Below are 109807 nucleotides of genomic sequence, written 5' to 3'. Positions count from 1 at the left end.
CGCTCCACTGTCCCTCAGACCTTGTGGGGGGCCGGACTATATTTTGAAAAAAAAATATGAACGAATTCCTATGCCCCACAAATAACCCAGAGATGCATTTTAAATAAAAGGACACATTCAACTCATATAAAAACATGCTGATTCCTGGATCATCCGCGGGCCGGATTTAGAAGGTGATTGGGCCGCATCCGGCCCCCGGGCCCTTAGTTTGGGGACCCCTGGCCTAAGGCAAAGTCAATACAACATTGCAAACTTTTTTTGTTAGGAATTTTAGGTCAGGACCTGCCAAAAAGCAAACAAAAACGCTTCACGATGCTACAGCCATGGCAAGGGTGTAACTGGCACCAAGATGGGAAAGCGATAAAATACCAGCTAAAGAAGAATGGCAAGAAAAACTTATGGAATATGCCAAAATGGCAAAACTAACCGAAAGACGTCGAAATAAGGACAAAAAAAAAACCTTTAAGAAGGACTGGGAACCATTTTCGGCCTACATAAAGAATCAGTGCAAAGAATTGAACTCATTAGCTGGTTTTGAATAATCATTTACAATCAGCAAAAATTATATAATTTATAAGTTAAAATATAAAAAAGAGTGAAAAAGGAAATGAAACTATTTTGAAATAAACCAGAGAGGGAGGTTGAGGGAAGTCCGGGGGGAATGGGAAATTTTGCAATTGTGAAATATGTTATTTGTTATGATGTAATATTGATAAAAATGGAAAACTTAATAAAATTATATATATGTATAGCATTGCAAGCTGTTTATCAGATACTGTCAACATCTACCTGCTACTGTCAGATCCTCTCATATGTTGATAGCTATTACAAAATATTCACAGATGTCAAATGAGAACATTAGGTTTAACCACCCAGGTTATATTCACCAATGAAAGTTCCCTTTCTCCTCTGGCAACATTTTATTCCCTTCCTAAAGCATCTTCTAATGTGCCGCTTTATTCTGCTTCCCAGGTCAGTAGGGGGAAAGGGATTATCATATCCTTCGGGTCCTTCTGACCATCGAAACTACCGGTAATTGGTTGCTAACTTTGAGGAGGGGGGAAAGGAAGGAGTGACTTTTATTTTATTTTATTTTATTTTTATTTTATTTATTAAATTTGTATACTGCCCTTCATCTGCAGATCTCAGAGTGGTTCACAACATAAAATTACAATATAAAAAGCACAAAATACATAGTAAAAAGAAGAACAACAAACCAATAATTCCCTGCTCCATTTTAAGTGATCATATATTAGCTTAAGGCTTCTGACACTTCCTTGTTCAACTTTAAATTTACACAGGATAAGGGAGGTTTGCAGAGTTTTGCAGTGAAGGGTAAACTCAGTGCATTTACCAGGTGTTGCAAATCAACTGGCTTGAACAGCCATGCCTGGGTTCCGGTAATCTCTCTGGGGCTCTCCAGGCCAAAATGGAGCTTCCTTCTCTGGGGCAGATTACTGTAACAAAAGCTGGCTTTTAGGGGTGTTCTGGAACAAATCTCAGTCATTTTCTGTAGTGGCACCTTGCTTACTCACTTGCCTCCTAACTTTTTAGAACAGGGGTTGGCAAAATTTTTTAGCTGTGGGCTGTCCCTCAGACCTTGTGGCAGGCTGGAGAAGCAGCACCGGGAAGGGGGAGGGAGCTGGAAGAAGAGGCGAGGGGGGCAAGTAGTCACCTCCCCACCCCCAGCCCCACCCCCAGCCCCAGCCGCTGCACTTTACCTTCCCTGGGGCTGTTGCTGTAGCCTTATTAGCTTCCAAGGGTCCTTCAAGTTGCGCCCAGGCAGGGACAGAGACAGCCAATAATGACACCGGGGGTTGAATCCAGAGAAAGAATTTAATTCTTAAATTTAAGAGACTCTTGGTGGTCAGCTCCACCACAAGAGTAAAGAAACACAAATTTGCAAACATTCTTATACACTTCTTGGGCTCCTTCCCCCTCCTCTGTAAATGTGCGCACGCAAGGGGGTCACAAGTACATATCCATATAAGGAAGATCCGTGTCCGGTCCTGTGCATAAACACATGCTGACTCATGCTACCCCGGTAGCATCTTCACTCAGCCTTGAGTAAGACTATGCATCAAGCATAGCAGCTTCCAGCGTCAAGCTCATCCACTGATAAGCCTTTCTCTGTGTTCCAGACAAGGCCAGCTCTTAGCCTTGATAGCAAGCTGTCTTACTGTTACATTACACTTTGGCACACAGAGAGGCAAAGAGAGCAATATTGGGGGTGGGGGTGGCTAAGCCATACACTCAGAATTATACAATGCAGGCAATGCAAACTATAGGATCAGATCTAGCTCAATAACACAATTGGCAAACCTCTCCCTTCATTGCCACCGCCACCACCACTGCTTCTCATGGGTAGGCAGAGGGAGCTGGTCCGCTCTGCTCTCTGGCCCACAGGAGCACCAGGGTGGCGGTGGCGGTGGCAGAGGGAAGATGAGCGCTGCTAAAAGGCTGGCTCCGGAGAGGGGCTGCTTAAAATGGTGCTCAGCCAGCTCAGCCCAACCCCCTTTCTCTTCTAGGCAGGGCAGGGAGAAGCCAGGAGGAGGGAGGGAGGAGGTGCCACCATGGTGGGGGTGGGGGGTGGAATGGTGCAGGGGGGGAAATGGCGCAGCCCAAACGAACAAAATCCCCACGCCGATCCACAGACAGTCTGTGGGCCGGATCCTGAAGGCAATTGGGCCTGATCAGGACCCCGGGCCTTAGTTTGCCGACCCCTGTTTTAGAACATTGATTTCCTATACTTTCTTTCTTTAGACAGCAATTTCCACATTGGCTTGAAAATCTGTCCCACATGCTGTAGGATTCTGTATCTTGTTCCAATATGCACACTTAGAATCATAGAATCATAGAGTTGGAAGAGACCACAAGGGCCATCCAGTCCAACCCCCTGCCGAGCAGGAAACACCATCAAAGCATTCTTGACATATGCCTGTCAAGCCTCTGCTTAAAGACCTTCAAAGAAGGAGACTCCACCACACTCCTTGGTAGCAAATTCCACTACCGAACAGCTCTTACTGTCAGGAAGTTCTTCCTAATGTTTAGGTGGAATCTTCTTTCTTGAAGTTTGAATCCATTGCTCCGTGTCCGTTTCTCTGGAGCAGCAGAAAACAACCTTTCTCCCTCCTCTGTATGACATCCTTTTATACATTTGAACATGGCTATCATATCCCCCCTTAACCTTGCAGTTCATGTGAGGCCCTGTTGGGCATTGTCCAGACCTGTTGGGTCTCACTAGATGGTATCACATCAGCTGAGAGCATTTGCTAAAACTAGGAATGGATACATCTGGGATGAAACACTAATGAAGCAACAAAATTAAGTGAATTCCTAATCTGAAAAACGTACAGTAGTTGCAGTTATTTTTGGACAGAATCCTGAAACTGAATCATTAGCACAACCTTATCAATATCCTTAGCTGTAACGCAAAAAGTAGGAAAGTTTACTTTTAAGATTTGTTGCCAAATGATGAACTCCGCAACCTGGGTAGGAAATAGTACTACAGATGACACACTGGGAAAAAATCAAACAAATTAGCATGCCATCGTTTGTGGCTGAACCGCTGTACCATTGCTGGTATTTTGCTTGTGTAGTGATTCCGTTGGTGTTTTGCATTACATGGCAAAACCATAGGTTCTTTTTCTAAGAAAAGAATTGCTTAATGTGCCAGATGGCACATCTGGAGAGAAGAACCAGCAGCCTCAAATGATAAAAATGATAACTCTGAGGCGCATTGGCTGGGCTCCTAAATGATGACACTCCTTTCAGCATTTCTCCTGAGAGAGAAAAATGTCAATTGCTGCGTGATGTGGCCAAAGTTGCATGTTCCTATGGTCCATAATTTCTCACATATTGGGTTTAACTATACATATTGCTGTGAGGTTGTTGTTGTTGGGTTTTTTTTTTGGGGGGGTAGACAGTTTAATGTGTATGCATACTCTGTCCATTGCCCTCCCTCCAAACCCACCCCCTCCATGCATCCCTAGACACTGGCAACCCATGCTATGCCACTGGGGGCATAATCTGTGTTCTGGTCTCAGTGGGCACTACAGTATACATAGGAGCCAACGGGCCTTTAGCCCCTCCAAGAAAATATTAGAAGGGGCTAATCCCCCCAAAAGGCGATGGACATTGCCCTTCTAATGTTGTGTGTGCACTGTGTCATGTGAACAATTATTTGGGGTGGGGCTTACCAGGGTCACCTCAATATTTAATTCAAGTTGGCACCCCTGACTGAGGGGGAAATGATTAGCAAAGGGTGCTTAAAAACCCTCTTAATACATGTTTATGTGAGTCTACATTTGGCTGAATTGTGCTGTATTTGAAAAAAAATATTCGCTTGCTGCTTGGCTTTTGTATGTAGGTGTTTTGTCATTGTCTTTTCATGTTTTAAAGCCTTGTACACACGTTTGCAAGGGCAGAGTGCTTTTACAAGTGAGATTCTTAAACACACAAACAAACATGATTCAGCCTAACTCTTTCCTTCCATCTCCCTCTTCAGCCATTGTTTTCCTGCTTCTTCTGTGGGATGTCACACAGGCTTCCTGTTGAATGCACCTGGTGTGGGGCTGTGGGCCAACCAAGGAAACAGAAAGGCAGCAGAAGGCTCCATTGAGCCCTAGGGTGACCCCCATCCCCTCCCCTCTATGCAGTAAATCATAGATATGAATCGATGATTCCTGCATTGCAGTGGGTTTGACTAGATGATCTTTGGATCCCTTTGGATCCCTTCCAACTATACAATTCTATGATTCTATGAACTTCATTAAAGATACACATTTCTCCAGGTGGTATGGCTTGCTTTAAAAGGAGAACAATAGATCCCAATACTTAAGGAACTTACATTTCCCCCATTCAGACAGGCTTTTTGCAGAGCTTGGATTTCAACCTATGCCCTCGGCATACCTAGATGGAAGATAACTGCAAATTCCTGTGTAATTGTGGTGTTTGCCATGCCAAAGATGCAATGTCGTTTATCCTGAGATACCCGCTGTACAATGGGCTGAGATTTGTCACATTTTCTGCCCCCATGCATCGGTTGGTGTTATAACTTTCATTATTTGTAGTTTCCCAGATGAAAATGTATTGCCTCTTGGGTGAGCGATACAAAGGCTTGGGATGAAATAATGTGTTGTATATCTTCTACAAACTAGCGCATGAGTATCTTTGTAGTTAGAGGCTACCATAGTTAACTATGGGCATGATCCAGTGAAAGCTAAGTATTCTTAAGTCTTATTGGTTTTATTTCAGTGATTAAGAACATCATGGAAATATTTTCATGAAGATTTCATGAAATATTTCATGATAATAATAAATGGAACTTAAAAATTGCTTGATGTGGGACATAAAAGGTGGTGCTTTTCTTAGAGTAGCCTAAGTTAGGTCCACAAATTTTGATGACTCTACTCTAATTAAAACTTAGCTGAACACCATCCACTGTGCCCAAATAGCATATTGTTAACTGCCACAGGCATTAGCTCTCACCTCCAGTTTCCAACAGAAGAAGGAGATGGAAATTAGGTGGTCCCATGAGTGTAGAATGGGTTGTTACCATTTCAGATTGCAAGTAGGGGAATCATTTTTTTAAAAAAATTGTTCCTCTATGTAAACAAACAAACAAAACCAATCCTAGAATAGCAGGCAGCAAATTGGGGATAGAAACTCTAGCCACAATATGGCAATTTACCAGGGAAATACTGTAACAATAAGTTAGGGCCAGAGCCAAACTAGTTACATTTTCGTCACATTGAAGTCAATGGGAAGTTAGCTATTAATTTCAATAGAACTGTTATGCCAACTTGAAATAATTGCTAACTGGCTGTGGATCCAACACGATACTCTCACCCAATCTTCTGTTTGAAATGCCTCTTCATCCTTCAGTTGTTGTTGTTGTTGTTGTTACATTTATATACCACCTTTTTCTTCCAAGGAGCTCAAGGTAGTACTGTATACTGTATACATGATTCTTCTCCTCCCCATTTCATCCTCACGACAACCCTGTGAGGTAGGTTAGGCTAAGAGATGGTGGCTGGCCCAAGCTGAGTTTCATGGCTCAGTGGGGATTTGAATTCTGGTCTCCCAGGTCATAGTCAAACACTCTAACCATTACACCACACTGGTGTCAGGTACAGAGATAGCAATGTGCCCAGGGCCATTCCATGAGCTTCACAGCTGAGCAGAGGCAGCCTGATGTTGGTTTTGGAGATGGGAAACTTGGGTTTGAACTTCTATTTCTCCTCTGTTTTCACTTGGTAGCAACAGGCAATTTGCTCTTTAGCCCTGTTTGGGTGGACAAGCTATTTGAAATTTGCAGCCCTGTGCTTTGGGCTTCATGTTGAAATGCTCCTCCAGTGTGGGTTGTAACCACACCCCCAGGCCTCTGGGAGGCCCTTGCAATATGGCAGATTAATGTGGAAAGTGCATTTAGGAATTCCTGTAGCCTTGGTATGTAAACTGCCACATCCATGATAGATTCAGAACCGGCATGTATCGCTGCGGCTGCTGTTGTTTTGCATAGACTTAAACAGAAAGGTAAATGTGCAAAATTAAGTAATAAACGCAGTGTCTGGGAGACCAAATAAAGGCCATGGGAAGGTCAGAAAGTGAACCAACAAGCATCTCCAACCTGGCCTCCACAGCAGGTTCCGCATCCTCCTCCTCCTCCTCTTTAGCCAGACTTGCCTACACCCTTGAGAAACTCCTGTCCCCAGAATGACCTACATTTCCAGCTGGTAAAGCCTTCTGGCATTCCCCGCAATGTCATGAGGCATTTTGAAAAGAAAAATATCTGGTCACCCTAACTTAGCTTCAGCATAAACAAAGACAAACTAAACAACACAAACATTTGGAACAAAAACAAAAGAATGCCCAAACCACTTTATTGGAAACATGTCTTGAGTCTTAAAGACATTCATTGAAATTCAGGGACACAAAATACCCAAAAAATACCCCCAACATGTCCAAACTCTCTGCAGCATCCCTTTCACTCCTCCAATCTGAGTTCCATCATCTTCTCCCATACCCAAAAAGTTGTGGTGTCCGTAGGAGTATGAAACAACTTTGGTGTAACCACCAGAAGGAACTTTCCGTCTGGCGGAGGAAAGCCATGTGTTCTCCAGGAACCAAGTTTTGCAGTCATAAAATGTTTTTCAATAGCAACCATGTGACAGGCAGTCCTCCAGACTGAAAATAATTTATTTTTGGAGACTGGATATGTAATGCCACTGGGAAGTAATCATGGCTAGCCCCACCCTAAAGACCAGATGTCAGGGACAGGCAGGAGTCTGAAGGAGGTGGGCAGAGGAGGCAAGGGGCAGGAGGATGATCTAGGGCCAGTGATTGGTGGGGTTCTGCACCACCCATGAAGCAGGGGAAAGAGGAAGAGGCCAGTCAGTCAGAGATGGGGGAAGAGGCAGGGGAAAAGGTGCAGGAAGGCACAGACGGGGAAGAGACAGTCCCAGAGAGAGGCCAGCCTTTAGAATCTCCTACATCCTCCCACTGTTTTCAAGAAGGAGGAGGAGTTTAAAGTGACAAGAGCAGCTGGAGATGCTGCCCAGAAAAAGTTGCTGGTTGCTTGCATGCACCACACCAGAGGGAGTTTAAGCATGCTGAAAGGGGCGTGGTTGCGCTCTGGCTCCAACTGTCCGGGGTCAGAGCACAAGTCTGAAGAAGAAGCTAGCTAACTTGCAGGAGTGGTGCGTGTGATTCTTGCACCTCAGGAGCTGATGTAATGGAGTGCTTTGCCAGCAAAGAACTAAACTTCCAATTGGGTGTCCTCCTTGGGGTTGGAGGGCTCAGGACACCAGGGTACATTAAAAGCAGAGCAATGCAATGCAGTTGTTGCTGGACTGTGCCATTCCATAAGGCAGGTAATGAGGTCAGTGAGAAAACGGCACATCAGAAAGAAGCGTTCCAATTGGGCTTCCTTTCTGACATGGTAGTTTTATATCCTGGCCTCCTGGTGCAATTTGACTTGGTTGTCCAATTAACTGTTAGACGTCATAGCAAAAATCTTCACAGAATTCAGTTGCCTTTGCTCAGAACCAAACTAATGTTCCTCAGTGCAATTTTATCCTTAACTAATGCCTTGTTCATTCATTCTCTACTATGGTGCCAGTTGGATAGCTCAGTTGATTTTTTTTAAAACAAAATAACTTTATTTGTTTCATTCAACTATACAACAATCAGACAACTTCAATAAAAATATCAATAAAATAAAACACATCTATAACTTTGTGTTACAGGTGTCTTATTTATGGAATCCTCCCTTACCACCCTCCTCCCTTCCCCACCCTAGACCCTCCCTCCCTTCCCCGACGACTTCTCAGCCGTTTCTGAGTTTTTCCCTTATTGTTCCATCTATAATCTCTACATACTATTTTTCTAATTTACCTTAATTTTAGTTATTTATACCATATCTTTCTATTATTTTTACACACTTTACATGTATTAATGCTATAATCTATCAAATTCTTTGATTGTTTGTAGAACTTTTAAATATCTGATATGAGAATTGGTTTTTCTATTATATCTTTTATGTAGTTTAAGAATGGTTTCCAGTTGTTATTTGAATCTTCAGATTTGATCCCTTTAATTTGTTCATACTTTAATGCCATATTATAATAATTATATAATTTTTGTTGCCATTCTTCTTTTTCTGGGATAATTGTTGACCTCCAATTTTTCGCGATCAATATGTTCCTCAGTGCAATTTTATCCTTAACTAATGCCTTGTTCATTCATTCTCTACTATGGTGCCAGTTGGATAGCTCAGTTGATTAGAGCGTGGTGCTGATAACGCCAAGGTCACAGGTTTGATCCCCATATTGGATGGCTGCATGTTCCTGCCTTGTAGGGGGTTCGACTAAATAATCCTCAGGGTCCCTTTCAACTCTGCAATTCTATGAGTCTATAATTTTCTGGACCCAATATACTGTATGTGAATGAGGTCCCACATGCAACACAAAAGAGAGGACCGAAATTAGCATATCCTGATTTAAGTATGCAGATGAATTAAAAGAAAAGTGCAAGAAAAAATCCAAGCCAAACATCGCCATGATGTCCTTAGCAGAGTTATGACAAGTGTCAACGACTGCTGGACAGATCACTGATTAATACGGTACATGATGGCTATCTCAACGCAGGTTTCAAGAAAGGAAACCAAGGCGCAGAATGAACACTCAAGCCCTTCAAGATCCCAGTAAGCAGGATTGCTTCCAAACAACTCTTAAGGACAGGCATCCCCAAACTTCGGCCCTCCAGATGTTTTGGACTACAATTCCCATCATCCCTGACCACTGGTTCTATTAGCTAGGGATCATGGGAGTTGTAGGCCAAAACATCTGGAGGGCCGCAGTTTGGGGATGCCTGCTTAAGGACCATCTGCTTTCGGAGTTCCCTGATAACATTGAGTAACACTGGACCAAGCTAGAAACATCCACTATTGCAGCCTGCGAACAAACTACTGGATATCAAACCAAGAAACACCAGGACTGGTTTGATGATAATGACAGTGAGATTGAAGGCATTATCGACAAGAAAAGGAAGGCCTTTCAGATCTGGCAGAGATAGAAACTGTGCCACTAAGGGGAAAAAACCCTATACCAACACTAAGGCTGAGGTTCAAAGAAGAACCAGAGAACTAAAGAACTCCTGGTGGATAAAAAAAAAAAACCTCAAGAGATCCAGCGCTTAGCTGACACTCATGTCATTAATGGACCAATAAATGATGGCATGTGCTCAACAGATAGTACCACACTTCTACAGTGGTATCACAGTTTTCGAACAGCTTAGTTCCTGAACAACTTGGAAATCGAACACTGCAAACTCGGGGGTCAGTGCTCTGGCTTGTGAACTTTGCTTTGGGAACCAAATGTGCTCCTGAGCTTCCTTTTGTACTGTTGCGCTGCTTATTTGCGCGCACCCCCCCAATTGTAATTGAAGCCTTCCGTTTCCGATTGCAGTGTTCTGATGTGATATTTGGTGCTTTCGTTTTTGCTATTTTTTGCATTTTTGTTTGTGTGGCTTTTTCGTTTTTGTGACTGTGGCTTGCTCTTCGTTTCATGGGACTCTGACTTGTGACTTCATTTTTGTGACTATGTTTTTGTGACTGGAACCCAGTTCAGCTACTGAATGATTGATTGATTGATTGATTGATTGTGTGACTGTGGAAATGGATAAAAGCCCCCCATCCAAACAATGACTATCATCAGTACAGGTAAAAAATTTTTATCATCTACAATACTGTCTTATTTATTTTATAGTACAGTACATTGATTATTCCTTTCATTTTATGGATCAATGGTCTTGTTAGATAGTAAAATTCATGTTAAATTGCTGTTTTAGGGGTTGTTTTTGAAAATCTGGAACGGATTCATCTGTTTTGCATTATTTTCCATGGGGGAACGTGCCTTGGTTTTGGAACGGACTTCTGGAACGGATTAAGTTTGGGAACCAAGGTACCACTGTAAAAGATAAAGAAGCTATTGCATTGCTCTGGAAAGAACAGTGCCAGCATCTCCTTAATCGCAACTCCTCTGTAACTGCTGAGGTCCTCTCACAAATCCTACAATAACAAATTAGAGATGAGCTTGCAGTATCTCAAAATCTGGGAGAGTTGTGTACAGCTATTAACCAAATGAAAAACAAGAAAGCCAGCAAACCTGATGGGATGCCTGCCAAAGTCTTCAAAGTGGGTGGAATTGAACTTACACAACAACTTCACAAGGTCATCATAAAAAAAAACTGGGAGAAAGAGGAGATCTCAGCAAACTTTTAGTACCTTTTAGTAACTTACACTCCAGTTTTTAAGTTGCTAAGCTTTTAAATTGGGCTGAGGTCTACTCTTGCACTTTTTCATTTAATTAATCTTCTTCCCTTTCTTCTTTGGTGATCACTCATAGCCAAGTAAGATTGTCTTCCATGAACAGAGTCTTAGCAATGAGTCCTTAAGTGACAGTAGAGGCCAATTCTGGATCCACACGTCCTTCCACAGTGGGGACATAGGTTTCTGGCCAGGAGTTGATCATGGTGAGGGTTTGCCAAATGTGCCTTCCTCTGAGCTCATTTCTCCTTTTTGCCCTGAGTTCGTGCTTCTTCAAAGTCCAAAGTTCTCCAAATGGAGCACTCGTAGGCCAGTGTTTCCCAGTTATCAGTACTTATACTACATTTTTTTAGATTTGCCCTGAGACAGTCTTTAAACCTCTTTTGTTGTCCACCGGTATTTTGCTTTCCATTCTTAAGTTGAGAATAGAGTAGTTGATTTGGAAGACGATAATCAGGCATCCCAACAACATGACCAGTCAAATGAAGTTGATGTTGAAAAATCAATGCTTTGACACTGGTGATCTTTGCTTCTTTCAGTAGACCTTTAAGTTGGATTTGTGGTGCTACAGAGGGGTTGTTTTGTGCTTGTTGGTGCAGCACTTTGGTTTTTTGGATGTTGAGTGATAGGCCAAGCTTTTTGTAAGCTTCTGCGAAGATGTTTAGGATGGTTTGGAGATAATCCTCTGAGTGTGCACACACTACATTGTCATCAGCATACTGAAGCTCTATGACGGAAGTTATGGTAACCTTACTCTTTGCTTTCAGACTACTCAGATTAAAGAGCTTTCCATCTGTTCGATATATGATTTCTACTCCAGTGGGGAGTTTCCCTTCAACAAAGTGTAGGATCATGGCAATGAAAATAATGAATATAGAGTTGGGGAAATAATACAACCCTGTTTAACACCTGATCCCGCTGTGAATGGTTCACTTTGAGAGCCATTGTTATCCGTGAATGTTGCTGTCATATTATTGTGGAGGAGCCGAAGGATGTTCACAAATTTATCTGTGCAGCCAATTTTCGGAAGGACAGTCCGCAGGGCAGTGCAATTTACAGTTTCGAAAGCCTTAGTTAGATCAATAAATGCCATATACAGGGGTTGGATTTGCTCTCTGCATTTTTTTCTTGAAGCTGTTGAGCAGTGAAAATTATATCCACTTTCACCCTAGAAGGTCGAAAACCATTTTGGGATTCAGGAAGGGTAGCCTCGGATATAGTTAGGAAGCAGTTCGCTAAGATCCTTGCAATAATTTTGCCAGCTGCAGCTAATAATAAAGAGATGCCTCGATAATTTCTGCAGTCCATTCTATCACCTTTTTAAAAAAAGATTGATGCTTTTGGCAACAAAGTCTGCAGCATTAGGAAAATAGGGCAGAATATAGGCAGCAAAATGCCTTGTAGTGTATTGAAAGATCTTACAATCAATGTTAAATTACGTTGTCTTTGTAGTACAAAATCTGACATGTTATCAAGATGTCACTGAGAAGCTTAATGAGTGCACCATTACAGCTTGTTATTGGCTCTGTACCTACAGCCTAACACAATAAGCATATTCAGCCAAGGAGAAGAAAGGTGTACAACTCCTGAACCTAACTCATTGTTGAATTGTCTGAGCAGTGACAAGCTATATTTTTAACATGCCCCAGATTTTTTAACATGCCCTTGGTTGGTTGGTTGGTTGGTTGGTTATCTATTGCATTTATATACCACCTTTCCTCAAAGGAACTCCAGGTGACATACGTGGTTCTATTCTTCCCTAATTACCCTTCACACCGCTTCTGTGAGGTAAGTTAGGCTGAGAGGCAGTGACTGCCCCTCAGTGAGTTTCATGCCAGGGAATTTGAACCCTGGTTTCCCAGGCCCTCATCAAACACTTTAACCACTACACCATACATATTGCTTACAAAAGACCTTTCTCTACCAACGAGCCTTTTAGGTTGAGATCTTTCCCAGTTTGCATCTGTATTGAGATTGTTTTTAGATGTTTTAATTTTTTTCACCCATTGTGTGTTTGCTGTTGTGGTTTCCCTTTGGGAGAAAGGGTGGGATAGAAATTTAACATAATAAAATATACAGATTATCAGAAGCACCTTAACAAAGTTTTGGGCAACAAGATTTGTTAACCTTTCTTATAGTCAAACATGGGTATTCCAAGATATCTAGTCTTTTTCAAAATGGGAAGTTGCTTCACACAGGCATGAACACATACAAGCTCAATTCAGGCCAAGACAATGAGGCCAAAACATCAGAGGAGGGGGCCACACAAGACGTCTGTATTTATGCTATTACATAAGTTTCTCTGTACTCCTCAATTTTTGAACATATCTTGACTGAACAAACCCAGGACCATTTCTTGACCAATCCAAGTTTGACTCAGTGTACTCTGTGAAAGGATGATCATTGGCAGTATCTTAGATAGCAGCTATAATTTGAACTGATTGCTAATAATCTTACTGCTTTCAGGAAAGCCTCCACAGGGCTTACTTCCAAGTAATCATCTTCCGAATCAGATTCTAAAGTGGATTAGAATCAATGTAATAAGAAGCGCCTTTGTTTACAAGTCGAATGGGAGCCCTGGAGTCTAGATTCAACACACAAAACAATTTATCTGGCCACTGAGTAGATACTGACTGGGCCTGGTCAACTGGAACACATTTCACCAGTCTCAAAAAAGTTTCTGAGCACAGCAGAAATTGCTGGCTCACCTTTCATGCCCAAACATTTTTGGACTTTTAAAGAACCACCTTCTCCCATGTGAACCATCCCTGCATTAATATAATCCTTAGAGGCCCATCTCTAGGTTTCGCATACCAGGTAGTGCCTAGGCACAGGGTCTTTTCAGTTGTGGCACCCAGGATTTAAAATGCTTACCCCAGAGAGGCTTGCCTAATGGAGACTGTGGTGTTTTTCTGCACCAGGTGAAGACATTTCTATTTCCCAGTACCTTCCAAATCTTAGTTTTCATGCCGGCTACTAACTGTTTTGCTAGTTTCAATCATTTGTAATTGGTATTATTGTTTTAAGTTATTGTGATTAACAAATAAATACATTCTTGAAACATCTCCCCTGGTGCCTTTGTTACAATAGTGGTGGATCGGGCCTTTTTCTGTTACACATAATTCAAGAAGGTTCTAAGATGCAACCTTTTTTTAAGGACAAGGCAAAAGAGACAAAGAATACACATGTCCACTACAGCACACACACACACACACACACACACACACACACACACAGAGAGAGAGAGAGAGAGAGAGAGAGAGAGAGAGAGAGAGAGAGAGAGAGAGAGAGAGAGAGAGAAGACAGGCTGGGACCAGTCACCAGAAGTGCTCAGGGCTTGTCAAAGCATTCCAGACTTCCTCTCAGAGGTGTCACTGCCCTTTGCTAACCAAAGAACAGACTTGTCAATACAACCCTTTGGATTCTGGGGTTTCTATTTTGTCACCTATTCCTGCAATCTCCCCAGGGGATCTGCTAAACAAGCCTCAAGTTTTTAAACAAACAAGACTTTAATTGAGAAGCACATGCAGAGACAGAAAGAACTAGCCAGCCGATTGGAATTAATAATAATAAAAAAGGAACATATTTAGAAGTGTTCATAAAAGAAGAAGAGGGGGGAGGGAGGAGATGGGCCCCAAGAATACGTCATACCTGTAAGCACACAGTATTACTCCTTTCATAAGAGCCCCTTGATGAAATGTGTAGGATTTGACTGCACCCTGTGAAGAGCTGCTTTTCCCAACAAGCTTTTCCCAGGGTGTTGAAAAGCTATCATTCATAAAAAATTATTGAGGGGGAAGGAGGTAGCAAAGGGGAGTTCAGAAGGCCACTAGCTCCAGTCGAAACTACAGAATAAGGTTCTCTGTAGAGCGAGCACCTGTTTTGCAGCCTCCACAAAAGCTGAACTAGAAAGCCTAAGATGCCAAACAGGGGGCGGCGGAAGAGAGAAAATATCTAAATGAGAGCTTGTTCTTGTGTCAAAATACGAGTTTTAACCCATGGACGGCTGCATGAAGTCTACTCTAGACTGAAAGGATGCAACACACATTTGCAATAAATATGTATCAGGCAGAGACCCACACAAAAGTTAGGTGGAATCTAGCCTAGGGCAAGCTTTGTCAGATCCTTGTGATACCAATGGGAAGTTAAGTATTTGCTTAATGAGACCTAAGAATGCTTAGCTTTAGGAGGTTTGTGTCTGTTAGTACTAACAATGTTTATTAATTAATTCAGTGGAAGGATCGGGTTTCTTGTGGTGGTGAGGGGGTAACCTCAGGTTAGGCTGATACGCTAATTGTTGTTGTTGTTTAGTCGTTTAGTCGTGTCCGACTCTTCGTGACCCCATGGACCATAGCACGCCAGGCACTCCTGTCTTGCACTGCCTCCCGCAGTTTGGTCAAACTCATGTTCGTAGCTTTGAGAACACTGTCCAGCCATCTTGTCCTCTGTCGTCCCCTTCTCCTAGTGCCCTCAATCTTTCCCAACATCAGGGTCTTTTCCAAGGATTCTTCTCTTCTCATGAGGTGGCCAAAGTATTGGAGCCTCAGCTTCACGATCTGTCCTTCCAGGGAGCACTCAGGGCTGATTTCCTTAAGAATGGATAGGTTTGATCTTCTTGCAGTCCATGGGACTCTCAAGAGTCTCCTCCAGCACCATAATTCAAAAGCATCAATTCTTCGGCGATCAGCCTTCTTTATGGTCCAGCTCTCACTTCCATACATCACTACTGGGAAAACCATAGCTTTAACTATACGGACCTTTGTCGGCAAGGTGATGTCTCTGCTTTTTAAGATGCTGTCTAGGTTTGTCATTGCTTTTCTCCCAAGAAGCAGGCGTCTTTTAATTTCGTGACTGCTGTCACCATCTGCAGTAATCAAGGAGCCCAAGAAAGTAAAATCTCTCACTGCCTCCATTTCTTCCCCTTCTATTTGCCAGGAGGTGATGGGACCAGTGGCCATGATCTTGGTTTTTTTGATGTTATGCTTCAGACCATATTTTGCGCTCTCCTCTTTCACCCTCATTAAAAGGTTCTTTAATTCCTCCTCGCTTTCTGCCATCAAGGTTGTGTCATCTGCATATCTGAGGTTGTTGATATTTCTTCCGGCAATCTTAATTCCAGCTTGGGATTCATCTAGTCCAGCCTTTCGCATGATGAATTCTGCATATAAGTTAAATAAGCAGGGAGACAATATACAACCTTCTCGTACTCCTTTCCCAATTTTGAACCAATCAGTTGTTCCATATCCAGTTCTAACTGTAGCTTCTTGTCCCACATAGAGATTTCTCAGGAGACAGATGAGGTGATCAGGCACTCCCATTTCTTTAAGAACTTGCCATAGTTTGCTGTGGTCGACACAGTCAAAGGCTTTTGCATAGTCAATGAAGCAGAAGTAGACGTTTTTCTGGAACTCTCTAGCTTTCTCCATAATCCAGCGCATGTTTGCTATTTGGTCTCTGGTTCCTCTGCCCTTTCGAAATCCAGCTTGCACTTTTGGGAGTTCTCGGTCCACATACTGCCTAAGCCTGCCTTGTAGAATTTTGAGCATAACCTTGCTAGCGTGTGAAATGAGTATAATTGTGCGGTAGTTGGAGCATTCTTTGGCACTGCCCTTCTTTGGAATTGGGATGTAGACTGATCTTCTCCAATCCTCTGGCCATTGCTGAGTTTTCCAAACTTGCTGGCATATTGGGTGTAGCACCTTAACAGCATCATCTTTTAAAATTTTAAATAGTTCAGCTGGAATATCATCACTTCCACTGGCCTTGTTATTAGCAGTGCTTTCTAAGGCCCATTTGACTTCACTCTCCAAGATGTCTGGCTCAAGGTCAGCAACCACACTACCTGGGGTGTACGAGACCTCCATATCTTTCTGGTATAATTCCTCTGTGTATTCTTGCCACCTCTTCTTGATGTCTTCTGCTTCTACGCTAATTACTATTCCTTAAAAGGAAGTTTTGCCACAGTTGTCCAACTCCAGTTTGGCATGACTCATTTATGAACTTAGTGTTCATAATAATGGAAGTAGCTTTGCTGTCCATTATCTGCTGCAGAGCAGAAAACATCTCCGACATTCAGAAACCACAAAATATCAGGAAATGTATTAGAATATTTGGCAGTAGAGTTTCATGTTGGTCCAACATGGAATTAAGGGTCAATGGTGCTATTCAGCTAATTTTGCTCAGAATCAACCCACTGAAATTAATAAACACAACTAAGTTGGATCCATTCATTTCACTAGGTTATTCTACCCTGAGTAAAACTTAAACTTCCCCACCCACAGGGTTGTATTCAACATTTGCAGGACTTGCCCCCTCTCCCCTACCTGTGTGCCCCCAGGCTCTCTGAATATGCTCTGAAGTGTTGGGAACCCCCAGAACAAATGGGGGGTAGGTTTCATGGAGAGAACAAATGTGTTTACTTTTTAAATCCAAAATTATCTAGATTTCATGGTTAAATAACTCTATGCATGTTTGTAGTTTAAGAGCACTGAATATCTTTTGTTGTTTGTGGGGAAACATGGAGAGAACTGGTCTGTAATATATTTGGCAATAAAATAAAAAGGTAAAAAGAACTGGCCCTATGCCATCAGGCAAATTTATATATGTTTCCATAGACTCTCAAGTATCAAGATGACATATTATTGATGATTGCACCACCACCCAACCTTCTCCTAGGACTCGGATACAACATTTGATTCCGTTTGTTTTGTAACGAATTTAAAATGTTAAAATACCCAGTTATCAAAATAAACTATTTGGTTTGTTGCGTTATGCTTTGAAACGAATTAGCATTAGACTGTTCGCATGATGATGCATTGATATGCATTTTTGCTGTTGCGTTGAAAAGCCCCTTTGGGCTCACAATTGAAACTGAGATAATCAATACACAGTGTCATCTATGTGCATAGTGCTGTAGAGTACAAGAGCTCAGCAGCTCGAACGTGCAGCTCGAAATTCGCGGAGGAGAAACAGAGGAAGGAGAGAAAGGAAGTAAGCATGGGGGAAATATGTGTTTGTTTTCATTTCCTCTTTTAATAACCGTTTGCCTGATATTGCATGTAGGTAAACTTGAAAATGTTGTTTTACCTTGTTTTGATAAGAGTTCCTAAAGCTCAGTGGAAAGGTTCAATACTGTACAAATGTTGGACTCTCAGTATAAAGAAGAACCGTGATTATCATGTCGGCATTCTAAAGTGAGTTTGACTCTTTAAAAGTTCGTACCTTGGGAGGGAAAGGCCAACAGTTCTTTTTAGTTTTAAATTTAATGTGGGGAAAAGAGGAAATTAGCCTTCCATTAAAGTATACACAATTTTAATTAAAGCCACAGCCACCTAAAGAAAGCTTTCGTAAATTGAATGTCTGATAGAAATTTCTACAGGTAATGCCAATAAAGTACTGACCCAAAACAGATATGCAATACCATTGTGTCATAATGTGAAGAAACTGCAAAAAAGCAAACAAAAAAACTCCATTGTTTTTCCCAAAGATTTTCTAATATTTTAAGCCTTTCAAAATACTCTTCAGAGAAGCATTTTATCAGAACCTTGGACAGCACTGCAGAATCTGTTCATCTTATTTTGCCCCAAGATGTTTTGCATTTATTGTGCTTCTTCCATTTTGATCCAAATATTGAATTTCATGTAAGTTGCATTTATATTGTAGAACCTACCATGCCAGAATGACCAAATTAGAATCATTCTGGAGCATTTTAAGGAATATTTAACATATTTCAAAACAAAACAAAACCAGTTTTCAGTCAGCTTCAGACTGATTTTGCTTTTAAAGAATAATTGTTAGAGAAGGGAAATAATTTAGAAATATTTCTTTATAATGGCATTTTTAAAAAGCCCACAGCAAGTCAACAGTTACCAAAAAGCACGGTGTACAATTCAATTGAATAATGGATTCATACCTTTCTATTTGATTTTTGTAAAAGACAGCACACACTTTCTGCTAGGATTCAGTTTCCCATTATCATGAAAACCCAAATCCTCACTTGCTTTGAAAGAAAAGAGGGAGAAAACTGATCTCTTTTGTTTACAAGCTCTTGAAAGCAATAAGATTGCCACAAGCCTTGATCTGACTACTCTCTTTCCTTTCAATCTTGTGAAGGCATTTTCCTATCATTAGTTGATGCCCTATATTAATCCTCAAGCATGCAAAGCGCACACACCCCTCAGAAAACACAACACCACTGAAGGAGGAGACAGGGAAGCTGTTGTGCTCAAAAGAATTAATCCATCCTGGAAAATCAAGAACTGAGCAACCTTAATACAGTAATCAGCATGTTTCCACTGTAGAAGTCTTGCATTTTCTACTTAGAACTAAAATTTTACCCATTACATATTTCCAACAAACAAACAAACAAAGGAGAAAATGCTTCTCTATCCATTTGTTCTTCCTAGCCTCTTATTTGTCGACTAGATAATCCTCAGGGTTCCTTCCAACTACAATTCTATGCTTCCTGATTCTATGGGCATGTGGACACCCCACAAATTGCCACTGACACAAAGGAGGAAAAGCAGAAGCCCATTTTTTATCTGGGTATACTTGTTGCACACAATTTTTACTGTCATTCTGAATTGCATTTTTCTTCCAGCAACCATTTTCCAGAAACATGTTTTCAATATTAACTATCAGTTGTAAATATCTACAGTGCAACACTTTGCATGTCTACTCAGAAGTAAGTCTCAACACAATTATAGCCTCAGGTACACATAAGATTACAATGCTGAAGTTTCAAAATTCCAGTCTGTAATACTGTCTTTTTTCATATTCTCCACTAAAACTAAAATAAAGATTGAAAGGGGTGAAAAGAAACATTAAAGAATAAAGCTATGACTAATTTTATTTTACCAGAGCACGAGTTCTTATGCATAATTTGAGATTTTATTCTCTTACAACTGTACTTTTATTTCCCATGACAACCACAACAAAAGTATACAGTTTACTTACAAAGATGCCCCATGAAATGGAAGTAGTTTATACAAAAGTAGTCCAGTTTCTCATTGGAATTATGTTTTTTTGTTTAAGCACAATTGAAATGCTAAATGCATGGCAGATTTCTTTTACCCATCATGCTCACATTACTTGAAAGAAGTGCCTGTCAACATATTTGTGCCTAGTTAGGTGTTACTGCCACCATGAAGTTGTGCTGCTGATCATGGGGGGGGGGGGGATCACCACTGGGATTGTGTGGTTCAACTTACAGGGCATATGAAAGCATCCCTGGTCTTCTTATGGGAATATTTCATCCATGCCAAATACTTATTTGAACTTCCTTCTGTTCTCTCTCGTGTTCCATTAAAAAAAGGAATATATTGCTTGTGTATTCATTAAATCACATTCCTTCTCTGCTTTATTGGGGGTGGGTATGTGTGAGAGAGAAGATGGTCAGTGTTAATAGCATGTGTTTGATTATTCCAATTTAAGGCAAACCACGTTATTATGTGAGGGAAGCTGCAGTAGCCTATCTTAAAATAATACACATTTTTGGAACACATGCCCAAAGTTTGGTAACTGAAGGAAGCGTATTAAAAATATTAAGAATTAATTTGTTCTGGTTTTTGTTTTTACCTGAGAAAATGAATTTGGGGCACAGGGAATTAATTGACCTCTGTCTCTCTCCCAACCACCCACCCCATTCATGCCACATTCCACAGTGGCAGAGTTCAACAACAATAAAGAATGGTATCCAAAATCGAATGGCGGAGCTTTCCATTCTTCAGCCTCTCTTGAATTAATTAACTGGAAATGAGTTTTGTCAATGTTTAGGGAAGGCACTGGGTGAAAAGAAATTGCTAGAATTAATCACAGTGAGAAACTACCTCTCAAGTCTTCCAGAGTTTAGAAAAAGCTCATGAGAAGCAAAATAATAATAAAAGGGTAAGTGGGCTGACTTACCAAGGGAACAAATAAAATTCAAACAAACATCCAGTTCTCTAGAAACACAGACAAGTCCTGCAACACTTAAACCTAACACCCTGCTGCTCCAGCAGCCTCTGCATTTTAAAATTCACTTGGCAAATGGTGAATTACAGAAGAACTCTGATGTGTAAGTAGTGTATCAGCGGTTGTTGTTGTTTTTTTGCAATGATAAATTGATGTTTGTAATAAATAAAAAGAGCAACAAACAATTCTAATGGTTGCAATGTATTAGGGCATATTTCAGTAATTCCTCAGAAGATGGCTTGTGGTGTTCACCTTAAGTGAGGACAGAAAATTCATGAGTGACTAAGAATCTGATATGTTGTGTTTACACAAGGGGGTGGAAAGCATTATTGCAGGCAGACATATTCATCTCCCACCTTTTAATACACTTGGAAGTAAGCTTCCTTTTTGCAGCTGTAGATGAAAATACTAATACTAATAATACGAATACGAATACTGTTTATACCCCGTCCATCTGGCTGGATTTCACCAGCCACTCTAGGTGGTTTCCAGCAAAATATAGGGTGTGTGCGTGTGTGTGTCAAAGTTTAAAAACTTCTTGATACAGGGCTGCCTTCAGATGTCTTCTAGGAGTTGTGTCGTTCTTTATCTCCTCGGCATTTGATGGGAGGGCGTTTCACACCACACTGCTGAGAAGGCCCTCTGCCTGGTTCCTTGTAAACTCACTTCTAACCAGAAGACCCTCAGAAGTGGGCCTCAGTGTCTGTTGTTGGAGGTGGAGACGCTCTTCAGGGACACTGGGCTGAGACTGTTTAGGGATTTATAGGTCAGCATAATCCTGATGCGGGTGGCGCTGTGGGTTAAACCACAGAGCCTAGGGCTTGCCAATCAGAAAGTTGGCGGTTCGAATCCCCGCAACAGGGTGAGCTCGTTGATTGGTCCCAGCTCCTGCCAACCTAGCAGTTCAAAAGCACCTCAAAGTGCAAGTAGATAAATAGGTACTGCTACAGCGGGAAGGTAAACGCCGTTTCCGTGTTGCTCTGGTTCGCCAGAAGTGGCTTAGTCATGCTGGCCACATGACCTGGAAGCTCATATGCCAGCTCCCTCGGCCAATAGAGCAAGATGAGCGCCACAACCCCAGAGTCGGTCACGACTGGACCTAATGGTCAGGGGTCCCTTTACCTTTACCTTCACTTTGAATTGTGCTCGGAAACATACTGGGAGCTAGTGAAGATCCTTTAGGACTGGTGTTATATGGTCTTGGTGGCAACTCCCTGTCACCAGTCTAGCTGCCACATTCTGGATTAATGGCAGTTTCTGGGTCACCATCAAAGGTAGCCCCACGTAGAGCACAATGCAGTAGTCCAAGTGGGAGATAACCAGAGCATGTACCACTCTGGTGAGACAGTCTGCAAGCCGGTAGGGTCTTGGCCAGATGGAGCTGGTAGACAGCTGCCCTCGACACATATTGACCTCCATGGACAGCTGTGAGCAGGGAGTCCCCCATACCACCCGCACCCTGTCCCCCAAGAAAGTACTTCTGTCATGTCTGGATGCAACCTCAATCTGTTAGCCACCATCCATCCTCCAACCGCCTCCAGACATCTAGCAGCTGTTAATTAGTTTGGTAGATACATTATATTTTAAATTAATGGAACAAAAGAGTGAAAAAATTATCAGCCGGGTATCCATAATTTGGAATTTGCCGTTTATTTGGTACTAATTAACCTTTGATTTTGGTAAGAAATAATGCCAACAATCTGGTTGAGAGTCTATTTTATACTACATTGGTATCGTATCCGCAGCAAAACATATGAGAACCATTCACACTGCAGTTGCTTATAGATGTGGTGTCTTTCCACTGGATCTCAAAATCAACTTCTGATCTTGTTTCTCAACTTTCAATCCCATTTTCTCAAGGACAGAATTGTCAGCCAATCCCTGCTGCTCCATCCGTGCAATGAGTTCTTGGTTTCTTTCATTCTGTTCTGTGAGGTTGCGGATTGTGTATACTGCCCACTGGCTTACAACTGTTGAAAAGAGTTAAGGAATTTATCCCATGTCCACTTCCAGTTAATGTATATATTATGGGGCACATGTTACAAATACTTGTATTTCAATAAATTAAATAGTCTGATTAAATCCATATTGTCATTTACATAAGTCACTTTAACCACCCAAAAGTCTGTCTTAAGGGAATGTCAGTTCACAGACAGCAGGAAAAACAGGCCATGGTCCTCTACTCAGCTACATGAGTGCCACTCCTATGAAGGACAAAGTAGAAGCTCTCATGACTATGTACATAATTATAGTTAAAAACAAATGTGTGACCAAAATATTCATCAGGAACCTAGTATGGAAGCAGGTTTTAATGCAGGAAATTAGGTGTAAGAAAAATGCATCCAGACCAAAATCTCCCCTCCCCCTCTTACATTTTTCATAGCATAAACATAAACATAGCCTGTTGGGTCAGGCCAAAGGCCCAACTAGTCCAGAACTATGTTCCCAGTGGTAAATAAGATGACAATGGGAAGCCTGCAAGTGTATTTTCCATATTTTAATACGTTTTATCATGTATACTTATAGCATTATTGGTTGTACTTTGTTTATAATATTTAGTGATATCTTGACATGTGTTGTTTCTGAAAAATAAAAATAATATATTACCTTTTTAAAGTCACCAAACTATAAATACTGGTTTTGAAAAGACACTTAGGGCTAGGATAGCCTGCAATGATCCATTCCTCTTTCATGGTGGTCTCCCTTCAAGCAAAGTTTCAGGCAAATGTTAGATCCATGTTTAATAATTTCCATCACCATCAATAAACTACATCCTGAGCATTCCATTAAAACTATTTGCTGAAATGCTGCAAGCAAGGTGTTATGTCACAAAATGTAATTGCTCTCAAAAACACCTACAGAGGAGACAAGGAATTCCAACTCTCCATGCAAGATCTAAATGCCTGCAGGGCACCAATTATTTGCTACGTGTAGCTTCACATACAAGAGAAAGCTGTGCATAATTTACTCATATCCTTCATCGTTTCTTGCTAAGTTCCACATGGCCATTCACCTGCAGGGCATAAGCAGAGCTGTCTGGAGTCTGGGTGTGGCAAGAATACCAGTCAAAAGAGTGAAGACTAGAAAAGTATGGAGAAGTATTGGTCAAGATGGATCATTGCTGTGTATCCCATGTAAATTTAATAAACAAGAAAAGCCTAGTTTGAAGTTGGATCTTTGAGTATACTAGACTACTTATTTTTACCGTGAATTCACTTTAACAACCTCAGACCAAAGCATGAAACACAACTGTTTATGACCAGAGATTTGTCCCAATTAACGAAATGAGGAAAGATAAGTAGATGGATATAATGCAGAGGAGGGAAACAAAGACAGCAAAGAGATTTAGCATGCAGTCTGGCAGTGGAAAGTAACATGGTGCTAGTTTACCCAAGTCAATGCTATTTTGACAATATGTTAATTCAAGAACCAATTTGAAGCAGAGCTCCACCAATTTTATTCACTACCAGCAGAGAACATGAAGATCTTTTCAGCGAGCTGTACCATATTGTCAACTTGGCAGAAAAGGATAGTGATCAATGGGATCTCCAAGTGTCACAGATTCTAATTATGGTCACATGACACTCAGCCACACATTATTAACATTTGATTGACTTGAGTATAGCTTTCTGGAAGAAAGGATGCCAGGAAGTTGTTTCTTTAAAAGTTGGTGGCAATGTACAATTGTCTGCTTTTAATATGAAGAATTAGACCATTGAGGATATTTGCCAGGTTAGGGTTTATTGCACCCACAATATAAACATGAGTACCAAATAATACAGTTTTAAATATAAGAGAGTGGTCCAGACTTGCAGCAGCAGGACTTAACAGAGCGATGGAGCCACTGTCCCATCTACAGCCCCACCCCACATATTGGCTGGGGTGGAAGGGTAGGTGCCATGAAGGAGGGGTGGATCAGACTTGTTGCCATCACAATGGCAGCAGATCCCTAACCAGCCCAGTTCTGTCCCGGCCTGAAACACCAGCAGAAATACCACCGGCAGTATGGGAGACACATGGAGGCACTTCTTGATGGCCATGCCTATGTCATGCAACCCCGCTCCAGTCCAGTGCATTGGGGCCCTGAACAGGGGCTCTCCGTAACTAGAAACAAAGGGTTGGAGAAAGCAGGTTATCAATATATAAACATCAATAGGGATTCTCATTGTTTTAACAGAGCCTTTTCAAGTTTATTGTATTCTGAATGTGCGTACGCCAATAAACTTTTAATTTTTTTAAAAAAAGACCACCATGTAAAGAAGATCAGCTTCATGAACTGGCCCACTAATTAAGAGTGTCTTCAAATATTTGCAAGGGCAAATTACATTACAATTAAAGTATACTGCTGTAGAGTGTGATTGAACAATACAAGTGCTATAAACAAAATAAATCCATGATATAAATTATAAAGTGTCACATGGTTTCTGTGTTTGTCAGATCCCCCTTTTCCTACTACCAGTATATTGCCTGCTTGGGGGGCAGGGGTGGTTTGTGTGCTGTAGCTTGCTCTCAGCTTTCTCTTTTCCTAGTGCACTCTTGCAATTGAGAGTCATGAATATGTATGATTGCTCTTAACATGCTGAGTGAGCCCGAGACTTCTGGATGCCTAGATACAGACCTATACAGACTTAAGTGTCACAAGAGATTAAAGTGAGTCCCCAATTAATATTCACATTAGAAAATTGAACATATTCTGAAGTCCATAATCCGACCAACACTTTCAGCACTTTATTGTATAATCAGCCTTAGAAAGAGAGTGCTTCTAAAGTTTCCATAGTTACTACAAATAGGAGCATGAGCCCATTTGTTGCCAAACCTCACAAAACAAAACAAAACACAGCAATCACAGTAAACCCAGTTTTCCAGGTTTGCTGTACATTTCTAGAAAACCAAACAAATGCATAGCACTGCAGTATGCAGAATCTTGTTAATCATATGACAAGGTATGTCATCTTCTATGAAAGGTATGGATCTTCTATGAAAAAATATAGGAAAGTCCCCCCCCCCCAAAAATTAGTTCAATACTGTGTCTTCAATTACAATTTTACATATTTTACAGTAAAATCCTATGAGTATTTACTTGAGGCCAAGTCTCACTGATTTCAATTAGATTTTCTCTCAGATTTTGCACAACCTTTCCATTGCATTCCCAATCTCAGCCTATAAAGCACTAAATACCACCACTTTCTTAAACACTCAGTTAAAAAAAAGAGCTTGTGTGTGTGTGCGCGCGCACGCGGGCGGGCGGGCATTTTTTCCAAAAGAACTGCAGCTTATCAGGCAAACATGCAGCTTCCCCCACGCAGATTGAGACCTTGTGCTAGTTTCCCACTGAAAATGTTGTTCTCTTCAATTTTAACACAACAAGATAAAGCACAAATAGCAGTCAGGGAGGGGGTTGGTGGAAAAATTAATCAATGCCCCCACATGGCCACCCTTTCAAATAAGAGCTGGTATTAACCATACCTTTAATTTAAAAAGTGTGAATAGTGTGAGATACAGTTTGGCTACAGTACAAAAGTGTAGACTAGCAGAGGGTGGTTAACTGCCGGGTTTTCCCCTTGAAATGCTCGCCAAATCATTTTTCTCACAGCTAGACTCCAAGGACTGCTTGCTTTTTCCTGCTCCAGCGTATAGGACAGGCATCCCCAAACTGCGGCCCTCCAGATGTTTTGGCCTACAACTCCCATGATCCCTAGCTAAGAGGACCAGTGATCAGGGATGATGGGAATTGTAGTCTAAAACATCTGGAGGGCCAAAGTTTGGGGATGCCTGGTGTAGGACCTCAACCAATGGAGTTATAAGAAAGGAGATTTCAACGAAAAACCAGGAAGAACCTTCTGACAGTAATAGCTGCTTGATAGTAGAACAGACAATGCTACCATTCAGTGGATTTCTAACTGGCTGACTGACCGAACCCACAAACCTCCCCCCCCCAACATGATAACTGTATCCTCCACTCACCCGACCCCTTACAAAACCCAAACCCCAGCCATAACGGACATTCCCCCCAAGACAAACCACATCCAGAACAGACTTGCCCCTCCACAAACCTCACTGCTCCGGAGGCCGACTAACCGCCGAAGACCCACGACCGCAGCGGATCGGGACCCTCCACAAACCTACCCCCACACGATAACTACGTAATCCACTCAAACGACCACAAACCAAACCCCATCCAAAACAGACTTACCCTCTCCACAAACTTTCCCCACACTCACATAACCACACAGACCCATCCCCTCTAAACTCCCCAACACACCCCCTCCACAACCTTCCCCCCAACACCAATACCCTCTAAACTCACTGACCTCTACACAACACTCCCCTCCCACCAAGACCAAGATCCCCCAATGACCCTCAGCTCTCCTCAACCCTCCCCCCCAAGACCAAGACCCCCAATGACCCTCAGCTCTCAACCCTCCCACCCCCAAAAGACCAAGACCCCCAATAAGTCTCACCTCTCCTCAACCCTCCCACCCCCACAAGACCAAGACCCCCAAGGACCCTCACCTCTCCTCAGCCCTACGCGGGGGCCAAGGTATGGAGATACAGGGGGGAAGGGACAACAATCCCCGGGGTCAACAGAGGGCTCAGACAAAAGTGCATACTGGGAAATACAACCCAGAACCTGACAGTTTCTTCTCCAAGGGTGGGGGCCAAGGTATGGAGATACAGGGGGAGGGGCCAACACTCCCCGGGGACAACAGAGGACTCAGACAGGGGGAGGGAACTCCATATCTCATGAGTGGGACCAGTCACAGGGATGTCCTGGAGGGGTGGGGGGAGGAGGGGACTAGATACCTCATGGGTTGGGATAGGGTGGGGACACTCACAGGGATGAGCTGGGGTGGGGGGAGGAGGGGGAGGATAACTCATGTGTACGGACAGAGTGGGGGGAAATCACAGGAAAGAACCACAGCAACGTATGGCTAGTTTTATATAAAAATGTGTATAAAATCTATACAATTTAAAGGCAGAGTTTTAATGCGTTCTTTAAACACACACACACACACCAGGACAGACCTCTGAGCACTAGTGAAACTGAAACTGTTGCAAAATTAGACTGCTCAATTCCTCCTATTTAGAGGACACAAGCTCCATTTTGTGGCTGAAGAGTGTGAAGGCATATTGATAAATGAGAATGGACCCCTCCCCAAACATGGAAAATTAAGAAGAAAAGCTGGCAGTGTGATGCCCGTCTCCCACACAGATTAAAGCACCAGCACATTAAAAAATAAATAAAGGCATTAGGTACTGAACTGACCTCCACTGCAAGCAAACGACAGCCAGAGTGCTTCACCCAATAAAAGGTTGCGTCTGTTATTGCTACAACTCCCCCCTCCAGTCTTTGTCGTTTCCTCCCTATGACTTAAGTATGTGCTGTGACCTCACTAGAACTCAGCCTAGGGAGAGAAGTACTTCCAAGCCTGCGCAGAGTGCTTTCCCCTCACCACTAAAGAACTACCCCCAAACTCAGAACTCATCAGCAGGTTGCCCTGAAAACTAGGTTGGCACCCCTGGTTTTCTTGTTCTTTCTCTCCTTTTTTCATTCCACAGCAAAACAAAAACAAATTCCCTTTCGGCTTCAAATCACAGAGTCACTGAACTACAACATGGGTACAACTATAGCATTTGGCAGAATCATAGTTATGTAGAGCTGCCACAAGTGTATTGTGGCTTGAGAGCAGTACATGTGAAAAGGACCTAGGAGTCTTGGTAGACCACAGACTTGACATGAGTCAACAGTGTGATGCAGCAGCTAAAAAGCCAATGCAATTCTGGGCTGCATCAATAGGAGTATAGCATCTAGATCTAGGGAAGTAGTAGTACCACTGTATTCTGCTCTGGTCAGACCTCACCTGGAGTACTGTGTCCAGTTCTGGGCACCACAGTTCAGGAAGGATACTGACAAGCTGGAACGTGTCCAGAAGAGAGCAACTAAAATGGTCAAAGGCCTGGAAATGATGCCTTATGAGGAACGGCTTAGGGAGCTGGGTATGTTTAGCCTGGAGAAGAGAAGGTTAAGGGGTGATATGATAGCCATGTTCAAATATATGAAAGGATGTCATATGGAGGAGGGAGAAAGATTGTTTTCTGCTGCTCCAGAGAAGCAGACACGGAGCAACGGATTCAAACTTCAAGAAAGAAGATTCCACCTAAACATTAGGAAGAACTTCCTGACAGTAAGAGCTGTTCGACAGTGGAATTTGTTGCCAAGGAGTGTGGTGGAGTCTCCTCCTTTGGAGGCCTTTAAGCAGAGGCTTGACAGCCATATGTCAAGAATGCTTTGATGGTGTTTCCTGCTTGGCAGGGGGTTGGACTGGATGGCCCTTGTGGTCCCTTCCAACTCTGTGATTCTATGATTCTATGAATATAAACAGAGAAAGGAGGGGACACAAATGCAACCTGTACAATTGGAGATGGGGGGGGGCACATTACATTTAAAAGTGCTTTGGAGCACCTTAATGTTTTTAATGCTTTTAATCTTCACCTAAGGCAGCTTACAAAGCCTAAGAAGTGCAATCTCCTAAGGCAGGCGCTCCTACATCATATGCTTGAAAAGGCAGAATGTCAGCTCAAAGCAGTGACTTGTGATAATTAAATTTTTTTAAAATAAAATGGAAGGAGTTCCATTATTACACCTTAGGACAATTAAGTATTTTAAAGCTCATAAGTAAGGCACCTACCGTATTATGCTTTCTTTGAAAGTCTGTCAAATTGATAAATGTCTACTTTTAGAAAATAAAACTTTTTGTAAAATAAAATCAGGCACTAAATTCAAATGTGGAATGCTAGCTTGCATGTGGCACATAAGATTCTTGCCACAGAAGCTGCCCATATTTTTAAGTGACATTTTTAATAGAAACCTGTAATTTATATGCAACTAAAAATCCTTTGAGTTTAAAAAAGGAGAAAGGAAAAAAATAACACTCTTGGACAATGTAAAGCCAAAAACATGCCTAAGATATTCAGTTTTAAGAGTTATTATATATCTATCTGCAGATGGGAACATATGCAATTAATTGTCAGTGTTTAAACACTGTCATAAAAATCCATGGAATCAGAATAACAGAATGTGATACAACATGTAACAATGCATTTTACACTCAGTTGCTTTATCCAGAAATATGCAGAGTTGTGAAATGTCACTTTAATTTATTTATCTGTCATTAACACTCTCTACCACCTACATAAACATGCCAGTTGAGCAAAAATGGTTAACAAACAATATTTCGGTTCTAGTGGGACCTACAGCAACATGTGGCTGACAATTCCTCGCTCCCTGTTGGGGCCGTGGCTTCCAAACTTTTTTCTTTGGGCCACACTTTCAGAATAAAAATCTGCTCATGCCACAATGAATTTTTAATTGCTAAGATATACATTGGAAAACAAAACACAGAACGCAGCTGCCTTATAATATGATCATGGGGCATCTAGGAAGCTACCTAAGAACAAAAACTTCTGTTCACAACAGTAGGTCACAGAGAACTGTAGAAGCATAGCATATGCTCTTGTTCTCATTTTGAAAATATATCTATCCACATTCTGCAAATAAATAAAACACATTTTGAGACTATACCGTACTATACTATACTACATTGAAATGCTTAAATGTTTCTTTGATTGTCCTTGAATCTTCCTGCCACATCCTCGTTAGGGTGGGTCATAAAAAACTTTTTGGGGAAAATGTTTCCTCCCTTGATCTTATATCAGGCGTATGGTATAAACATAGTCAAATTTCAAATTTGGGACAAATCGGTTAATATTTAGACCCTGCTCCTACAGATTGAAATTTTGCCTCACTACGAGTGATGAAAACATAGGAATTTGACTGATTTATTCTCAGTATGTTAAATTGAGAACTAATAAACATAAATTTTAGGTTTTATGTAGAGCAATAATAGTTGCATACTATTATTTTCTGCAATATTTATTTATTTAAGATAAAAAATGTTGATAATTTACATGAAAAACCAATGGTTTTGAACAAATTATATGGAACAATTAAGCAAACGGTGTACTAAACAAGTAAACATAAACATTAAACAACAAAACACCACTCATATTATGTGTTGCATCAAAACATCACATCCTCGCCCACCCCATAGATCACGCCCTATCCGCGATCCCCACCAACCCCGACAGTAGCCCTCTCCCCATGGATCCCCACCCACACCATAGATCAGGCCCGATCCGCGTTCCCCGCCATAAGATCTCACCACCAACAGGGAACAGGCCACCCCGACACTAGACCTCTCCCCATAGGCCAACCCAACAGTACTCTTTCCCCAGGGATCCCCCCCACCCCCTAAGGACCTTCCCCTCTCCTCAACCCTCCCCCCAATACCAAGACCACCCAAGGAACCTCCCCTCTCCTCAAACCTCCCCTCCCACCCCCCAAATACCAACACCACCCAAGGATCAACACCTCCCCTGGGTGGGGGTTGACGGGGTATAGGGAATTGGGGGATTCACAGAGATAACCCCAGGGGTGGGGGAGCGAACAGAATAGGTCATGGATCAAGACACCCTGGGGACACTCACAGGGATTAACCACTCAGAATCCCACCCCACCACAAACCCCCTACACAACCCTCTACCCCCATGACCCTCCACCCACAATACCCTCCCCAACCAATACCAAGACCCCCCCCCAAGGAACCTCCCCTCTCCTCAACCCTCCCCTCCACCCCCAATACCAGGACCAACCAAGGAAACACACCTCCCCTGTGGGGGGGTTCGGGGGAAGAGGGAATTGGGGGGTTCACAGGGATAAACCGAGAGGGGGGGAGAAACAGAATACCTCATCGAGCGTGTCAAACTGGAGACACTCACAGGGATTAGCCACTGAAACGCATGGCAGGGTCAACTAGTCTTTTATAAGAATTTTTCTGAAACATTGATCCCCATATGGGCAGGTTGCTTAACAGCATTCTAAGAAGGGCAACAGTCCCGATATCTTGGAAAGAGTCTAGATAGAATAATGGGTGTTTACAGAATGTGCCACAAATTTGGGATTCTTAACTATTTTTTAAATAATGAAAATCTGACATTTGTGTTACAGAACTAATTATTTTTCTTTTAGTAGCAGCATGCCTATTAGTGACACCGAATTGGAACATCTGTGTATATCTCGTTGAAAACAGAATACTGGTATATGGTCTACTGCTGTGTCAGAAAAAAATTAAAAAAGAAATGACATGCATTGAATACAAATGATGTAAATGATTTTGTTGAAACATGGCATCCATTTATAAAATACTTTACTGATAACCCTGAAGAATGGTAGCTACCCAAATCAGAGTTGGAATTTTGTTTTTTGTTTTTTCTTTTTGTAATTGTTATAAATTGGAAATTAATAAAACTATATTTTAAAAAAGAAAGAAATGTCAAACATAATCAGGGCAAGGGAAAGGTAGACAAAGTGCTAATAGTTTTACCTAAAATGAGAGTTTGTTTATATCTTAATGGAATGAGAGAATGCAGTGAAACTATACAGTACAGTATATGTTTTGGAGGGAGAAATAAACATTAGCAAGTAGCAAATCAATTGGACCCTTTGGCATTTGTTGACCTTAATTATTAAAACAAATGAAATGATATTGTTTAATTACAGATAGATTGGGTGATAGGACAGTTAGTTTCAAATAATATTGTCAATGTATAATTCTTAGCATGCTATTTCATACATTAACATAAAATTAGTTATATTTGATGACTCAAGCAGTTAAAAAAAAAGATTAACCAGCTAAAACATTCCTTAAAATATATGTGACCAACCATTTCTGGGCCAAGGGCCTTAGTTATCTCTCTGGGGGCTGCATACCATTAGGTGGTATTTTTTACACATTATTAAAAATGAAAACAATAACAACTTCTTAAAAAGAATGGACACATTTGGGGGAGCACAAAAAGCTTTTGGCTTCACAGTATCTCAGTTAGACATCTATCAGAGCAGTCAGTAAAATCATTTTTTATTATTATTTTTATTGGGGGACCGGGGGGCAGCAAAATACTTTCTGGGTGGGGGAACCACAATGGTACTCAAATATTCAAAGAATTAATACTAGAATGGTTCTCAACTGAGTTATGAACAAACCTCTTAGAACAAGCCTACTAAGTTTCCAACCCACAAACCAAATGCAGCCCATAGAAATGAATTGTGGCTTGCCAGGGGCTTAGCAACACTGCTGCTTTTGCAATCCCAGATAGGCAGCAAAAGGTGGGGCTGGTGTGTCCTCTATTTGGTTTAGAGAGTTGAAAACTGTGCATGCTTGGCTTAAAATCCCAATGTGAAAGCTAAAACTATCCCCATTCATTTTGCCTTCCTCAGCAAAGAGCCAGTTTGTGTTTTGCAGATGCACCATATTACATCAAATGTATTATTTTTGTTATTTACATTATAATTTGTAAGAAACAATATAAATGACCAAATAAATGAAGATTCCCCCCCCCCAACGGGTACAAATCTATGAAAACATAGCTGTTTTGTCAAATAAAAGTACTTGTAATTCATATTTGATCACCATTTTAAGTTACTGTGTTCTATTAGTTGTCTGTTTTGTGGTAGCTATGATAGTTCTCTCCTTCAGAATTTAATCACATCCCTGTTTTTTGCTCTCCTCAGCAGCGTGGATTGTTTTCACAGCATGAGGCCCGTCTCAAGCTACACTTTTAAATATGAAATGCTCCCTGGTTCCCCCAAGAAAGTCTTTCCTGGCATGACACAAAACAAACTGCCATTGTTCTAGACCATAGCAACTTGATTTCTCCTAGATTTAACCTGAGGTTTCATCAACCACAATTATACTAACCGTTGCCATGAGGTCAAAAGTATTTCGAATCTACCTCTGAGATGACTGTCAGACTGAATATAATGACAGAAAATGTTCTTCAAATGGGTAGATGTAGAAATTAGCTTGCATTTATATTTTCAGTATTTTATCCAAACTAAAGGGTCTGTATGTGTGGATCAACCACCACCATTGCAATAGGAGAGCATAAGAGAAACCACAGGTTTTCCTTTCGCAAACGATGCCAATTTTGTCTCCTAAGTAGCCAGCTGAATGATCACCCAGAAAGGCCGCCCTGCTTTTTCCTCTCCAAGTATTACCGGCATTTTGGTCACAAGAAGACTTGCCAAGCTTTATGCTAACATAACACAGAAGCTTTACTATAAAGGTCTCTGGAGTCAAAGAGCCACTTATTTTCATCAAACGTTAAATGGCATATTATCATCAGAACCTTTTCTCACTACCTAACACAATAACTGAATACAAGATCACTCAAACTACACTCCTGTAATTATCTGCTCTAAAGTACAGTGGAACCTCGGTTTATGAACACCTCGGTTTACGAATTTTCAGTTTACGAACGCCGCGGACCCATCTGGAACGGATTAATTCATTTTCCATTACTTTCAATGGGAAAGTTCGCTTCAGTTTATGAACAGACTTCCGGAACCAATTGTGTTCATAAACCGAGGTACCACTGTAGTTCCAGGGACCCCTATGTGACTACTCTACAGTAAGTGGCCCCTGTTCCTCCCTTCTAATGCTGGAGTTTTCTTTTTAGAAGAGGTAATCCATTTAGAAGATGGGAGTAAGCTGGTTGCGACATAAATGAAATATTTAAAAAAATGCATAGCATTTAAAGTTTTACCAACATTTAACAGACTGACTGGGATGAACTGGTGATATTATGGAATAAACATTGCACTGAAGGGAGAGTAGGGCTCACTTTCTAACTCAAAAGAAAACTTCCTTTGCACTCTGAGGCAAATCCGTATAATTTGTGGCTGTCATAGTACCCAAACTGAATTCTGCTCAATGCCTTTGGTCTGAAGGTTGGATGGTTTAACCACTAGTCTAAATTGCTGTCATGTGTAGAAAGCTGGGAGATTTGTTATTAGTTATTTATAAATGCATTTATATACACCACCCTCTCAACAAACAAACAAAATCAAGGTGGTGTACAACAATAGGTGTATAATAAAATATAAAAACCATGAAAAATAGAAATAAAATGACAGGCTAGTCAAAAGGTTTTAAACAACTGCATAGGCCTGTCTGAATAAAAAAAGTATTCAAGAGGCATCTGGAAGTCAAGAAATGCCTGCCATCTCTCTGCTGGAAAAGGGCTCCATAGCATGGGACTGAGGGTATAGGCAGCCCCCATTTGCAAGGGGGTTGCGTTCCAGGTTATTGCACACGTCAGCGGTAAGGCATAAGCCCGTTCCACCCTGCCCCCTTCAACTGAATGCATGCAAAATGGTTGCTGCCTGCACTAAATGCAGGCTTCTGGCTGAGGCCTGTTGGGCATCTGAAAGAAGCTACCCATAGAAAAAATATTTGGTATCTAAGGCGTATCCATTCTGAAGGAAATCAGCCCCGAGTGCTCACTGGAAGGACAGATCGTGAAGCTGAGGCTCCAATACTTTGGCCACCTCATGAGAAGAGAAGACTCCCTGGAAAAGACCCTGATGTTGGGAAAGATTGAGGGCACTAGGAGAAGGGGACGACAGAAGACGAGATGGTTGGACAGTGTTCTTGAAGCTGCGAACATGAGTTTGACCAAACTGCGGGAGGCAGTGCAAGACAGGAGTGCCTGGCGTGCTATGGTCCATGGGGTCACGAAGAGTCGGACACGACTAAACGACTAAACAACAACAAGGCGTATATTGCAATAACAGAATTCACAATGATGTGGGACTATGAATCAGTTTGAAAGGTTAAATAGTAACAAAAGTGTGTGGGTGCATGTGTGTGTATATGCATGTGTGAGAAAGGGAGAGATAAGAAGTAATACTCTAATTCATACAAAGATGGTGCTTCTCCTTTTATTCCATCACTAGCAGTACCCAGCCACACGTTGTTGTGGCTCATCCCTGTGACTCCCCCCACCCTGTCCTGACCCATGACCTATCCCGATCCCGTCCTCCCCCCACCCCGGCGAGCCCACACCTCCACTCAGCCCAGTCTGCAAACCTGAGCTGAGCTGCTTTGGAGAGGGAAGCTTTTCTAGCCGCAGTACCAGTGGTGTCGCCGCTAGAGGGCGACGTTTTGCAACCTCTCCTGTTCCTGTTTTGCTGGTTTTTCCAAAAAAACATGTTTTTACCTGTGATTGGTGTGACATCTGTACAATCTAATTTGATACAAACACTCCTGTATTGGACTGCGACGTTGCGTCAAAATTTCAACTCATTCGGTCAAGCGGTTTCGGAGTAAGCTGAGCACACACAACCTGGCATTTTACATTTTTATTTATATAGATTAGAATTTATTCACAAGCCATACTGGTAGGACCACACTATGTAACCAATACCACAAAGTATTTTCCATCCTTGTAGCATCTGAACAGCAGTTAAACCTCTCTAAAGTTGCCACAAGAATTCTGCCCAGAGCTAAACCCAAAACAAATTTTGGGAACTCTCATATGTAAAAATTTGAAGATTTTTCAAGGAACTGAGAATTTTTTTTGAAAAAACTCACTTCTGAGTACCGGTAGTCCCCAGATTTCACTTTAAGCAACATTTGAGATAACGTAAATTTCAAGTGGAGCATTCAGATGAACCGCCAAAGAATTCTGAAGGAAGTCAATAAGACTCATGAGATTTCTCAGGATGATTTTGCTTATTTCCTCCATTTCTTTCATGCGCATGATTGTCTCTTACTCTTAATTTACCCTTCCCTTTTATTCTGGGATTAAACCTAAATAATTAATTTTTGTAATATAGTTTTGAAGAATACAATGGATGCTAGGTTAAGGGCTTTACTGGCTCGTCATAATAATTAAATATTACACACAATATTTAACCAGCTAGCTCTTACAACATTTTTACCGACAAGGCAGATTATTTACTGTATACTCACTTTCAAAAACAACCTTCTTTAACAAAGTTTAATAACCAACAGCCATCTTTCTGATGGAATTTCTCCACCAGTCCTAACAACAGAAATATCTATTGTTCTTTCATCAGATAATACCAGATATATGAGTTGAAAATATTTTTTTCCACTGGTCAGATTTAATAAGGTATGTAAAACTGATGAGCTGCTTACTAACTCATCTACCTGTTTATTTCAGCTGACTGGTCAGATGTCAGTTGAAGCAAAAGCTTCTAAGACTAGCTACAATGACCATATTTGGTTAGATTCCATTACAATCCCTAATCTAAAGTGACAACAATAATTCTGGGATATTCAGAAAGTTAGAGAACACGAGATAATGTTCAATCAGGCCCATTTGTTTTAAGGCTCAAAAATAATGTAGTTTCTCCACTTCAAAAGAGGCCATTTTTGTATTTAGTTAAAAGATTTAAACCTCTCTGGTCAATTTGCTACCCCAGCCAAAAAAAGGCAGCCTCGGTGTTTTTGTGTTTTACCCCCTCAAACTTGTTTGCATAGTATTTTATGATATTCTGATCTCATAATACAACATTCCCTGCAATTAAATTTCATACAATTGACAAGTATAACCCAAGACAAAAGAGTAGACACCAATTGAGGGGAAGTGGGCTAGGATTGTGCTATGTCTCTCTGAAGTCTTTACAACTGAAGTAATATTTTCTTGAGACTGGAGTTTTAAGATACTTTGAGGCACAAGGACAACACACCTTATCCCCAAAGCATTCACATCTGCAACCCTACCTCCAGCTCAAATTACGTTAGGAGGGGTAATTATTTATTAATTTAGAAAGTTATTGAAAGGATACAAGGATTATTGTCATCAATGCTGCAGTTATCCAGGATCAACGGGATGCCATCTAGATCATAAACCTGAAAGAAAATTTAAAAAATTATTTTATAAAATATTTCTCCTTGGTGGGTAAAAATACACAAACATAACCCATCCCTAAATGGATGGGTTTTGTATATATTTATGCAAGAGAGAACCATGGTCAATTATGATGTAGGTATTCAGACATAATGCCTAACAATTGGCCACAATTCAATATTTAAAACTAATGGTGTGAAGCAGGTTTGGCAAGGTGTTACATCTATACTTTAGGCTAGATTCAGCTAATGAGTTCTAGTGGAATCCCATGCAAGGACTTTCTTGAACAAAATGGTGTTTCTCTCCTCCCCTGGCTTGGGGGGGGGGGGGTTGGAGAACCCCCAGAACAGAGCATAGGGGAAAGTGGGGGGGGGAAGGGAGTTGTTCTGTTTGACAAGCCAAAATCCTTGCGTTGATAGCAAAATTGCTACAACATGCGTTAAATTCTTCTCTTTTGATTTTCTGAAGGGGTTCTGATGCGGTGGTCTCTCAAGCGTTCTAAGCCAACTCAAGCTGCTTTTGAAATGGTCAAATCTGAATTGGAATAAGTATCGTATTTGTTGCAAACCCCTGCCATACACACTCTAGAAAATATTTTAATTCCAACAGTTCATTTATTGTAGCCTATTTAATTTATTTATTTCTATATAGTGCTTAAGAGATTTTTTTTGTATATTAAGCGGTTTAGAAATTAATTTCAGATTAAACAATCTCAGTGCATGCACAACTAAAACCAAACTTGCAGCTATCCAAAACATCACAAGACACTATTTAAACTAGTCTCCTACAACAAAAGTATAGCAATATACTTTTAAAACATTTGGAAATGCCTAGGCATGCCAACTAATTGCAAAGCTCTTTTTGACACAGTAATTACCAATTCAGACAGTTTTCATTCCAGAAAGTATACATCAGAAGTAAAGGTAAAAGGACCCCTGACCATTAGGTCCAGTCATGACCGACTCTGGGGTTGCGGCGCTCATCTTGCGTTATTGGCCGAGGGAGCCAGCGTACAGCTTCCAGGTCATGTGGCCAGCATGACTAAGCCGCTTCTGGCGAACCAGAGCAGTGCACGGAAACGCCGTTTGCCTTCCCGCCGGAGCGGTACCTATTTGTCTACTTGCACTTTGATGTGCTTTCGAACTACTAGGTTGGCAGGAGCTGGGACCGAGCAACGAGAGCTCACTCTGTTGCGGGGATTCGAACCGCCGACCTTCTGATCAGCAAGCCCTAGGCTCTGTGGTTTAACCCACAGCGCCACCCACGTCCCGTACATCAGAAGTATGGTAAGTCAATTTCTAATGGAGAGTTGGGCAACAATGATAAGTGAACACTACAAGGGTTCGTTTCATTACATATAACAGGTCTAAGGATCCAGGACATGATCTGCAGTGCTGTCAGTTTTAATATATAAAAAAAGGCCATTCCCAACCCTCATTACTGTGAAATGGCTTTGAAGATGTGTTGCAGTGTCAACTGAAATATAAAAAACGTTGTTGTTGTAGTAGTATCATGAACAAAAACAATACCTCCCCACCAGAGGTTGGGGCTGGTCACGGCTGTCATTAAATGCCTTCCACAATATACATATCACTCAAAGCTACTATTCCCCTACCCCATTCCCATTTCCAATCACACTACATATTACAGTACAGTGGTTAAGAGAATTAGTTCCCAATTCAGAATCCTCCGTTAAATTTCACTTCGCCTGTGCCCTCACTGGGTGACCTTCCGCAGGCACCTCTCTCTCTCTCTCAGCCTTGGGCTTCCCTGCTTGACTCAGGTCTTGGTCAGTCGCGCATCCTGCCAAACTAGAGAGAGGAAAGGAGGCCTGGGCAAGAGGGAAAGATCGGCCTCACCCAACGTATATGAAGCACTGTGTTGTGACGTGGGGTTTGTGATTTCAGCTCTCTTGACATAATACAGTGGTACCTCGGTTTATGAACACAATTGGTTCCGGAAGTCTGTTCATAAACTGAAGCGTTCATAAACTGAAGCGAACTTTCCCATTGAAAGTAATGGAAAGTGGATTAATCTGTTCCAGACGGTCCGCGGAGTAACCGTTCATAAACTGAAGCGAACTTTTCCATTGAAAGTAATGGAAAGTGGATTAATCCGTTCCAGACGGGTCCGCAAAGTACTTAAACCGAAGCGTTCATAAACTGAAACATGGGTGTAATTGGTTCCGGAAGTCTGTTCATAAACTGAAGCGTTCATAAACTGAAGCGAACTTTCCCATTAAAAGTAATGGAAAGTGAATTAATCCGTTCCAGATGGGTCCACGGCGTTCATAAACCGAAAATTCATAAACCGAGGTGTTCATAAACCGAGGTTCCACTGTATGCTGGAGACAGTTCTCTAGTAACAGCTCTTTATTAAAGTGAACAAGACTGAAGACTGAGGAGAGGAAAGCTACATTTATAGGGACAGGGGACTAGCTAGGAAGGGATACATTTTGGAGGGAACAATATCAAGCAATCACAGTGCTGCCTTTTGGAGGAAACCAATAAGACAGAGGATCCAAATACAGCAGCTTAAATGAACCAATAGTAGCTGTACCCTCTGGAACCAAAAGGCAGTTACTTTATCCTAATGCAAATACAGACAATAATAATACAGATATAAAATCCTTTGACTCAATACACAACACCCCTCCCCCCCTAGTGAGCACAGCAGACGTAATCCCTCAGGTACTGTGGGGTCCTACAACTTCTACCTGATCTCCTGACAACAGGTGTTGCAGGTTCTGGATTGGGTGTTACCTGTGGTGGAGGGGCTGCTATAGGGGTTTCATCAGGAACAGATGGAGTCCCAGACATCTCAGGGTCCCCAACCTGTACCTCGTCATCCTGAGGACTAGCAGACCCTGGTTCATTTGCTGAAGCCCCTGGTGACTGCACCTCTGGGCCATCTTCACTCTGGTCTCGCAGCTGTGCGTCATTAGCCAGGGATGAATTATCTGACTCCTCCCTGCTGAGCGCCCGGCGCCTCAGCTGATCTATATGTCTCTTCCAAACTTGCCCATTTTCCAAGGTCACATAATAGGACACAGGTCCACTAGCCCGGGTGATCACACCGGCCACCCACCGCGGACCTCGTGAATAGTTCCTCACCCAGACCAGATCTTCAGGGGCGAGATACCTTGTTGTGTCAGTCTCAGCCTGGGGGGTTGCTCTTGAATTACGGTTTGGCATTTTATCTGGGTGGACATAATCCAGCACCGTTACCAGTCTTCTACCTAAGAGCAGCTCGGCTGGCGACTTGCCCGTCGCCGTACACGGCGTCGCATGCTGCAAAAATAACATTCGCGCAATGCGAGCCGACCAGTTACCCTCCATTAAGCGCGCAATGGATTCTTTGGCTGTTCTTACCATGCGCTCAGCCTGCCCATTGGAGGATGGGTGAAAGGGCGCGAATGTGACCCCTCTTATGAAGTTATCAGCCAAGAATGCCCTGAATTCTTGGGATACAAAAGCCGCCCCATTATCTGATACAATGGTCTCAGGTAACCCGTGGGTTGCAAACAGCTGCCTCAACACCTTGATTACGGCAGCTGATGCCATGCTAGGGACCATCGCCACTTCTAACCATTTGGAATATGCATCAACGATAACCAAAAAGACCTTCCCTTGGAATGGCCCAGCAAAATCTATGTGCAGCCGGCTCCAGGGAGTCCTGGACTGCTCCCACCAGTGGACTGGTGCTCTGGCCACTTCTGGCCGCACCTCTTGGCATGCCTTGCATGTTCGTACCCATTGTTCTATGTTCTGGTCCATTCCAGGCCACCACACATAACATCGGGCTAGCGACTTCATCCTGACCATTCCCGGGTGTCCCATGTGAAGCGTCTCAAGAACCCTGTTTCTCAGTGGTGCTGGGATGATCACCCTATCTCCCCATAGGAGACAACCCTTATGCATGGACAATTCGTGCTGCCTTGTCGCATAAGGCCTGAATTTTTCTTCATGCGGACCACCTGGCCACCCCCTCCCCACCCAAGTGAGCACACGGGAGAGAACAGCATCTTTCCTAGTTTTCTCAGCTATATCCGTAGCTGTTACAGGAGCCCCCGGAAGTGTTTCTAGCATCATAATGTGCTCCGCCGGAGCAGGATCCTCATTGCTCCCGCCAGGAAGGGGCAATCGACTCAGCGCATCAGCATGGCACAACTGTTTCCCCGGCACATGGGTCAAGGTGTACTGGAACCCATTCAGGAATATTGACCAACGCAACATTCTGGGGGAGAGAATTTGTGGCGTTTGTTTGTGTTGAACAACCCTAACAGTGGTTTGTGGTCCGTTTCAATGGAGAAATGGCGACCGTACAAATAATCATAGAACCTTTTGATTCCGGACACAATAGCCAGTGCCTCTTTATCAATTTGAGCATAGTTGCGCTCTGTGGGCGACAACGTACGGGAATAGAAAGAGATGGGCTTTTCCGACCCATCCGGTTCCCTATGACTCAGCACAGCCCCCAGACCGTATTGAGAGGCATCACATGCCAGGACCAGCGGCTTTGACTCACCATAATGAGCAAGGACGCTCCTGCTACTCAGCATTCCTCGCAAGGAGTCAAAAGCCTTCTGCTGCTCCCGCCCCCATCGCCACACATTCTTTTTCTGCAATAGTCTATGTAATTGTTCAGCTACCGAAGCTTTCTGGGGTAAGAACGAATGATAAAAGTTAATAAGTCCCAGGAATGACTGCAACTCCGTCTTGTTCTGTGGTCATGGTGCCTCGATGATGGCCTTAATCTTAGCATCTGTGGGGTGGATGCCTGATGCATCAATTTTAAACCCCAAGAAATCCACAGTTGGCACCCCAAAATTGCATTTTTCTTTTTTCAGTTGCAACCCCACCTCCTTGAACTTGAGCAACACTGCACGGACACGCGCAACCAGTTCCTGTGGGTCTTTTCCAGCAATCAAAACGTCATCAAAAAATGGCAAGACCCCCGGCAGACCTCTTAACAGGCGTTCCATGAGCCCTTGAAAAATCCCTGGGGCCACACAAACTCCGAACTGTAATCTGTTAACTCTGAACGCCCCTTTATGTGTGACAATAGTCTGTGCTTCCGCTGATTGTGGGGTTACTGGCAGCTGTTGGTAAGCTTGTGCCAGGTCAATTTTGGCGAACACCTTGCCCCCAGCCAGTTTAGCCAACAGATGTGATACGACTGGAATGGGGTATGAGTTTCCCCTGAGTGCCTTATTGATAGTACATTTGTAATCTGCACATATCCTGACTTCCCCATTTGCTTTAAGGGGTGTGACGATTGGAGTCTCCCACTTAGCAGAGTCCACGGGTGAGAGAACTCCCTGCTTGACCAATTTATCCAGCTCTGCCTCGATCTTGGGTTGCAGTGCAAATGGCACTCGCCTTGGTTTGAGTCGGATTGGGGCCACCCCGGGGTCCAACTCGAAGTCAACTGGGGGCCCTTTATAACAACCCAGTTTTCCATTAAAGAGACCAGCAAATTCCTTGCATAATGCCTCGCTCATCTCAGGGCAGGTTTGGATTGAATTAAGCCCTGAGATACTCAGTCCCAGGGCGGGGAACCAGTCAGTGCCCAGGAGACTGGGGCGACTGCCCTTCGCAATCACCAGTTTGAGTACAGCCTGTTTGTCCCGGAACTGTACACTCACGGCACACATTCCCATAACATGGATGCGGCCTGCTGAGTACGACTGCAAGGTTGCCGGGAAGGGCTCCAGAGGGGGCAACTTACCCCTGAGGAAGAATGTCTTCGCGGTCTGGTCCGACACGATGGTGAATGCAGATCCGGAGTCCACCTCCATGTCGCACTGCTGACCCTCAATCTTCACCTTGACGTGTGCCTTGCCTTGCGCTGGAAACTGCACAGCCCTCCCATTGATCTCCGTTACGTAGTGGCAGTCCTTTAGAAAACGAGTTGCTGTGGGCGGTCTGCGATGCTCCAGTCTAGGTGCTCCTGTTGCTCCCGACGCCGCCGATCTACAGACCCTGGCGATGTGACCCGTCTTTCCGCACGTCCGGCACATAGCATCCCTGAAACGACAACTCTTCCGCTCATGGTTTCCGCCACAACCTGGGCAACTGCCTCGGCGATCTTTGTGCACTGTGCAGGCCTGACGCACCAACTCGACCCCACGGACTGGGCTCTGGCTCGGAGTAGCCTCTAGCTCGTCCATGGCATGCGCAACTTCTATCTGTGGCTTAGTGGCCTTGCGACTGGCATCAAGCTCTTCTCTTTCATAATTCTCCGTGGCGGTGGCCTCCTTCAAGGCTGAAGCAAGGGTAACCTCTTCTTTAGCCACGATGCGTCTTCTGGCTTTCTTGCTGCTCAGACCACCAATAAACCGATCCAGGAGAGTCTCTTCCAGATTTTGGAAGCCGCAGTGCTGAGCGAGCTTCCAGAGTTCAGCCAGAAATGTGGATACAGACTCCCCAGCATGCTGCTGCCTCTTATGGAACTCCATCCGCCGGGCCATCTTGGTCTCAGTAGGCGCCAAGTGGCTTGTTAGGCAGGCAAGAATATCTTTGAGAGATGTCTCACTCAGCTTCGCTGGAGCAAGTAATGCCTTGGCCAGCTTGAAGGTCTCGGGCCCACAGTAGCTCAGGAATGTGGCCCTTCTTTTGCTGGCATCGGTGATCCCTTGAGCCACTGCAAAGAACTCGAAGCGTTCGACGTAGTCTTCCCATGTGTGGGGCTCTGATGGCTGGAAGGGCTCCAATACCCTTGGACTCTCCATTGTCCTAGCGGACAGGGTCGTCTTCTCAGCTGGCCAGTGAGTCTTGTTCTCAGCTGCAATCCGGACTCTGAGGCAGGGTTGTGTTTAACCGCTCCTCAGCATTCCGGATCCCACCTTCGTCGCCAGTTGTTGTGACGTGGGGTTTGTGATTTCAGCTCTCTTGACATAATATGCTGGAGACAGTTCTCTAGTAACAGCTCTTTATTAAAGTGAACAAGACTGAAGACTGAGGAGAGGAAAGCTACATTTATAGGGACAGGGGACTAGCTAGGAAGGGATACATTTTGGAGGGAACAATATCAAGCAATCACAGTGCTGCCTTTTGGAGGAAACCAATAAGACAGAGGATCCAAATACAGCAGCTTAAATGAACCAATAGTAGCTGTACCCTCTGGAACCAAAAGGCAGTTACTTTATCCTAATGCAAATACAGACAATAATAATACAGATATAAAATCCTTTGACTCAATACACAACACCCTGCTCACCTACAAAGAGACAGTAATGTGCTTGAGGAAGGATTAGGGGCTTACACTGCCTTCCTCCTTTTAATGAAAAAAACAAATCCCCTTTGAGCATTTGCACAAGGAACAAGGCAATGGTAAGCCTTGTTTTTGTTGGCACACTTGTACATGCACACAACTGTATACAAACAAAAGTGTCTTTAACAGACAAAAATTGTAGGACAACTATAAACAGTGGCTTCCCTCTTGAAGCCTGTCACATGTACAAGCAGGGCCCCCCAAAAAAGTGCTGTGCTGTACCCCTGTTGCGAATGTTGCCTGATCTTGTAACTGAGGCCTTGCGGTGGGGGGACCTTCGAAAAGACAGAAGTCCCTACTCTAACTTCAGTTCTAGTTTTTCATGCCAAGTGAACCAGCCTGAACGTCCAATGAGCCACAGCAGCTTCCAGTTAGCCTGTTAGACTTTAGAGATGGGCAACCTGCCGTCGTTAGCTTTATATGTGGGATATTGTCCCCACGCAAAGGCAAGGTGCAAATTCATGTCTAACCCAAAGAAAGATGGGGCATTTATTTCCCTACTGCTTAAAGATCTCAGAGCCTAGGGTACAGGCATGTTGGCTTATAATGTATGGCGCTTGTGGCTTGTGGCAAACAAGTCTATTATTGGAAGCGACCACATCCTGCAAAACTGCTGAAATACTTGTGCCTCTTTTTCCCCAGGACATATGCTGGGATGGCAAAGGCTCTGATGTGACATATACTTCCCATACGAGATGGATGGCGTAAGTAGCAGAGATTCTTTCCCAGCCACACCAGGAAGCCCCATGCCCACCCATTGAAAGCAAAACTATGATCATTGCCTCTACCATATTTAAGAATTGTGTTGCTCTACTGACACTATGAAACATTTAAATATATACCAGTACATATGAGGGGGGGACTTTATTCGTCCTGCAAATGTAACAGGAATTTTGACCTTTTCCCTGTGAAGTCTAAATATATTTAAAGTGCCATTCAATAAAAGTGGCTGTCTACTGACACAATTGTATTAATGTCTTACCACAGATATCCCACTGAAATTTAAGCTGACTGTACTTATGTAAAATATTCACATGTCATTAAGTTAAACAGAGTTTAATACACTCAAAACAAAGCTTGAAAATGAGTTCAGTCATTGAGAATGTTGAGGACAAATTCTTTTTTATTATTATTAACTTCCCCCATTTCCTTAATCTCAATCTACTGCCCATCTTTCCCTGTACTACTTTAGCATTGGCATAGCCAGGATTGTTGGGGAGGGGGGAGGCCTTTTGTTGTTGGGGGGGGGCAGAACCTCAGTTAGTTACCTCAGTTAGATTTCCAATGTAGAAAAATCATTACAATAAAATTCTATATAAAAATATTTGAAAAAAGAAGATCTAACTTTGAAGGGTCAACTGCTGTTTAGTTTTGATTTTATTGTTTAGCACATACTTAAGTGCCCAGGTGGCGCTGTGGGTTAAACCACTGAGCCTAGGGCTTGCTGATCAGAAGGTTGGCGGTTCGAATCCCTGTGATGGGGTGAGCTCCCGTTGCTTGGTCCTGGCTCCTGCCAACCTAGCAGTTCGAAAGCACGTCAAAATGCAAGTAGATAAATAGGAACCGCTACAGCGGGAAGGTAAACGGCGTTTCCGCGTGCTGCTCTGGTTTGCCAGAAGTGGCTTAGTCATGCTGGCCACATGACCTGGAAGCGATATGCCGGCTCCCTCGGCCAATAATGCGAGATGAGTGCGCAACCCCAGAGTTGGTCACGACTGGACCTAATCGTCAGGGGTCCCTTTTCCCTTTTTAAGTGCCTTAGATCAGAATCAGGTCAACGTATGCAATCAACAGTAACAGACACCTTACTTAATTTGTTTAAAATAGTGTTGAGATGAGAAAAGTTGAAGTGGTCTTTGTTATGAATGTATATAATAGAAGATTTCTCTCTCTCTCTCTCTCTCTCTCTCTCTCTCTCTCTGCTGATCTCATGCTGAGGTTGCAATTCCCAAGATTCACTTGCAGACTGAAGCAGATATCTCAGCACCACAACCACCCAAGTAGTGAGTGGCAACTTCCCAGAATGACACACCCTACATCCTATTGCAATTATGAATGGACTTTATTACAGTTTCCACAAGTGATCCACACACACACTAACTGCAGTGTCATGGCTGAAAATATCTCTCATTTGACAGCTGGATGGTAACCTTTCATAAAGAAAACTGATGGACTGCAACTTTAGTAATTTTTGCATTGTTTTTACATTTCCATCGTTTTTATAAAGGAGGACCAAAAAAAGAGAGACCTGAACTATATGAAGGGAAATAGCTTCTTGGTCCTCCACGCTGTTAACTGAATGGATCTTACTTAAGTAGCATATACATATTGGTCAGGTTTTAATATGTTTAATATGTTTGTATAAACCTGTAACTTACTTTTCTGATTTATGTATCTATGAAATCTATATATTTACAACAAAGAATATACAATAACCAAGGTATGCAATGTTGTGGTACTTAAGCATTACAGTATAGAGCCTCAAAAGTTTCTGAACAGGGCAACACATGAAGCAAACTATCACTAGATTATATGCCACTTTTTAACGTCAAAGTTAAAGCTACCCAGGTTTCATGGGGTGTTTTGCTTTCTCTAGAAGCCTGGCAGCCTAGTAAAAACCAAAACAATAAAACCCTGCAGTGTGTGAAACAGCACTGATTTTTCACATAAGAGGAAGAAATATACTGCATTTCTACCAATTACTTGCCCTAACTAATCTAGAAACTGATTTAATGGAAACCTTTAAAAATATTTCACTTCTTAAAAACCATTTCACTTTTTAGTTGTGTTTCCTTTCTGCCACATCCACCAAACTGTTGGTCTAGAAAAAGAAAAATACTGACCTACGATGTGGGCCCCATGGGTTCATACAAACATTTCTTTCTTAACATTTGATGATTAACAGTAGAATGTGTGGGCTCATTTCATTGGAAACCATTAAGCTGGAGAACATTGTGAGATCAGAGGCACATCATTTTCCCCCTTCAAAGGTGCAGAAGGCTCTTTATGGATAGTGGTAGCAGGGACTGGGGGTGGGTAGGGGGAATGGAAATCTTGTCACCTGTTCTGAAACAGGAGAGGAAGGCCCTACCATGACTGCAGTGTGCTGCATCCTCCACAACATCTGAGACAAGAGATGTACATCCAGATCTACCCAGCCCTGGTGCCAAGAGGGATATAGTGTTTGCAGACTATGTTCAGCATCTTCCTCCTCTACAGATTATACCCAGTTTGTGGATGCTGATCAAAAATTGATCAAAAGAAAAACCACCAAACAGTTTACCTGGGACTGCAATCCTCACTTTCCCTATGGCCCAAGTGACCTCTTGCACAAATCTTTGCTGGAAATATGCCTGAAATCAGTGCTATTTTTTCTAGAAAAAGAGGAACAACATAAATGCCTCCCTCATTCTCTTCGAATGGCAATGACACCCACCTGATAGGCATAGCTGCCAAGTTATCCCTTTTTTTAAGGGAAATTCCCTTATGCTGAATAGGCTTCCTCGTGAGAAAAGGGAAAACTTGGCAGCTATGCTGATAGGTGCAAGAACTGAGTTCTGGTGAGTTCCAGCTGAAAAAAACCCTTGCCTGAAATATTCCTTACATGTACAATGCTGTCCCTATCACAGCCCTCCTCCACCACCCAGCCATGAGACATCTAAATCAAGGTGAAGATCATTCGACACATTTCTGAACATTGAGGAAGGCCCTGTTGCTCCACAACCTAGCATTCTGCGCATGCAAAGCATTAGCTAGCAGCAAACCTCATGTGGGGAAGCAGTTCCTTCAATGATAGGTTTCACTGATTCCTTATTTAGGCCATACAAACAAGAAAGAAAATCATTCCTGATCCTGCTACAGTTGTGTGCTACTAGCGGACCTGGATGGGAATGGGTATTTCCAAAAAGGCACTCCTGACCTGTTCAGAGGGACCCAGGTGAGCCTATGCAAAGGGACCAGTGATAAACATTTGTATCTGTATGCTTACACACACAAGTCACCCTTACAGAATGAGGGCTGAAGCAGATTTTACTGTGATGGTGGTGGTGATGATGATGATGATTACAGAAATTGTTTACAGGGTGTCTTTGACAGTACAACCTTTCACTTAACAATTGTTAGTACTGTATGAGGTAATCCAAGAGGATTTTATATTTTCACATCTTTCCCCCTCCCCCACCCCACTTTCATAGGTTGATTTTGAGAACAATTACTTCAGGCAAATACAAACCCCACTGGCAAATTAAAAGATCCTATAACAACATCGGTATAATTATGCCCATTGTTTCCACGTCTTTGAGACTCCACTCTCTAAAAGTTTCAATTTAAATCAACATTTGTTCAGCCTTTAGTTTCCTCAGTACTTGTACATCCAGAAATTAAATGAGGCAAGAGAACTGAAATCTAGCTGGACAGCTTGTTTTACAATTGGCCATGTGTCCATCACAGCCCCCTGCATCTTCCTGAATAAGAATGGAGACATTGTAAAGCAATCCCCTCTTCACCTACAAAGTATCACTGTTAATTCAGCAAGATTGCCCTTCAAACATATTAGAAGTTGTTGAAAGATCTGTCCTTATTAAAACTCACCAATTCTCTATTCTCACAATTACAAATGAATCTTTTAAGCAATTATTAGTTGGTTAAAAATCCAAGTTTTTTTCTTACATCCATTCTATATTCAGACTTTTTAAAACCCAAACAGCTTTGGACCAATTTACACATTACCGTTGCCATATAGATGCTGCCACAAAACTGTTTCCTTGTGATTTGCTCCCACATAGTACAGCAATGGGTAAAAACACAGAAAATGTGGCTTGTGTGCATTTTGTGAAATGCGAACCGGGGACAGAGAAAGGGCAGAACTCCTCAATGCCTTCTTTGCCTCAGTCTTCTCCAAAAAAGAAAACAATGCCCGACCTGAAGAATATGGAGCAGATGATTCAGCAGGGGAAACACAGCCCCGAACAAGGAAGGAGGTAGTACAAGAATACTTGTCTCGCCTCCCCCCCCCGGGATCCCTTGGTGGCAGGGGGGGATTGCTGGGGGGGTGGGATGGGGAGGGGTGGTGAGATTTCACTGGAAAAAGGACCGCCTTTACCTGTCTGCTACACCTCGGGACTTCTGGTGGCAGTGGGAGTCGCGGGGAGGTGGGGGATGGGAGGGGTGGACAGAGGAAGGAATAGAGGAATATAACTGAAAAAGAGGATGACATTGAAATATGATTTTATCTTTGTGATATTGGGGTTAAGAATATGATAGATGAAATATTGCTAAAGATGGGGGGAGGGGTCCCTTTACCTTTACCTTTAGGTCAAAACCAGAACTTTGAATTGGGCCCAGAAACTAATTGGTAGCCAGTGCTGTTAGCTTGCCCCGGTGAGCAACCTGGCCATTGAATTAACTGTCTTCAGAGACAGACCTGCGTATAATGTAATGGGGGGGGGTGACATTCCACCCTCCTGTATCTTCCTCTGGTTCTATGCATTGCATATATTTTTTGACTTTATTGGCTGCTGTGGTTGATTTGTAGATTGATATGGGGAGGAGTTCTGGGACATTAACTTCTGCATTGCTGTCTAACCACATGTTTTGTGTCCGAGTGTCCTGTGCTCCAGCACTGGGGCTGGCGTATGGTGTTATTCTGCTCTGGTACTCTGCCTGGTTGAGATGGGATGACACCTCCCCTCTAGAGAGGACATTGCAAGCTGAAGATTCCCTGTCTCCAGTAGGGGGAGTCATCCCTATCAGGAATGGGGACTGAAATTCACGGTAAGAAAAAAACAACAACCCTGTTTTTTATTGCCAAACAAAACTCCAAGCATTTCAAACATGACAATTCTTCCCCAAGGGAAACTATGAAGACACAAACCTCACCAAAAACAACAACCCACACAAGTTGTCAACAACAAGTGAAAAAGCCACTGTAAAAAGCACTTATTTCAGTTCAGTGAGCTATTTTCATTGGTTTACAAATATATTAAATGCTGTAACACCTACATAATGGCAAAAAAAAAATCTATTTGGTGAAATTGATAATTACACTGCCGCAAGTCAGATAATTTCAGCCTATTAAGCCAGGATATGCACAATCATTTTTCTTGCACAAACAGCCCCTTTACTCCATTATTCATGTAAGAGGCAATTAAAGCAGGAACTAAATATACAGTTTATAGTTTCCCATTTTATCTAAAGCAGGAAACTGGCTACCAGTTTGGAACAATTAAACACTTTCTTAAAATGGTGGTGTAACACCTTGACTTGTTCCAAAGCTGGTTATCAGTTTCTCAATTCAGATGAAACAAGGAAATAGGTTAATAAGAGGTGTCAGGATCGTGTGGTGGTTGCTCACGAGTAACGACGGCAAACTCCAACCTGCACGTTTACAGGTTTATTGTGCATTCTATGTACAGTGGTACCTCGCAAGACGAATGCCTCGTGCAATGAAAAACTCGCAAGACAAAAGAGTTTTGCGTTGCGCGAGTGACTCGCAAGATGACGAGGTTTTCCATGACCACCACTTCGTCTTGCGAAGCGCGGCCATAGAAAGAGGAAGCAGGGTGAGCGGCAACAAAAGGGGAACCAGCAGTAACGCGGCAAGAAGGCAAAGAAGATCAGTTTTCAGCCTTCTTGCCGCGCTACAGCTAGTTCCCCTTTGTGTTCCGCTGATCTTTGCCAGTTGCCGCCAGTGCCCTTCCCCAAGCGCCCGCAGCACTGGGCTCGGGGGACTGGCGGCGGCGGCGCTTGCTCTCCTGGCTCGGGGAAGGCAGGCAGGCAAGAGAGCAAGCACCTGCCTGCCTTCCCCGAGCCCAGCGCTGGGGACTGGTGGCAGCGCTTGCCTTCCCCAAGCAAGCGCTGCTGCCACCGCCAGTCCCCCGAGCCGAAGCGCAGCGGGCACAGCGCTTGGCTCGGGGGACTGGCGGCGGCGGCGGCGCTTGCTCTCTTGGCTCGGGGAAGGCAGGCAGGCAGCAGCAGCCCCGGAGCCCTTGCCTGGGCTGTTGCCGCCTGCCTTCCTGCCTTCCCCAAGCCAAAAGAGCAAGTGCCGCCGCTGCCACCGCCGCCAGTCCCCCGGAGCCCCTAGGAACGCATTAAATTTCAATGCATTCCTATGGGAAACCGCAACTCGCGAAACGAGTTTTTCGTAGGGCGAATTGACTCCTGGAACGAATTAAATTCGTCTTGTGAGGCACCACTGTACAGTGCAGAGCTACAAGTTCATGTCTGTCTCAGTCACTAGCAGAATCTGAGTGGCCCCTTCCTGTTTCGACACCAGCTTAAGAACTTGGGCACCCCCAGCCTCTGTCTCCCTCTTTGCGTTTCAATCCCCTGCGCAATTGGGGCGACGAAAGTAGCGTCTCCCGCTCTGAGCTCTCTTGGCTAAGGTGGTGTGAGGGCTCAGAGCTAGCATCCTGGAGCCCTCTCCAGCCCTCTGGCTGCTTTCTCTGCTTTCCCGGCTGGATGAGGTGCTGCTCGAGAGAAGGAGCTGAGGATTTCCTGTCCCCCTCCTCCCACGGACCCTGTGGACACCCCCTGACAAGAACCTTCCTTGTTTAATTGCTGCAAGTCACAAAGGGAAGAGGACGGGGGTGGGGTGGGCAAAAGGTCTGTGCGCCTCTTTGCTTAATGAACTGATATAGGACAATCTGAAGATTTCTCAAGCATCAACTAGTCAGTGGCTTATAAACCCACCTTTGAACTATGGGGAATTTGAGTCACTAAATTTGAGTCACTAATTTGAGTCACCTGTTCCCAATGGAGACTGAGTTTGCTGACAGATCAAATCTATTTTAAAAGATATGTGATGAATCATCTCCATCCCAATTTGCCTTGGAGAATAAAAAATAAATGGTGGCTGATATTTAGTGCAGAATTAGTTTCTTTAAATCAGTTTCAATGCTTGTTTTCAAAAGTATGAGTTCCTACAGCTCTGAAGCTATGTTTGAAAGTTTGCAGACACTGCCTCGTGAAATCTCAAAAGTCAGCAGGGTGGCACAGTCAGAGCTATTACCCTCCCTATAATAAATAGAAATTTGGTATTTTTAGCATACAGTATGGGGACCCAGGTGGCGCTGTGGTTAAACCACTGAGCCTAGGGCTTGCTGATCAGAAGGTCGGCAGTTCGAATCCCTGTGACGGGGTGAGCTCCCGTTGCTTAGTCCCAGCTCCTGCCAACCTAGCAGTTCGAAAGCACATCAAAGTGCAAGTAGATAAATAGGAACCGCTACAGCGGGAAGGTAAATGGCGTTTCCATGTGCTGCTCTGGTTCTCCAGAAGCAGCTTTGTCATGCTGGCCACATGACCTGGAAGCTATACGCCGGCTCCCTCGGCCAATAATGCGAGATGAGCGCGCAACCCCAGAGTCGGTCACGACTGGACCTAATGGTCAGGGGTCCCCTTACCTTTACCTTTACTATTTTTAGCATATACATGCAGTCCTACATAAAACACTAGGAATAAATGGCAGTGATTTTAAATATTACAACTGACTTAAAGCACCCTTGGAGATTATCAACATTAGGCAGCATACCATATTTATTATTTACTTGAGAATTCTTTGTGAAAAATTTCTATGATATCAATGTCTTTTTGTACTATGAACTGCAAAATGAATTGCTTACATTCTTTAGCTTTTCTTACCTTGTCTTGGTTAGCCTTATTCTTGTAACATAAATTTCCAATCAACCGAATTAGATGTGACTTAAACCCCACAGCTGGATGACAGCTTTGTTCTTGACCAGAATGAGTCACTGTGAATATGTTTGTGCTCTGCTTCCCAGCAAGATGTGTAAGTTGCAAAGTTTCTAAACAGAGAAAATAATTCTGTCTTATTTTTTAATATATATATATATTTATAATGCCCATGATACTTAAGTTCTGTTTTACTTCATAGTTATTAACATATACGGTAATTACAAAAGGAAATCAATCTACATCTTACTGCTATTGAAAGAAACACTACTAAAATCTGCAATGGTTTGTCCCAGAAGTCTCCCCAGGAGGGGAACCAGGCGGTCCTCTTTGCAAGGACAGAGAGCTGAAGGAGCATCTGGGCACAACCCAGGAAGGGGAAAGGTGGCATAGGGAGGTCAGAGGGGTGATATTTGTGTATTTGAGGTATCTGAGAGTATCCTGGGAATCATTCCGAAAAGTAAAAACAGAAAATACATTAGACAAAATATTCCTGTTCAAGATCAGGTTCCTGTATGTGACATTCTAAATCGTGTCCTAAATGCACTGGTTCAATTAAGGCTAGTATAATGAGTCATGTTACTGCAGTTTCCTGAAGTTAGCTAACATTTCAAGCATCAGGTTGAATGTATTTTGCAGCATATTTAAATATGGTGCATAAATACTTTAAAACTTGCTGGCTAAGAATGTGTGGGAACCCTCAACATTAACATATGGTTTCAATGTTCTATGCTATCCTGTGTTTAATTAGTCAGATGGGCTATTTGGGTCAAAATTCATAAAAGTACTTATTGATCTCTAAGCTCACTGGTAAACTCTTTTGCACCAAAAGTAGTAAATATTGCTCAGTATGCAACTTTAGAAATTATTGTTTAGTCCTCTGCTCTGGTACAATAGATAAGGAATCAAATAGAGTCCTTTAATTCATAAGCCTAGTTCACATGTCACATAGAATCAGAGTTAAAAACAGACAACAATTTAATGTGAACCAACTCTAGTGCACACTGCTGAAAAGTTCACAGGAGCATTCAAGTTTCAAGCCTGTTTCACACATTCTGTACAACGTGAAGAACAAAGGCATGCAGAAAGTAGTGTGTGAAAATTGGTTCATATATGTAATTTTTTAAATACAAGATACACAATATCTTGGAATAAACATATATACTGTAGCACCAAAGCTTATCCGTTTTACCTGATAGTTAGCTAATCCTTTAGCAAACCTCTGAATACCTTTTTCATCCAAATATAGATATTGGAAGACATGCTATCAATTTTCTGCTTCCAATTTTCCTATTGGTCACAACTGTCAAGTGTTCCTTATAAAACCTAATATTAAGTAAAATACAAAGCATTACTCTTATTACATTTTTAAAACTGTGTGTGCTTCCTACTTACTGACAGTCACCTCAAGCAAATCAGGGCAAGCCTGCAGACATTCCAGGTGTCCAGAGTCTGATGTCATTTCACAAAGAACATCAACAAGCCGAATCGTGACTAGTGCTTCCTATGAAAAACAGGCAACAGTTTGAAACCTCAGCTTTCACTTTCTTAAGAAGCAAATTTCTAGCACCTATGGCAGCAAATGCCTACTGAAATTGCCAGTACCAAACTTATTTTTTTCTATCTCAAAAGCCTTGTAACATAGTCAAACACAAACCTCCATAAAAATGAGCATACAGTGGTGCCTTGACTCACGAATTTAATCTGTTCCGAAGGCACCTTCGTAGGTCGAAAAATTCGTAAGTCGAAAAGCGCCATTGGAAATGCGATTTCCCATAGGAATGCATTGGAAACGGAAAAATTCATAAGTTGAAAAATCCCTATCTAAAACCGCTGCGGTTTCCTTTCGGATGTCAAGACATTCGTAAGCGCGCGGCCATTTGCCCCATTCATAAGTCGAAAAATTCAGTTGTCGAGTCGTTCGTAAGTCGGGGTACCACTGTATTGGACTACAAATATCCAATCCACCTCAGAATCACAAATCAGGAACAGAAATACTGCTGCAAGGGTGATACTCTAAAAACTAAACACAAACTTGAAATAAAGAAGTATAGAAAGTTTCTAGCTACATTATTTTCAATACAGTATAAGATTGTTCTGCAACATAATTATATTAGTTTGTGGCAAAGTAATTATATTTACATTAAAGTTCAATAAATATTCATTTGAAATAATAAACACAGTATTTGTGATTAGATAGAAAGGGAAATTATTGTCATTTGCATATTATTTATTTAACCTGTTGCTTGGAATTGTCTAACTCCAGCTGGATTGATCTGTACCAACTGTGGCAATTGCAAATCATCATCTGCAGAAAACAGATTACGGGTATATAAAATTTAAGACTAAAAAGCAATAATTGGCTACAGCGGCAGAGCCGTGTTATATTATGGCTTTCCTAAATAAGACAGGAATTGCCCCTGCAACTGAAAATCCAGTCTATAAGATAGAGAAGTGTTAATGTTTGGATAAAGGTCACCATAAATCCAGGATTTTCTAAACTGCATGAACAAACCAGTTAAGAAACAGCAGATCAATCTGTTCCTGGATTATATCCATTTCAGAAGATGGTATGATTGTATATTTTCCTCCTATCCAAATAACTATAAAGAACTAGATTTCAGAAAGAGATATGGTTCTAGCCTTCTCCTTGACATTTTGTTCAAATCAAAAGGCTATTTTCCTTCCCGCAGGGAAGAATTCAAACCAAAGAATCCCCCATTTGTAGCCTAAGGGAGTACAAGTAATTTTCAATGTGATCTAGCCACAAGTATTAGGACGAACTGTATCAGATAATATATCAACTGTGTGGCAATATTACAAGTTATTATAGGGACACGCATATCCAAACATCTCTGATATTTCATGCACTTGATACTACAAACTCAATCACCATGATCTCATAAATTGGCTCATGCACTCTTTGCCCACCCACAGAACATCCCTATTTGTTTCAAGACAGCAGAAAAATCCATGGCTGCAGGTGACATTTGTTTTTTAAATGTCTGCTTTCCTATCAATAATGTCTTACAGGACATGTACGGAGTAACTGTCTGTAGTGAGCTGAACTGGTAAATGCAAATGAGAGCCACGGAGCTCTAGATCAGATCAGATCAGATTTCATCAGGTTTACAACATCAGATAAAAATATACTTCAAAATCTTACCTCATCATCATCATTTGCTGCAGAAGCCAGTATGAGCACAGCTTGACATTTCTCCTTGAAACAATGTACAAGAAAATTGGCTGTTTCTGCACTGATAACTGTATTGGTTTCACCAATTTCTGACTGTATTAATTCTAAAAATGAAGCCCTAGAATAAAAATGCAAGCCTTGCTTATTTACATTGAAGAATACCAAATGGAGGGCACAATCAATATATTTAAATTAGACCACAGTTGCTAGGCCACCAGAGACCTCCTGATGCCTCTTGGCAGTCTCTGACCAAAGAAATTCCAATCTACACCTTAAGTATGATTTTTACTTACCTAGTTATAAAAATATTTATATACCGCTACTCATTTTTCAAAAAAAATCAGAGTGGTTTACAACAATTAGTTGTAATATTTTGCTCAGTTTATCCTTCAATCTAATCCAGATGTGTGATATATTTCTTTTATTAAATTCAGGAAATGGCCCATTTTTCTTTCTTTCTTGTTTAAGACTACAACTCCCATAATCCTTGACCACTGGAGATGCTGGCTGGGGCAGATGAAAGTTGTATTCCAAAACAGGGCACCAGGCTGGAGTAGGCTGCTCCAGTAGAATGAGCTGACAATTTTTGTCAGTATTGAACAAGTATTATGCTGGCCACTAGCAAAAGATCAACTATCAGGTATCTTTGGTACATTCATTATACAATTTAGAACCATTGTTAGTATGTCAATTGGCAAACTTATCCTTATAACTTGAGTCCAATCATTTTGAACTGTGGGACATCTTCATAACATGTAAGTCTGCATCCACCATTCCACATTTCCAGCATCCAAACATATCTATTCCATATATCAATTCTTTGATGTGTTACATATTATCTAGAGTATCTTAAATTATGTCTCTTTCAATGATGTACTGGGAGAAAAATGCTTTTTGGCTCCTAAATTTGAATTCTTTCAAATTTGGAGGTATCCGCCGCTCGAAATGCTGTCAGCTCGAAGCTTCGCACTGCAGAGGTAGCTAGTCTACTCAAGGCACCCTCGTCTCTACTTCACCCGCTCTCGGGGCTCTTAAAAAGAGCTTGCTGGGAGGCGAAGGAGTCATTTTGGGGCTCAGCTGAGTCTCCACGACCCCAGAAAGCTCAATCTGGGGTTCTTCTGGGGGGGGGCGTCGCTCTCATGGCTCCCCCCCTCCTCCGCAGCGCCAGGAACATCAGAGCTCGAGGTTTCCTCGCCGCTCAGCAATGGCGGTAGACCGGAAGTTGTTGTTGTTGTTATTCGTGTGCATGAACACTTCTTCAGATAACCTCTTGGGAGTCATGGTGGATGGCTTAATGAAAATGTTGACCCAGTGTGTGGCAGCCGTGAAAAAGACAAGCTCCACGTTGGGAACCATTAGGAATTGGAATGAAAATAAAACTGTCAATACCATAATGCTGTTACACAAATCTATAGTGTGACTGCACTTGGAATAGCGTGTCTCAAAAAGTTTATTGTAGAGATGGGACAGGTTCAGAAAAAGGCAACAAAAATGGGGCTAGAACAACTCCCCAACAAGGAAAAGTTAGAATAATTTGAAGCTTTTTTGTTTATAAAAGAGGCACGTTAGATGTCTGCTAAAAACATTACTGCTTAGGCAAGCTAGATACTTAGAAAGTTGATGTGAATTTTAACCTGTTTTAGTATTTTAAATTTTTTTGTTTTTTTAAGGTAAACAATTGAATCTTTTTCTTGATTTCAGTGTTGTTGTTGTTTTGTAAACCAATCTGAGTGGGGTTTTTTTTGCAATCAAGCTATGTGTAAATGTTATGTAAAAATGAATGTACAAAATTATATGTGGTGTTCAGAAGCAGAATTTTCTCTATTTCTCATTGTATTAAAACGCAATAAAGATGAATGTAGGAATGTAGGCAAAAGGAAATACTTCTTGACACTGTGTATACTATGGAATTTGTTATCACAAGATGTAGTGATGGCCACCAACTTGGATGGCTTTAAAAGGGCTTTATAAAAATTAACTGAAGTTAAGGCTATCAATGGCTACTAGCTTCCAGTTTCAGAGGTGAGATGCCTCTGAATACCATTTGCTGGAAACTACAATTGTGGAGACTGCAATTGCACTCAGGCCCTCCTTGCAGATTTCCCATCGGCACCTGGTAGGCCACTGCAAGAACGGAATGTTGCACTGGATATGCCTGCGGTCGGATCCAGTGGGACTACTCTGCTTACGTAAAGTGTTTGAAATATACAATCTACTGTACTAAAAATTCATCTATTTGGATTTCCCTGTCAAGGTCAAGTTGTGTTCCCAATACCTAATCTGTCTCCTTTTACCCATAGGAGCCAGCAACCCTAAGCAGCCCTGAAATGTCTCCCCTTTTGTCTCTAAATGAGACAATGAGTCTCCTATGGTCTAGTCACATTTTGGGTCAGCTGATAGCAGGCTTCCTCAACCTCGGCCCTCCAGATGTTTTGAGACTACAATTCCCATCATCCCTGACCACTGGTCCTGCTAGCTAGGGATCATGGGAGTTGTAGGCCAAAAACATCAGGAGGGCCAAGGCTGAGGAAGCCTGGCTAATATAATGTTACCAGATTTTTTTCAATGAATCCGGGGACACTTTTCAACTTCAGTAGGAATGATAGGATTTTATCAGGGGACTGATTTGTAAATCCGGGGACTGTCCCCGGGAAACGGGAACGTCTGGTAACCTTAGGCTAATAGCCATCAGTAAATCAGTAAATTTTATTGATACTAACCCCACTTCGCTAGCTAGTTCTGGTCTCAAACACAATCTACAGAATATGTTCCAATATTGCATAGAACTAGAATATTTTTTAATGACTTCTATAACAAGTTTGTATACTTCAGGGTAAGATATACTTTTACCACTATTCTAAATCTTATTTCCTTTTGTTTTCTTCCATTATTTTGCATGTATAAATTGTTTTCTCGCCTTAATATGGATAAACACTAAAGTAAGTTATTCAAGTGTGTGGACGACAACTCCCAACCTCCCACACAGGTCATTGTTGATAAAGTGACTTCATGACAATGGAATAATTTCTATTGTTGTTGGCAAATTTGCAACATGTAGAGAAAACAAATTTTGTTTCCTTAAAATGTCTGTGCTGCCCTTCAGTTGAACTATATATAGCGCAACTTACACAACACCCAATATAACAATATAATATAAATATTTTTCAAAATATGTAACATAATAATATGCAGCAATAAAATCATCAACTATTAAAAGCCTGGTGCTAGCAGTAGTTTTTCTCATATATACCCAGGCTTAAACAGATAGAAGTTCAACTAACAATATAGATGTGTTAAAAATATGTACAGTATATTGTAGATTCTGAGCTCACTTTATATAATGTGCAACTTCTACCCTACCCATTTCCCTTTTGAAGAGTAGCACACTTGCTCTTTTCCATACACAGAATTTATGTGCATGTTTGTGTAGATTGAGATATAAAAGAACACAGATGGCACAAATGTATTGTCACATTCATTGTGCACTTCCTTTGCAAGGTAGTGAAGCATAGCTAAAGTTATTTGTTGCAAATATGTTTTCTTCATACAGCTATTAAATGGCTGTATAAGTTGAGCCATAAAATACAACAGGGTGCGGTGCACTTATGAAATCAATGCATAAGCATGAAATCTTGTCTTCATTTTCTCTTTCTGTGTGTGCATTTCTTACAGAGTAAGGGCGCCAACCTGGATTCTGCAACCCCTATCTAAATCCCTGCCAGTTGTGGCTAAATTGTAATGTTAACCAACCAATTTAAAACCATTACTGACATAGAAACATGTATTTAGAGATTCGGTGCCAACTATGAAACCACACTTTTTTTCAAATCATGTGAACAGGATACTCTATATGGAATGCTAAATGCTGAAACCCACATTGGTTTTTGGGGTTACCTTTCTTGATTGCTCAGTTTGGCATACATGGCTTTGACCAACTTGGGGCACTTCAGCAAATGGTTGGTAACAATCAAGAACCTGAAAGAGGAGGAAAAACAATAGGACAAACGGTGGTTGGTAAACTGCAAAACATAGCTACTTTGCACTGTGCAAAGTTAGTTCACACTGGCATTTTATAATAGTTGGTCACTAATCAAGTTACATTTCTATCAGTACCTGCTAAACTATATAAGAAGTAAAAAACAAAACAAATTTAACTATTTTTTTCTTTGCAGCCGTGGACATGTGGAGTGCCAGATTTACGTATAGGCTAAACAAGCTATAGCTTAAGGCCCCACTCTCTTGGGGCTCCCAAAAAAATTTAAAGGAAAAAAAACTAGATGTACATTTCCAAAATATAAGATAAATTCAACAATTACTTTGATAAAAGACATATTTTGTTATGTGCAAATGGCTTTAGATACCTATTAGGTCCATAAATTACCATATAGCATATATTCAACACACAAAAAAAGTGAAAATTTGTTGTTGATGAAGGACAGTTGGACATATAGCTTATGTACTCGTCAAACCTAAATCCAGCCCTGGACATGTGTCACAGGCAATCTCCTTAGAAATTCTAGCCTATAAATATATTTGCTAATTGCTACTGCAATACCTAACCTCCTAAATTCAGAAGGACCATGTGCGCAGCCTGGGACTCATTTTAGACTCGTAGCTGTCCATAAAGGCATAGGTCAATTCATCTGGCTAAGACCCTATCTGCTTGCAGACTGTCTCACCAGAGTGGTACATGTTTGGTTAGCTCCCGCTTGGACTATTGCAATGCGCTCTATATGAGGCTACCTTTGAAGGTGACTCAGAAACTACAACTAATCCAGAACTGGTGACTGTGAGTGGCCGCCGGGACTAAAGGATATTCACTGGCCCCCAGGACATTTTCAAGCACAATTCAAAGTGTTGGTGCTGACCTTTAAACCCCTTAATGGCCTTGGCCCAGTATATCTGAAGGAGGGTCTCTACCCCCACCATTCAGCCGGGACACTGAGGTCCACCTCTGAGGGTCTTCCGGTAGTTCCCTCACTGCGAGAAATGAAGTTACAAGGAACCAGGCAGAGGGCCTTCTCGGTAGTGGCGCCCACCCTGTTGAATGCACTCCCATCAAATGTCAAGGAGAGAAAGAACTACACAACTTTTAGAAGATATCTGAAGGCAGCACTGTATTGGGACGTTTTTAATGTTTGATGTTTTATTTTGTTTTTATATGTGCTGGAAGCCACCCAGAGTGGCTGGGGAAACCCAGCCTGATGGGCAGGGTATAAAATCTTCTTCTTCTTCTTCTTCTTCTTCTTCTTCTTCTTCTTCTTCTTCTTCTTCTTCACCAGCTTAGGGTGGGTGGGTGCCACAGCAGAGGCACAACTTCATCCAGTCAGGTGGAAGCTATCACCAGCAGTATAGAGCAGAAGGTCCTGAAACAGGGCATACCCAGGTGGAATAGGTTGCCAAAAGCTTTGGTTCCGTCAGATCCAAAACACCATGCATTCCACCAAGTGGCCCAATCCTCAGACCCCTCAAGTATGCTAGCTTAGTGGTAGCATTGCAAAATATAACAAATGCTGCCCCCCCCCTGCTTTCTGTCCTGGCTGGCAACACTTCAGAAGTGGGCCCATTGCGCCTCTGTTCCTTGACCCCAGTTTAAAAAGATTAAATAGTAAATGGTATTTTTTTAAAAAAGAAAAACAAATAAATGAATTGGATATTGTTCAGGCAGACTTAAACATAATATAAAGTAAATGGGAGAAACAAGAATACAATCATTTGTAAATGTCCAGAAGACAATAGGTTAAACATGCTAAATAGATAACTCAATTATGATACTAAATTTCATATGCATACAAATAGTTGGATTAAATTCCCTGTCCCATGCAAGCCAGGACATCTTTGATAACAGAAGTAGGCAAATTCCTCTATAGATTTTCCTAAACTATAAAAATGGAGATTCCCAATCTAATGTTCTTTGCACATGCACTCCTGCATTATGAGGAGTGTTGTAAAAACATTTGAAACCTTCAGGATTCAGTCTTGGACAAAGATGGAAAAAACAATCATAATTTTTTTAGCTGTTGTGTTGACTGTGAATTTCAGGTGACCAGGTAACTAACTAGGCACTTGTTTTTTGAGACAGTTAGAACACTAAGGGTGCAATCCTATATATGGTATATTTACATGAGCATGAGCTCCATTCAAGCCATGTGCTAGGATTTTGCTATAAACAGAAGGGAAGATTTGCCAGATTATAGGATTATTTCATCTCAAACCAAAACAGTTGCATTTCCTTAAGAAGCAAAATTACACCCTATTCCATTTACAAATAATAAATCTGACTGATTAAGAAGGGGGTTGGAAAACAAACAGAATCACAACCAAGTTACACATTAAATGCAAAATGGGGATTCAGCCAAAAATGTCATCACCCTATGCAATGCCACTATTGCATTCTGAGTTTTAGCAGTATGCAAAGTATGTCACTTGACACTCAAAACAGCCATATCCACTTGTAGCCCCACCCACAAAGGTATTGTGTTTATATTATGCAATGTGGCCCAGCTTCAATGCTGAGAATAGGACCATTAGATGTGCTCTGCCCAGCTTCGGCACAAAAATCATTTCCACATGGTGTTTGTGATTATATTAGTCACAATTCCCATTCAAAAGTCAAATATAGTCATGTCTTTGAGAGAAAACTATTAAAAGAGTTCTTGTAGAATACCAGCATTGCTTCTACAGATGTCAAGTATCTGCTGCAACACTACAATTAAAGAACATTTTTTCCAGTGAGAAATAGCTATCAAACCCTCACTTGCACTTGGAACTTGTAACATGAGGAAACTCCAACTTTCCAGGAATTAAAAACAAATTTGGTCTTTTGGAGAGCACACAATTTTATAGGGGAAAAACTATCCCAAAGTTAGAAAGGAAGGATTTTCAACCCATAAGAGGGCTGAAAAATATTTTTTACACACAGCTAGAGAATACTTTACACATTATAGCATAATGATTATACAATTTCATGATTCCCTTTTCAAACTCTTCCTCACAGCTTCTGGTCTCAACTACTGGCTTTCCATTCATAGCTCCACAAGCTTGAAGTACCTATGAAGTGGGGAAGGATAGGATAGGATAGGATAGGATAGGATAGGATAGGATAGAATAGAAATTTATTTGCCAAGTACTTACATACTTGGAATTTGCTTTGGCTAATTTTACAATGTAAACGTACTTTATACAAAATATCTGTTAAATATCTGTGTGAGGATCGGAGTGTGCAGAACACTATTTCAAGCAAAGAGGAGCCACTCCAACTGCGCCTGGAGCTTTTGTCTTCTGTCCCTGTAGTGACTTCAGAACAGGTTGAGGTGGTTGTTGGTGGCTCTGGCGCCATGTGAATTGCTCTAGTTGATAATAACCCTATTTCCTGGTCTTTAAACTTGTAGAAGTGATGTACAGAATCAGCTATATTCATATATGCTTATTCCAGTTAAGAACAAATACTAAGCAGGGCACAATTTAGTTTCTTCTCCCCTATTATCCTTTCCTCCACTACAACTATATCAATAGATAAACATGGTTCCTCCCCAAAGAATTCTGCTTTTTTCTGGACTTCACATGTCTAGCTACAAACACACTTGGAATAAAGTTATTGTTTCCTCACCTCAAAGGGGACATTTCAAAACTGGGGAAAATGCAGAAAAAGTCAACCAAAATGATCAAGGTGGTGGAACCACTTGCCTATGAGGAAAGGTAACAGTATTTGGGGCCTACCAGTTTAGAGAGAAGTAAGAGAGTAAGAAGAGATATGATAGAAATTATGCATGGTGTGGAGAAACCAGACCAAGAAAACTTTTCTCCCACTCTTAAAATACTAGAATTTGGGGAGATTCAATGAAACAGAATGTTGGAAGATTCAAAATGGGGAAAGGGAAGCACTTTTTCACACACTGTGTACTTATACTATGGAATTTGCCATCACAAAATGTAGTGATGACCACCAACCAGGATGGCTTTAAAGGGGGTTAGACAGATTCATGGAGGTTAAGGCTATCAATGGTTACCAGCTACGATGGTTGTGTATTACTTCCAATATTAGAGGTGAGATGCCTCTGACTACCATTGCTGGGAATCACGAGTGGGGAAAGTGCTATTGCACTCAGGCTTCCCATCTACTACTAGCTATGAGGATTAGGACCTCCATTGTCAGAGCCAGTATGCCTCTGAAGACTGCTTAGTGGGGAACACAAGGGAGGATACTCCTGTCCTGCGTATAGGCAGAGTGCAGGCATCTGCTTGGCCCCCGTGAGACCAGGATGTTGGACTAGGTGCTTGATGCCCAGGAGGGAATGCTTGTTCTAAAATTATCTAAAGAAATTATCTTAAAAAATGCTTTTTCTTCAATCAGTAATTTTAATATGACAAATGTAGCTGATTGAAGCTCATTGACTAACTCTTCCTTAATGGAGCACCAGTCCTAAATCTAGTCTGTAATTGAATATCCATAGTTTTTCTAAATTAGCTTTTGGAATATATACTGGAATTGGTTAGGATAAATTATAATGCATCTTTGAAGCACTTTTCCCTATCCCAGATATACAGTATGTGTTTGCAGGTTCAATGTTTAAAATAGATAACATATGGTGTCCTTTCTTTTCCCTTTTACAGGCAGTAGCTTTCAAAAGACACAAGGCTCTTCTCTGCTGTTGATTAGAGCAAACCAAAATAGAAAAAAATTATCTGACTTCTTGAAGACTTTTAATTTTTCCAGTGCCTAAGGCATGACTTTTCATCTGCTTGCGTGTAAAGAAGTGTTTTTATATATATATATTGGAGGGGGAAGGAAGAAATGCAACTCAGAGAAGCAGTTGGATCAGTTTACACTGCAGTTCATGACATTCCCATCTTATTTCTGCTATCTCCTCTCCCTCTACCCAAGAAAACATATGAGTAGATAACCACAGTAATGATTACAGGAATGGGATAATAAACAGGGTAGAAGAAGACGGATACATATATATATACACAGACTATGTATCTATGATTTGGCACAACATGTATTGCACAGAACTCACACTCTCAGTCAGCAATGCAATACATCCCCACAAGATCCTTGCTCTATTTTTTTTATTATGATGATAGCCTATGCTAATCATTACAATATAAGGATTAGAGAAGCTGCCTTATAATTAATCACCCATTGGTATATTTAGCACAATACTATCCCCTTTACTAGGACGCGGGTGGCAATGTGGATTAAACCACAGAGCCTAGGGCTTGTCCATCAGAAGGCCGCCGGTTCGAATCCCTGCGACAGGGTGAGCTCCCGTTTCTCGGTCCCTGCTCCTGCCCACCTAGCAGTTTGAAAGCACATCAAAGTGCAAGTAAATAAATAGGTACTGCTCCAGCGGGAAGGTAAACGGCGTTGTCCGTTCCGCTTGTCCACCAGGTTTCTCTTACACACAGCAACCCAGGCCTTGTGGGCAGGGAGGGGGGGTTGCAGTGATTTTTAGGAAGTCATTAGTTTGCACCAGGCGTCCTATTGGGAAGACCCAGTTCTCTGAGTGCATGTTCTGGAAGTTGGGCAATAGGGGCAGTACAGGATTCCTTCTGGTGTACCGACCTCCCCGCTGCACCAAGGATTCCCTGCCCGAGCTGCTTCAGGTCGTGGCGGATGTTCTCCTGGACACACCTAGTTTGGTTGTCCTGGGGGACTTTAACATCCATGCTGACACGACCTTACAAGGGGCTGCTCGGGACTTCATGGAAAGCATGGCCTCCATGGGGCTGTCCCTGAATAGGTCTGGCCCAACTCATAGCCGCAGAAATGCCTTGGACCTGGTGTTTACCTCTATGGATGTTTGTGATCTGACACTATGTAAAAGTGAAACTAAAGAAGTGCCATGATCAGATCACTACCTGGTGCAACTGGACTTCTCCTCGACCCTTCCCCTCTGCAGGGAGGTGGGACTGATTCAGATGCCCCCCCCCCACTTAATGGATCCAAATAGTTTCCAGAGAGTGGTAGGGGATGCTTTATCCCATGTTGATGGCCTTTCAGCCGATTCCCTGGTGGCCCATTGGAATGTGGAGTTAACCAGGGCTATTGACTGTCTGGCTCTGACTTTGGTGTCATCTGCAAACTTGCTCAGGATGCCCTCAAGCCCATCATCCAAGTCATTAATAAAGATGTTGAATATGACTGGGCCCAAGACAGAACCCTGTGGCACCCCACTAGTCACTACTCTCCAGGATGAGAAGGAGCCATTGATGAGCACCCTTTGGGTTCGGTCAGTAAGCCAGTTACAAATCCACTGAATGGTAGCATTGTCTAGCCCGCATTTTACCAGCTTCTTTACAAGAATATCATGGGGCACCTTGTCAAAGGCCTTGCTGAAATCAAGATAGGCTATATCCACAGCATTCCCTTCATCTACCAGGCTTGTAACTCTGTCAAAAAATGAGATCAGATTAGTATACATACGCCCATTCCGATTCCGGGTACTTTCTGGAAGCCCGCAGAACAGCAAGGGCAACGTTCAAGTTGTTTTCTTCCTGTAGTTCTCTTGTCCTCTCAGGGTTAAGACAAGTGAAAAGAACCATACAGCAATAGGCAACCATTTTCTCATCTTGATGATTCAAGCAATTCCTCAAAAACAAAACAAAAAAGCAGGAATATTTATTGTTCTGGATAGTTTAGCCAATGTGTCATGCGCCCAACTCTTCAAACGGTGCTGGGTATTTATTGAATCTAAGAATGTTGGAAGGGACTTTGGGGGTTATTTTATTTTAATGCGATATCCCCAATTAATCCCTCAATGTGTAATGCATAAAATAATAATAATAATAATAATAATAATAATAATAATAATAATAATAATAATATACCATCTGAATACCACTGGGTGGTTCACAACATAAAAATACAAAATAAGAACACAAAATACTTAAAACAAAAACAAACCAATAACTCCCGCTCCCACAAACACATTAAAAAAGCCATAGAATGTAAATCAGCCAAAGGCCTGTTTATACAGAAGTGTTTTCACCTACACATCCATCCATCCAAAAATTTACCTGGAACTAGAAAGGTTGGGATTGGTTCTTGTCTGGTTATGCTAATTGCTACTGAAGCAAGCAAGCACTGAAGCTGTATTATTGTGTCATCCTTTTAATACCAGTTGCTTTGACACTCTTTGGAAACAGAGAGGGAATTCATACAAAGTTAAGCGCATATGTTTATATGAATGGAATGGTAACTAGAAATGCTTAAATTGTGATGCTGTGTACAGTGTTTTTTACTTCATTGTTTGCTACCTTGCCCTTACAGTTTTGGGAAGCAGGTTAGAGGTAAAACTTCTTTATGGCCAAGTAGAGATTTTTAAATGGAGATTTTTCTATTTAAATCCCCCCAAACTCTGTCAAACTTTGTTCAAAAACTTTGTTGCCTCATGACAATGTTGCAATGGGCAATTTAAAAAGTAGTTTGCAAATTCTAAACAGTGTAATACAAAGTCATTAGCTTTTCATTGAGAAAGGAGTTTAAGGTTTCAAATACTACTACACATTTCTGAAACAATTTATTTGAATTTAGCGATTCCTCTTAGAGGTTGTTACAGGTAGGTAGCCATGTTGGTCTGACGTAATCAAAACAAAAAATAAAAAAAAATCCTTCCAGTAGCACCTTAGAGACCAACTAAGTTTGTCATAGGGACCCAGGTGGCGCTGTGGTTAAACCACTGAGCCTAGGGCTTGCTGATCAGAAGGTCGGCGGTTCGAATCCCTGCAATGGGGTGAGCTCCCGTTGCTTGGTCCCAGCTCCTGCCAACCTAGCAGTTCGAAAACATGTCAAAATGCAAGTAGATAAATAGGAACCGCTACAGCGGGAAGGTAAACGGCGTTTCCATGTGCTGCTCTGGTTTGCCAGAAGCGGCTTTGTCATGCTGGCCACATGACCTGGAAGCTATACGCCGGCTCCCTTGGCCAATAATGCGAGATGAGCGCGCAACCCCAGAGTCGGTCACGACTGGACCTAATGGTCAGGGGTCCCTTTACCTTTACCTTAAGTTTGTCATAGGTATGAGCTTTCGTGTGCATGCACACTTCTTCAGATACAACGTGCATGCACACGAAAGCTCATACCTATGACAAACTTAGTTGGTCTCTAAGGTGCTACTGGAAGGAATTTTTTTTTGTTTCCTCTTAGTAGTGACGTTAGACTAAAAAGTTGAGTTGCAACATTTATTTGATACAGTGTAATTAACTAAAAGTAGGCCCCAAATTAATATCAGGCAGCAATTTTTTAAAAATATAACTATTTTAATACCATAACTGACAAAAAATGAGTTGGCCAGTACAATATTAATATAGCCATTTATTCTTCTCTCACATGCAAGAGGAAATGTTTTATCTAAAATGGTGCCTACAGGAATATGTAAATCATCTAAGAACATGGAAAGTTATTCATATACTGAGTTATTCATATGCAATTCATATCCAAATTTATGCAGCTTTAATCAACAATTAATCAACTGACCAGGTTTTCTTGAAATCCATAGCAGTCCTATTAAAACCTAGCTGTAAAGAATTTCAAGTTCCTGTTCTAAATTCATAACTCAAATTTTTTTATGTAAACTGTGATATTTTAGTCAAGATAAACTTGTACTTAGGCAAGCATTAATGAATTAAAACCCATTGTACCTACCTGCATATGATTTAGCACAAAACGATAAGCATATTAAGCATACTGGTAATCTTGCAGTCTATGTCAAAAACCAACCCAATCTATGGTCAAATTTAGAACAAGTCCCCCCCCCCCAGTTAACCTGATTCCTGTGATTAGCATACACAAATAAAGTACTGCTCGCTCATTCCGCAAAAATACATTTTAGGGATGGTAAATAAGGCACCTTAAAATTAAAATACAAGCATATAATATTTCATTTGTTGATTATTGTAAAGATGCTTACAAGAAAAGTGAAGGGAAAGCAAGAGTCCAAATCCTGTGCTGAGAATCTTTGTTTCCAGTTGCAATGTTTCCAAGAAACTGGAGGCTACAGCGAAAAGCTGAAGGGGAAAAGAAACATTTACTTGCCCAGTCAAAGCTTTCCAAAGAAATCTACAATAATCTAGTCCAGCAGCATATTGAAAGCAGATTCCACCTAAACATTAGGAAGAACTTCCTGACAGTAAGAGCTGTTCGGCAGTGGAATTTGCTACCAAGGAGTGTGGTGGAGTCTCCTTCTTTGGAGGTCTTTAAGCAGAGGCTTGACAGGCATATGTCAAGAATGCTTTGATGGTGTTTCCTGCTTGGCAGGGGGTTGGACTGAATGGCCCTTGTGGTCTCTTCCAACTCTATGATTCTATGATTCTAGTGTTGCAGAGCTATGCACATGTGGTTGGAACTAATTGCAATTTAAATCTAGGGGACTTACTCTGAGGAAACATGTATAGGATCAACGATGCTAAACATCTTCACAATCTATAAGCTTGCTATTCACAAATTACTAGATCTCCACCTATTTAGAATAATTTCTAGAGTGGTAACTATGTTAGTCTGTTACAGCAAAGTCTTCTGGCACCTGAAAGACTATAAAGTGGTCATTTTATAAGCTTTAATGGACTCAAGTCCACCTAATCAGATGCATGGAATGTTATCTGAAGGAGGCAGGCACATGGCTATCAAGTTAGAGAGAGAGAAATATTCTCTCTCTAACAGTGATATCAGGACCCAGGTGGCGCTGTGGTTAAACCACTGAGCCTAGGGCTTGCCGATCAGAAGGTCGGCGGTTCGAATCCCTGTGACGGGGTGAGCTCCCGTTGCTTGGTCCCAGCTCCTGCCAACCTAGCAGTTCGAAAGCACATCAAAATCCAAGTAGATAAATAGGAACCGCTACAGCGGGAAGGTAAACGGCGTTTCCATGTGCTGCTCTGGTTTGCCAGAAGTGGCTTTGTCATGCTGGCCACATGACCCTCGGCCAATAAAGCGAGATGAGCGCGCAACCCCAGAGTCGGTCACGACTGGACCTAATGGTCAGGGGTCCCTTTACCTTTACCTTTAACAGTGATATCACAGGGACATGAAATGCAAGAACACAGACTTATAATTCTTACATCTTAAATGGGAAAGGAGTGGATTCCCTGCCAGGTGAACATACCTCTGGGGGGTGAAGGACAAGCAGCATCTGGGTGCCTTGCAGCTGCAAAATGGCCTTCCCTTCCCAGTGCTGCTTGGTCCCCCTGCTTCTCACCTCTCCCTCCCTCCCTTTTTTGCAGCTCTGCTACAGACAGACAGCCTGATGGCAGGGATGAAAGCCTTCCACACCTGCAGCAGGATGTCCCCACTGCCTCATTCAAAGGGCCATGAACCCTCCGTCATGGTGCTGGGAGATGGCAGTGCAGCTACGGGCAATAGCAACATCCACCCAGGCTTTGCTGCCAATCATCTTAAGTTTTTCAAACCCAGGGCCTATGTTCATCAACAGCCTGAAACATGGGGGCGACTTTTAAATGTATCTCTTACAAGATGGCCTTTTTCCAATCTGGTTTCCCATGCTCTCTCTTTTGCCTACTCTTCACTCTCCAGTCTTCTCCTTCCTCCCTAAAAGAGAAAAAAGCCACCCAAAAGAAAAATAGTGGCGGTCTACAATCCACCTTCAATGGGTATGTGACCCAGGCTGTGGGTCTCAACACACTAACTAGACGAATGCTATAGGACAGTGGTGGCAAACCTTTTAGAGACCCAAACTGCAACCCATAACCCACTTATTTATCGCAAAATGCCAACATGGCAATTTCACCCGTATATTTTTCTGTGTGTTTCACATTTCTTCTTTATGACAGCTGTTGTAATAAATAATTTCCTTCATGAAAGTTATTGCATTACATTCTTCATTAAACTATCTTTGATAATTGATACATAATTTTATGGAATAAGTCAGTCCTTTTTTTCTCCATTCAGTTCCTTTCTTTCTTAAGCCACACACACCCCTTCTATTTACTCATTTATTGAATTTGCATACCGCCCTTCATGTGCACATCTCAGGGCAGTTCGCAGCATAAAAATACGAGATAAAAAAACAAAACAAAATACATAATGAAAACTAGAACAAACCAATATCCCTCCTCCCTTCCAATACTTATTCCATATGTAAACATATACATTCACAAGATAAAAGGATAAACACAAACCACATGACTAGAAAAGGGTCACCCTTCTGCCTGCCAACAATTAAGCACCTGTTTATTGCAAAATGCAACCTGCACAAGTGTGTTTACATGCACCCCTATCAGTCCCAAAGGAAGTCGGCTGGCTAAAGTCCTGTTGATCCACCCCTCAGATACTCTTTATAATGGGAAACAACCCTCCAGAGAGGACACCCATCCCTCACACCCCAGCGTTGCCCACCAGTTGCTCTTAATGCCCTCGCCTACACCTCGACCCCTTTGAGTCCCTGCCCGGCTTCAAATTCCCACACCAGATCACCTCCCGTCTTGGATCATTATTATTATTTTGGCACTCAAGTTGCCTCCCTTTGTCAGGGGAGGCTGCCGCTTCCACGGCGGCGACACCCCCCTCTCCTTACCCTAACCCTAACCCAGCCCTCCTCTCCTCCTCACTCTTCCCCTACCCCCCCCCCGGCACAAAGCTACGGTACTAGGGCTGCAGGCTTTGGACGCGTGCGTGAGCCCTCCTCCTCCCACCTCCAGTACGGTGGGGCGACTGCGTGCGTGCCCACAGAGAGGGCTCTGAGTGCTGGCTCTGGCACACATGCCATAGGTTTGCCACCACTGCTATAGGATAATGAAGGCAATCACAAGACTTCCCCACTGCAACTGGGAGGGAAGGAGAACTTTGCAGAGAGGGGTGAAAAGGGGTTCAAAAATAAAATAAAATAAAAATAGAGCTTTGTTACCTATATGGTCCTCTATACTGAATAAAGCTGATGCATAAACAACTCCATTTTAATTTTTAGCATGACAAAGGGGGAGGATTAATTGGCACTGCAGAATGAATTCAACTGTTATACTTCAAAACAATCTAACATTTCAGCATGCCCCTGAGATCCACAGCATTTCTAGCTACAGGCACGCTAGGGGAAAAGAAAAAAAAAGACAATACCTGAATATAAGCCACTCCCTTCAAATTCCGCAGGCACTCACACCCATTCCCTTTTACCGTATGTCTGCTTCAGCAGCGATATTGTAAAAGCCAATTTTTGAACAGTAATGAAAATGCATCAAGTATGCTAGTAATGCAAGCTATGTAAATCTTCACCCCGGGATTATTTTCAGTTAAAGAAAACTATTGATTTTCAACAAAATATTAGTCAAGTTTGTAGCTACGCCTCCAAAAGAAGAAGGCCAGTAAATTTAAATAAGAATAATAAAAGAATTCCAGTCTATAAAGGTCTAAACATAGCATACAGGACACTTTGGGCAAGACTTACAAGTTCTCAATTTCTTCAGTTGTTTACAAGCTGGCTTATAAACATACTATTACATATTAAAATATAGTTAAACAGATATTACTAAAAGGCAGCCCGTTGCAAATGGAAGTGTCGTTTGCCAGGCCCTGGAAATAGCAAAGGAGTATCCGCTTGGAAGGGACGGAGCCAGCTGGCAACCAGAGTTGCTAGAAGGGCCTGGGAACATTGCTCCTTTGGAACACACAGAAAGAAAACTTGAAATAAGGTCACTTGGGGTTAGGCACAAAGCAACCTCTGACTTTTACTTTCTTAACTTTTTAAAACTGATTTTTCTTCAAATCTCAAAGATTTTTTAAAAAAACTGTTTAAATTAGCGTAATGTTGCCTATCTTTATACAAAAGGGGACATGGAACCAACACTGTACAGTACATGTAAGAGAATCAAAACACCTCTGTCTCAAGAAGCTGACAATTTAAATGTCAGTGCTAGAAGTGATAAGAAGAAAGAGAAAGGCAAAGATAACAGGAGACCTACCGTATGTCAGCAAATGCTCACATACAGAAACCACAATATAGGTACATACACACACACACCTGCAGGAATTTACAATTATCATAACTATAAGAAATCAAAATTAAATGAGATAGATCTTAAACCCTGACAGCCTATTATTGCATTATGATAGCCACTTTGAGACTCCTTAGGATAGTGATAAAGCGGGATATCAAATCCAAACTCCTCCTCCTCCTCCTCCTCCTCTTCTTCTTAGTACATTTTATTGAGTGCTTTGAGTGGGAAGAGAGAAGAGATACAAGTATGAACAAAAACTTGAATGACAGATCTGCATCAAGTTCCATTGCAGAAATTAGTAAGTTTTGCCTTTAGACTTTTTCCACTTATGCCCTCTCTAAAGTTATGCTTTCTGTTAGCAAAATTATATAATCCAGGGTCTCTTGAGCCAAAAGTCCATAGCACATCATTTAACTGCTAAATTGGTTCTATCCTTAACCAACAACTATCAGTTCTCAATCAAGTTTTAGAGCTTGGTTTATTCTTTTTTGCTCAACCGTATTTTGTTCTCAATCATATTTTAGCCTGCATCTTTTTTCTTTTAACACCCCTCCCCCCCCCAAAAAAACTGGGCAAGTCCGCATACTTAAAAATAGCTTACAACTTCACAAATATCAAATCATTATGTGATGGATGGGTCAACTTCAAAATTCTCACTGAAGTTAAATATCACCAACACATCACCATCATGCTTTTAAAATTTGAAAGGTATGATGATTCTATTATTCTGTGATATAAATTAAGATTCATCTCAAATGGAAGACTGATGTTAAGAATCTATATTTACTACTAGGAGTTCAGATACTTGGCTAACGAGTCAAAAGCATCATGAAATTCTGCAACAGTAAGATCATTATTACTCTTGACTTATAAAACAAGCATAGAAAGACAAATATTCTAAACGCCAAACAAGTCACAGCTTTGCACTCCAGCTTTTTTTCTTTTTTGGGGGGGGGGGGTAGGACATCCAGTTCACATTATATAGAGGGGCACCTATTTTAACTTAAGATTTAAAGACACATCTTCCTGTGTGCTTGGCCAGTTTAGACATCATGAAACTGTGGCAGAGTTGTGGCTGTGGGGACATCTCTGGGCAAAGGTCATATTCTTGTCTAACGAGTTGTCAAAGAATGTATTACAGCCCCCTCTAGTGGCAAGTCCCTCCAGTTTAACCAAGCTGTTAGCAGCAATCCTTGTTTTTAAAAATACATCCAATTTTAGAAGCAAATGGGTGCTGAAGCTTAATCCCTCCGGTATCTTACCTTCCTGCAAACCTACCCTGGGACTGATTCATACATGATCCTGACACTTCAATGACTCCTTTTTCTCCCCAGCTGAGCTCCAATACCAGAATGGAACAGGTGGGAAAGGAAACGTCCGGCTCTATGGCCCCCTTTCAACCTTTATGTAAGACCCCTTTCCATCACCACATCATCACCACCTGGCCCCACCCCACTGACTGCTTGTGTCCCACCTTAACTCTCACTCTCAACTCTCCTCCTCATGGGCCCACCCTATACCTACACAAACTCCCGCTCCTGCTCTCACCTGAGAGGAACTGAAATTAACAATCCCCTAGTTGCACTGTCCCGCAAACTCCCATAAGAGGCTAACACTCTGTTTCAGTCTTTTTGAACTGTGTGTGTGTGTGTAATCAGTGTGATTACAGAAGCCTATTTCAATTCCCCCAGACCTAAATAAATAAAAAGCAAGACATTGTTTCTAAATTTAAATAATAATAATAATAATAATAATAATTTATTATTTATACCCCGCCCATCTGGCCGGGTTCCCCCAGCCACTCTGGGCGGCTTCCAAAAAAAAACCAGAAATTCTAAAATACAGAAATCCATCAAACATTAAAAGCTTCCCTAAACAGGGCTGCCTTGAGATGCCTTCTAAAGGTCTGGTAATTGTTCTCTTTGACCTCTAGTGGGAGGGCATTCCACAGGGTGGGTGCCACTACCGAGAAGGCCCTCTGCCTGGTTCCCTGTAACTTGGCTTCTCGTAATGAGGGAACCGCCAGAAGGCCCTCGGAGCTGGACCTCAGTGTCCGGGCAGAACGATGGGGGTGGAGACGCTCCTTCAGGTATACCGGACCGAGGCCGTTTAGGGCTTTAAAGGTCAACACCAACACTTTGAATTGTGCTCGGAAACGTACTGGGAGCCAATGTAGGTCTTTTAGGACCGGTGTTATGTGATCTCGGCGGCCGCTCCCAGTCACCAGTCTAGCTGCCGCATTCTGGATTAGTTGTAGTTTCCGGGTCACCTTCAAAGGTAGCCCCACGTAGAGCGCATTGCAGTAGTCCAAGCGAGAGATAACTAGAGCATGCACCACTCTGGAGAGACAGTCAGTGGGCAGGTAGGGACTCAGCCTGCGTACCAGATGGAGCTGATAAACAGCTGCCCTGGACACGGAGTTGACCTGTGCCTCCATGGACAGCTGTGAGTCTAAAATGACTCCCAGGCTGCGCACCTGGTCTTTCAGGGGCACAGTTACCCCATTCAGGACCAGGGAGTCCTCCACACCCGCCCAGCTCCTGTCCCCCACAAACAGTACTTCTGTCTTGTCAGGATTCAATCTCAATCTGTTAGCCGCCATCCATCCTCCAACCGCCTCCAAGCACTCACACAGGACCTTCACCGCCTTCACTGGTTCTGATTTAAAAGAGAGGTAGAGCTGGGTATCATCAGCATACTGATGGACACCCAGCCCAAACCCCCTGATGATCTCTCCCAGTGGCTGCATATAGATGTTAAAAAGCATGGGGGAGAGGACAGAACCCTGAGGCACCCCACAAGTGAGCGCCCAGGGGTCTGAACACTCATCCCCCACCACCACTTTCTGAACACGGCCCAGGAGGAAGGAGCGGAACCACTGCATGACAGTGCCCCCAGCTCCCAAGCCCTCTAGACGGTCCAGAAGGATGTTATGGTCGATGGTGTCAAAAGCCGCTGAGAGATCCAGCAGAACAAGGAAACAGCTCTTACCTTTGTCCCTAGCCCGCCGGAGATCATCGACCAGTGCGACCAAGGCAGTTTCAGTCCCATGATGAGGCCTGAATCCTGACTGGAAGGGATCCAAATGGTCCGCTTCTTCCAGGCGTGCCTGGAGTTGTTCCGCAACCACTCGCTCAATCACCTTGCCCAAGAATGGAAGATTTGAGACTGGGCGATAGTTGGCCATATTGGCCGGATCTAAAGATGGTTTTTTAAGAAGCGGTTTAATAACCGCCTCTTTCAGCGGGTCTGGGAAGGCTCCCTCATGGAGAGAAGCATTTACCAACCCGCGAAGCCCATCGCCCAGCCCTTCCTGGCTAGCTTTTATAAGCCAGGATGGGCAAGGATCAAGGAGACAGGTGGTTGGTTTCATTCGTCTAAGCAGCCTGTCCACATCCTCGGAGGTAACAGATTGAAATTGATCCCACAAAACTTGACTAGACAGGACTCTAGCACTCCCCCGCCCCGGCCCTGCTCCCACGGTGGAGTCTACCTCTTCCCGAATCTGAGCGACTTTATCTGCAAAAAACTTTGCAAAATCATTGCAGGAGATCATGTGGCCCGTACTGGGCCCGGATGGAGCAGGTGGTTCCGCTAAATTGCGAACCACCTGGAAGAGTCTCCTCCTGCTGTTTTCTGCAGATGCGATGGAGACGGTGAAGAAGGTCCTCTTCGCCGTCGCCATTGCCACTTGGTAGGCTCGAAGTTGAGCTCTAGCCCGTGTCCGGTCTGATTCAAAATGAGTTTTCCGCCACCGGCGCTCTAGCCGTCTCAACGACTGTTTCATTGCCCTCAGCGCCGGGGAAAACCACGGGGCTGTCCGGGCTCCATGCAATCTGAGAGGGCGCTTCGGAGCCAGACAGTCAATAGCGCTGGTTAACTCCGCATTCCAGCGGGCCACCAGGGAATCAGCTGAAAGGCCATCGACATGGGATAAAACATCCCCTACCACTCTTTGGAAGCCAATTGGATCCATTAAGTAGCGGGGGCGGACCATCCGAATCGGTCCCACCTCCCTGCAGAGGGAAAGGGTTGCGGAGAAGTCCAGTTGCACCAGAAAGTGATCTGACCATGGCACTTCTTTTGTTTCGCTTTTACTTAATGTCAGATCACCAACATCCATAGAGGTAAACACCAAGTCCAAGGCATGTCCGCGGCTATGAGTTGGGCCAGACTTATTCAGGGACAGCCCCATGGTGGCCATGCTTTCCACGAAGTCCCGAGCGGCTCCTTGTAAGGTCGTGTCGGCATGGATGTTAAAATCCCCTAAGACAACCAAGCTAGGTGTCTCCAGGAGCACATCCGACACGACCTGAAGCAGCTCGGGCAGGGAATCCTTGGTGCAGCGGGGAGGTCGGTACACCAAAAGGAATCCTGTACTGCCTCTATTGCCCAACTTCCAGAACATGCACTCAGAGAACTGGGTCTTCCCAATAGGACGCCTGGTGCAAACTAATGACTTCCTAAAAATCACTGCAACCCCCCCTCCCCGCCCAGATGGCCTGGGTTGCTGTGCATAAGAGAAACCTGGTGGGCAAGCAGCGCCAAGAACGGGCCCATCGGCTTCCTCCAACCAGGTCTCTGTCACACATGCCAGGTCAAATCCTCCATCCACAATCAGGTCGTGAATGGCGGTGGTCTTATTCATCATCGACCTGGCATTGCACAGCAGCACCTTCAGGTCATGTGGGTATCCCTTGCTGATTCCAATATCCGTCCGGTCAGGACCAGACCTGGAGGCAGGGATAGTCCTCAGACAACGACTAAGTCTGCCTCCTCGGTAATGACATGGTCTGGTCTTAGCGTAACTCCTCCTCCTACCCGTGACCACTGAGATCGGTTGTTCCAGTGCACACCCCCCTGTGGAATCTGCCCCAGCCATTTTGCTTGCTGGGACCCCCTCCCGGGCAGCCCTGACCCCTCCCCTTAAAAACAAAATAAAACCTCTAAAAAACAGCAAAGAACTCAACAAAAGAAGAACACAAAAAAGACAATAAAACAATAAAACCAAAAACAATAAAAATTACAAATACACTAAAATTTAACAGATTCCCACCCCCAACTAAAAATCCCTCCCACCTACCACCCCAAACACAATAAAACAATAAAACCAAAAACAATAAAAATTACAAATACACTAAAATTTAACAGATTCCCACACCCAACTAAAAATCCCTCCCACCTACCACCCCAAAGAAGATAAAAACATTAAAAATTCTTTAAAAGGCATTTTAAAAAGGACTCTGTGCTGTTTCAAGTTCCCCTGGGCAGCACCAGCAGCAGAGCGGCGGCAGCAGTCCTTTATGAGGCCTTCCAGGCCCCGCCCTAGACCAGGTGGAAGGAGGCAGGGACAGGGCCTGTGGGCACTCACAGCAGGAGAGAGTCCTGGGCAGCACCAGCAGCAGAGCAGCGGCAGCAGTCCTTTATGAGGCCTTCCAGGCCCCGCCCTAGACCAGGTGGAAAGAGGCAGGGACAGGGCCTGTGGGCACTCACAGCAGGAGAGAGTCCTGGGCAGCACCAGCAGCAGAGCAGCGGCAGCAGTCCTTTATGAGGCCTTCCAGGCCCCGCCCTAGACCAGGTGGAAGGAGGCAGGGACAGGGCCTGTGGGCACTCACAGCAGGAGAGAGTCCTGGGCAGCACCAGCAGCAGAGCAGCGGCAGCAGTCCTTTATGAGGCCTTCCAGGCCCCGCCCTAGACCAGGTGGAAAGAGGCAGGGACAGGGCCTGTGGGCACTCACAGCAGGAGAGAGTCCTGGGCAGCACCAGCAGCAGAGCAGCGGCAGCAGTCCTTTATGAGGCCTTCCAGGCCCCGCCCTAGACCAGGTGGAAAGAGGCAGGGACAGGGCCTGTGGGCACTCACAGCAGGAGAGAGTCCTGGGCAGCACCAGCAGCAGAGCAGCGGCAGCAGTCCTTTATGAGGCCTTCCAGGCCCCGCCCTAGACCAGGTGGAAAGAGGCAGGGACAGGGCCTGTGGGCACTCACAGCAGGAGAGAGTCCTGGGCAGCACCAGCAGCAGAGCAGCGGCAGCAGTCCTTTATGAGGCCTTCCAGGCCCCGCCCTAGACCAGGTGGAAGGAGGCAGGGACAGGGCCTGTGGGCACTCACAGCAGGAGAGAGTCCTGGGCAGCACCAGCAGCAGAGCAGCGGCAGCAGTCCTTTATGAGGCCTTCCAGGCCCCGCCCTAGACCAGGTGGAAGGAGGCAGGGACAGGGCCTGTGGGCACTCACAGCAGGAGAGAGTCCTGGGCAGCACCAGCAGCAGAGCAGCGGCAGCAGTCCTTTATGAGGCCTTCCAGGCCCCGCCCTAGACCAGGTGGAAAGAGGCAGGGACAGGGCCTGTGGGCACTCACAGCAGGAGAGAGTCCTGGGCAGCACCAGCAGCAGAGCAGCGGCAGCAGTCCTTTATGAGGCCTTCCAGGCCCCGCCCTAGACCAGGTGGAAGGAGGCAGGGACAGGGCCTGTGGGCACTCACAGCAGGAGAGAGTCCTGGGCAGCACCAGCAGCAGAGCAGCGGCAGCAGTCCTTTATGAGGCCTTCCAGGCCCCGCCCTAGACCAGGTGGAAGGAGGCAGGGACAGGGCCTGTGGGCACTCACAGCAGGAGAGAGTCCTGGGCAGCACCTTGCACTAGATGGCATGGCAGGCAATTCCTTACTTCACTTCAGGACATCAATAGAAATAAGCAATTGTTCCTTGCACCTAGCAGTTCGAAAGGCGAAAGCACGCCAAGTGCAAGTAGATAAATAGGTACCGCTGTGGCTGGAAAGGAAACGTCGTTTCCGTACGCTGCTCTGGTTCACCACATCACCCAGAAGCTGTCTGCGGACAAATGTGAGCTCCCTCGGCCTATAGAGCAAGATGAGCGCGGCAACCCCCAAGTCATCCGCGACTGGACCTAATGGTCAGGGGTACCTTTACCTTTACCTTAAGAAACCAGAGTTCATCTGTATCCTTACAGAATGTGTAGCCTTACAGAAGGGAGCATTCCTTCTAATGCTTTCCTTTCTAACAAAGTGATGCAGAGGGAATGTCATGGCAGACTTCCATACAAGCTGCTCCTAATAAAACATACCTAAAATTGAGCCATTTCTAGAGGAAGTTTTCAATTCCCCAAAGCAAGACACAGGGCAAGCATGTTCAGGTTTGTCTTACCAAGGCAATACATATTTAATTTGCCAGCAATCCAACTGTTAGCAGCAGACAATAGCTGTGTGTGACTTGGTCTTTGAGTAGCGGAGTATTTCTGGCCCATGCAGATACAGCATTAACAAGAATTATATATACCTCAAGACAGTTTAATACAGTATATTCCTAGATCTTATGTGTCACAACCTAACTTCAGGTTTTCTAAGAGTATTTCCAGAGGGTCAGTTTGTTAGTCTGTTGACAAAGAGTTTTGTGGCACCTTAAAATCTAACAAATTTATCGTGGCAGAAGTTCTGTTGAACTAGTGTCCACTTGCATGCAATGAAATGGACTCTAGTCAATGAAAGCTTATGCTAAAATATTTTTTTGTTAATCTTTAAGGTGCCAGAAGGCTATCTCTTATTTTTGGAAGATCCATTGGGACAGATCTTCTTGGCCATCCAGTTTGCTTCCACCTCACCACCAAGAAAAAATACAAAAACAAAACTTGCTTGGGATAACTAGTCTAGGTTAACCTAGGTAGAACAAAATGTGTACTGTAAAGTAAAAAAAAAAAGGCTGCAGCTGTAGCAGGAGAGGTGGTAGCCCTGAACACAAATAAAAAAAAATTAGCCGGCTGTCTACACATGAAATAAACAGCTCCTCTAGTCAAATTGTGAGCTACATTTCCATCCTATTATGCCTTAGGAACTGCTGGAGAGAGAGCCCCATCAGAGCCCTTCACATTTGGCAAAGGCAAGATGTTATTTAGGGACCTGAGAAGACTATGTGTCCTTTGGAATTTGAATCAGGAGTCTGTCTTCTCAGCATTGGAAGCAATCTTTCGTAGGCTAGATGGTTTCCTCTATCTGAAGGAGAAAAGCGTCTTTTCAATCCATCCCTATTTTCTAATTTACAGTTGATTTTACTCTTCAGGTTTAAATGACACACACACCCCAGCCCTTAGTGACTCTACAATGATTTAAGCAAGGTAATACAAAAGGTTTTTTCTGTGAATGGAACTGTAGGCAATAGTAAATAAACAGTATTTTTGAGTTGCTAGAGAGATTCCATAATTTAATGGTAAACTTTAATTTTGGATTTTCAATGCACTTGCACACTTGAATGCTATGCCTTTTGGAGCTGTGCAACAACGCTAAATTGCACCAGCCTTCTTACAAAGTTGGATAACTTGTGAGAGGGCCAACTTAAGGCAGAATATATTGCCAGCCCAAGCCCACAGTTTGGAGATGAGAGCAACCCCTGAGAATACAGAAACTGGAGAGGGTGTTAAATGCAAGTTTTAAAACATGCAAATGGTGGTAATTATCAGGGTTGCAGCAGGCATGTGGGAGGTTAACTCTTTTCTCCCCAGCTGAGCTACTAAGACAAATTTGTCCTCTGAAGCATGCACACGAAAGCTCATACCAAAATAAAAACTTAGTTGGTCTTTAAGGTGCTACTGAAGGAATTTTTTTATTTTACTTTGTCCTCTGAAGGTTGTTTTTGCATTCTCTTATTGGCGCTAACAGTTGATACTTTTTGGATTTTAAACCTACAAGTTAAAGGCCTCTGTTGACAGGGACAGAAAGCAGTTTTATTCATTCTGTGGCCCAAAAACCAATGCAGAAATTTCCTTACCTCTGTTCGTTTTTAGTGCCCCAGGGCCTGCAAGTATAATTACTTTGAGGAACTGAGGGACTAAATTGTAGTTAATAAATTAAACATTATTGATTGCTTGAAGGTCCTTTAGGCTTCGCCAGTCCCTGGTGCATTAGAACAACAGTTAATCTTTCTGTTAAAGAACAAGTGTTCTCGTTTCAGATACCTCATAGCAAACACAATTCTGGGATTAGTCCTTCATTTAAGCATATAATCAGGCAACAGTATCCCTTCAAAGAGCAATTGCATAAAATCAGCAGAAAATGAATGGTCTGAGTCTTAACCTGAACTTCAACCACACTTGGTAACCGAGAAAAATAGTGAACAGGGCTGACTGGCCACCCACTATGAGTTATTCATAGTGACCATATGACCTGCCAGTTCACAGGGTGTAGCAGATGTTGCAAACCTAGATTTATAGAGATGTCTGGATGGACCGGCTGCTTCATTTAATTTCAAAGAATGTCTTCTGTGAAAATGAGGGATCTTAGCTTTGCTCATCAAATTCCAAGATTACATCCCTGGAGTTGGGAACTATACATTTTAAAAGACAGGCTGTTTTGTTGACACAAATAGGGCCAGAACTCCACTTCCATGACAGGATAGCAAGCAAAAGGAAGGAAGGAAGGAAGGAAGGAAGGAAGGAAGGAAGGAAGGAAGGAAGGAAGGAAGGAAGGAAGGAAGGTAGGTAGGTGGAGGAGGGGTTTGTAGTCAGACTAATCATCATTGAGCCCTTTATTGTTTACTCTGGTGTAAGTCTCCAGAGCATAGGAGCCAACTCCTAGGGGCCGTGGGGTATTTGGCCCCCCCAATAAAATATTTGAGGGTGCTGCCCCCCAAGCTGATGTATGTGGGGCGGGGGTTACCTGGATCCCACCCCCAAAAAATTATTCAAGTTGGCACCCCTGCTCATAGCTGCCACGTTTTCGCTTTTCTCGCGAGGAAGCCTATTCAGCATAAGGGAAAATCCCTGTAAAAAAGGGATAACTTGGCAGCTATGCCCCTGCTCCCGACTCTCAGGCAGAGGTGTCTTGCATCATCTGCTACCTGAACGCTCTTTTCTCCTTGCACTGTTTATTTTGTTTCTAAACTGGAGGTGCCAGGGATTGAAACTGGACTTTCTGTGGATAGCATGTGTTCTCCCACTGAGCTAGGGTATCTTTATTGATTCTTTTATTTCTTATATTGCATTTTATTGTATTGCAATCTGAACAGAAGAAAGCACGATTGAGAATTTTAGAACGGGGTTGCCAATCTTTTTGAGCCCAGGACCACATTTGGAAATCGAAGAAACTGTTGTGAGCAGCATATAGGCCTACTAATTTTTCAGATGGAAAACTGGTGGTTTATCACCTTCTCTGTCCAAATAAAAACAGGCACTCCTGACCAAATAAGCAAACCTGCATAGCTTGTTTAAGTAAAATTGAAAAATTTGGAGGTACAGGGGAGCACCTGAGGGTGCCAGGGTGTCTTATGGGTGCCACACTGCAGACCCCAGCAAGCTGGACCAAAAAACTACCAGCCTGTGTGATATATATCTTATTATTATGGGGTCCTTTTGCTAAGTTTATGAATTTCATTTTTATTGTTAGCCAACATGAGCAGTATTCTGGAAAAAGTAGGATATAAATATTCTGAATAAAATTTTTAAAAATAGCAGTATTTACTTAGCAGGAAAAAGTTTGTGGTTCTCCCTACTAGCTGTTTTAAAACTACTAATGTATTTTTTAAAAAAAAACTATTTTAATTAGTTTTATAATGTAACCAGTACTACTTTTATGTTGCATTTTATTATATAAGATGGGAGGGACGCGGGTGGCACTGTGGCGCTACAGCGAGAAGGTAAACGTAGTTTCCATGTGCTGCTCTGGTTTGCCAGAAGCGGCTTTGTCATGCTGGCCACCTGACCTGGAAGCTGTACGCCGGCTCCCTCGGCCAATAAGGTGAGACGAGCGCCGCAACTCCAGAGTCAGTCATGACTGGACCTAATGGTCAGGGGTCCCTTTACCTTTACCTTTATTATATAAGATAAGGCAATTAGAAATCAAATCAGCTAAAATATTCATTTTTCAATGAAAAATTGAATCGTACTGTATAGTGAATTTCACACTCAAGGCCAACAGGCAAAAGCTACAACACCCAGGTTTGTGTAGAATGATGCCTCCACCTAAGAATACACTCCCCAAGCCCAGTAAGACACACGGGGCTGCTTACCAATCTCTGGAAAGGACATGAGAGGGCTCTGGGAACACTGCAGGGCCCTCATGTGGTCTTCCCAAAGGCCAGTAAGCAAGAGTTCAGAAAGCTCTTTATGTGGCCGGATTTCCCTCCTTTCCACTTATTTATTTTAGCATAAGTGAATTCAGCTTAAAGCTGCAAATTACCTATATCGACATCAAAAGACACATCAAGCCATTTCTGTGGGAACCACGTGCACCTGTCATGAATCATTTGTGCAAAAGCCTGCTTTTGCTTTCAGATCTTCTTGCTGTTGTTGGTTCATTTGCTTGCAAGACAACCAAGTTTTTAGGAGCCTATAAGCCCTAAAGATCACTTTCAACTCTCATATTTTAAAAATTGTCAATTTAATAATTGTTTCAAGAGCAAATTCATCCAATAACATCCCAGGAACAAAAAGATTAAATGTTTCACTTCAAAGCATAATACGAGAGTTGCACAGCATAAAGTATGACAGAACAAATATTGCCCACAACAGAAGTGACAGTTTATTTTACAGCAGATATTTATAGTGTTAACAGTTAAAAGGCCACGAAGATTGCTTTTTGCTTGTTTTGTTGGCTGGTCAACAGATAGCAAGGCATGAAACTCACACACACCATCAATAAGTCAAATAAAAACTTGTGCATCTGTTTACATAAAATTTGGATGAGTGTAATGTATTTGTAATATGCCTGCTATTATACTGAGAAATATTACTTTGACAATGTAATTACATCTTCTGCTTCAACTACGGTAGCAAAATACTGGCCTCAATTCCCTGTCCTGGAAGTGCAGAAAGACAAAGCAAAGATGTAAATAAGTAGCTTTTAAGCTATTTTTATTATGTAATTCAAGAAAAGTCAGTGCAGATTAGCATCACAGTCATTATTGCTATTATTTATTTGCAACTTCAAATATCTAAGTGATTCTCTTAAAACAACAAATATACAAAATACAGTAAAATATAATTACAGCTACAGTACAGTAAAATATAATTACAGCTTCTGATAGCAGAAAGTGAGGAGGAATTAAAGAACCTTTTAATGAGGGTGAAAGAGGAGAGGGCAAAATATGGTCTGAAGCTCAACATCAAAAAAACCAAGATCATGGCCACTGGTCCCATCACCTCCTGGCAAATAGAAGGGGAAGAAATGGAGGCAGTGAGAGATTTTACTTTCTTGGGCTCCTTGATCACTGCAGATGGTGACAGCAGTCACGAAATTAAAAGACGCCTGCTTCTTGGGAGAAAAGCAATGACAAACCTAGACAGCGTCTTAAAAAGCAGAGACATCACCTTGCCAACAAAGGTCCGTATAGTTAAAGCTATGGTTTTCCCAGTAGTGATGTATGGAAGTGAGAGCTGGACCATAAAGAAGGCTGATCGCCGAAGAATTAATGCTTTTGAATTATGGTGCTGGAGGAGACTCTTGAGAGTCCCATGGACTGCAAGAAGATCAAACCTATCCATTCTGAAGGAAATCAGCCCTGAGTGCTCACTGGAAGGACAGATCCTGAAGCTGAGGCTCCAATACTTTGGCCACCTCGTGAGAAGAGAAGACTCCCTGGAAAAGACCCTGATGCTGGGAAAGATGGAGGGCACTAGGAGAAGGGGACGACAGAGGACAAGATGGTTGGACAGTGTTCTCAAAGCTACCAATATGAGTCTGACCAAACTACGGGAGGCAGTGGAAGACAGGAGTGCCTGGCGTGCTCTGGTCCATGGGGTCATGAAGAGTCGGACACAACTAAACAACTAAACAACAACAACAAAACACAAGCACAACTATGTAACTGAATAAACATTGTGTGGAGATAAAATACAGTCTGGACTTAGTCTGGGAAGTTCTGTTCAATAAGCGTCCAAGAATATACCAATTTGGTGTTTATCTAATATATTAAGGGACAGAAAGGGGACTATACAACTAAATGTTCAGTGGTGGATAACAAACAACTGGCCCACTGATGCACATGGTATTAAAAAAAAATCCACAGCAGACCAGAGCAGACAGTCAGGTATGTAATGGGAAAGGTATATCTCAGACTAGCTGGCCCTCAAACAACTGGCCACTGCAACAGTCTAGCCTTGAGGTTGCCAGGGCAAAAAGCTCCATGGCCAGATTATCTCAGTGCAAGAAAGGTAGCTGGCACACCAGGCAAAGCTGGTTAAAGTATGCAGATGCTTACCAACAGGGTTTTAGTCTTTCAGGGATTCAGCTTCAGTTTATTAGCCCTCACCCAGCTCATTACTGCATCCAGGCACTGGTTCAGAACTTTTACACATATACAGTACATAACCAATCACACACACAAACACACCTAACAAGCTATAATTAGCTATGAGGGGCAAGGGTTGAGACAGTATGTCATCCACTGGATGTCTATTTGAGAATGCAATGGCAGAGGAAAAAATAGCCCTTTTTTGCCCATCATTGCAACATAGTAGGCATTAATGTGTACTCTAAGGTGTGTTGGGTCACCTTTGCAATGGGTTTTTTGTGCCAAGAGCGCTGTAGCCATTGCCAATCTTGCTTCATAACTCGTAGCTCCCTAGAGCACCAAGGTGTGTTTCAAACTCCACAACAGTGGAGAGGGCAATCAGGAGAGAAAGCGTGACTAGCCCTACACATTTCACTGTTTTAGGGGAAGACAAGGGCCTCAGTAACATTGCCAGTTCTCTCCATTAGATTCCATAAGTCTCTGGGATGGACCATCTGAATAGGTCCTGAACCCCTGCATGGGGAGAGAATCACCATGAGACCAAATCTCACCAGGAAGTGGTCTAGCTTGTTTGAATCCCATCTATAGTTGGACCACACACCCCAGGCTAAATCTGTCCTGCTCTGTGGGTTGGGCCACTGATGAGCTGTGATAGCTCCAAAGCCGTCATGGAAGGGGCCTTGGCATAGACACTGAAGTCACACAGAACCAAAGTCCTGAGTTCCGCCAATACCACTTCCACCAGCTTGGCCAGCAATGCTGTCTTAGAGTCATATGTAATAGACTTGTAGAGTTGGAAGGGTCATCTAGTCCAACCCCCTGCAATACAGCAATCACAGCTAAATAATCCCTGACAGGTGGCCATCCAACCTCAGTTTTAAAACCTCCAAAGAAGGAGAGACCATCACCTTCCGAGGGAGGCATTTCTATTGAAGGGTGGTCAGTACCCCTTAGGATGGATCCCAGATTCAGAGGTTTCTGGGTGAGTGGAATAGAATATTCACTCTGCTGTGAATATTATAGTCTAACTATATTGTGAAACTTGCAAAAGGAAATCCCAATTTCAAAAATAAAAATTAAGAGAATTAAAACAGTAGCAGTTAATTGGAAAAAAAAAATGAAATTTATCTTGGGGTATTTAACTGGTGTAAATGGGGTTTTTCTCACAATACAATTATTAGTACCAGAAAAGGGATTTTCCTCTCCTCAGGAATGCGGCAGGGGACGAAAGGATTATATTTCATACTTGCTACAAACTGATTAATTACCAGCTTCCTCCTCAGCTGATGCAATTTTCTTTTTAAAAAAAACCTGCATAATGAATGTAATGGTACAGTTTACATCACATACAGTTTGCTTTTAAATTGTGCAGAATGATAATACAATTCACAAAGTCAACAATACTCCTAACTCAACCCATTAACTGAATAAATATTCTAGAACAATATAAAAATGTGATTTAAATTTCTTTTTATATAATTGCATATTTGTTGTATGCAAATTGGTCATAATATAGAAGCTGTTAATTGAACAGCTTCTAAATTATGATTGATAGATCTAAGTAAACATGAAAGCAGGAACAGTAAATAAATTGGGTTAAAACTTTTAGAGCAGGGACTTGGCTGTTCCCTTATATAAAAATGCCTTGCTCTCATTGCAAACTGCAAATTGCAGTTTGACCTAACCAGACATTAGACAGCAGTTATTTAAGTCACAGCGCTTTGCACGGTATTTCCTTTTCTGCTGCTTTATTCATTAAAAGGTAAAGGGACCCCTGACCATTAGGTCCAGTCGTGACCGACTCTGGGGTTGCGCGCTCATCTCGCATTATTGGCCGAGGGAGCCGGCGTATAGCTTCCGGTCATGTGGCCAGCATGACAAAGCTGCTTCTGGCAAACCAGAGCAGCACATGGAAACACCGTTTACCTTCCCGCTGTAGCGGTTCCTATTTATCTACTTGCATTTTGACGTGCTTTCGAACTGCTAGGTTGGCAGGAGCTGGGACCAAGCAACGGGAGCTCACCCCGTCACAGGGATTCGAACCGCCGACCTTCTGATCAGCAAGCCCTAGGCTCAGTGATTTAACCACAGCGCCATCATTAATACATCGTTAAAAATAAACTCCTCCCCACAAGTCAGCCACAGTGGTTAAAGGCACATAAGGCATACCACTTCAGTGTGTGTATTACTGATTCCAAACGGTTGGGACACTCTGGACTTTCCTACCCACATTATGAACACCACAATAAAAACTTAAAATAGTTGTTACTGGATGAGAGAGAAACACATAGCCATTAAGATAATTAACTTAGAAGATTTTACTGTATTCTTTCCCAACAGCGACTCCATTTCCTCAGGGTCTTGCGAAAGAAAAACGTTAAACAACAACTGATGAACTCCTTTTACCAGTCCACAATAGAAAGTGTCCTTTCATATTGTATCACAGTGTGACAGCCATGGGCAGAAAGTGAATACAGCGCATGATCTCATGGGCTGTCCCTTGAGTTCGCTAGATGACATTGCAAGGGAAAGTTGCCTTAGGAGAGTGAGAAAAATTCTCAGGGATGATTCACACCCCAACCAGCATCTCTTTAATCTTCTACCCTCGGACAGGAGAAATATAAGTATAATCAGCCATACCAACAGGCTAAAAAAATAGCTTCTATCCGTGGGCTGTTAGGCTGTCGAATGGAAAATAACATAGTGAAATTGACTTGTGAGGTGGTGTGTTGTTTGATAAGTGATTGAGTGTTTGGGGGGGGGAGGGAGGCTCATTTAATTTCATTGTACACAGGTTGTGCAATGACAATAAAGGTGGTATTATTATTATTATTCCTGGTTAGAAGAAATGCAGGTCCCAAATTATGCCACTTAAATATAGGTAGAGTACATTAAGACATGCTTGAATTATACTCCCTAACATCACCTCTCTGCTTTAAGAGGCCCAGAATTGTTGCGACAGAATGCTCCACAACAAAATGACATCCAGGCTTTCACAAACTTAAAAAGGAACTGCTGCCATCACAAATAGTAAGATACACACAAACACTTTTTGAATGATTTCTGCCATCACCAAAATTACCCCCATTTGGGGACTCATTAATCCCCTCCCTCCTCACCCCCCAAACACATTTGTGTAAAAAGTTCTCCTGAGAGAGCTTGCAGCCAAGCACCAGTTTTGGGACCTACATCAGGAAATGGGCAGAGGAAAGGTGACCCCACAGGTTGTCTTGGGCCTCTCGGCTTTCAATAGCATCCATCACATGATCAGCCTGGCCTGAAAGCCCTGGAAAGGAATCCCGGCGCTTCCAGGAGACAACTCTGCAACGGAGGGCCTTGGGGATCTATTCTGCCCCTCATGCTATTTAACAATGAAATGTAGCCACTGGCTGAGCTTATTTGAAACGTTTAGGTGAAGTGTCATCAGGAGGCCAATGGCATCCAGTTTTGTTTCCTCCTTTTTCCTCTTAATTCAAGTGTGATGTGGATGTTCCTTGAGTCAGAAATGAGCTGGATGAGTGCCTCCAGAGCTATAAATTTATTATATTGGGGCTCGGAATGAAGCAGACCCTTTACCACTTGAAACTGCATCGTGCAGATGCAGAAATAACATTCTCTTCACCATCACCCCCAACACAGAGTAGGCTCAAGGGAAATAAAATTCAATCCAGACAAAGGGAGGCTTTCTCCTGATGGTTTATTATTTAATAGACTTTGAAGTGATGTTGGCCCATAACAAACGAGATCATGTTCCCCTCATAGCTTGTGGGTGCAGATATATCTGTGGCCAGGGATACCTTTTTGCTCATTTCAATTAGTATGCCATGTTTCCTTCTGTGGTGCCTTTGTCATAACTGTACACACCTTTGAAACCTCCCCATATGTTGTGTCAGACTGCCTCTGAAAAGCAGCCTCAAAAACTTCAACTGGATCAGCATATGACAGTCATGTCATTTATTTTAATCTGTTTTAATTTTAATTTGTTTTAAAGTAGGGCTGCATTTTTTCCTTGATTTTATTGTCTTATCTTTTTGTAAACCACTTTGAGGGTGATTTTTTCAATCAAGTGGGTTATAAATTTATTTGCCTTATGTTATGTATTACTCCAGCACTTGAAGAGCTTTGCTGTATTTCCAGGTAGAATTCAAAGTGCTGGTGGTGGCCTATAAAGCCCTAAAGCAAAACAGGATGTTTTCTTCTGTATAAACCTGATAACAGAAGGTGGCTACTAAGATACAAGCCTTTTCTGTGTCAACATCCAGGTTGTGTCCTCTCCAGAGAAATTGGCTTGGCACCTAATCTTGTCTTTTCACATCAAGTTAAACCTTGTTTTGATTACATGAACTCTTGGTGGAAAATAGTTTGAAATTATTCCACCTTCACCTGTCCTATCATTTAATTCCATTGCTGTTTTATCTGTTTACTCAGGTTTCATATTTCATTAATGAATGCTGATGTGCACCTCCTTGAACAGGGTAAAATGATCATTTAATATAATAAATATGGCAACAACATCCTGGATGATGGAACCTGTGTGGAGAGGGTGACAACGTTCAGATTTCTGGGCATTGAGTTACAGGAGGATTTGTCCTGCAGTGTCAATATAAGGGGGACTGCGAAGAAGGCGCAGCACGGACTGTATTTTTTTTGAGAATTTAAAGGAAAAATCACCTTCCGCAAAAGTTGCTGCTTGCTTTCTATCACTGTGCCATTGAGAGCGTGCTCACGTACGGCTTATGTGTGTGGTATGGAAGCTGCACTTGTCGGGATAGGACAGTGTTGAGCAGAATTATCAAAACAGCAGAGTATCACTGGAATTTGCTGCCAAGGAGTGTGGTGGAGTCTCCTTCTTTGGAGGTCTTTAAGCAGATGCTTGACAGGCATATGTCAAGAATGCTTTGATGGTGTTTCCTGCTTGGCAGGGGGTTGGACTGGATGGCCCTTGTGGTCTCTTCCAACTCTATGATTCTATGGTTGTTCTCTCTCTACCTTAGAACATATTTATACCATCAGGTGCCATAGAAAGGCACTAGACATACCAAGAGACTCATCACATCCTGGTCATCATTTCTTTGAGCTCCTGCCATCGGGACGGAGATATAGAACAATGAAGGCAAGAATGAGCCGTCTCAAGAACACTTTCTTTCCTAGAGCAATTTTGGCCTTAAATGGACATTCTGGACTTTGAAGTCATTTTATTTTCATTTGTTTACTGTTCTGTATTGTATTGTGCTTATTAGTATTTTAATTCATGTGGAGTGTTTTAATTGAGTTGATACAGCAATCGAGAAATTTCGTTGTTCCCGCAAGGGGACAATGACAATAAAGATCGATTCTATTCTTTTGACTGGGATTGAACTTGGGGTTGTCTGCATGCAGAACACATTATCTAACACCGAGTTATACCACTCAGTTTCAAGCTTGCAAAATTAAAGAACACCTGCTTTCAAAGAAAAGTCTTTTGATTTAGGCTGTTTGTATAGAGACCTGTAATAGTATCCTAAGTGTCACAACATGCTAATCTGGAGGTCAGCTGGCAACTCCCATAGCATGATCTCATTGTACAGCAACTAGCAGTCCCACAACATTTGGAGTGTGTGCAACAGCACCCCAAGGCCCTACATTGCCACGGCAGCAATTAGCTAGCAAGGTGTTCTGTTTGTCATGGCTTTGTAACAGAATAAAGGAATAACTCTCTCTCATAAAGAGCATACCGCTCAAGAGTGAAGGAAATAAAAGTACCATCTAGTCTGCCTTGGCCAGACTACACCTGCAATAATGTGTCCAGTTCTGGGTAACACAATTTAAAGATATTGACAAGCTGGAATGTGTGCAGAGGAGGGCAACCAAGATAATCAAAGGTCTGGCAACCAAGCCTTGAGGGAGTTGGTATGGTTAGCCTAGAAAAGAGGATACTGAGAGGAGATATGATAGCCATCTTCAAATATCTTAAGGGCTGTCACATGAAAGATGGAGCAAGCTTGTTTTCTCCTGCTTCAAAGGGTAGGACACAAACCAAAGGCTTCAAGTTACAAGAAAGCCACAAAGCATTTGGGGGGGGGGGGAGAGAGAGAATCAGGACAGTTCCACAGTTCTAAGAGTTCTACAACACGGAGTTGGAGGCTGGACATGTAAAGTCCTTTTGTTCAACTGGAATAGTGTTGTCCTTTCTTAGGTATGTGTGAGCACACAGGCAAGCAAACATGTTTGTAAGTTAGTAGATATGTGGGCTCATGTACGTAGCCCCCACAATATCTTACCTGTCAATAATGACTCCAGATTAGTTTCTAATTTGTGAAGTAATTGGATCAAGTGTACAGATGCATCAATTAGCCCCAGGTTCCTGTTATAAAAGAACAGTTTTAAATTTAAAATTCTCTGAAATTTTAAAAAAAGCACCGAAGCCAGTGTTTTATACAGAGTTGTATCATAATATAAAGTCCTAAATTTGTAATACATATTGTAATGTAATAAATGAATTCTCCCCTAGGAGTAACTGACTGAGTTTCCCTAAGGTAAGAGTGACATAAAGGGAATGAGTAGGAAGAAAAGCCAAGGGAAGGAAGATGGCTTTAAAAATACTAGGAAAGAGCAGACTGTAGCTTAAAAAACAACAGGCCCAGAGAAGTCTAGGAAAGGGAGGTCATATGGGCAATTATGAAAAGGAATGAAAATAAAAAGACCTAAGATGGCAAGGCACGCCAGGAGAGAAAACAGACAGGAGGGGGGTTTCAAAAGAACTAACAACTCATTCTGACCCCTCACATGATTAAAGTGCACTTCTGCATTGAGGGTCCTTGTCCAGCCATGGACAAGTGACAATTCTAGAAAATCGGGTTTTTCAACTGTGCAGGGAACCTTCATGGATAGACAACGCTCCCTGTTGCAGAGCACTTTAAATCACATGAAGAACACCCCAGAATTCACCTGACCTCAGGGGCAAATAAAATGCACATCCTTGCAGCCAGCAAATATTAAGTAATCCAGATGCACAACTAACAAAAAACCAGATCTTAAATACAGTGGTACCTTGGTTTGCATACGTCTTGGTTTGCATATGTTTTGGATTGCAAACCAGTCAAACCCGGAAGTGCATGTCCCGGTTTACAAACTTTTTTTGGATTACAACCCCCTTTTTCTTTTATTATGAACAAATATTTTTGGGAGGCCCCATTGGCGAAAGAGCACCTTGGGTTACAACCTGTTTTGGTTTACAAACGGACCTCCAGAATGGATTATGGTTGTAAACCAAGGTACCACTGTAATCACAAGACTTGGTGAAGATAATATCTCTGAAATCTCACTTCATGAGTATTTTAAAAAGAGCAAATCAAAGAAAAAAACAGTTGTCAGAATAAATCTTGTGTTCACGCACCCTTGATTCTCTTGCACATTAATTTACTTTCAGAGAATATGTAGATCTATAATGATTACACACTGGTCAGTTAGCCTGAGCCACACAATTTAACAAATGTGGGCAATTCACTCACAAGGTTCCACTCAAAGGCCAAGAGTATACAGCAAAGTGAAGTGAACTGGTGAGGAGTGAAATGCATTTCAAAGAGAGCCTGCTTCAAAAGTTAAATCAGCTATGAACTCAGTTGGGTGAAACCAGTTACTGTAATTTAACATTTAAAAAACTAGGCAAGTATGGGAGCAAGAATCATACCTCATAATGTTCTGATTCTTGGTACACTGAACACAAGCATTCCGAAGGCATCTGAAACATTCTGATACCAACAGGAACAATGAATCTGTGTGTTCCACTGTATTATTTTGCTTGTAGGTCACATCAATTGCATAAGATGCCTTCCTCAAAATTTGCAGGAGATCTTGGAATAGGCTTTCTGTTGCTTTTTCCCTGATAAGAAAAATAAATGTAAAGTAGTCAGCATCAACAGTACATTTAAATATATATATATACATAAAAGGATATCAGTTGCACCATGCAATATTTTTTTAAAAAACAAACAAATCCAAGCTGTTTTGCATATTTTGTACTTGATAGGGCTAGGAAAAAATATAGCAAATAAAGGGTTACCCTAGCTTTGAAATATTTACTATAAGTAACCACGAACTCGGGTATTTTCTTCAGCCTCTACAAGCTTCATAAAATTGTGAAAAGAATTCATAAAAATTGGAAGTTTTTCTAAATTCTGAACTTAAGTTCCCAGGGCAAGGCAAAAGGTGAATTATTCTGTTTGTTTATTACACCCACTTTTCAAGTTAAGTGGAGCTTCTAGGCAGTATCCCATCAGGCTTTAACTATACCCAGACCTGCTTAGCTTCACCAAGGTGGCTGCATCACTTACCTTCAGAATATGATGAAACCATCTTGCTGCAACATAGCAGCTCTGGGTACAAGGGATGCCTGAACTGGAATATAAGGAGCTGACTTCAGACCACTGATCCAGCTAGCCCAGGATTACCCACAGTGATGACAGAAACTCTCCAACGGTTCATAGAGGAATTTTTCTTAGCACACCCTGGAGATAACAAGATTGAACCTAGGAATTTTTTGCATGCAGAACTGGCTCTATCACTGAGCTACATTCCTTCCTGTGGTGCCACAGAATGAAGACAAGATGTGAAATTTTAAAAGATTAAGCCAGGACTGGTGTGTATTTCAGTATTTCCCACACTTCTGACCATTAGGTGAAGCAGACTCTTTTTTTTCTAAATTGGAACTGCAGACACCCTTCCTTGCATGGCATAGCCCAGTGGTAGAGCTTCTGTTCTGCAGAATCCTGGAGAGCCACTGCCGGTCCTTGTAGCCAGTCCACCTCAGTGTAAGGACATTTCCAATGCTCCTAGTATCCAAAGATCTGGGCAGGCTCGGAAAGGGCATGCGTGTGCAAATGTGCTAGCAGTTTTATTACAACGTATTTTATTTTTCCCCTGCTCCTCTCCCTCGCCCCTTCCTATAAATTCTAATTGTTATTAATACAAAATACATGTTAGTTATGGTCATTACATGTTACTATGCATTACATGTTACTATGCATCATTTCATCTCCGTAATAATTTTGATAGATACACTTTGACACAATTTTGCTAATACACTCAGAAACATTTTACTCCATGTTTCTTGATGCTTTATTTTAAATTTTATGTAAATGTTGCATGCCATACAACATGTTATACAAAATGTTAAATGCTTTAAATATGAGAATGAATAGAAACTATGTTACCAAAAAAAAGAAAAAGCTCCTCCTGAAGTGGTTCTTAGGATGCTTCTTCATAAAACTGTCTGAACTAGGGTGAGGAATGTACACGGAACCTGCAAGATGCTGAAAAGCAGCATCTTCTACATAAGATTTGTAGCTTTATTATTATTGCATAATAATAATAATAATAATAATAATAATAATAATATAAAGCTATATTACCATATATTATTATTATTCATTGGAAAGAAATTCAGATATATTTTAAAATACATGGTTTTGTATGTTTTGTGATATTTTTATGCATTGTGATTTTTATTAATTACAGTTTAGTAATTGTTTGTTGTAATTGAAAAGTGGAAACTGTTTATTTGCTGATATTTAATTTTAATATTTGCCATTATATTCTAGTCTTTTCTGTATTGGATCTGAATGTTTGACGTTTTATTATGTTTTCATATGTGTTGGAACCGGCCCAGCTGCTGGGGCAATGCAGCCAGATGGGTGGGATAAAAATAATAAAATCGGTGCTATTGTTGTTATTAGTAGTAGTAGTAGTAGTAGTAGTATTTATACCCCACCTTTTCCCCTGACAGGCACCCAAAGCAACTTACGCCTACAAAAAGCAACAGTAAAGCATGAACTTTTGACGCATTGTATTTCTAGACAGATAAAAAATATAAACACAACTGCAGGGAGAAATGGGGGGGGTGGGTTTCCCTTGAAATTTCTGGAGGCTTCCTTACAAAAATCGTTAAGAAGAATTAGAGGAGGAGGAATGGAGCCCCCTCCGCCTGTTTCGTCCCGTCCCTCCTCCAAGACGCAGGCAAAACCACACCCGCCGCGGCAGGAAGACACGCGGCAACGCGTCCACACGTGACGGAGCCCCCCCCGGGCCCCTTACCTGCCCGCCCGGTCACGAAAGAGGGCCGCGATCTGCCCGATGGTTGCCAGGCGACCGGGCGCCGCGGCCTGCTCCTCCTCGGCGCCCCCCGCCAGCCGCGCGGCGAGAGCGGCAAGCAGCGCTTCTTCTTCCCCGGGCGGCCCCGGAGGCCGCTCCGAAGACGCCATCTCCGCCCGGCTCGAAGGCCTCGCTCCGCCCCGCAGCCGCCACTCCAGGCAGGCAGGCAGGCCTGGGCCTGCGCCGCTCGCCCTCCGCGGCCTCGCCAGGGAGGAATCCCCGCCCTTTCCTGCCTGCTTCTCGCGGGAGGCGGGGGTGCCTCGTGGCCCTGCTCTCAGCTTCCCAACCAGCTTCTGTCAAGCTGGATCCAGCAGAGACTGTCCCTGGAAGAAAGGGGTGCAGCCCCTGCGCTGCTCCTCCTGCTCCCGACCCTCTGCAGGAGACTCTCGCGAAGGGGCAGGAGGAGCAAGAGAGGGAGCCCAGCGCCCCACTTTCCTGGGAATGGAAGAAGAAAGTGAGCACTTCTTCCATCTTCCATAGCTGCTCCTCAGCCAGACAGAAAAAGGTTGAACGCCAAGAAGGTTTAAAAAATGTATTCTGTGTTTTTCATAGAATCATAGAGTAGGAAGAGACCACAAGGGCCATCCAGTCCAACCCCCTGCCAAGCAGGAAACACCATCAAAGCATTCTTGACATGTGCCTGTCAAGGAGACTCCACCACACTCCTTGGCAGCAAATTCGACTGTCGAAGAGCTCTTACTGTCAGGAAGTTCTTCCTAATGTTTAGGTGGAATCTTCTTTCTTGTAGCTTGAATCCATTGCTCCATGTCCGCTTCTCTGGTGCAGCAGAAAACAACCTTTCTCCCTCCTCTATATGACATCCTTTTATATATTTGAACATGGCTATCATATCACCCCTTAACCTTCTCTTCTCCAGGCTAAACATACCCAGCTCCCTTAGCCGTTCCTCATAAGGCATTGTTTCCAGGCCTTTGACCATTTTGGTTGCCCTCCTCTGGACACGTTCCAGCTTGTCAGTATCCTTCTTTACATGTAACCAGTTTATATTTTCTTCTGTGGCTGTTCTCCTATAACAGGGTGTTTGTTTGTTTTTAATTTGCACATGCATTTCCACCAACTATGAAAACTATTTACTGTAAGATGCATAGCTGCCAAGTTTTCCCTTTTCTCACGAGGAAGCCTATTCAGCATAAGGGAATTTCCCTTAAAAAAAGGGATAACTTGGCAGCTATGGTAAGATATCATAAATACTAATATTGATCTGATTCTCAGGGAGCTGTACCACCACAGGAGAGCTATGAGCCGCCTTGCTGAAATCTTAAGGTTTGTAGGTGCACAAAAATATTTTGAAAACAGCTGCCTTGGGGTTGAGAACCCTTGTAAGATCCCTCTAACATCTCAGGGTAATGGAGTATTAGCTACAGGCGGGGGGGGGGGGCAACACTACCAATAGGTGAGAGGGTGGGCTTGAATGAAGAAGCCAAAGAGAAGGACACACATACCTTGAAAGAACCATCTCCTCCTACATAGGTGACTCTGGTTCACACTGAGAAACTGAGGGGTGGAAGGACATCAATGGATAAATTAAACAATTCAAGCACAAGTGTTCATTGTGCACTCCTAAAACACCCTTGAGCACAAATGTGCCCACCCTACCCCACCCTCTTTTTTTAGACCCCATAAAAGAGTCCAATAAAGACTAAGCATCCCAATAATAATAATAATAATAATAATACCTTTATTATCAATGTACAACCTGTGTACAATGAAATTAACCAAGCCCCTCCCCCCTCCCACAAACACTCAATCTTATTGCACTCTTCTATATATACTGTATAAAAATGTTGGCATTGCACACGCGGATGAAACAGCCTTTCTCCATAACCACTGAACCGAATTGAATCAAATTTGGGCAGAACGTAACTTGCCCACCAGGGAGGGATCTGGCATGAAAAAAATTCCTAAAAAGCACACCTTTCGTACCTAAAATAATGATTAAACACACAAAAAAGTGGCGCCCAAATTAGACATCACCAGGAGAAGGTCTGAAGACTCCAGCAGCATCCAATAGAAAGGCAGATCGTGCGCTGTCACCAGCAGAATCTCTGAAGGGTGGTGCCAAATAATGACATCAATCGAGCAACTGAAACCACCAAGGCGGCCATTACCAGACAACCCACAGTCAGGCCAGGGCCAAGGAATGGAGATACAGGGCGGAGGCCTCAGCTCACATTTAAATACTAGCCCAAGCCAAAGCCGACAGACTAGGCCTCGCCTCCCAGCGGCTGCATTAGGCAGTTGTTCATCATTTCCCGAAACACGCACTTGGGGGCACAGCGAGGGGTTTTTGCTTTTTAAATTAGTGGGCATTGTGTCACATGCGAGGCTCTGGTGGCCATTTTAAGTAAGGGAGGTCATGCCCCTTTTAACCTAGGCTTCATACTATTCTCATGTTCTTATTTTAAAAAAATTAAATTATAAAAATGTTCACAATGCGTGCGCAGGGGCCAATGTATAGAGATACAGCGGGGAGGGGATAACACTCCCCGGGGACAACAGAGGGCTCAGACAAAAGTAAATACTGGGAAATAGAACCCAGAAACTGACAGTTCCTTTTCCAAGGGTGGGGGCCAATGTAGGAAAATACAGGGGGGAGGGGCCAACACTCCCTGGGGACAACTGGGGAAGGGTATCCTACTGAAACACAGGGATGAGCCGAGGGGGTGGAGGGAGGAGGGGTGGGATACGTCATGGATCGGGACAGGGTGGGGGGAATCACAGGGATGACCCACAGCAACACGTGGCCGGGCCAGCTAGTATACTTCTATATCTCCTGCCCAAAGGTAGAAGATTAAAGAGGTGCTGGCTGGGGTGTGAATCATCCCTGAGAATTTTTCTCGCTCTCCTAAGGCATTGATCCCTTGCGATGTCATCTAGCGGGCTCAGGGGACGGCCCATGATATGATGTGCTGTGTTCACCACCCTCTGTAAAGACTTCCTGTCTGTGGCTGTCAAGCCAACATACCACAATGATACAATACTGGCTTGAAAGGGCAAAAATCCAGGGGAAAGCTGAATTGGAATAGTGGCCTCCACACTACAACTTTTTGTTGCAGGGCCCCATTTGTCAGGGGCAGCATGAGGCAAAATGGGAGTATGCCCCCATCCCAAACCTTGTCTATCTGGGTCTTGCAGCAGTGGTGACTTCTAATGAGATCTCACACAGCTCTCACAAGATCTCACATGAAACCACAGCCACACAATGCCAGCGGGCCCATGCTGCTCCACTGGATTCTGCCGCCCGAGGTGGCTGTTTGAGTCTGCCACTTGTTTCTTTTCTGTTTGAAAACTGATGTAGCCTTACATTTACTAAGTATGTCATATGGCATTTGTCCAAAAGTGTTTTACTATTAAGCCTTCTTAATTACTGGAAATATGTCATCCTGATGTGTGAGGACTGCTATTGGCGGGAAGAGCTTTATGCTCCCACCCTGGCCTTTTAGATGTGTGGAGCTTTGTGGGTTTTGTAACCGCTACCTTACAGGGCAGCCTAGAGGAGGCATAGCTTATTGGCAGAGAACATACTTAGGATGCGGAAGGTGCCAAGTTCCATCCCAGGCAAAATGGTTTTGGGTAGCAGAGCTGGAAAAGGTGAGTGTCAGAGACAATCTTGGGCCAGAGGGAGCAGTGGTGTGACTCGCTATAAGGCAGTTCCACATGTATGGCTATGAGGTTGTACTGCCGATTCTTATGCATAGCTCTGCCCACCCACACCTCTCTAGTGTGTTGCATTCTACACATTTCACAACTGCTGCCGCTCCCACACCCGAGCTGAAAATAGCTTTGCTGCTTCAACTTGAATCCATGATGACTTCATCACTGGATTTTCACCTATGCATGCCTCGCCCTGCTCTTTTTCCATCTTGTTTCCCTCAAACCCTTCCACATTGTAAATGCCCTCCCCACTTGTTCCATAAAATTAAATTCAGTCATATTTTATTAACACAAGAAGACATTCAGGTGTTGCCAAGGTGTAAACAAGACCAAAAGCTCATGTTGCTGTCAAAGACCGATAAGGATCAAACATTGGCCCAGGATGCGACTTCGCTGCATTTAATCCCCACACATGCCAGCTTGATGCAAGAGTACATCTTCACAATGGAGATAGGGTTTCACTTCCATTAGGGAACTGTCTACACAATAAAATGCATTTGAAAACTAGTTCATCTTTACTTCACAGTGGATCACGCCCATGAGTTGACAGCAGCCCCATTCCTCCTTCCCAGTGCACTCTTACCAAAACACACAAACACAGTTCTTTTTGTGGCATGGCTTTAAAAAGAGGAGTTGCTGTGAGACGCGGAGTTATTGTGGGATTTGATGTGTTGTGAGTATGAAAAGAATGGGATTGCTGCTGCGTGGTTGTAGGATGTGGGGTTTCTCTGCAGTGGGAAATGAGGGGAGAAAAATTGTGGACTGTGTTTACTGTCTGGATCAGATCATGAGTGGGGTGCAGAAGATACTTAAAAGGATAATCTTGCTCTTTCAGTACATGAAGCTTTGTACACAAAACTAGGTGCCAAGCAAGTGAGGGAAAGGCTGCTGAGCAAAGGAGACCATAGCTGCCAAGTTATCCCCTTTTTTAAGGGATTTTCCCTTACGCTGAATAGGCTTCCTTGCGAGAAAAGGGAAAACTTGGCAGCTATGCAGGAGACGGGGAGAAGAAAGTAGGCTAGTCTGCTTGTCCAGGACGAAGGGTCTCACAGGAGTGGGCAGGGGAGAGTGCGGGGGGGGGGGGGGGAGAGAGGCATTTTTGAATGCTAACTTCACTCCTATATCAGACTCACCTTCAGAGCCCTCCAGTGTTGTGGACTTTCATCAGCTCCAGTCAGGTTTGCCTCCAACCCTGTTTCTCATCATCATATATGGTAAAAGGAGTATCCAAGGCTCCACATAGAATCATAGAATTGCAGAGTTGGAAGGGACCCTCGGGATCATCTAGTCCAACCTCCTGCAATGCAGGAATCTTTCACCCAACATGGGGCTCAAACACACTACCCTGAGATTTAAGAGTCTCATGCTCTACCAACTGAGCGATCCCTCTATTTCCAGTGTTCGGGAATGTGTCCAAAACTGTACCATCCATGCACAAGCGGGAAGTATCAGCAGGGGAAATGCCCCCCCCCCCAAGAATATGCTGATGGATCTTAAAAGAGCGTGTTAAATTGGGTAACGTGGCCATTATATTTTGTGTAAACCAAAGCAAATGGAAGACGTAGGATTATATGATCACCCTACCTAGAAATCTAAGATGCAGGGTAGGCTTCATTCCTGAAGAAAGGAGTGCCCAGAAAACAGGACTCCATTATAAATCATGTTTTTAAGTGCAGATGGCAAAGCTGCATAGCTGTTGCCTTAGGGAATCTGTCTAATTTGTCAGCTAAAATTTACTCTCTTGATAGAAAACTAGCCCATTCATGCTGCTTGAAGCTAATTACTCATTGAAAGAATCTGTTCAGGGAACTGGCAAATCTATCCTGTAGAATTGTGGAGCTTTCACATGAAGGGAGGTCAGAATTATCCCCTCTGAAACGTGGATTCTCCATGTGAATTGGTCAGAGCACATCTCAGCAATGTTAAAACATCTTCCCATCTATTTCTGGGCACAGTTCAAGTGCTGTTTTTAGCCATAAAACCCTGTACAGTTTAGGACCTGCCCCCACAAACCTGTCTGATGGTTGAGGTTTTCTTCTTTGGGCCCTCCTGCCACCCAAGGAGGAACATCTAATGGCCAGCAGCAGGTCTTCTTGGTTATAGCAATAACACTTTGTTGCTGAGGAGGTTCAGACCTTCTCAGATGCCGAGTTCTCCAGTCTTCTAAAATCAGCTGGCTAGTGACCCAGTACCCTGGTTGTGAAATGCTCATCTCAGGAAAAAAAAATTGGTTTGTTCTGGACTGCCAGCTTTTAGTGGCTAATGGTGCCAGTGTGGTGTTAGTAGTTATTTAGAGTAGGACTGGGGATACCAAGGTCTCTTTAGGTCTTTTCTTCATAGAGCTGTTGTATTTTTACATGATTGTTCTCATCCCGCTATTTTTAAGGATCTGTTGTCTTTTATATTTTAAGCAGGTCAGACAAACCACCTGCCAACAGTCAGATTTAAGATTCATTTAGTCCATTACCAATGCCATGTCTATAACTTCACCTGAATTTAATGAAAGGAATAAGAGTTGGGTGTCATCAGCATATCAACAACACCTCACTCCAACATCCAGGTTGATCTTGATCAGTGTTTTTGTGAACGATCTAGAATCATAGAATTATAGAGTTGAAAGGGACCCTGAGGATCATCTAGTCCAACCCCCTGCAAAGCAGGGATATACAGCTGTCCCATAAGGGATCGAACCTGCAGCCTTGGGGTTATCAGCACCACAAACTGAGTTATCCAGGCTGAGTTGAAGGGAAATGGTTCTTATAGTTAAGACTGTTCATGATCATGTTGAGAATTTGTATTGCCTTGCTGTTTGCTGAAGTCAAATATGGTGTTCTGGGACTTTTAAATAAGCCACTAGACATAGCTAATATGTGAATAAGTAGAGACAAATAAAACTCAAGAGAAAAAGTTGTATTTTCCACTATTTCATGGCACTCTCATATTAACTTTAGTGCATTTCCTGCCTCACCTCACTCACAAATGATTCTAACAGTTCTAACAAAGGACAATCATGGTCCATGTGAATATATCTTTGATCTTCAACATGCACCACATACAAATTGTTAAGATTCAAGTTATCTGTTATTTACCGACAGTATTTAGAAATGAAGAAAGGGTTGTATGCAGTGCAATCCTATATGAATTTGCTCAGAAGTAAGTCTTATAGAGGGGACGTGGGTGGCGATGTGGGTTAAACCAGAGCCTAGGGCTTGCCGATCAGAAGGTCGGCGGTTCGAATCCCCATGACGGGGTGAGCTCCCGCTGCTCGGTCCCAGCTCCTGCCAACCTAGCAGTTCGAAAACACGTCAAAGTGCAAGTAGATAGGTAGGTACCGCTCCGGTGGGAAGGTAAACGGCGTTTCTGTGTGCTGCTGTGGTTCGCCAGAAGCGGCTTAGGCTGGCCACATGACCTGGAAGCTGTATGCCAGCTCCCTCGGCCAATAGAGATGAGCGCCGCAACCCCAGAGTCGGTCACAACTGGACCTAATGGTCAAGGGTCCCTTTAAGGGGTTACCTTTAAGTCTTATTGAGTTGAACAGGGCTTACTCTCCAGTAAGTATGTGCTTAACATAGTAGCCTTAAGAACTTCTTTCCAAGTACACATTATGCTTTTAAAGATCTAATAACCATATTTAATGTCAGAAGAACATTTCATTATTATCTACCCAAATCTTTTACTTTGACCTTGTGCTTGATACATTGCCTTTTTTCTTTTTCTTTTCTTTTCGGTAAAAGCTTAGCATTCTCAACCCTCTTCTCAATCATCTATTCTTTACCTTATTGAATCAGAAACCATTTTTGTAGCTTAAAACACATACACACTATGATCAGTAACAACATTTCAAAAGAAGTGTAATATGGGAAGAAAGGCAACAGTGTTTATTTAAAGGCAGTGTTAAGTGTTTGCTTTTAAATCAAATAACACTATATGTAATATCAAATAAAGAGGAAGTATGGTACCTAAATCACTCTAGCAAAGTTTAAAAAATAGTAATATGAATTAATGATTGACTCGAAGTTTATTCATCTGTTTGCTTTGGTATTCATAAAAATGCATCGTTACCTTAGTAACTCCAACTTCATACAGATTTTAGTCTATCCTTGATCTAAAGTGCACCCTCTTAAAGAAAGGCATACAGTTTCTCTTGAGAACACTTTTCCTTGTTTTCTTTGTTTGTGAAGGAAGAAATAATGAATTAGCTTCTCTTTAATGGACCATTTTTGATCTTTTCCTCCCCCAAACAATATCTAACTTCCAACACTTGCTTTCTGGATGCTTCAGAAAACTCAAGAATGGCCTACATGGCTCTGGGGCTTTCTCCTAGATAAGTGGGTGGGTTGCAGCCCTAGTGTCTTACAGACAAATTTTTGTGAAGCTAGAAAAAATGATTGCTGTTTGTACTCCACTCTAGCCTCTACTCACTTAAGAGATTTATTTTTTATTTCCACCAATTTGTGCACACCAAAATGAGTAGAAAATGCACCTTTCTTGTTTAGAAACAGCACAGAACACAACGTTGTCCAATGAACCTACTGGTATAGTTTAACTATAGTCCGTATAGTTAAAGCTATGGTTTTCCCAGTAGTGATGTATGGAAGTGAGAGCTGGACCATAAAGAAGGCTGATCGCTGAAGAATTGATGCTTTTGAATTATGGTGCTGGAGGAGACTCTTGAGAGTCCCATGGACTGCAAGAAGATCAAACCTATCAATTCTGAAGGAAATCAGCCCTGAGTGCTCACTGGAAGGACAGATTGTGAAGCTGAGGCTCCAATACTTTGGCCACCTCATGAGAAGAGAAGAATCCTTGGAAAAGACCCTGATGTTGGGAAAGATGGAGGGCACTAGGAGAAGGGGACGACAGAGGACGAGATGGTTGGACAGTGTTCTCGAAGCTACGAAAATGAGTTTGACCAAACTGCGGGAGGCAGTGCAAGACAGGAGTGCCTGGCGTGCTATGTTCCATGGGGTCATGAAGAGTCGGGCACGACTAAACAACAACAAAACCTACTGGCACCAGTTTGATGGGGCGCTGCCTTCTGTCCTGTTCCTGGATCCTGTTGGTGATCCACTTCACTTGTCTGTTGAAGCCTGGGGAATATTAGTAATTTCTGCCTAACAGCAAGTGTGAAGGAAAGGGTCTTGAGAAGTAGCAGGCTGGGAGGTAGAGAGAAAGCAACTTCTTCCATTACTGTGTGAAGATACAGTTCTTGAAGAGAACTGTATGGGTTCTCCAGATCAATTCCTGGACCAATAACCATTCGCCATAGCTTATGATCTAGTGCCCCTAGCTAAAATGCAAATGCATTTGGCTTCTGAATTCCATCATCAATAGAAGACCAAGTTATGTAAATTTTACATTCAGCTGGGTTGGTTACAGGTGATGATTTTACAACACATTTGCTCCTGACATGAGGTAAAGGGCTCATTGCTCTTTAATGGTATAATGCACATGACCAGTTTGCCAAGTGGTTATATAGACCCTGGTTTACAGAGGCATATATGAGGCAAGGTGAGGCGACTCCCTCGGGCATCAGGATCCATGGGGGCAGCAGATCCAGCCTCCAAAGAAAGCAAGTGTGGTGGAGTCTCCTTCTTCTGAGGTCTTTAAGCAGAGGCTTGACAGCCATATGTCAAGAATGCTTTGATGGTGTTTCCTGCTTGGCAGGGGGTTGGACTGGATGGCCCTTGTGGTCTCTTCCAACTCTATGATTCTATGATTCAAGTTCACTGCCCAGGTGGCAGCAACAACAGAGGCCTGATCTGCCGCCTCCTGGGCAGCCCTCCCAGAGCCCCCTCTAACAGCGGCCTCTGGGTGAATAGGAGGTGCTGCTGGTCCCCCCCTTGCTCCCAATGTAGATCTTTACCCCTCCCCCTGTTCCTGAGGCAGATCTTCCCTCACCCCTTCTTCCCTGGCAGGAAGAGAGAGGGCCATTCTGTTTTTCACCTCAGGTGCCAGAATGTATTGTGCCAGTCCTGGAATGCACAATAGATCCTTCCCAAGAGAGAGAGGTTCAGTCACAGATGTAGAAAAGATTCCCTGAAGCTGGAGAGTATGAAGAACGCTGGGGAACTGTACCGTTCATTACCAAAACGATGTTTCCTTCTTCCCCCCTGCCCCTGGATTCAATACTTTTAGTTTTATTGGAGGGAGGGGGAAATCTGATCACATAATTTACTTTTACTTTGGCTTCCCTAAATTTCCAAACCAATATCCATTTCTACCCAGTAGTGTTTCTGAAACTGGTTTTCGGTGCAGCTGTGGGGATGGGAAAATCAATTACCAATTGTTTCTAGGAATTCCAAAACTGTCAGACTAGAAAGTCTCCGAATTTTGCAAAGGCTTGAAAATTTGCTGCTGTGTGGCATTATTAGAAACATCAGTGCAAATCTGGCAGCATACTGTGACTCTTATCAAAATTACAAAGTTTCTGTCTTCAGTGGGATTGATGATTATCTCTGCTTGGTTTAAAAGCTGTACAGCACATGCGTTAACCTTAGGGGGAGGCTGAAATCTACTCCTCTAGCTCCACCTGTTGAAGAGACCAAAATTAGAAAAAAAGTTAAACTCCCCTGCTTAAACAGCTGCGCCAGCTTCTCTTCCTTTTCAGAAGGCTTTTTTTTTGTTAAGCACTGGGAAATTGTTGGAAGTTAGTTTAATTGCCTTCTGATTTTGATTGTGGGTTTAACCTCTGCTGTTTTTAGGTTTTCGTAGCTCCTGTGGTATGGCATTGTTTAAATTGACTACAGTATTGGCATTCTCAAAGTATTTTGAGGAAAGGCAGGATGAAAATGTTTTAAATAAAATAAATAAATAAATAAATTCCAGGAGAATACTCACAAATCACAAAGCCAGCCTAACCCTGCTTTAAACAAAAAGAAAAGTTTATTGGTGAAGATGGCAGGGTGCTTTTATGCCATTGGAGACCTTGGTTTCATTGGTGGGAGCAGTGTTGCCTATGGCTTTTCTACTCACATTTCACTTGCAACTTTCTGAGTAAGTGTGGTTTTGTGCAACAGTCTCATCTTTGTTCAGTCCCACTACTTTGTTGCTCTTTATTAGCCTCTAATCCCTGTCACAGTTTCACCTTTGCAATGATGAGGTCACAGCTCACGTTGATTGGGAAAGGAAGTGCTGGTGATGGCTGCTGACAGAAAGCTGATAAAGCTAGTTTTTTTAGCAGCAATACATTCTCACTTGCAGGACTAATCTTTGTGCTAGAAACCAGCTTTTGCAGGTCGCTCTTTTGACATTGGCTGCAGATATTTTCCCATGCTTAATCTTCCTTTGGAGCATTCATATGCACCTATGTCCTTGCACAGAAGTGCCTTCTTGGGACTCAAAACAATCCCCAAGTCATTTTGGAGCAGATTAGCAAAGCACTACAAAACAAACTAGTGGTTTCCGAAAACTTACTAGTTAGTTGAGGGGTGGAGAGACATTTGCTTTTAAATGTGAACCTAATTCACCCTTTTGGAAGCAAGAGGGAAGAATGGCTATACATTTGGAAAGGGATCCTAATCTTCCCTTCTTTGCACTCAGTTCATTGTACCTTTGGTACAACAGTAATCCCACTACTCATGAATACCAGTATAACTGGGATAATCTCAGAAAAATCTTATGCTGTATTTTTATCAGTGCACCTGTGTATTTGTGCAGCAGCACTACATATTGATGCACCTACATATATGAAAAAAGTGTTTTTTTGGAGTGTTTCATTAGTGCATTGCAACCACACTAATGCAACCCAGAGTGGCTGGGGAAACCTAGCCAGATGGGTAGGGTATAAATGTTGTTGTTGTTGTGTAAAAGGTAAAGGACCCCTGGACTGTTAAGTCCAGTCAAAGGTGATTTTCGGGTTGCGGCACTCATCTCACTTTCAGGCCGAGGGATCTTGGGTTTATCCACAGACAGCTTTCCGGGTCATGTGACCAGCATGATTAACTGCTTCTGGTGCAATGGAAACCAGAGTGCACAGAAATGCTGTTTACCTCCCCACCACCTATCTATCTACTTGCGCCAGCATGCTTTCAAACTGTTAGGTTGGCAGGAGCAGGGACAGAGCAACGGGAGCTCACCGGATTCAAACCACCGACCTTCCGATCAGCAAGCTCAAGAGGCTCAGTGGTTTAGACCACAGCGCCACCCTCATCCTATTATTATTATTGTTATTATTATTATTACTACTACTACTACTTACAGATCAGTAAAACACTGCACAAACACTAATGCTTGTTATTCAAGCTACACCTGCTGAAATGTTTTCTTCTACAGAGCTATTAAACCATGGGCAAGATACCACATCTGAAGGCAGAATAGGTCACCTGATATCTGGTGATTGGCAGGTGGGCAGTTCTGTCAATCTTAGCCTCTAAGGAGTGGGGCAGATAAACCATAGTCTAGCTCTAGGCCAAAGTTGGGAAGGATTCTCCAAAATGATCCACCAACTTGTGCAATTAGTGGGAGATAATAATAATAATAATAATAATAATAATAATAATAATAATAATTTATTATTTATACCCTGCCCATCTGGCCGGGTTCCCCCAGCCACTCTGGGCGGCTTCCAAAAAAACAAATTCTAAAATACAGAAATCCATCAAACATTAAAAGCTTCCCTAAACAGGGCTGCCTTGAGATGCCTTCTAAAGGTCTGGTAATTGTTCTCTTTGACCTCTAGTGGGAGGGCATTCCACAGGGTGGGTGCCACTACCGAGAAGGCCCTCTGCCTGGTTCCCTGTAACTTGGCTTCTCGTAATGAGGGAACCGCCAGGACCGAGGCCGTTTAGGGCTTTAAAGGTCAACACCAACACTGTCCAGATCTGAAAGAAAGCATACATGTTACCATACAGCCCAATATATCTGTCACCATTTGCCACTAATCCAGATAACTCCAACGTACTCTGCAAATCCTTGTTTTTCCATCCCCCAAATAGGTTTGCTTTTCTTTCCATCTATGGCCTCTCCGTAGTTGAACAGTACATTCCTGTCTATTGGTTTCTAATAAACAACTGTAACTAGGGGTGGTGATACAGTATGACTCATTATTGGCCAATGTTGCAAATGCCCCAAGGCCCCCAAAATATAAAATGATGATGACAGTTTGTTGGTGCTGAAAGGATAA

At 42.7% G+C, this 109807-nt stretch overlaps 1 protein-coding gene across 2 annotated transcripts; it reads right to left on the bottom strand.

Moving 5' to 3' along the window:
- Positions 1 to 22410: 22410 nt before the first annotated feature.
- On the bottom strand, positions 22411 to 97212 carry ATXN10 (ataxin 10). Of its 2 annotated transcripts, XM_035137735.3 has the most exons (11): positions 96952 to 97212; positions 94550 to 94741; positions 93141 to 93223; positions 69632 to 69728; positions 67147 to 67311; positions 60612 to 60692; positions 56688 to 56835; positions 54917 to 55025; positions 53471 to 53634; positions 37497 to 37560; positions 22411 to 22749 (listed from the first exon to the last, which is right to left on the bottom strand). In XM_035137735.3, exons 1-11 carry the CDS (start codon positions 97116 to 97118, stop codon positions 22559 to 22561), a joined length of 1461 nt encoding a protein of 486 aa, XP_034993626.2. In that variant the 5' UTR covers positions 97119 to 97212; the 3' UTR covers positions 22411 to 22558. The 2 variants fall into 2 exon arrangements, with proteins under 2 accessions (XP_034993626.2, XP_088526088.1); XM_088669962.1 differs by lacking the exons at positions 53471 to 53634; positions 54917 to 55025.
- Positions 97213 to 109807: the final 12595 nt, after the last annotated feature.

The sequence above is a fragment of the Zootoca vivipara genome, chromosome 5 (assembly GCF_965207765.1).
Source record: "Zootoca vivipara chromosome 5, rZooViv2.hap1.1, whole genome shotgun sequence".
NCBI classification, from domain to species: domain Eukaryota; kingdom Metazoa; phylum Chordata; class Lepidosauria; order Squamata; family Lacertidae; genus Zootoca; species Zootoca vivipara.
The sequence above is the reverse complement of the archived record's forward strand: the minus strand, read 5'-3'. Positions and strand labels throughout refer to the sequence as shown.

Bases quoted from the DNA above. Each gene is read 5' to 3' on its own strand.
- ATXN10 (XM_035137735.3), bottom strand. From the start codon at position 97,118: ATGGCGTCTTCGGAGCGGCCTCCGGGGCCGCCCGGGGAAGAAGAAGCG. The intron at 67,312-69,631 runs GTAAGCATCTTT...TTTGTTTTTGAG, and splicing joins GCTTTCCCTTCACTTTTCTT to GAATTGCTTGAATCATCAAG. The intron at 55,026-56,687 runs GTAAGATTTTGA...TGTTTTTCATAG, and splicing joins CAGCAAATGATGATGATGAG to GAAGCACTAGTCACGATTCG.